We start from the raw sequence: 144,179 nt of genomic DNA on the forward strand, positions 1-144,179 counted from the left end.
AATAACAGAACTGAAAGAAACGAGCAACAAACACATGACATGAGAGTCACTACAGCGATGCTTAGAGAGTAATATACATATTGTCATTAGTACCCAGCAGGAGCGACTCTTGCGTTTCTGGGGCGCAGAGTAGAAGATGTATGGTAGGCTTGCTTTTGTAGCCCAAAAATATTTATCTTTGGTAGGAAGTTATGTGGTTTCTGAAGGATTGGTATTGTCTTTGAATGACACTGTTGCTGATGAAAGGAGTCGACTTACAGATCGACACATTATAGTACGAGTATTTATGAACAGCCTGCACAATAAATATTGGCCAATCTATTAATTCATCACTGAAATTGCGACTACTTTCAAATAATTGTTCCTGATGTAAATGCTGTATTTTGCCTACTGCGTAAATTGTTCATTAGAAATTTTTGTAACAGCATTTCTAGTTTTGACATCAACAAATCAGTTGTATTCAAATTCCTGTTAAAAAATAAGTAAATATATTAAACTATAGAATGCCTCTTTCATTCGAAATGATTAAAGAAAAAGAACTCTAGAAATTTTTGAAAAAATTTTATTTTTTGTCCATGAAATAATAAAACAGAAGGAAATTAAGGCAACAGTAATCAATTAAAAACTTAAAAATTCAGTCATTGTTAATAACAAAAATAGAAAGTAGCTGATCTACTGCTTGTGTCTACACAGTTTGCGCCTATCTGTTTGTCACCCTCGGAAATCACAAAAAAACAAAAAATGCAGTTCTCCAACCTCATTTCTCACACTTTAGCACTGAGTATTCGTAATTCCCAAATAACTCTACCATCATCGATAGCAACAGCTCGTTTGACTGGAACTTCATAAAATAACAAGCAATAGTAGTACTCAAGTCCTCATTGCTTTTCGAGAAGAGCAGCAAACACTATACGGACTGTTTCATTCGAAGCTAGCTGGGTACTCGACATTGCTTGGGTATGTATTTATTCCAGTTTTCCATTAGTCCATTTTCTCCTTCCGCCTGCCTCCATCCATCTCATCCTTCACTCAATCTCTGCCGATCTCCTCCTCTCCCCTCTCCTCCACTTCTCTTTCTCTGTCCTTTTCCTCCTGCTCCTCTCGCTGTTCGTCTCTTCATCTTCCCTCTATCCATCCAGTTGCCTCTTCCTCTCTATCTCTCCATCTTCTTCTCCTCTCGCCTCCTGCCCCCTATCTGTGTCCATCTCCTCTTCCCCCTCCCCCCCCGTCCTTCCCTCTCCCTGTTTCATATTCACTCCAATAGGACGTTGGTGGTTCTTACACCAAGAGTATTTTTTCGAGATCGTGGCTTATATGGGGTTTAGGATGAGCTTTTCACCTACAGCTTTGCTCGTGCACCTGTATGTCAAAGTAATTTCACATGTATTTGACATATTTGCTCTCATGTTTTGTCTAGACCTGTAGCGAATTTCGCCTCGCAGTTTCATTTTCACACAGAGTAACGTTCACGATGTCGTATATCCTGAACTACGTGCTGTACAGTAATGTAATTTTTACAGGTACATCCATTGACGTGGCTACTGTTTGCAAAATGTGTTGTGAATAGAGATAGAAGTAACGATGTAGTAAATTAAAATGTCATGGCAGTTTTTCATGCGTTTAATGTGTTTATGATGTCGTATCCTCTGAACTGTGTTCTTTCTTTCTTTCTCGGGCCTTTGTCCCGCTCCAACGCGGGGTCGGCTGTGTTATGACGGATTTGGCAGTGTTAATGGCAGAGGGTGGGCGGATGCCCTTCCTGACGCCACCCCGAACCCCCTGGGACAGAAGTAGTGCACCCCAGCTGTCTGCGTCCAGTGTAAGTCAGGAAATAGTGGGAACGTTTCCAAATGTCTGTGAGTCGTGTAACTGAGGCGGAACTTGGGGACAATCGCGGTATTCACCTAGCGGGATGTGGAAAACCGCCTAAAAACCACATCCAGTCTGGCCGGCACACCGGCCTTCGTCGTTAATTCATTCTGGGGCCGGCGCGCCTATCCGAGTCCAGGAAGCAGCGCATTAGCGCTCTCGGCTACCCCGGCGGGTCATCCTCTGAACTGTGTCTTGTACAATGATTTTTTTTGGTGAATTTAACTGTGTATGTGAATAATGACTGTAAAGTGTGTTGAGAATAGAATTAATAGTAAAGAAGTAATAAATTAAAACGTCATACATGATGCAGATGTTTTTCACGAATCTCAGTGTTTATGATGATGTAACTCCTAAAGTACGTGTTGTACAGTGATATATTTCTGCAGACACATTCAGAGGCATATATGGCCACTGTCTGTGGAAATTTTTGCGAGTAGAGTTCATAGCAACAAACTACTAAATTTAAACGTCTTGCACGAAGCGGCAGTTTATCACGCATATCAGTGGTCATGGCTCATGTATCCTGAACTATATGTAGTACAGTAATATAATTTTACTGGCACATTCAGTGGTATACGTGAATACTGTCTTCAAAAAGTGTCACGAATACGGTTAGTAGTAAATAAGTAATAAATTAAAACGTTATGTTTCATGCGACAGTTTTACTGCATGAACAGCGAAAATTTCCTTTCATCATTTAGAGGGGTTTGTAAGAGAGAAAAAGTTTCGTAAAGCTTTGAAATTACGTATGAAGTTGTTACGCAAAACACTAACTGCTCTCATTCTCAAATAGTGGACGATTACAGTACGGCCATTCTCGTGTTGTGCGCTACACTGCTTTCTTGCCCCATCCCTATCCTTCTGATAGGTAGGTGGCTTTTACCCCAAAGTGATTCCTTCCTGGCAGTAAGTGATATGTATACCACGTTTGGTCCAGTGGTTTAGGAGGAGATGTGGAATATACATACATATACAGTGTGAATCGCCTAACACTTTGTAAAGTGACATCTTCGTCTAGCATTACTGTCACTCAACAGTAGTAGTCGGTACCAGAAATATTTTTCGAGTTTTGGACAGGTCAATATTATCTCAGCTGCTTCTATGAAAAGTTTCATATAATTTTATACGCAATATGCTACATTTCAACCAAAAATTTACAAAAAAGAATTACTTTATTTTCGTTGTAGCAATCGTATGTACTAGCTCTGAATGTACAGTTAAAATTTTTTTTAGAAATATTTGAAATTACAGAATATGTGGCACACTTAAAATTTCTGTTATTAATTACGCGATCTAGTACTGTTTATTATGTTCATATCTGGATTCGTTTATAAAATAATAATCTAAATTAATAGGAAATCCATTGTCGAGAAAAATTGTTAACTCTTTGGAATATTGTTATTACCGCAGACTGAAGTAGTAGTAAACATGCCTCTGATGTGATAGGATGTATTTTGGTAGTTCCGACGAACAACAAAATTTCGGCATTGTTAATGTGAAAATTTAAAAGATAGTGTGATATAGCAAAATGTGACAGAATAAATCATTGTAAAAACAAAAATTCAGCCATGACAGTCTTCAAAATTACTTAGCTCAATTGAACTGGAAGAAGCTAAAATGTGAGTATTTCAGTTTTAAGAATCATACTCCTAGATACGAAGAACTGGAGCCAACTGTGCGAGAAAAGATTTGTAAAAAGTATATCGTAAATGTTACTCCTCTCGAATCTTATGAAAAAACTTCACCATTGTGGAGTGTAGCATCAATAAGAAAGCGAGGGATAGATTACAAACTGCACCGCAAGTACATCTGATAAGGAAGACTCTATCGATTCGTGGTTTTCACAGAAGTGTGCTGTAGGCAAGGACACGCACTTGCAGAAAATATATAGATTTTGAGACGTTGACAAAAGTACAGTGTTTTATAACAGATTTTTTTTTAAATGGGACAATGCCTGTTGACAATAAAATCCTAAAAATTAGAGTAAACGAGAATGTCAATGTTGTTTGTTGTGGGAAGGTAGTGCAACTTGCTTACGAGTTATCGTGCTGTGAACAGCGACACCTGTTTGTTCCATTCTATTACTTAGATGCTAAGCGACGATGTTACATTTTCTTTTTCTTTTTGCGTAGAGTTGTGTACACACTGCGATTGTATTACGATGATCCTATCACTTGTTGTGTGATAGTGGATGTAGTAGAACATGCTTTGGTGATGGTATTTCCCAACGAGGAAAAGACAGACATGCTGATAGTTTGTGGTGAATGTAGGACATATGACGTTAGTTTGTGAACAGTGTGTGCCGAGGATATCCCAATAGACATCATCCTCTTCAAACAATTACAGATAATATGAAACGGCATATTACTCCTGCCTGCGCTGAATATTCTGCTAGAACGTGTGAAGCAATGGTTGCACAGCAAACGGCAAGCTTGTATTGACGCTGGTGGTAGTCATTTTGAGCACAGGCGTTGAGATTACATCAGTTCTTTACCTGTCAGTCAGAGAGGTACTGCATTCGCCTTTGTTTGTCTTTCGTTTGTCCCATTTATTTTCAGGACACCTCCGGAGACTTATTAACATCTGTGTAGGGCTACACATACGCATCCATGTGAAATTTACATTCGTTTGTGCTACAACATGGAACAAACAACTGTCGGCGTTTACGATACATCGTAAACTGCTTGTACTTAACTCCTGCAACACACCAGTGTCATGGAAATTTAGTCTACTTTTATTGTGGTACTGTCAATAGACATCGTTCCGTTGAAACATTTGTCCGGTTTAAAACTAACTCTGTGAAATCCGCATGTCAACGGCGCCTTCTACCATCGAAACATTTTTGGTACAAGTTTTAGGAGTTCATCCTGAATGCATACACTACTGGCCATTAAAACTGCTACACCACGAAGATGACCTGCTACACACGCGAAATTTAACCGACAGGAAGAAGATGCTGTGATATGAAAATGATTAGCTTTTTAGAGCATTCACACAAGGTTGGCGCCGGTGGCGACATGAGGAAAGTTTCCATCCCGTTTCTCATACACAGTTGACCGGCGTTGCCTGGTGAAACGTTGTTGTGATGCCTCGTGTAAGGAGGAGAAATGCGTACCATCACGTTTCTGACTTTGATAAAGGTCGGATTATGCCTATCACGATTGCGGTTTATCGTATCGCGACATTGCTGCTCGCGTTGGTTGAGATCTAATGACTGTTAGCAGAATATGGAATCGGTGGGTTCAGGAGGGTAATACGGAACGCCGTGCTGCATCCCAACGGCCTCGTATCACTAGCAGTCGAGATGACAGGCGTCTTATCCGCATGGATGTAACGGATCGTACAGCCACGTCTCTATCCCTGAGTCAACAGATGGGGACGTTTGCAAGACAACAACCATCTGCACGGACAGTTCGACGACGTTTGCAGCAGCATGGACTATCAGCTCGGAGACCATGGCTGCGGTTTCCCTTGACGCTGCACCACAGACAAGAGAGCTTGCGATGGTATACTCAACGACGAACCTGGGTGCACGAATGGCAAAACGTCATTTTTTTCGGATGAATCCAGGTTTTGTTTACAGCATCATGATGGTCGCATCCGTGTTTGGCGACATCGTGGTGAACGCACATTGGAAGCGTGTATTCGTCATCGCCATACTGGGGTATCACCCGGCGTGATGGTATGGGGTGCCATTGGTTACAAGTCTCGGTCAACTCTAGTTCGCGTTGATGGCACTTTGAACAGTGGATGTTACATTTGAGATGTGTTACGACCCGTGGCTCTACCCTTCATTAGATCCCTGCGAAAACCTACATTTCAGCAGGATAATGCACAACCACATGTTGCAGGTCTTGTACGGGCCTTTCTGGATACAGAAAATGTTCGACTGCTGCCCTGGCCAACACATTCTCCAGATCTCTCACCAATTGACAACTTCTGGTCAATGGTGGCCCAGCAACTGCCTCGTCGCATCCGGCCGGAGTGGCCGTGCGGTTCTAGGCGCTTCAGTCTTGAACCGTGTGACCGCTACGGTCGCAGGTTCGAATCCTGCCTCGGGCATGGATGTGTGTGATGTCCTTAGGTTAGTTAGGTATAAGTAGTTCTAAGTTCTAGGGGACTGATGACCACTGATATGAAGTCCCATAGTGTTCAGAAACATTTGAACCATTTGCCTCGTCGCAATACGCCAGTCAGTACTCTTGATGAACTGTGGTATCGGGTTGAAGCTGCATGGGCAGCTGTACCTGTACACACCATCCAAGCTCTGTTTGACTCAATGACCAGTCGTATCAAGGCCGTTATTACAGCCAGAGGTGGTTGGTCTGGGTACTGATTTCTCAAGATCTCTGCACTCAAACTGAATGAAAATGTAATCACATGTCAGTTCCAGTATAATATATTTGTCCAATGAATACCCGTTTATCATCTGCATTCCTTCTTGGTGTAGCAATTTTAATGGCCAGTAGTGTATATTTATGTTCATGATATGTATAGATTTTGATGCAGAAGTTGGAGGTAGTCTTAGAATTTTTCTATCTATGTCCTACATCTAGAGTCATTACTGGAAATATACTGACGGAAAAAAATCGCAACTTCAAAAAATAATTAATGTAAAGTAATGAAATTCCGGAAATAAATTTGTCTAGGTAACATATTTAATGATTTACATTACAAGAACACAGGTTAATGTAAGTGCAAGATAAGCCACTGGATATGTGAAATGCTGGTACACTAATAATTTGTGTAACTGCCAGAAGGTTTAATGGAAGCATGCAAACGTGCATGCAGTGTGATGTATAGGTGCCGGATATCAGTTTGTGGGATGGCGTTCCATGCCTGTTGCACTTGGTCGGTCAATACAGGGATGGTTAATAAAGGTTGTGGATGACGTTGGAGTTCTCGTTCTATGATGTGTCATACGCGCTCAACTGGAGACATATCTGGTGATCGAATAGGCTGAGGCATCATGTCGACACTCTGTGGAGCATGATGGGTTACAACATCGGCATATGAGCGAGTTTTATCCTGTTGGAAAACACCATTTGGGATGCTCTTCGTGAATGGCAACACAATAGGTCGAATCACCCAACTGACGAAGAAGTTTGCCATCAGGGTGCATGGAATAGTAACGACGTGTTGATAGTGCTTTCTTTGTCGCCTTAGAGGCATTCTTGACTGATGTCACCTCGCCACGTCCATTGTAACAGGTAACCAGCGCTCACGACCATTTCAGCGCGTATTTAAAGGAAAGCTGATTTGCGTCCTCATAGTGGCGCTACTAGCCTCACTTTTTGGCGACAGGCGCGAAATTTGAAAATACATCATATTTCAATCATCATCATCATCATCATCATCATCATCATCATTTAAGACTGATTATGCCATTCAGCGTTCAGTCTGGAGCATAGCCCCCCTTATACAGTTCCTCCATGATCCCCTATTCAGTGCTAACATTGGTGCCTCTTCTGATGTTAAACCTATTACTTCAAAATCATTCTTAACCGAATCCAGGTACCTTCTCCTCGGTCTGCCCCGACTCCTCCTCCCCTCTACTGCTGAATCCATGAGTCTCTTGGGTAACCTTGCTTCTCCCATGCGTGTAACATGACCCCACCATCTAAGCCTGTTCGCCCTGACTGCTACATCTATAGAGTTCATTCCCAGTTTTTCTTTGATTTCCTCATTGTTGGACACCCTCCTGCCATTGTTCCCATCTACTAGTACCTGCAATCATCCTAGCTACTTTCATATCCGTAACCTCAACCTTGTTGATAAGGTAACCTGAATCCACCCAGCTTTCGCTCCCATACAACAAAGTTGGTCGAAAGATTGAACGGTGCACAGATAACTTAGTCTTGGTACTGACTTCCTTCTTGCAGACGATTGGTTCAAATGGCTCTGAGCACTATGGGACTTAACAGCTATGGTCATCAGTCCCCTAGAACTTAGAACTACTTAAACCTAACTAACCTAAGGACAGCACACAACACCCAGCCATCACGAGGCAGAGAAAATCCCTGACCCCGCCAGGAATCGAACCCGGGAATCTTGCAGAAGAGAGTAGATCGTAGCTGAGCGCTCACTGCATTAGCTTTGCTACACCTCGCTTCCAGTTCTTTCATATTTCAAGTTTTAGAAAAATGCCTGCCTACCTTCATTTATGTTTTACTCCTTCTTCGTGTTTTATTTTTTTTCTGTTAGTCTAATACCATTAAAAGACCGAAAATCGGTTTTATTAGTAACCGGTTGTTTTGAGTTTTTTAAAAGTTAGGTAAAACTGAAGATAGAAACCGGCTGCATGTGCGATAGCCGCCAGCCCTACCTGGGACACTACGCGCAGCAGCAGCACCGGGGTGCGCGCCGCCTCTGCAGCGGCCGCGTCGCACGCCAAGCAGGCAGCGCACAGCTTGAGCACGCTGTAGGAGAACCAGCCGTGGCGGACCACCACGCTGCCGCTGTCCGCCGACGCCGCCACCAGGGCGATGTCGTGGGCGCAGCTGAGCACGCCGGCCGCGCTGTAGCCGATGTCCATGAGGGCGACGAGGCAGAAGTGGTCCTGCAGCAGTTCCGCCGCCCTGTGGAGCGCCAGGTGGGCTTCGCGAAGGCTGAGTACTCGGGACCACGCTGTGCGACGCGCCGACGACGTCTTCAGTCCCAAGATTTTCCTCAGTTCACACTCGTCAGGCGAACTGCTCAGCTCTAGCACTCCGTCATTTAGACGCTTAAATCTGATCCAGAGCTCCACAGTGAAGCAGAAGTGCTGCAGTGAAATCATTGCGTCAAATGCCTGCTGAATAGAGATTACAACCAACGTCTGCTCAAAGATATCTGGCGAAAACTTCGTTATGCGCCAGTACAGCTCAGCCTCCAAGCAGCATAACATGATGATTAAAATCAGGAGAGCTGTAGTTGCAGATCTCCTCTTCGGACTTTTCGTCGAGAACAGTCGCCTATCTGCGTACAAGAGCGCTGTGCGAAACGACCAAAGTTCTTTAAAATTATTTAAACTGTTACTCGCGAAGAACACTAATATCTTTGCCAGTCCCAGTGCTGCTACGAGCCAGTGTGCCGCAGCGGCGATGAACGAAAGATCTTTGTAAATTACGCAGCGAACTTGAATGCTAAGTACACAGACAATTACGTGCAAAAGTAGCCACAGTAACGAAGGTGTAAATGCTAATCTGTGCCGGCTACGAGTCTTAGAAACTGACGTTCGAAAACGCTTGCCAATTTTGCATGGAACCAGTCCAAGCACTTGCCATAACTTATACAGTTTGTCACCCACCAGGACGAATGTCTCATCTCCCATGCTACAAAGACAGGAAAACCTTGTGAAGTCTTTCCCCAGAGTGTAGCTGGATTGTCGCAAACGCTGGGACAGCTGCCCAACCGAATCGAATTTTCGTGTAGAACGATTAAGATCGTGAATTTGTGACCATTATTGAATCAGATCTTAGCTGAAGTACAGAACAATGCCTTCGATATTTACCTCCGTAGCGCCTGAAATACATTTGCTGATTGCTTGGCATATATAGATGCATGTTATTACTACGAAGTTTCAAAGTCTTCAGATATCTTTTTCGTTCTTAATTCGATTTCTTGTGCCGCTACGTTTCTGAGCTGTTGTTTTACTTCATAGCAGTGTGAAAATTACTGGGACTTTCTAAGGACTCATTATTTGTCGTAATTTAAAGTTCTCCGAGATCAAATATGCAGGTACGGAGTCACAGCAGTAACAAGTAGAGAGTGCCTTTTCCAGTGTCACATTGAGATCTGACAACAGATACACGAATTAAACAAAGTTTTGTATCGTAACACTACGAAAACGAACAGACTTTCGTTGGGGACATGATGTAATTTACTGCATATTTTTTGAGACCTGAGGTAAACAGAACTTCTCAAAGTACTGCTATGATTTGCATATTTAAACATCCGACTGTTCATGACACAGGCTGCAGTGGAATCGAAAGTAATAACGACGGGTTTTCAATTGTCTCTTACAAGGCTCGATTATTTGCCCGCGTTTCCTGGAACGATTTTGCTTCTACAGGTTGATCGAAAAGTTGCGCATACCATTCTGAATAAGCGCCAAAATCTATGTAATAATGTATTGGCACCCAAAGAAAATAGGGCTCGCTATGCAACCCTGTGGTGCGTCACACTGCACCCTAATTTTCTGACTGTTCCATACTTCTTACGATATTTTTCGTTATTCTGATTGTTAATGAGTTCATATGTTGAGGTTAAGTTTGAAATGTAATTTGTGATTTAGTTCACAAGTCTAAACAGAGAGCCCAGGTACGGCAGCACTTTCTGTGAACAAAGGTTAGTCGACGGATTGAGGGACACCGCAGCGTGCAGTGTGGACCAGAATACTGAAGCTGGAGGCTCTCGCAGGAAGGCGTGGAATAATGTTGACCTTACAGCAGGCTCATCTGCAACATACAAAATTCCTATTAAACCTATTCCATAGTAACTGAAACCTCGATGACAGATTAAAAACAAGTAGTCGATACAATCTTCTTTACGTGAGTTTCACTAGCGATCTTCAGTTTGACTACTTCCTCTTGACATGTCCTTTGCCATTCAATTAAAATGTACACTCCTGGAAATTGAAATAAGAACACCGTGAATTCATTGTCCCAGGAAGGGGAAACTTTATTGACACATTCCTGGGGTCAGATACATCACATGATCACACTGACAGAACCACAAGCACATAGACACAGGCAACAGAGCATGCACAATGTCGGCACTAGTACAGTGTATATCCACCTTTCGCAGCAATGCAGGCTGCTATTCTCCCATGGAGACGATCGTAGAGATGCTGGATGTAGTCCTGTGGAACGGCTTGCCATGCCATTTCCACCTGGCGCCTCAGTAGGACCAGCGTTCGTGCTGGACGTGCAGACCGTGTGAGACGACGCTTCATCCAGTCCCAAACATGCTCAATGGGGGACAGATCCGGAGATCTTGCTGGCCAGGGTAGTTAACTTACATCTTCTAGAGCACGTTGGGTGGCACGGGATACATGCGGACGTGCATTGTCCTGTTGGAACAGCAAGTTCCCTTGCCGGTCTAGGAATGGTAGAACGATGGGTTCGATGACGGTTTGGATGTACCGTGCACTATTCAGTGTCCCCTCGACGATCACCAGTGGTGTACGGCCAGTGTAGGAGATCGCTCCCCACACCATGATGCCGGGTGTTGGCCCTGTGTGCCTCGGTCGTATGCAGTCCTGATTGTGGCGCTCACCTGCACGGCGCCAAACACGCATACGACCATCATTGGCACCAAGGCAGAAGCGACTCTCATCGCTGAAGACGACACGTCTCCATTCGTCCCTCCATTCACGCCTGTCGCGACACCACTGGAGGCGGGCTGCACGATGTTGGGGCGTGAGCGGAAGACGGCCTAACGATGTGCGGGACCGTAGCCCAGCTTCATGGAGACGGTTGTGAATGGTCCTCGCCGATACCCCATGAGCAACAGTGTCCCTAATTTGCTGGGAAGTGGCGGTGCGGTCCCCTACGGCACTGCGTAGGATCCTACGGTCTTGGCGTGCATCCGTGCGTCGCTGCGGTCCGGTCCCAGGTCGACGGGCACGTGCACCTTCCGCCGACCACTGGCGACAACATCGATGTACTGTGGAGACCTCACGCCCCACGTGTTGAGCAATTCGGCGGTACGTCCACCCGGCCTCCCGCATGCCCACTATACGCCCTCGCTCAAAGTCCGTCAACTGCACATATGGTTCACGTCCACGCTGTCGCGGCATGATACCAGTGTTAAAGACTGCGATGGAGCTCCGTATGCCACGGCAAACTGGCTGACACTGACGGCGGCGGTGCACAAATGCTGCGCAGCTAGCGCCATTCGACGGCCAACACCGCGGTTCCTGGTGTGTCCGCTGTGCCGTGCGTGTGATCATTGCTTGTACAGCCCTCTCGCAGTGTCCGGAGCAAGTATGGTGGGTCTGACACACCGGTGTCAATGTGTTCTTTTTTCCATTTCCAGGAGTGTATGTCAACTGACTTTTATATTTCGTTAACACCTTTCTCTACGACTTTTTCGTACTAGATACATAATAAACAAACAAATCCTATCAGAAAATAGTACCGACCGGCCGGCGTGTCGTCCTTAGCCGTTAGGTGTCACAGGATGTGGATTCGGAGGGACATGTGGTCAGCACACAGGTTCCCGGCCGTTGGCAGTTTTCGTGACCGTTGCCGCTACTTCTCAATCACGTAGCTCTTCAGTTGGCCTCACAAAAAGCCAAAAACTCAGAATTCCATACATGGACATACGATAAGCTTGACTTGGGGTATATCAATTATCAGTGTTTGTAGATACTGCTAAAGGTAATCTTTCATTGATAAAATCCATCATTTTATCATATTCATACTTTTTGAGTCTCGTGCTGATCGGCTGGAATTTGGCTACTAAAAGCGTCGACTTGAGGTGATGACAGCGACAAGACAGCAAGTTGAAGGGATGGATCAGGCTCAGAATGTTGATTGGTGTCAGCAACATTCGTTGAGGAAAGTACGGACATCAGCCAGTGACAAACAGCAAAGTTAGCAGTGGAAATGTAACCTTATCAGACATTTCATTTGCTTATTGGTTCAAATGGCTCTGAGCACTATGGGACTTAACTTCTGAGGTCATCAGTCCCCTAGAACTTAGAACTACTTAAACCTAACTATCCTAAGGACATCAAACACATCCATGCCCCAGGTAGGATTCGAACCTGCGCGCCTAGAACCGCTTGGCCACTTTGGCCGGCTCATTTGCTTATTGTTTTGCGTGGTTGGAAAGAAAGGATTAATTTGTGTTCTCATTTAATTTCTATTCAACTGTAGTCTGGGACATTCAGATTCAAGTAATTCGTATAGATATAGAACTTTGCTAGATGATGAATATCGGTTCGAGCGATCAGGAATATACTTATCACGTGACATCCACGGCAGCCTTCATATTCAAGATTTCATTACACTTGATGTTCGAGATATAATCTAAAGTGATCACAAGACATTAAGCACTTGACCTAGCATGTCCTCAGATCACTTCTTATTGGTTAACTGTTCAACTAAATGTCACAACTAAGTGAGTAACAGATGTGTCCATGGATACATCACACCAAGCAATAAGCAACTGTTTTAAATGTTTGTAGAGTTCAGTTTAAACACTCTCAACAGTTTATTTGTGATTGAGAGATACATTAATGGTACATTTATTTAAGAATTAGGTTGTAATTCACACATTGCATACCCGCTCGTGAGGGGCCAAGGCAACGCCTATACACACACAGATCGTGACCGTTCACTAGTACTAAAGGTGGGATATGATGCCTAATTACAAAATAATTGTAACCAAAACGACCAGAAATCCCATTAACACCACCCATAAATAAGGTTTCAGTCGACAAATTATCATTGTTGTGAATTCAAATCATGTACAGATCACTGGTGATGGAAAACTAACTTGCGAGAAAATCGTTAACAGACACTAATCCTGATTTCTAGTTGAAAACTCTCACAGATTAATTAATAATAAAAAACTTCGTCATAAGTAGTAAATTGTAACGACATGACTAAATAATACAAAATATTCTTCTACTTTGGTCACCACAGTTCTCTGTCTTACTCTCAAAACCCTATTAACTGGCAACTTGCGTACATACATAATTATACAGATACCAAGGAAACAGTCTCTTCATTCATGGAGGATATTTGAAAAAAGGTCACTTATATCTTATCACTTAAGGCTAAACTATAAGCCCAATACGCTACACTTCATTGAGATTATGAGAAAATGTTCAAGAATAGTTTATCTCTAAGTTCTTTTGGGGATAAAGTCCACCAATTCTGTCATTCATCTGGTACGCCAAAAGATAAGCACCAAGTTGTGGCATGTTTATTAGCTTCAATGGTCCCGGATGCAGTAATGGCCATATTCTGTTCTGATTTTTTAGCAACGACGATTTGGGATGATGTCGAAGAAGTACTTTCATACCAACTTCAAAACGTTGCAATTTTCGTATAGCTTAAATATATAGTAGCTATCTCTGACGCACTTTGGAGGTCAGAGTGATTAGGCCTATTGACTCCATGATTTTCCGTTCCCACCACTCATACCTAGTTAGAATTTGCGGCAATCTGTCGACCCATTTATTCTTCTCGGGATTTCTCAGCGTCAGCTGAGATGGGGCTGTATTTCATTTCCTGGTAAATCTAAGTATCTAAGGGATTGTGTAGTGGCCGTAGCAGTAGGTATGATAAGGATTCGTATTTACATGACAAACATATCCCCTAAGTATGGCGGGGTTTTCTGCTAAAAAAAATGGTTCAAATGGCTCTGAGCACTATGGGACTTAACATCTATGGTCTTCAGTCCCCTAGACCTTAGAACTACTTAAACCTAACTAACCTAAGGACATCACACAACACCCAGTCATCAGGAGGCAGAGAAAATCCCTGACCCCGCCGGGAGTTTTCTGCTAAACCTGAGCGTATTGCAGTGAAGTTCCCAAAAACACACTCTGCTCTGAAGGCATAAACCAGTCGAATTGTGAATCTTGGATCTTATCTGCTCACGAATCGACACTGTCTCTGTAACAACAGGCAGTTATTTTAATTTATCCGCAGTGGTTCAACATATCCATCTGTCAACCCTTCGCGTATTTTCCGTGGATGTATTCCTTCGTTAACAGGTTAACTGTGGAATTTTAGCTTGCCTGAAGAAAAGTATGTCATTTAGTCCTTCACGTGCCGACAATCAAGCCCAACTGACGACCAAATTCAGAACCACCGAGCACGTGCATAATGTAGCTACATTACCCAGGATTATTTGCAGTAGCATCTGCCATTTTATAACTCCATAAACGCTCACTAACAGCACCCGCTACGCGACCCTTCGCTACAGGAAGAGTGCGTAAGCCAGTTCTTTCCTGCATCCTTCAGAACAGCGCCAATGAGACTGCATTAATATACGCTCCAGTGCCTCTTATTTCAATACGAACTGCAGATTGTGGTCTTTTAGTTGAGTTGAATTTACACGGATGTGGATGCTGCACAAGTTCTCCACGTATGTTCTGTCCATCATTATACTATAGTACCAACAAACTATAACTACCAGAGCCCTTTACTAATTCTCGACCAACATATTTGGGCGAGATGTGGTCGTATTTAGTTTAATGTTGATTGCGGCCTGGTAGGTCTATGGTCCTCCATCACTTATAATCGGTAGATTATTCCGGCATTCATTGTTTGGGTTACCCACGGCAGCCTGAGTTTTCTGCCTCTTGTTATGTCCTCAAATTGTCTGACAATCAGGATTGATTATCCTTTCGTGCCTCCTACACTGGAAGCGGTTATGATTTGCCTTTGTTGTACATGTTGCTCACCGTGGGATTCGGCAAATTTGGTCCATTCCCATTTCGGTATTGTCTATGTCCAGCGGTGAAGTAAATCTGCGATAGTTTCTCGTATTAATGGAGTTCACCTGATTGTTAGGCTGTTTCTCACTGGCCTTAGAGTCCTACTACAACACATCTAGAGTGTCTAATACAGATAAGAACTCTTCCACATTCGAGCCGTTCACATGTATTAACTTTTTTTTTTTTTTCAAATGGTAGCTGGGTCCTAGGAATCCGAAAGAAATCCTTATTTGCCATTGGTTCTGTCCTCAAAACATTTGATTAAACTGTCCCGTCATATATTAAAAGTTTCGGGTTCAAGTACTTGTCGACTTAAAAGCTCCTATTTCTGTTGGTCCATTACGGCCAGGGGACATCGGCTGGTACGTACTTTTCAATTCAATAAACTTTTCCAACAGCCGTACACTTTAAGATATTTTACTTTATTTTCAAAGCAACCAGTTTCAGCAATTCATTTTGCCATCTTTTCTCAAATTAACGAACTTACCGTACATGGCCGTAAAACTGGGTATTGTGAATTCCAGTCGCTGAGAAGCTGATCCATACGAATGCGTATTTGGCCTGAAGATGGAAAAATTACTTGCCGAATATGGTTGCTTTGAAAATAAACTAAAATACCTTAAATTGTATCGCTGTTGGTGAAGTTTATTGAACTGAAAAATTCAAAAGCTCCTATGTCGCATTTGACCAGTATGTTGCAATAGTAGCTTTGTCGAATTCGTCATAGCTCATGAATGACTCAGCTGCTGCCTGGTGCACCCTCACCGTGTAGGAAGCCACTGATGTAACCGATCTTTAGTGCTTCAGTCTACATTCGTGGCAAGGCACCTTTAAATGCGCGTAGGGAGACGATGGGATGAATCGTCTTCTTGTCAAGACTTAATACCTGAAATCACCTGTGTTTAGTGAGGTTCTCCTCCGTGATAAGAGTATCCAATATCTTCCCAGATCCCCGCATTTGCACGCAGTTGGGGTGACAGTTTCGGATCGTTAGATATCGGTTGACACTGTGGAACAAATGGGACGTTGCAAATTTCCTCTGTCGTTGTCACTGACAACAGATTGGCTATCGTAGAACTCTCGCTTTATACTAGCTAATTCGCAACTCACTCATTCTACACAGTGATTTATTTCATTCCTCATTGAAGAAAATTGACGCTTATCTCAGTTTTCACTTCTGTGTCTTCGTTAAACTCCTTCTTCAAATTATGCTTCTGCGGTGTAACTATCTCTACAACCGCTTAGACTTCTTCCTGTACTTTGTGAGTTATTTGATTGTCCTTATATCTCAGCCATACTGTAGCCTGGTCTTGCTCATTCGACAACCTTGAAACTTGGGTAGTTTATCCTTCAACACTACGGCTTCATGACCTTGCTGTCATTCCGATACATCGTCAGGCAACTTCTTATGTATCCCCTTAAATTATGAGGAATATCACTAAGTAAAGCTAATGGTGGACTGCGAACATTACTGTATTCTATCCAGCAAGTCAGCATGAGAATCGGTTTGTTCTCTGCGGAATGTAGCTCATACTTCTTCCAGCTCAGAATGTAACGACGTCAAAATGCCTTGCATTTGCATGGATATTTCCTCCTTTAAACTCTCATATAAATCTTATTCTGAAGTTTCCTGTTGGTTGGACAGTTCCTGTTTCAGGTCTTCCGATGCCTCCCTTTTCTGGTTTTCGAACATTAACTGAATTTTATTTAACATTTGCGTAAAAAGGTCATGCGCCTGGTCTCTGCTCGTGGCCTGCTCCTCACTTTCCGCCACCTTCTGAATATTGGTTCAGTCCTGTTGTGCCAGATTAAACTGGTGGTCAGTCGTAATAAAAAAACATTAAACTTACTCAGAAGGCCTAACAATTACTACTTACTTACTAACAATAATTCCAACAACAGTGAACCAATGTCATGGTAGAACGAAATCTCTTAAATCTATCGCAGAATTGCGTTCAACGAAAACAAACTAACAGCGCAAAAGTCGAACATGTGCTGCACACATATGACAAAAATTTCTAACTGAGACTAACTAAAAAACTGTACGGTCAGTCTTCTGACTCGAATCCATGAAACATCATGATATTATTGAAGCGTGAAAGGAACTGAGTGTATTCACTTAATCGCAATTGTATTGCTGCGCATCCCTTGGTAACACAAGTCCAGATCCCATTCAGATACAGATCATGTTTCATTTCCCAATGACTAATCATGAAACAAAAACACACAAAACAAATACAAAGTATGTAATAAAATAAACCTACGATATTCTGTTCCAAGACAGTACTGTCACGGTCGCCAGAATGAATTATCTCTTACGATATTTTTGGTTCCTCTGATTATTAAGGAATTTATACGAGAAGTTAAGTGTTAAATTTATTTATGATTTAGTTCACAAGTCTAAATAGAAGATCCAGGTACGATAGGAGCTCCTGTGAACAAAGGTTAGTCGACTATAGTGGGGACCCTGCAGCGTGAAATGCAGGCCAGAATAGCTGAAGCTGGAAGCTCTGCTAGCGAAGGCGTGAGATAATGTTGTCCATGAAGCAGGCTCGTTCGCAGCATCCAACATTCCTATTAAGCCCTTACTGTCGTAATTGAAAACTGGATTAAAGTTTAATAAAGCAAGTAGTAGATACTCGCATAATTTGCTTTTATTCTCACCAGCGATCTTCTGGTTGACTGTTTCTTCTTGACAATCCTTTTCCATTCAGTTAATATGTATTTCAACTGACTTTAGTTTCTCAGCACCGTTCGCCACGAAACTTTCGTAATGGATTGGTACAAAAGTAAAACACTCAAAGTTTCACACATGGATATCTCACAATACTCTCTGGTAAGGAATAATTAGTGCACAGAGCGCATATTACATTCACGAATTACAATTTGGTCATCGAGCGGCGATCTGGCAATGTGTTTAACTACCACTATTAATGATTTGACACAGGCACACTGAACTGTCACATTGGACGTTAACAAATTCCCGAAACCATATACACTCCTGGAAATGGAAAAAAGAACACATTGACACCGGTGTGTCAAACCCACCATACTTGCTCCGGACACTGCGAGAGGGCTGTACAAGCAATGATCACACGCACGGCACAGCGGACACACCAGGAACCGCGGTGTTGGCCGTCGAATGGCGCTAGCTGCGCAGCATTTGTGCACCGCCGCCGTCAGTGTCAGCCAGTTTGCCGTGGCATACGGAGCTCCATCGCAGTCTTTAACACTGGTAGCATGCCGCGACAGCGTTGACGTGAACCGTATGTGCAGTTGACGGACTTTGAGCGAGGGCGTATAGTGGGCATGCGGGAGGCCGGGTGGACGTATCGCCGAATTGCTCAACACGTGGGGCGTGAGGTCTCCACAGTACATCGATGTTGTCGCCAGTGGTCGGCGGAAGGTGCACGTGCCCGTCGACCTGGGACCGGACCGCAGCGACGCACGGATGCACGCCAAGACCGTAGGATCCTACGCAGTGCCGTAGGGGACCGCACCGCCACTTCCCAGCAAATTAGGGACACTGTTGCTCCTGGGGTATCGGCGAGGACCATTCACAACCGTCTCCATGAAGCTGGACTACGGTCCCGCACACCGTTAGGCCGTCTTCCGCTCACTCCCCAACATCGTGCAGCCCGCCTCCAGTGGTGTTGCGACAGGCGTGAATGGAGGGACGAATGGAGACGTGTCGTCTTCAGCGATGAGAGTCGCTTCTGCCTTGGTGCCAATGATGGTCGTATGCGTGTTTGGCGCCGTGCAGGTGAGCGCCACAATCAGGACTGCATACGACCGAGGCACACAGGGCCAACACCCGGCATCATGGTGTGGGGAGCGATCTCCTACACTGGCCGTACACCACTGGTGATCGTCGAGGGGACACTGAATAGTGCACGGTACATCCAAACCGTCATCGAACCCATCGTTCTACCATTCCTAGACCGGCAAGGGAACTTGCTGTTCCAACAGGACAATGCACGTCCGCATGTATCCCGTGCCACCCAACGTGCTCTAGAAGGTGTAAGTCAACTACCCTGGCCAGCAAGATCTCCGGATCTGTCCCCCATTGAGCATGTTTGGGACTGGATGAAGCGTCGTCTCACACGGTCTGCACGTCCAGCACGAACGCTGGTCCTGCTGAAGCGCCAGGTGGAAATGGCATGGCAAGCCGTTCCACAGGACTACATCCAGCATCTCTACGATCGTCTCCATGGGAGAATAGCAGCCTGCATTGCTGCGAAAGGTGGATATACACTGTACTAGTGCCGACATTGTGCATGCTCTGTTGCCTGTGTCTATGTGCCTGTGGTTCTGTCAGTGTGATCATGTGATGTATCTGACCCCAGGAATGTGTCAATAAAGTTTCCCCTTCCTGTGACAATGAATTCACGGTGTTCTTATTTCAATTTCCAGGAGTGTACATAACGCAGAACGCTTTTCCTTGCCTAGTGCCTTCAGTTTCTGCACACTATCAATATGACATGCTCGAAATTTTAACTTCAGCATCTCTTTCCGAGCAATGTCATACAGAATCTGAGTCTGCGGAAGTAATCTCCCGACACTTTCCGAAGGCGACTGCAGAATTACTTTTCTCAACTGAGCCAGTTTAACATTCGTCAAAAAGGCCAGTCACCTGTTCCTCTTCATGTCTGCAACTGATCCGCATTCCCGGAAACCGGCAATTAATGTAGTTATCGTTGAATTGTTCGGTGCTGCGGCATCTGGATATTTCCCACCAAATGCGTCTACAACACGTGCATACGAACAACTGGCAAAATACATGCGTTAGGTACGATTTATGCTCGGAAAAAATTTCTTACAATTCTGTCCACCAGGTCCAAATCTGGTGCTGTACAGCATCTCGTCGACGTCTATGGTGTTCCTGTTGAACAAACTGTGTGAGCAACAGCTAATAATGATGTCAACATTATGCCTTTCTCACTTTTTTGATCTTTTCTGTACACGTCCAGTTCCGAATCCATTACATAAGATAACATTTCTATACGTCCTTCTTGCATTCACAACCCTAGATTTGCTCCTGGAAAGATTTTTTTCCCCACCGTAAATCGATTCCACATAAAAGCATTATAATATCTACGAGACTGCGCTGCCATCAGGTAATTGCAACCCACACAGGATCTCTGTGAGTAGCTGCACGTTAATTATAACCACCCAGTATACTTTCCGAAGTACTGCGCGTACAAATATGACTCCTGTATGAATTGAATCATAAACTTATCGAGTTAGTATTATGCCGACCAGTCGACGTTATGGATGTAGTGCGTCCCAAAATGGGTGTAAAGCAAAAGAAAGAGCCTTTGTTTGATGGAATGTGCAAAACATTTATCTGTTACAAGAATGCAGCATGCTGCATTCAGAAGGAATTATGGAAAAGAGCCGTCGTGTAAACAGAGGATTGCACTCTGGTATCGACATATTAGGATAGACTGCTTGTCTCTGTGAACATAAAAATACCAGGAGACCATGTGTGTCAGATGAAACCGTGAAGAGCTGTCCAAAAATTTAACGGGCCGTGCCAACAAGGTGCTGGGAATACCGCAGCAAACTGCGTGAAAGATTTTGTGACGGCGGCTATATCTCAAACCTTGCAGCCTGCAGCTCCGGAAGATTACGGCCGCCACCTAAAATTTTGCGTCACAGTTCAGGAAGCACTTGAGGCTGAACATTTCGCCTTCAGTCTGATAATCAGCAACTAAACAACTTTCCATTTATCTGGGAAGGTTAATCGCCACAATGTGAGGCTCATGAAATTGTGGCACGTGAAAATGTCACAGACGGAGATGTATGCGTCTCTTTCTTCTGTGAGACGACTGGGTGGGTACCCCTTACCTGATCTCTTGCAGTTGTGACTGTATCCACAACTAACTGCTGATTCCAAGAATTTCATTTCCTAAAAAGACCGGGCCTCCACTCATTGGAGCATTAATGTTCGTCGCTACCTAAAAGACGAACTTCCTCTTCGCTTGATTGGGCGAATTGGTGAAGATAATGTGGCTCTGTATGGAGTGTAGCCATGTTTGGAAGTGAAACATGGACGATAAATAGTTTGGACAAAAAGAGAATAGAAGCTTTCGAAATGTGGTGCTATAGAAGAATGCTGAAGATTATATGGGTAGATCACACAACTAACGAGGAGGTATTGAATAGGATTGGGGAGAAGAGGAGTTTGTGGCACAACTTGACTAGAAGAAGGGATCGGTTGGTAGGACATGTTCTGAGGCATCAAGGGATCACCAATTTAGTATTGGGGGGCAGCGTGGAGGGTAAAAATCGTAGAGGGAGACCAAGAGATGAATACACTAAGCAGATTCAGAAGGATGTTGGCTGCAGTAGGTACTGGGAGATGAAGAAGCTTGCACAGGATAGAGCAGCATGGAGAGCTGCATTAAACTAGTCTCAGAACTGAAGACCGCAACAACAACAACAACAACAACAACAACAATGAAACTTCCTGGCAGATTAAAACTGTGTGCCCGACCGAGACTCGAACTCGGGACCTTTGCCTTTCACGGGCAAGTGCTCTACCAACTGAGCTACCGAAGCACGACTCACGCCCGGTACTCACAGCTTCACTTCTGCCAGTACCTCGTCTCCTACCTTCCAAACTTTACAGAAGCTCTCCTGCGAACCTTGCAGAACTAGCACTCCTGAAAGAAAGGATATTGCGGAGACATGGCTTAGCCACAGCCTGGGGGATGTTTCCATTCTGGAAACATCCCCCAGGCTGTGGCTAAGCCATGTCTCCGCAATATCCTTTCTTTCAGGAGTGCTAGTTCTGCAAGGTTCGCAGGAGAGCTTCTGTAAAGTTTGGAAGGTAGGAGACGAGGTACTGGCAGAAGTGAAGCTGTGAGTACCGGGCGTGAGTCGTGCTTCGGTAGCTCAGTTGGTAGAGCACTTGCCCGTGAAAGGCAAAGGTCCCGAGTTCGAGTCTCGGTCGGGCACACAGTTTTAATCTGCCAGGAAGTTTCATATCAGCGCACACTCCGCTGCAGAGTGAAAATCTCATTCTGGAACAATAACAATGTGGCTCTGTTCCCTTGGTCGTCCAGGTCGCCTGACCTAACGCCTTGTGACTTTTTCCTTTAGCGATGCATTAAAGACCGTGCTTATGTCTTCCCATTCCCAAGAACACTGTAACAGCGCAGAAAACGCATCAATGCTGCTGTTAGGACCATTCACGAAATATTGCTACGTAACGAACGCGTGGACGTGTGTCTTGTGTCCAGAGATCACTGCAGAGTGAAGACGTCTTCGGCCTGGAATCTCATTGATTGGAGTAGAATTACCTTCAATGAAGAGTCCCACTTAGGAATAACCCCGATCACCAGCAAAGACGTATCTGGAACGCCCCTGACAGCAGCGCGGTACCAACCTGGCTGACGCTCGTTATATTACTGGGGATAGCCTAGTAGGAGGAGGAGGAAATTAGTTTAACGTCCCTTCACATCGAGGTCATTAGAGACGGAGTACAAGCTCGGATTAGGGAAGGATGGGGAAGGAAAGCGGCCGTGCTCCTTGGAAGAAAATATCCTGCAATTTGCCTTAAGTGATTTAGGGAAATCACGGAAAACCTAAATCTGGATGGCGGGACGCGGGTTTGAATCGTCGTCCTCTTGAATGCAACTTTATTGTGCTAACCACTGCACAACCTCTCTCGGTACAACGGCCGAAATAGAGATGATATAAAATGCAGACGCACAGTGCCAAGAAAAACGATTCGGACGAAGATAAATATTTTAACATCAACTATAAATCTGTTAGGTTAAGTCAAGAGAAGAACAGAAGCTTCTGAAAGTTGCTGCTACAGAAGGACGCCGAAGATTACGAAATGGGTTTATTGGATAATGAACGAGAAGTTAGTGAATCGAACTGAAAAGTTTTCAGACAATTTCGCTAAAAAGTGAATGGTTTATAGCGCACACGCTGAGAGATCAGGGAAGCGTCAATTTAGTAATAAAGGACAGTAGGCGGGGAAAATGTAAAAACTGTAGAATGAGACGAAGGCTTGATTACAGTAGCAGGTTCTGATTAATGTGGGTTGTAACAGTTATACAGAGATATAAAAGCTTGCAAGACTAGATTAGTGTGGAGAGCTGCATCAAACCTGTCTTCATGCAGCAAACTACAGCTGTCGTGTATGATTTTGTAGACAACGGTAAGGAGAGATGGGCTACAGAATTGTGTAACCCCTGTCGTCGTAGGAAATCTGGACAAGAGCAGAAGTGATCAGTGAACAATGTAACACAACAAATATAAGATTTACTTAACTTGTGTTTCTCCAAGTAAACGAAGACTCAATAGAAATAATGCAGCAGGAAACAGTCTAGCTATCTCAGTGTCATCAAGGATGATGCACGAAAGAAGATGTTGTAGCGTAGTGCCTCAAAATGCGAGAGAGCTGAGCGGCCACAGCCAACCGTCCTATATTACGGCAGCTGAGGGCGCTCATAACGCAGAGCTGTTGGAGGTATGGCTCAGTGGACGCACACGATTGGATCCATCAGATACCATGCGACACTCTCGACGTCAGACAGAAACTTGACGTTCTGTTACCAAACCGGATGTGTTGTGGGGTGGTATCAATACGTGATACCACAACAATATTTTACAACCTTCCAACGACTAGCCATTACTTCCTGTCTTAGCTCAACCACGATTTCTACCATTTCTGAAATAAACACACTTTCGTGACTGACTGTTGTGACACTAACAGAATCATCCTGCACTGTCTGTACACTGCCAACCTGCCCCTGATACAAGCATGTAAACAGACAATGACTCATCCAAGTTCGATAGACAGCAGATACTTGTATGCACTGTTTTTCTTTTGTTTTACGTCATGTATCCTAACGAGTTAATTTAACGCTTTCACTACCATCAGGGCATATGTGTCCCATTAGAGGTTATTAAAGAACTAGTGGTATTTTCCAGAAATTTAGAAGGTAGGAGACGAAGTACTGACGGAATTAAAATTGTGAGGACGGGAAGTGAGTCACGCTTGGGTAGCTCAGATGGTAGAGCACTTGCACGTGAAAAGCAATGATCCCGAGTTCGAGTCTCGATTCAGAACACAGTTTTAATCTGCCAGGAAGTGTCAGTGAGAATCTGCTACATGCTACTATATGTACAAAAGTCCCACTGGCAAGAGGAAGCCAGTTGATGGTTTGCAGAAGTCTTGTATTTACAGCTTTCAGCAATAGGTTGCGCTATCTTCGGATTTCATTTTTAACCATCCACTCTGCTCCTCATTGTCATATCAAATTAGTTCACACCTACAGATAGGCAACCCAGTCAACAGATTTACAAATCGGGTTGCTGTTGCATCTTTCCAGACAATTTGTAACAACGAAATGCACTCACATATTGATTCAAATGGTTCAAATGGCTCTGAGCACTATGGGACTTAACTGCTGAGGTCATCAGTCCCTTAGAACTAGAACTTAGAACTACTTAAACCTAACTAACCTAAGGACATCACACTCATCCATGCCCGAGGCAGGATTCCAACCTGCGACCGTAGTGGTCGCTCGGTTCCAGACTTTAGCGCCTAGAACCGCTCGGCCACCCCGGCCGGCACTCACGTATTGGCGTTTGCTGCGTCACAGACAGTGTCGTATAGACTACCCGTAAATCGAGTTAAAAACTTGGAGAGATGCGCTGTCCACTGACATGGATATTTTTTGATGTATGCATTGTGGTTTCTGTGCATTTATCTTCTGAACCTCTGAAGGTACTTATGAGTAATCACACATATCCCACCCCCTCCAATGTTGGAAGATGAAATGGCTCGAAATCTGTTTTTTTTATGTACAGGGCGTATCAGAAACATATTTTTACACAAGCGACTTGTCATATGGCGCATCCTTCCCTCTCTTCTCCCTCGTACAAATGGTTCAAATGGCTCTGAGCACTACGGGACTTAACATCTGAGGTCATCAGTCACCTAGAACTTGGAACTACTTAAACCTAACTAAACTAAGGACACCACACACATCCATGCCCGAGACAGAATTCGAACCTGTGACCGTAGCGGTCTCGCGGTTCCAGACTGAAGCGCCTAGAACCGCTCGGCCACAGCGGCCTGCTCCCTCGTACATCTGCGTTAGTTTTCGCTAATTGCGATACGCACTGTAATATGGGAGGATTCAGAATTCCTATTAAACAGTTATAGACGTTGTACAGGAGACTCAGAACATCAGTATCCATACATATTACAAACACACATATTTACCAAATAAACTATTTACCAAAAGATACCAATGGGAAAATCTCCAGACATATGGGACAGAGACTTAAAGACATCCGAAATCCGAACTGGCAATGGGAAACTCAAGATCGACAGAAATGGAAAAACCTGCAGAGATCCTATGTTGCACGCCGAATCAAAGAGATCACATCACCAATTGAGCTAATTGGCTGATGACGATCATCATCACCATGATGATATATGTATGTATGTTCCACATCTCCTCCTAAACAACTCGGCCGATATCAGCCAAATGTAAATTTATCACTTACCATCTGGAAGCCACCACTATGGGCATAAGAACCACCTACACACCAATTAAGTGGCGACAGGGGTGAAAAAGCAGTATAGTCCACGAAGCACGAATACCCATATTTTAGTCATACAGTATTTGACAATGAGAGCTTTTAGAGACTTGCAACAAACTTTACCCATAATATCAGATCTTTACGAAACTTTTTCTCGGTGATGACTAACACAAAATGTTTATCGCTTACTACATTTTCGATCACTGCTCATGAAATATAACTGCCGGATGAAGCATGACGTTTTAATTTATTAATCCTTTACCAATACCTGTATTCGCGACACATTTTGCAGGCAGTATTCACATATACCATTAAATGTACCACAAAACTTATTTAATTTTACGACACGTAGTTGAGAAGATAAGACGTCATAAACATTGAAAAATATGAAAACCTGCTGCATCACGCAAGAGATTTAAATTTATTACTTCGTCACTAATCTCTATTCGCAACACTTTTCGCAGACAGTAATCACATCTGTGTAAGTTTGCAGGCTTTCGTGGCCGTTGTCACTGAAGTTAAAATCTTCTGGGTTAGATCCTGAGGAAGATCCCAGAAGAGGGGTCGAAACGTCGAACATTTTAGAAGAAACATGACGCGGCCTAATAACCCTGAAGATTTTAACTTCAGTAATCACATCTGTCACTGAAAGTACCTTCAAACATGTATCTCATGTACGACGTTTTAATTATTACTTATTTACTACTATCTCAATCTGCGATGTATCTCGCAGGCAGTATCCACATACGTCACTGAATGCGTTTTCAAACAAATGTATATGACGTTTGAATTTATTATTTATTTATTTCTAACTCTATTTGCAACAAATTTCGCAGCCCGTATCCATATATGCCGCTGTATGTGTCTAGAAATATGTGTCATTCTGCGGCACTTAATGTAGGAGATATCACTTCATAAACACAGAGATGCGTGAAAAAGTACCGCATCATGAATGACTTTTTAATTTATTATTTCTTTACTACTGGATCTATTGAAAACACATTTCTCAAATTGTAGCCATATGTACACTGGATATACAAATTATATCACTGTGCAGCACATAGTTCAGGAGATACGACTTTATGAACACTGAGCTGAGCGAAAATGAAACTACAGGACGAAATTTGTTAGAGGAACATGTGAAAATGTATACAAATACGTGTGAAATGTATTTGACATGTACGTATGCGAGCAAAGTCACGTTTAAACTCACCATAAACCTGTGGTGCGATTTCAACCTAATGTGGCACAAATATTAGTTGCAATCTGTAAAGAAATACTATGGTGGTAAGAACCACCAGCCTCGTATTAGGGTGGGGGTGATAACATGGACAGACAAAGGGGGAGGAGGAGATGGATATACAGAGAGGTGGAAGGAGGAGAATGTAGTGTACATAGTTCCGCGTAGTCAGCGCGTACACAACTTTCCCACTAGAGCGCGCCCCACTAAGCACAACAGCGTATGCGCAGCGCTCGTCCATCTCCGCACTACGAGATGGCACTGCCATAGAGACGGACAAAATTCTGCTTCCGCCGATCCGCGTATTAATATGTAACGCAGCCAATGAGATTGCTGCTAACGTAGAACGTTTTTCTCCTCGCAGATCACACTCGCACAGTGATACATGAACGCGCGAGGTATTATAACGAGTGTACAGACCTCTCATTAGTCACTCTGCATTTGTCTGCACCCGTCGGTACCAGGCTACATTGTCTGTACCAGTCTACAGTCACGTTTCAGTCTGCGCCTAATAAGATTATCATATTCCTGTACATAGCCATGAAGATAAATGTATAGACACTTTTGCGAAGTACCAGAGATATATGTGAGAAGAAGATTAACGTACCAATACCAAAGGAACTTCAGATTGTCAATTGTAAATAGCATCCAGAACCAAGTTAAGTAAGGTTTATGATTCTTATTATTTTAATAAATGTGTGTGAAAATTAATCAAGTTCTGTTTAAAGTTGGTCACAGTCAATCTGCTACTCTAAGCGTGCAAGAGGCATTTCTATCGTCTGACCTAACGGCAGAAGATAAACACGCCACGATAAGACCAAAAGACATATTGCTGACACTCGCCTACTTCGTTAGAGCGACAAGTCAAATAATCTGATGGTATGTGTACCGAAGGTCTTACAGTAAGCACACCACAGAGCAGTACAGGGTAAAGATAGACAAGGAGACCAATGGAAGAGGGTGAAGGAGAAGACAGACAGAGGTCAAGAGGAGGAGACAGACAAAGAATGGCGGAGTAGGAGATGGATACAGGAAGAATAAGCAGATGGACAGGGGAGGAGGAGCAGATTGGCGAAGGGGGGAGGAGGACATGGACGGCGAGAGGGGCAGGAGGAGAGGGATACAGAAAACGGTTAGAAGGCTTGGGAGTAATAGAAGACGGGAATAATCACGCAACTGGGCAACGCCGAGTTATCAGCTAGTTTGGTAGTAAACACACTTCTTCAGAAAATCACCGTCTGGTAGATAAACGACTTTGAAAGAACTCCAAAAGGTATGTTGCACATGCATCAACCAGCTCGTATCTTCGTGAACCACAAAGTGGAGACCGTGATTTTCGTTGCACAAAGTGTACCTGCGAACAGCGTTCATGTGCACACGGTCAAAAAGTCTTGGAATCTCTCGAATGACTTCTGCTGCTTGTGTGTGTGTGTGTGTGTGTATGTGTGTGTGTGTGTGTGTGTGTGTGTGTGTGTGTGTGTATGTGTTGTGTGCATGCGTTTAAGTAAGAGAAAGGGAGTATATGTACGATTGATGGTTGTTTGTGTGTGTGTGTGTGTGTGTGTGTGTGTGTGTGTGTGTGTGTGTGTGTGTGAGTTAGTGTGTGTGTGTGTGTGTGTGTGTGTGTGTGTGTGTGTGCGTTACCGTGGGTGGGTGCATCGTGGTTATTCAGTGCAAGTTGTAGAATGTTGCATATGAATGTAATAACTGTCAGAGAGTGGCTGAAAGTTTTGGTGTCCAGGTGATTTGAGTTTTGGTTTAAGTGTTTTGTGGAGGGGTTCATGGAAGTGTGAGTTGAAAGGAGTTGCTGGTATCATTATTATTATTATCCTTTGTTGGAGTGTTACTCTATAATTTTATATGTTAGTGTAAACAATGAGTTGTTTGGCATTCAACAGGATTTTCTTTTCTGCTTTGGTTTCCTGTACGTGGTAATTTTCTTGCACTATTAGGAGATTCTTTTATCGTTGATTTTAATTATTTTCATGTATTCTTCTGTAGATGCTGGTTTGTGACTGTGCTATCTTTGGTGTCCTGCAGATTGTTAGTGATTTGTCCCATACTTCCAGGCTCTCATGTGTTCTTTGCATGCGCCATCAAATGCTCTACCTGTTTGTCCTATGTATTTGCCATCTCAAATGATACAGTGTAATTGATATATACCAGCTTTCTGGTATATGTATCTGTCTTTTGTCAATTTTGGAGTGTATTTTTAGACAGAATTGTCTGTTGTGTATGCTATGTTTATGCCCTGTCTTTTGAAAATGTTGTGATTTTATGTGTGATTTTTGTTTATATATCTCTGTGTACTATCTTATATTTTCTCTATATTTTCATGATTGTTCTGTGTGGTTGTTATGGAACTGAGTGTTTGTGTTTGGTTCTGTTCTGTTGTTGTCTGTGGTTTAGTATTTTCTGCTTTTATTTTTTGTTTAGTTTTGTTGCTATGTTACTACAGTAACCATTATTTTTTGGTTATCAGCATTATTATGTCAAGATGATTTTACTAGTTTTCTTTGTTGCATGGCACTTTGTTGAGTCTATGGAGAAAGTGTCGAAGTGCTGCTTGCTTTTGTGAGTGAGTGGCCAGAGGATAGGGGAATGATAATGGGAGCTGCTTTGGGTTTACAGTAAATTTTAAACATATGATTATTGTTTTGTTTCTTGATATTTATATCCAGAAAATTAATTTGGTTTTTCTGTTCTCTTTCAATTATATTTTTATGTACCTTGTTGATATCAGTGGGTAACTTTTCAATTTTTGTTTGTGGTTCATCTATTAAGCAGAGGATGTCATCCATATATATGAAACAGTATAATATCTCGTATTCTTTTACTGCTATTTTTGTGAAAATGAACCATTCAGTGTGGTTCATTAAAATATCTGCTAAGGCTCCTGAAATTAGGGACCCCATTCGCAATTCATCTTCTTGTAAATAAAATACATCATTGAATTGGATGTAATTTTGTTCTATTATGAGCTTCATTAATGTGAGTATTTCATTATTCCGTTCATCAGGGACTTGATTATATGTTTTCAGGTTTTTATCTATGATGCCTGTTGTTTCTGGTACTGGTAGATTGGAATACATGCTTTCTATATCAAATGAGAAGTTGCTGTGTCTGGAATATTTATATCTTTTATTTCTTGTATTATCTATTTCTAATGGTTCTGTCTTCCTGTATTTTGAAATTTTCAGTCAGTGGTTTTGACATCTATCCTTCAAGTTAGTAAGTGGGGGATTTTCTGGAATCCAGTATTGTGCTGGCAGGGAGAGTCTGATTGTGGATCTTTGGTTAGTTTTGGAGGATACATGCAGTGGGATTAATCTCTGTCAGCTTCCTTTTATCTGTATTATTGGGTATGATATTTACATTTTTGGAGTGTTTTTTTATTATTGTCTGGAATCTGTTTGCTGAGTCTGATTTTAATTTTGTAACGTCATTTTGTGAGATGAATTATTGAGTATCTTGTTCTTTGTCAGTAAGTACTACTGTGTTCCCTTGTCTACTTTTGTAAGGATGACATTTTCATTTTGAAGATCTTCCTAAGTTTTCTAAATGTTACCAATTCTGTGTTTGTGTTGTTGTGTTTTCATGTTTGTTATTATGTTATGGATTTCTTTTTTTACTAGTTCTCTAGTTAATCCAATGGTGACACTGCTGTTTTCACTCCTATGTTCCATTGTCAATACGTTTTCAGCTTATATAATTAGATTTTCTATGTAATCTTCATCTATTTCTGAATTTACACTTTCTCCAAGTGTTGTCTTTCTTTACTGTTTATTTGTGTGTTTATAAGGTTCACTATTTTGGGTAGAATTTGTGTATTTTTCTTATTGGTTGTGTTTAGAGTTATTCTGTTGTGACTGGTGTGTTTTAAGTTGACTAATCTTTGTGTCCCTCTTTGTACAGCAATTTTTGTGTGAGTTTTGACCGTTTCATCCATATGGGAGAAAACTGTCATATTATTAATGGCGTTTGCAAGTTGCAAACTGTCTTATATAACATGTAATTTACTTCTTGTTTTGTAGTGTATAGGGATTTGATTTCCAATTTTAATCATGTTTTTGGGCTTCATGCATTGGTTTCTGAGAGCTGGGTGAACTGATTTTCAGCTTTACAGTGATATATTTGTGTGAAAGATGATTACATTTGAATATAGTGCTGAGTTTTATAGAATGTATTGTTTCCTGAACTTTCAGGTGAAGTCTTCTAAATTTTTGCTATAGACCTCATAGAAATGCCTGACATGGTGTAAATAAGTTTGTTTGCGTGGTCATCGTCCGTAGCAAAAATAGAAATATCTGTTTTGTAAACAAAAACCAAATTTCCATGCTGCAATGAATTTTACTTCTCCCAGAAGCCTTTCGCCTTTTACTTTAAGGCATCTTCAGTGGATCTAGAATGATACCCTTATGTTTGATATGTGATATTTGTAGATCATAAAACAGTTGGCGTCTCGTATTTTACGTAAGCAAGTGATTACTGACAGTTCTTGGTGTTTTTGGTTGGCCTCTATGTTTCCTGTCATCTGGTCACATGCCAGAGGTCGCACTATAAGAGGGAATGCCAACCAAAAATGCGAAGAACTGCCAGTAATCAATTGTTTACGTAAAAAACGAAACGCAAACAGTTTTATAATCTACAAATATCGCATAGCAAAACACAGCTGTATCATTCTAGATCCCACTGAAGATGCCTTAAAGTAAAAGGCGAAATGCGTCTGGGAGAAGTACAATACGCTACTGTAAGAAAAAGGCGGTTTTTGTTTACAAAACGAACACCCTATTCAGTTCTGTACAAAATGTAGAATCAACCAGCGACGATATAGGAGATGAGCAGCGAGATGAACAGGTCGAAGATTCCAATTTTTAAGTGCACATATTGATGAAAACTTGAATTGGAAGAAGCATCTTACTGAAGTCCTGAAACAATTTAGTACAGCAACTTCTGCTCTTCGAATAATTACTAGTCTTGAAACAAAGAAATCAACCTTCTGAAATATTTTGCATGTTTCCACTCAGTAATGTGTAACGAGGTACTGGCAGAAGTAAAGCTGTGAGGACGGGGCGTGAGTCGTGCTTGGGTAGCTCAGTTGGTAGAGCACTTGCCCGCGAAAGGCAAAGGTCCCGAGTTCGAGTCTCGGCCCGGCACACAGTTTTAATCTGCCAGGAAGTTTCAATGTGTAACATAATTATTTTCTGCGTTAACTCGAACTACAAAAGAATATATTGATTGCGCAAAAGCAAGCAGTAAGAATAATATATAGTGTTCATTATGTAAGAATAATATATACTGTTGATTATGGTCGTCATGTAAGTACCTACTGAAGGAGTTTGGCATTTTAACTGCACTGTCACTTAATACACATATTCACTAACACAATTCATCATAAATCCATTACACCTCATGAACAGAGATGTCCATATCTACAAAACTAGAGGAAAAAATGACCCATATTACCCATTATTAAAGCTGTTAGTGGCTCAGAAAGGAGATCAATTCGCAGGAACAAAAATGTGAGATCATTTGTCTAACAACACTAAAAGCCTGAGAAGTAGAAAAGCAAATTTTAAATTTAACATCAAATAATTTCTCCTGGGCAACTCTTTCTAGTTCCCAGACAATTTTTTATTTAAAACTGATAGCCTGTACAAAAGTGACTAGTTTTTAAGTTAGTTACATAAGTAGGACCAGAATAGTATTTTCATTAATGTTAACACTAATCGTGTATAAAATTAGTATATCTTTGATAAAAGAATAGTTCAAATGATATATGGAACTTGTAGCTAAAAAACTAACTAGTAAGCCAGTTCTAAACAAGTAAGGGAAAGCTTAAAGCTGGGAGTAATATATAGAAGCCTACAGAAGGGAAAACAAGACAGTATTATAGAATAAGAAGAGGAATAGGAAGTAGATGAAGATGGGATGGGAGATTTAGTGCTGTGAGAAGAATTTGCCAGAACACTGAAACACCTGAAATCGACACGAAGGTTCCTGGCGTAGAAGGCATTCCGCCAGAGTTACTGAAGTCCACAGGTGAGCCAGCCATGAAAAAAGTATTGCACCAGATGTGCATGATATAGAATAGAGGCGAAATATCCTTAGACTTCACAAAAGTAACTCCTTTTTTAAAGAAATCAGATACTGAAAGGTGTGAATATTGCAGAACTAACTGTTTAATACGTAGCGGTAGTTAAGTACTTCACATAGAATGAAAAACTGACAGGAAACAACCTCGGCGGCTATCATTTTGTGTCCGGGGAAACGTAGAAACACGCAAGAGAAAGCAAACACTACCACTTATCTTAGAAGATAGAATGAAGAAAGGCAAAACTACGCCCAAATTTCGTAGATTCAGAGAATGCTTTTGATAATGTTGACTGGAATACGCACTTTGAAATTCTGAAAGTAGCAGAGTTGAACAACTTGAATCGAAAGTTTTTCTAGAGGTCGTACAGAAACAGTACTGCAGTTATAAGATTAAAATTACGTGAAGGAGAAGCAGTAGTTGAGAAGGTAATATGAGAGGGTTGTATCTTGAAACTGTACATCGACGGAAACCAAGAACAAATTTGGAAGAAGAAATAAAAGATTTTGAGGCTTGCTGACGACATTGTAATTCAGTCACGGAATGCAGTGGACTTAAAATAGCAGCGGAACGAAATGCATAGCGTTCTGAACATGAACAACACTAAATCACGGGTAATGAAATGTTGTCGAATTACATCAAGCGATGATAAGGAAAGGAGAGAATAAAACAGTCGATGATGTTGAATCTGGTGAATGACTGATGGTGGTCTAAGTAGGGAGGATATAAAACGGCAATACAAAGAAAAGTTATTCTGAAAAAGAGGAATCTGTTAGCATCAAATGTAAAATCTTTACTGAAGGTAATTGTGTGAACAGCTGCCCTGTATGGAAGTGATACGACGACAACAAGCAGCTCAGACAAGAAGAGAAGAGGCTTTTGAAATTTGGTGTTACGTAAGAATGCTGATGAGAAGTGTAGCCGAGTAACTAATGAGGAGGTACTGATTAGGACTGGGCAAAAAATAAATTAATAACACCACGTGACTGGAAGACGGGATCGTTTGATAGGACGTATCCTGAGGCATCAATGAATCATGTGTTTTGGCATGGAGGGAAATATCGGAGGTAAAAACTGTGGAAAGAGGCTAAGAACTGAATACAGTAAACAGGTCCAAATCGATCAAGGGTGCAACAGCTATACGAAGACGAAGACTTTCGCACGTGGTAATGCAGTGTGAAGAGCTGCATCGTACTAGTCTTCGGATTGAAAATCAGAATAAATAATTTTTTGCCTCCAATTACGTGAATATAACGTGTAATTCAATTTCATTTTACCAATTTAACCACTAACAGATGTTATCCACTTTGATTTTCAAAGCATTATCTGACCAAGGTAATAAAAATTACTCAAAGCTCTAAAAGTATCCTTCGTAGCTGGCTTTAAATAGCTCCACTGAAGAGCAAGGAAAAACTGCTGTGTAGGAATAAGTCTCTCGAATAGAAAATAAAAATAAAAGTTCAGGGACACTCCCTAATACTTCGTGTACACTGAAGAAAATGAGCAGTATGTGTTTACCCTCGTTCCCACTATGTGAAAAGAGTAAGGCAACCCAGTGCTCTAATTCTTGACCACCGTTAGAATAACCGACCATCACAGTTGGCAGTTAGTCCCCATCGCAGGGGATGACTTATCCAAACTGTCCAGAAATTCAACGTAAACCATTACAGCTTTCGTAAAAAAAATAATAACATGCGTCGTATTGTAAACTTAGTCTTCTGGATAGTACAGAAAAATTTCGTAGGTGGATCTATGCCACACAGTAAAACGTAAGGCACAACAACTGGGAAAGCGTGATTCTCGGAACACAACAATGAGTCATCCCGCGGGAGAGAATGAGCACAATGGAGAATAGGATCGGGTGAAACATTGAAGAAGGCGTGAAAATTTTACAGGAACGTGATAGACCAACTCTAAAGGGCACATTGTGGTTGAATTCAAAATTAGTAGAAGGAACTTAAAACAGGATCACAAAAACTGCAGTAAGTGAGCTGTATTATCAATAATTCAAATGTGTAACTTTCAGACTTTGGGACTATTACGGTTGCTCAACCGTTTCACTTAAACGCCTGTGTTGTTTGACGCAAGAGTATACCAACAGACGAGGTTTAGAAGAGCTTTGTTAAAAACGTGAAGCAAAGCTCTCCGTCGACAATACTGTGGCTCGAGTTCGTAATAAGATACATTAGACCAGTGTAGACTAGAACCTCTATTTAATACTACTATAGCTTTCCGTAATACACCAAATTTCATTTAATAAAGTAGAATTTCGGTGGCTGCAGCCTACAAACTTTTGTAAATACACACACTTTTGTTTCAGTGTTTCAGAAGTACTGCACTATCGTACGCACGTAGTCCTAAATAGTATTATTATTTTTAATCTATATCCGTTAACGGTTAATTTTCTCTCAAAGAACTGGCTGTGCGGTTGCGGCATGCGTGGCAGCGTCGGTCTCACCGTCTCTGACTCTCAGGTGGAACGTGCTGGAAATATAATATCCATACATATTATGAAAACCGATGTAGGTCTGTATGTATGTTCCACGTCACCTCCTAAAGCACTGGAGTGATTTCAACCAAATTTGGTATAGATGTCAATTACTGTCTGGAAAGAATCACTGGGCATGTAAGAACCATCTACCTAGCAAAAAACTGCGTTTGGGGCGGAAACTAAGTGCAGCACATGACGCACTAATACCCAACTTTTACACGACCATTATTTGAAAATGAGAGCGCCTAGTGACTTGCAGCAAACTTTACACTTAATTTCTAACCCTAACGAAACTTTTTCTTTGTGACAATCCCATCAAAAAGATGAAAGGGAAAAAGTTTATCGCTTACTACATTTTGGCTGTTCATACACTACAACTACCGCATCAAGCATGACGCTTTAATTTAATGCATCTGTACTACTGACTGTATTCGCAACACGTTTTGCAGACAATATTCACAAAACAAGTGAATGTGACTGCTAAATTATGTCTTTGCAAAACAGGTAGTTCATGCGATAATAAGTCATAAACATTAAGCTGCGTGAAAACTGAACTGTAGGACGAAATTCGCTACAGGTACAGGTAAAACGCGTTTATAAATACGAGTGAAATATGTTAAATATATGTGACAACTCCATAAGCGCGGAAAGCCGTGGGTAAAAATCTCCTCCTAAATTTCTGGGTCGCTTTAACCAGACTTCGTACACACACACTGAAGACCCAAAGAAACTCGTACACCTGACTAATATCGTGTAGGGCCTCGCGAGCACGCAGAACTGCCGCAACACGACGTGGCATGGACTCGACTAATATCTGAAGTAGTGCTGGAGGGAACTTACACCATGAATTACGCAGGGTTGTCCATCCGTAAGAGTACGAGGGGGTGGAGATCTCTTCTGAACATCAAGTTGCAAGGCATTCCAAATATGCTCAATAATATTCATGTGTGGGACGTTTAGTGGCCAACGAAAGTGTTTAAACTCAGAATAGTGTTCCTGGAGCCACTCTGTAGCAATTCTGGACGTGTAGTGTGTTGCATTGTCTTGCTGCAATTTGCCACAACCGTCGGAATGCACAATGGACATGAACGGATGCACGTGATCAGACAGGATGCTTACGTACGTGTCACCTTTCAGAGTCGTATCTACACGTATCAGAGATCCCATATCACTCCAATTGCAGATGCCCAACGCCATTACAGAGTTTCCATCAGCTTGAATAGTCCCCTGCTGACATGCAGGGTCCTGAGGTTGTCTCCATACCCGTACACGTCCATCCGCCCTATACAATTTGAAATGAGACTCGTCCGACCAGAAAACATATTTCCAGTCATCAACGGTGTTGACGGGCCCGGTTGAGGCTAAAGCTTTGTGTCGCGCAGTCATGAAGGCCCCGAAAGGCCATATCGATGAGATTTCGTTGAATGGTTCGCACGCTGACGCTTGTTGATGGCCCACCATTGAAATCTGCAGCAATTTGCCGAAGGGTTGCACTTCTGTCACGTTGAACGAGTCTCTTCAGTCGTCGTTGGTCCCGTTCTTGCAGGATCTTTTGATGTTTTACCGGATTCCTGATACTCACGGTACACTCGTGAAATAGCTGTACTGGGAAATCCCCACTTCATCGCTAGCTAGGAGATAAGATGTCCCATCGCTCGTGCGCTGACTATAAAACCGTGTTCAAACTCACTTAAATCCTGATAACCTGCCATTGTAGCAGCAGTAACCGATCTAACACCTGCGCCAGACACTTGTTGTCTTATATAGGCGTTGCCGACGGCACCGCCGTCTTTGCTGTTTACATATCTCTGCATTTGAATACGCATGCCTGTAACCGCGTCTTTGGCGTTTCAGTGTATTACTTGCTATCAAGGAAGAAGTACTATACAGGTAAGTACCTAGTGGGTTGGTGGTGGTAATGTGGAGAGAGAGAAAAGGGAGAAGGAGCGGAGCAGAGAGAGACGGAGGGAGAAATGGACAGGGAGAGGAAAGAGGAGGAGATGGACAGAGGGAGGGGATGGAGGAGATAGGGGGAGGAGGAAGAGGTGGAGAGAGCAAGAGAAGGAGCAAGTGATCAGAGAGAGGAAAGAGGAGGAGATAGAGAGGGAGGAGGGGTGGAGAGAAGATGAACACAAAAAGAGAAGGAGATGGACAGAGTGGACAGAGACAGGAGTACGAAGGGATGTACAGAGAGATAGGGGAGGAAGAGATGGACAAAGGGGTGGGGAGGGGGGGAAGGTATGGAATTGGGACCAAACTGCTGAGGTCATCGGTCCCTAGACTTACACACTAGTTAATCTAACCTAACCTAACTTACGATAAGGACAACACACACACACCCATCTCCGAAGGGGGACTCGAACCTCCGACGAGGGCAGCCGCGCGAACCGTGGCAAGGCCTCCCCAGATCACACGGCTACCCCGCGCGGCAGGAGAAAAGGAGCAGACGGACAGAGGGAAGAGGTGCTAATGGACGGAGATAGGGGAGAGGAGCAAATGGGCCGACAGAGGGGGAGAAACAAAGAGAGCTGGGGAAGGAGGATATGGACTAATAGAATATTGTAATAAATACATACGGAGGGGACTCAAAAATGGTTCAAATGGCTCTGATCACTATGGGACGTAACTTCTGAGGTCATCAGACCCCTAGAACTTAGAACCACTTAAACCTAACTAACCTAAGGACATCACACACGTCCATGCCCGAGGCAGGATTCCAACCTGCGACCATAACGGTCGCGCGGTTCCAGACTAAAGCGCCTAGACCCGCTCGGCCACACAGGTCGGCGGAGGGGATTCAGCAAGTATTATAATATAATGTGCCTGACTCTGTCGAAACTTCATACCCCACAGGTTCCACCTTAGTAGAGGGTAGACCGTCACTTGTTTCAATATTGTAAAGAAAAATAAAAGTTACAACTGTTCCCAGCAAACGAAAACTTCTCTCTTGCACTATACGTTTTGAACAGACATTCACGAAATTTAAAATTAAGAGTCGGATGATATTGATTTCTAGACATGGACTGTGTGACTATGTCTCTGAGGACCTGAGCCGCCCTGTTTGTTACGAATTATCAGCCGCCACTCTCCATCACACCGGCTGACTGGTTACATAAGTGCACCTTTATCTTTGTTAGGTGTGTGCGCGACAACAGGGATGCAGCGGCGCGATAACACGTACCGTTAACAAGGTGATAACGGCATCGTAATCAACAGAGACGCGGTGAAAAATATACAGTCGCCTATGTATAGAACCAACTGCATTGGCCAGGAAGACCTTGAAATCCCGGTGTGCATCTAACAATAGGCGATTTATTTCTATTGTATGAAGGAAGGCTATTAACGGTGAAATACAAGTCTGTTTGAAACGGCAGTTCGCAAAAACACTGGTAAATCTGTCGATTTAGGTGATGATTTATCTCATTCGACACTATTTATTGAAACGTTAAGCGTAATCAAGATGACGGAGCTTGCCAGCTGATCAAGGAGTAGGAAGGTTATGGAGCAAGATTAATCACGAGTCATCTCGCAACAGTGTACAAAACGTAGAGAAGGAGTAATGTAATTCTTAACAGAGGATAGGCACATAAAACAGGGCAAGATTGAAAATTAGTAAGAAAAGTAACAGCTTGTGGTGATCTATACGAACGCGTCGTCAGAATTTTTCCATGAAGATACGTTATTCTTTGTGAGGCTGAATCCCTAACAATGAAGTAGGAATTCCAGTTGGATTTGCATCACACACATTTCGGACATAGAACATTCATTATCGTTGGTATCCGTGGTTATATTAATCTTCACTAGAATAGTTGCTTTGTATTGTTGTTCGTCATGTCACAGATATTTCATGTTTTTCTCAGGATTTCGTTCTTTCTTTCACTTGTGCCTTTTCCCACAGGGAGGCAGGGTCGGCATGTTTAATCGGATTTGGCAATGTTAGTTTAAGGGGTGGCCGGATGCCCTTCCTGCCGCCACCCCGTACCCCCTGGGATGGAATAAGTGTACCCCAACTGTCTGTGACTAGTGAAATGAATAGTGCGAAAGTGTTCAAATATCTGCGAGCCGTGTAACTGAGGTGGGATGGGGTGACCACCCCGGCATTCACCTAGGGGGATGTGGAAAACCGCCTGAAAACCACATCCGCCGAGCGGATTCGATCCGGGGCCGGCGCGCCTACCCGAGTACAGGAAGCAGCGCATTAGTGCTCTCGACTAACCTGGTAGGATTTCCTATAGCAAGTGTGGTGCGTAGCCATGATAGCCACGTACAAATGTGATACTTTTCTAATAGTCATATCGTACTTTGGAAAGCTTATTGGAATTAGTAGAATAATACATTGCCGGGAAAAAATGCAACACCCTTAAAGACTGCCTTCTATGGCACCAGGGTATAATATGTGCATAGTGGGGGGTTGTGGTGTCAGCGATTCATTTGTCACGGTCATCGGCGATCAGATGTTGTTAAGGAGGCCTGTCTGTGCACCCTGCAGGCTGTAACTGTGCTGACTTTTGAGGCGAACGGTGTTTGCAATATTCATACTACGGTACAACCATGCCCCAACGACGAGTTTACATTCCTGTGGAACAGCTTCAGTCATCTGAATGGGATCTCGTTTTGTGCCTGTAGGATGCTGTATGGATGTATTGACGGATAACCGCTCATGTAGACACAATGCGTCGGGGGTGTTTCACTGCTTTCAACACTGGTCTGTGGAACAGTACCACGCCTGTAGACTGGGTCCTGGATGTCCTCATAGTACAGGCGCACGTCAAGATTGACGCACTGTAGGAGCAGCAGTGGCAGTCCGTACATTACCAAGGGGCGAAATCTGGCTACATGTCGCAACTGCTGTGTCATCAGGGACCATTGGGAACCGCCTGCTTGAGGCAGGTCTAAGAACACGTTGAGTCTGCCCAGGCTACCACTGGGACTACGGTGGCACCAATCATGGCTATTCTCGTGTCGTGAAAGTCGACTGGAGAGTGGAGTGGCTTTCTGTTGTTTTCAGTGATGAGAGTAGGTTTTGTATATGTGCGATTGTTGGTCATAAACGTCGCACAGCTCCCATCCCAGGCCTCAAGATCGGGGATGGGGGGCTGACATAAGTTACAAAGTCACAACTTGCGATCACATTAGCTGTTCCTGAAATAACCAGAGCCCACGAAATTGCACGGACTGTTATCTCCGTAGTACTGTCATTTCTTCGACAGGAATGTGATGTGCTTTTTCAGCAGGACAGTACACCTACACGTACAGCTGCTGCGATGCAGTGTGCTCTTCGTGGTGTACAATAACGGCCGTGGGCAACAACATCACAAATCCCTCGCCTGCTGAACATGTATGGGACGTGAAATGGGAACTTGCACGTCCTCTAAGGCCAGCAAGAACCATTGCTCAATTGCAATGTGTGGTTTGCATGCTGTAAGACCTTCGGTACACACACCATCAGATTATTTGACTTGTCGCTCTAACGAAGTAGGCGAGTGTCAGCAATATGTCTCGTGGTCTTATCGTGGCTTGTTAATCTTCTGCCGTTAGGTCAGACGATAGAAATGCCACTTGCACGCTTAGAGTAGCAGACTGACGGTGACCAACTTTAAACAGAACTTGATTAATTTTCACACACATTTATTAAAATAATAAGAATCATAAACCTTACTTAACTTGATTCTGGATGCTATTTACAATTGACAATCTGAAGTTTCTTTGGCCTTGGTACGTTAATCTTATTCTCACCTATCTCTGATACTTGACAAAATGTCTACATTTATCTTCGTAGCTATGTACAGGAATATGATAATCTTATTAGGTGCAGACTGAAACTTGACTATAGACTGGTACAGACTGGTGCAGACAAATGCAGACTGACTGATTGGAGGTCTGTACACTCGTTATAATACCTCGCGCGTTCAGGTATCACTGCACGAGTGTGATTTGCGAGGAGAAAAGGTTCTACGTTAGCAGCAATCTCATTGGCTGCATTGCATATTAATACGCGGATCGGCGGAAGCAGAATTTGGTCCGTCTCTAAGACAGCGCCATCTCGTAGTGCGGAGACGGACGAGCGCTGCGCCTGCGCTGTTGTGCTTAGCGGGGCGCGCTCTAGTGGGAAAGTTGTGTACGCGCTGACTATGCGGAACTATGTACACATTGCACGTTTATGGTCGTTTGCAACAATGATGAGCTACCTGTCACTTCACTTGTCGATAAAGTGACCTTGGCCTTGATGGTTTTGCATTTTTTTGCTGGAGCTGTAGTTCATGCCAAAGTGATAGCATGACTAGGAAACGATTTGATGGTATTCCTCATATTATTTCGCTGGTTTGTTTCAGCTGAGGTATTGTTGTTGTTGGTACCCTAGTCCGAAGACAAGTATGACGTAGCCCTCCATACCAGTCTCTTCTGTACAAACCTCTTCATCTGTACACAATGCCTGTGATCTACAATCATTTGAACCTGCTTACTGGTTTCATATCTGGATCTCCCCCTACGGTTTTTACCCCCTGTACTCCTCTCCATTACCAGACTGACTGTTCCTTGGTGCCTTAGGATGTGTCAGTTGGTCCCTAATTTTATTCAACTTGTGCCACCACTTTACTTTTTCTCCTATTTACATTCATTACCTCCTCATTAGTTATTTTGTCTACTCATGTAATCTTCTGCATTCAGCTGTAGCACAAGATTTCTAAATCTTTTATATCATTCTTGACTGAACTATTTACAGTCCACATTTCACTTCTGTACCAGGCTTTTTGACATTTAAATTGATATTATATGTTAAAAATTCCTCTTCTGCAGAGATACTTTTCAAGCTGTTTGTAGTCTTCATTTTATATGCTCTCTATTGCAACCATCATCAGTTACTTTGCTGCCTTAATAAAAATAGAACTCATCTAGCACTTTCAGTTACTCGTTTCTCAGTCTAATTCCCTCAATATCAAAAAATTTAGTTTGACTACATTCCATTGCCCTTGTTTTACTTTCTTTTTATGTTCGTCTTATAACCGCTGTTCAAAACACTATCTATCCCCATCAACTGTTCCTCCAAATCATTTTACGTCTCTGCCAGCATTGCAACGTTATCAGTAAACCTCAATGATTTTATTTGTTCTCCCTGAACATTAATTCTCTTTCCAGATTTCTCCCAAATTGAATAGTAGCTGGGATAGGCTACAATCACGTTTCACATCCATCTCAACTATGATTTACTCTGAATATACTTCCACTTAGTAATTGGAGTCTAGTTCAAAATTCCAAGAACGATAGTCCAATCAACGTTGTTCAAAAAATCTACAAATGTTATAAATACATCCAGAGTAAATTATTGGTCTACAGCGGAATGAGTCCTGATTCGAAACTTCCTGACGGACAGGCACTCGAACTTAGGACCTTTGCTGTAACTGTAGGTCTGACTTCGTTCGACCTTTCTTCTAAGATCAGAGGAATCGGTCTTAACTCGTGTGTTACTACATTTCATCCAGGGTAAGAAATGAATACAACAAACAAACTACCAAAATACAGTCGGAATTGTCACAGTCGATAGCAATGAACACGTAGGATGATATGTTCTTGTGAGATGAGTGGATGGTAGAAGAATATCTCACAAAGTGTGAACTCGCACACATCATAGAAGATTGAAAGCAGGTAGAAATAGGAAGGACTCTTTTGTCTTAATTCCAGAGGTCACTCAGGGATGACAGCTCATAGCATTTCCTTACTGGCAGCCCTAACTTACACCTGGTTTTTCAGGGTACGTGCTTTACGCTGTTGCTGTTTTTCCTCATATTGTTTACTTTGGCTTCTCGATTTTGTATAACCTCTCGTGTTTAGAGTTTATGTGTTTCTTTACTCTTATACCGTCTCTGTTGAGAAGGACAGCTGACTACATACTCCTGAATTAAAAACAAATACACATCATCAGACAAAAAAAAGGAAGGACTGAATTTCAGGAACTACAGACGCAAGAAAGACAGCTGACGACGATAGATACTTAGCGATACGCACGACACACACACACACACACACACACACACACACACGCTCACTGACCGAAAAAATTGCAACAAAACAAGGAACTGTGCAACATAAACGAAAGTTGGCAGGCGTGTCTCTACATCTGAAAACCGATGTCTGTTCTAATTCCACGGCAACCGCATAAGAGTGGCGCTAGAAGGGCCACTATGAGGATGCAAATAGGGTTTGCTTCAAGTACACGCTGTAACTGCTGTGAGTGACCTTTAAGACTGGACGTGGTGACTTAGGAAGACTGCCTTTAAGATGGCGAAGACGCCATTATTAGCCCCTCACTAAGTTTGAACGAGGTCTTGTAATAGGGCTAAGAGAAGCTAAATATTCCTTCTGCGATACTGAAGAAAGACTTGGCAGAAATGTAGCCACTGTCACGAAAATGTACGGTCGCAAAGAGACCGAGTTCTGGACGGCCACGTGCACTACTGAGAGGGAACACCATCGTGTTCTGCGTTTGGCCCTGGCGTATCATAAAGCCACTGCCCCCAAACACCGCCAGTAGCGACGTGATGCAGGCGAGAGCTTATTGGAGGGCAGGGTGGAGATCTGCTGTGTTTTCTGATGAAAGCTGAATCTTCCAGGATTCGGGCAATGACCGTGTACAAGTTAGTAACCAGTTAGTAACTAGCCTGTCAGTGACCTAGATGCATTGCAACTACACCTAAAGTTATGGTCTGCAGTGCGATTTCTTATGACAGCAGGAGCACTTTCGTGGTTATTCCACGCACGCTGACTGCAAATTTGTCCGTCATTCTGGTGATTCGACCTGTTGCGTTGCCATTCATGAACATTATTCTAGGGGGTGTTTTCCAGCACGATAACGCTCGTCCACATACCGCAGTTGTAACCCAACATGATCTACAGAGTGTCGACATGTTGTCTTTGCCTACTCGATACTAGATCTCTCCGATCATGCACAAATGGCACATCATTGGACGACAACAACAGCGTCATCCACAAACAGCATTAACAGCCGCTGTACTGACCGACCAAGTGCATCATGCATGGAACGCCATCCTGCAAACTGACATCTGGCACCTGTAAAACACGATATATGCACGTTTGCATGCTTGCATTCAACATTCTGGCAGTTACACTGGTTACTAATGCACCTGCATTTCACATTTGCAGTGCCTTATCTGGCACTTACACTAACTTGTGATCTTGCACAGTTAATCACTAGAATACTTTATCTTGATAAACGTATTCCCCAAAATTTCATTACTCTACATTAATTATTTGTTTGGTTTTGCAGTTTTTCCTTCAGTGAAAATTAGCTGAGGAATCGACCATTTAGTGCCATACCTGTTTAAAAAAATTATATGTTTAAAAAGCCACAGGAGTTTTCTCTTACATAAAGCGTGATGCGTGACTGCATTAAAAATACCTGCTTTGCAGTGCAGAAAGAGACTTTTTAATAATTGTAGTACATGAAACTGCTGCAGAAAATAGCTAGGCCAATATACAGGGTGGTTTATTAATCGTGACCGGGCCAAATATCTCAAGAAATAAGCGTCAAACGAAAAAACTACAAAAAACGTAACTTGTATAGCTTGAAGGGGGAAACCAGATGGCGCTATGGTTGGCCCGCTAGATGGCTCTGCCATAGGTCAAACGGATATCAACTGATGGCGCTGTAATAGGCACAAACATATGAGTCACAATTTTAGACGAACAGTTGGTAACAGGTAAGTTTTTTTAATTAAAATACAGAACGTAGGTACGTTTGAACATTTTATTTCCGTTGTTCCAATGTGATACCTGTACCTTTGTAAACGCGTGCAAAAAATCTGTCATCGTCCCGTAATTTCTCTTGTGCCTAGTGACAGAACTGTACACGACGTTCAGAGTCGTCGCCATGCAATTCCTGGTGCATAGAAATATGTAACGGGGGCAATCGATGTTGATGTAGCATTCTCAACACCGACGTTTTTGAGATTCCCGATTCTCGCGCAATTTGTCTGCTAGTATTGATGTGCGGATTAGCCGCGACAGCAGCTAAAACACCTACTTGGGAATCATCATTTGTTGCAGGTCGTGGTTGGCGTTTCACATGTGGCTGAACACTTCCTGTTTCCTTAAATAACGTAACTATCTGGTGAATGGTCCCGACACTTGGATGATGTAGTCCAGGATACCGAGCAGTATACATAGCACACGCCCGTTGGGCATTTTTGTCACAATAGCCATACATCAACACGATATCGACCTTTTCCGCAATTGGTAAACGGTCCGTTTTAACACGGGTAATGTATCACGAAGCAAATACCGTCCGCTCTGGCGGATGTTACGTGACACCACGTTTGTGACTATTACATCGCCATCTATCACAGAGCGAAAAAAGTGGTCCAACTAAAACATTCATATTTCTTTACGTACTACACGAATATGTAATAAAAATGAGGGTTCCTATTTTAAAAAAACGCTTTTGATATCCGTTTGACCTATGGCAGCGCCATCTAGCGGGCCAACCATAGCGGCATCTGGTTTCCCCCTTCAAGGTAGATGAGTTTCGTTCTTTGTGTTTTTTCGTTTGATGCTTATTTCGTGAGATATTTGGCCCGCTCACCATCAACGGTCCACCCAGTATAGTTCTCTCTGAATTGTCAAATTGGCTCTGGTGGTAACTATAGAAACAAAGTTATATAGCATCATACGATGATTAGAAAATCTAAAACAATTATCTTGTGAAATTAGTAGGCAAAGAAATGGTGAGAAAATCATGAGAGAAATTGAAAGGCTGATGCCTGAAAACGATGGAGTCAATTAGTCAGTGTGATGTATTTTTTCATATACATGATAGTGCTGTAAGTGGGGAAATAAGTTGCGAACTAGTGAATGAGTATGATTTGTCGGTATCGGCGCGTCTTTTCGCGTCACTGTGCTTGTGGTAGCAGTCACCATGACGCTGCACTCCAAGCTTTATAAAGCGGTCGGTAGTCGCCCATCCCGATATAGACGCCGTGGGATATCTGATGCAGCGCTACACTCAGCTAACTGCAGAAACATCTGGTATGTAATACCCAACACCAAATCATTTACTGCATGACGTGAATAACTAAGTGATTCAAGAGCAGTAACTAGCCAGAAAATTACTTTACATCTTTTATTTAAAAAAAAAACATCCGTGCCTGTTCAGTAATCAAAAATATAAAGTCATCCAGTGAATACAGGCATACCTGTTGAGGAAGTTTAAGGTGAGCGTTTAACGTAACTCCGGTGACGAGACCATTACGGATCCAGTCGTTGAGACTTCGGACTTCTATGTCTCTTACATAATTATACTATCAGTACGAAAGAGAATTAGTTGTAAAAGTGAAATAGTCCCCCCCCCCTCCCCCAGTAGCAGTTATAGATAGGTATCAATTAACGTGATACAGCTTCCCAGACGACAAAATCGTATTACTGTGCACTCGCTTAATGCAGTTCATTGTAGATACACAGTAGTTTCACATTCAAACTTTTGCAGTTATTCATACCTAGAAAATCATGATTGTGGACTGATAAACACATTTACGTTAAAAAAGGGAATTTTCAACATAAACGTTGTGGATCTCAATTTGTTTGATACATTAAGATTCCAGTATTGGTGTTCTCCTAACAAGAAACGTGTTTGTAAAATCGCATAACACCTGTTTACTGTGAAGACAGTCTCTTCATTCAACAAAAAGTTCTTTTTTCAGACCATTTTTTGAGATAAGAAAGTGTAAAAAGTCTCGAGTCTGAGGACCAAGAAGGGTGGAGAACTGTTTCAGAGATGAGTTCTTGATCTGTTTCAATCTCAAAAGCCCAGGTGTGAACTGGCTCAATGTTCTGAACCTCCCACATTATGTAATTCATCTAGCACATTGAGTAATGCGAGGCAGGCATATTTATCCGTTTTCAAATACGCAGTCACTTGAACCAAACAAAAGACATTACTTTTATTTGTTTTTGTATTACATCCATGAATTCTCATGGTCTTGAACTGACTTCATATTTCTTTCTTCTGGGTGTGATGATGGACCCATGAGTCATCAACAGTCATACAAAGATACCAGAAGTCATACACATTAACCTCAAGAGAGGACGAGTCACTCCTCTCTATTCTCCATATTGAAGGGTACAATTTAATGTTGATTTTTCACCCAGGACATCGTGTTAGTGAGACTATAGGAAGTTATCAGCATGAGCAGGCATTCATGGAAGCGTGAACATTGTTAATGCGTCTGGGGTCTTTATCGTGGCTCTCCTTCAAATAGTATTTTTCTTGAGTTGAGAACAAGCAGGCTGTGGGTCATTTGATAGTAGATTTTGCAATGGACGTTTGTGGCTTGAAAGCAACGTACATCTATTAGGGAAAGGAACATCTCAACGCACTTACTGGAACAGTGCTGGACCCAAGAATTTCTCCCATGGTGTGAAGAACTTCTTGGACCCAGTGTTCGGTCGGCGGGTATAATAATAATATATAATTAATAAGTTAGTTATGTTTGGACATGTAATCAATAATTGATTAGTCAGGAGGAAAGCTAATAAATGAAAAGTAAAATGAATTTAAATATCTCATTCGCATACACAAATCACTTTCTTAATCTTTTTTACCTTTCTTGTTGTTTGAAGTAAAGCTCAGTAGACTTTTAACGTGCTGGAAAAACGTTTAGTAAGCGATCTTAAAATATCAGGGGAATGGAAAATTGTCTTCTCGCCTCGCGAGAAAGTTCAGATCATTTCTAAATTAATTTTGTGGGTATCGCGTTGACACCATAAGAAAAAATGTAGTAAAGCAAAATCTGTAACATTTTATAAATTGGGGATTGATAACCGTTACTATGAAACGAAAGCGGAAATGACAAATTAAGCAGTTATTATTTAACAAAGTAAGTTTTTTATACATCTCGAACACTAATCTCACAGTTTTCAACACAATAAAGAATTGTGCCGTAATTCGGCCAAACACGTAGAAATTACAGTAATTTCAGCTAGATTGTGGAGCGAAAGAAAAATGATAGTAAAGTCATTTCGGTAATCACAATTGCCGATAATAATGACACAACTAAACAAATTCCTAACAGGAATACAATTTCAGTTCATTTGAAACAAAATGGAAGAATATAGGAGTCTGATAGCGTAAGATGCTGTCGGAAAGGCGCGCGACTAAAGAGAGAGGCAGAGAAAAGACGAGCGCGCTTTCTTATATCGGACTGACTTACAGCGCAGTTAATTGGCACAAAGATTAAATTATATCTTTAACTTTTGATATTTCGATAGGAAAGGAAAACAGTACATTATTACGTCGCGGCAGGACACAATATTACACGGGGCAGAAGAACGGCATACATTGACAGCGGCTTGCCGCGAGAGAAATCTAGATCTGCAAGCCAAGGCGTTACGACAGCATCGTAAACGGCCTTCGTGAAAAGGGATGGCGCCCACAAAAATTCGCGAGTTTCCATGTTCACTGTGAACAGGACACTATCAATGGAGCTGTCAGGTGGTGTTATCTCTCGGCCTGCAGAGTTTTTTTGGGAATCCTCAGGCATTCAAAACAGTTTTAGAAGGAACGCAACAATTTTGGCGCTTATGAAATGATTTCTGTTGGGACGCAAAAGCAGTTTAGCTGGGGCCCTGGTCAGACATGCCGTAACGTTCAGGCTGTTCAGATAATGATCTCCACGATAAATGTGTTGCTCACTTTAGAGATTTATGGAAACTCAAAATAACACGCTACTCAAAGTGGCCATAGGAAAAAACAAGTCAGCACCAGAATGTCTCCTCCTCTCTGTGTGGGAATTTGAGAGACAGATATAGGCCACTTTTCCTGAAAACAGAAGAATATTGTTAACTTTAATTAGGATGGGATGATGATAGAGCGGATAAGTTAGGGTGGAGACGTGGAGCTCATGGAGTCTTGTGATTGGCACGAAACCCTTGTGGAGCTGGTTGCGGGAGTGTTTTTGGGAGTTAACCAAGGTTTGGTGATACTTGGTCTTACGATTCAGATGGCTGTCTGGAGGCGATCTTCAGATTCAGATTCCGGTCTGGAGAGAATACTGGTCTTGAGTTTTGTTATGAGTGGGATGCACTTGGCATATTTGTCGATGACTCTGCCCTAGCACTGGTCTTGACTGGGGAGCCTATGTTAAGGGGCTAGCTGTACCGACAGCTTGACCTCAGTCATCTCGAACAACTCGCTGTGCCATGAGCAGTTTCATTCATGAGAAGTTTGCCACTTTGACGTTTGATCTCCAAGAGCGCACCACTTTGTAAGTGAATCGTATTGGTCTTTGGTAAGGCCGGCGAACGAGAGTGTCACACGCTGGAATCTGCGGATTTCAGGGCTCCGTTACAGAGTAATAGCGATCCACAAAACAGATCGCTATCCGCGACACTGCATATTTTGTGCCCACGACAGGGAATTACAGGCGTTCCACGTCGCTGCTCCACAGATCTATGAGCCATGACCGACACCTGAGGCAGCACCGCACATCGAGAAAAGGGGTACTGTATTGCTGCTCTGGCTTATTAGAGCAAACAAGATCACAGTCTCACGTCCTGTTCTTAACTGCAGTATTGTAGTGTAATTTCTGTGTAGAATAGATTCACTAATGTCTTTTCAGTGTTAGATAACTTCAGATTGCGTCATCAATATTTTGAGTCACAGTAAATAGTTTAATCAGTCAAACCTTCGTCTTTGCCAATTAGCCACCATATAGGGCTGTTAATTGTGCATTACATATTTGTGTGGCCAACAGATCATGCTTATTTCTGTCATGATGCTTAACATGTACTTTTGACCAATTTTAACCAATAAACATGTGCAATAACTTATATAAAAGATCAACTCCTTGTTGATATATTGATCACCCATCAACAATTGACAAAATAATGACAGGGGCGCAATATCATTAACACTGTTTCAGCATCCATATTCATTTAGATTCGGAGTAGGAACTAAAATACATGGAGAAGAAATAAAAACTTTGAAATTGTAATTCTGTCAGAGACAGCAAAGGACTTGGAAGAGCGGTTGAACGGAATGGACAGTGTCTAGAAAGGAGGATATAACATGAACATCAGCAAAAGCAAAACTAGGATAATGGAATGTAGTCGAATTAAATCTGGTGATGCTGCGGGAATTAGATTAGGAAATGAGACGCTTAAAGTAGTAAATGAGTTTTGCTATTTGGGAAGCAAAATAACTTATGGTGGTCGAATAGAGAGGATATAAAATGTAGACTGGCAATGACAAGGAAAGCGTTTCTGAAGAAGAGAAATTTGTTAACATTGAGTGTAGACTTAAGTGTCAGGAAGTCGTTTCTGAAAGTATTTGTATGGAGTGTAGCCATGTATGGAAGCGAAACGTGGACAATAAATAGTTTAGACAAGAAGAGAATAGAAGCTTTCGAAATGTGGTGCTACAGAAGAATGCTGAAGATTAGATGGGTAGATCACATAATTAATGAGGAGGTATTGAATAGAATTGGAATGAAGAGAAATTTGTGGCACAACTTGACTACAAGAAGGGATCGGTTGGTAGGGCATATTCTGAGGCATCAGGGGATCACCAATTTAGTATTGGAGGGCAGCGTGGAGGATAAAAATCGTAGAGGGAGACCAAGAGATGAATACACTAAACAGATTGAGAAGGATGTAGGTTGCAGTAGGTACTGGGAGATGAAGAAGCTTGCACAGGACAGAGTAGCATGGAGAGCTGCATCAAACCAATCTCTGGACTGAAGACCACAACAACAACAGACACAATTAATGAGCAAAATCAATTTAGCAGACGGACGGGACAGGTGGTCAAGTGGAAGGTTTACAGTAAAAGTGTTTTCTGTCAGGGCGGTAACTCAGAATCGTCTGCTACCTTTCAAATTACACCGAAAGTCCAGTGTGGTCTAGCAGCCTTCAACTTAAGCAAACACGATTATGACATGTCCTTCTTCGAGCTACTTTTGTCTGAAGTCAACAACCACAGAACCACTGCACACTCTGCTTCTTCACTTTGAGATATGTACCACGAGTGCTCGAGCACTGAGACATGGTACTGTAGCATGAGAGATAACACATGAGGACGAGGATGTCTGTGACGGACTGTTGTGCTATCAGAGTTCCCTCAGTCACTATCAGCCGTCACCTACAGTCATACACAACGGCTCCCCAAAACGTGAAGCTGTGACTGTCCTAAACACTGGAAGAATGGGTCGCCGCCATACAGGCGGTTATCCAGGGCAGTGTGGAACCGCGATTCACTGCTGAACACAATGTGAGGCGAATAATCAGCAGCCTATGCTTCCTGATAATGGCACCACTCCGTTTCCCTGAAAGAAGAGACACTGTTGACGACCCACAGATGTGCGAAATATTTCGAAATTCATTCGTTCACTGCGAGTTCTTTGACATCAACTGTATTAGAGTCAGATCTACCACTAAATAGTCATATATGATAGTTTGTATCAGACGGGGGACTCGAACCCGGATTTCGCGCTTTTTGTGAGCAGTAGCCTTAACGACTTTGGCTATTGCTCGCTGGACCAACTCAAACTTCCGTACATCACACTATGTACATCCTTACACCTTAGTCCACTAAATTCGTCACCTAAAGCTCACAACATAACTTGGATTCCCACAACAGAGAGAATGAGACACGAGGAATCGAGACTAATGTTGTTACAGTTGTGTGTTGCCCTAGGTTTGTTATAGTTACATGCACGTCTGAAAGAACAGACTGTGTTAGCGGACTACGATATAAGGATGCAGAAAGTGTGAATTATAGAAGTTTGTGTCAGTCCAGAAAATGTGTATAGGTAAACAAAGTGGTTAAGATGACCGACCGCAATAAGTGGAAAATCCAGATTCAAGTCCCAATCCGAGACAAATATTCATACGTCACTATTGGGTAGTGGATCTGTGCCTAATAACGCTGATGTCAAGAAATTCGCAACCAGCGAACAGATCTCGAAGCAGCCGTTGGTGAATGGCAGCGAAGGCACGGAGCAGTAAATCCCAAGTCTATGTCCTTTTAGTCTCCGAGGAATAGTGCGGGATTATACATACTATTGCAAGGGGTCCATTACCTGTTATGGGATGGCAGTCGCAGATGTGAGAGGTTTAAGAGCGCTTCGTTCACAATGGAGCGATCTGCCACTGTGGTGGCCAGGCGCGGTCGACTGTGACCTTGACGGGGAGTACGACTGCACTCACGTTCCTAGGCAGTCCAACACTGGGCCACTGTCACATGCGAATGCTCCACAAATCTGAATACTGCATGATTCGACGAGCTGACCAAACGAAGACCCACAGTGAGACACCTTTAAAACGCTGTCGCGTGCTGATAACACTTTCTCATACAAGTACGCAGTATGTCCGTGTTCTTCAAAAATTATTCAAATGGCTCTGAGCGCTATGGGACTTAACTTCTGAGGTCATCAGTCCCCTAGAATTTAGAACTAGTTAAACCTAACTAACCTAAGGACATCACACACATCCATGCCTGAGGCAGCATTCGAACCTGCGGCCGTAGCGGTCGCGCGGTTCGAGACGTAGCGCCTAGAACCGCTCGGCCACCTCGCTGGCCATGTTCGTCACAGTCGTCACTCGAGATCTGATAGCGTTCAACCTACAATATACCGCACAGGCCGTGATAATAACCCCAAAACAGAACAACACTAATGTACTCTGGTGGTCATTCCACCTGTTACAGATAACTGCGACTCTAGTCATCTACGTAGTTGCCGATGGTGTGCACATGTACGAATTACCTTGACATCGGACAGTGCCATCTGGGTGATTCGCTTGTTTTGACAGACAGTGTATTTCCGGAACAGAATAAGATATCATAATTCCGTTGTCGCTCACAAGGAGGTCAGACGACAGTCGGATTTTTGAAATTTTTTATATTTATGGTACTTGAAGAGATGAAGTCAAATAACAATATTCCAAAGTCGTTCGATACAACCCAAAAACATTCAGGAGAAAACCGACTTTCAAGTTTTCCTAGAGTCTTTAACATCCTGAAGCAAGGTCCATTGTTTGACAGGTAGTGTTAGTGTGTGTTAGAATGCTCACATAGCATATGAGTACCCCAGTTTGGTTTCCAGCTGGGGTAAATTTTTAAAGAAAATTTCAGTTTTTACGAGAATTTCCGTGAAGTTTTCATGCGACGCCCACTGACAACGGGAAGTGTCGGTCTGTTTCACGTTATATACAATATTATTTTTAAACCGAATTTTCCGTGCCCATTCGATAGAACGCTTCCGGATTAGTCCAGTCTGATATTACTTTTATCGATATATAGGTAACAGAGACAGTGAAACACGATCAATGGGCATAAATCCAGCAGCGAGTCAGCAGTCCTATATGGTTGGCAGTAGCAGTCTGCACAGGCTAGGGTAGTGCTGCCGCTCCTGGAGTACTGGTTTTCTTCCAAGTTTTGCTTTCCTATTAATACATATCGATAAAACAAATATCGTGTTGGACTAATCTGGAATCTCTCTGTCTGACAGCCAAGTAATGCTCCGATTTAAAAATAATTTTGTTTGTAGCGGGAAACAAATCGGCGACATTGATTAATGCTTGAAAGGAGTCATAAGCACTGTTTGTCTGAGCCAACACCAGCTGCGCAACGCAAAAAATAAACTGCAAATATGTGCCGAAACACCGGAGAAAAAGCGTCTGACGACTCCTACAGATGCTCTGTGCGTATATATAGTTGCGAAAAATAAAGGATTGAAAAGTTCGGTATTTTTCAGGATTATACATTGGGAAGTTGCAACAGCCCAATTGAACGAAAAATTGAAGTCTGAGTGTAAATCATATAGTAAGACAAGTATGATATGTTTGACTAAATGGTACTAATGCGATCGCTAGTTAATTTTCCCCTATTGACATTTTATGCTTATGACGAAATCTCCTGAAAATTAATTATTAGCTTGTTCCAAATATACTTCACTAAAAAAAGTGTAATATCCCGGAAAATATTTAGTTTATTCATTTCTTAACTTTGTTACACGTAGAATTTTAATGGCTCTGAGCACTATGGGACTTAACATGTGAGGTCATCAGTCCCCTAGAACTTAGAACTACTTAAACCTAACTAACCTAAGGACATCACACACATCCATGCCCGAGGCAGGATTCGAACCTGCGACCGTAGCGGTTGCCCGGTTCCAGACTGTAGCGCCTAGAACCGCTCGGCCACCACGGCTGGCGTAGAATATTACCCTCCACATATAATAAGCGCATAATGGTTAAGCATATTTTAAGGAAAACGTAATATTATGGAGGTGATTACATGCAGCTTGTACTTATGTTGCCTTTTGGCGGATGACGTTTATCCGGTACAATATTTACAAAACCATGTTTTTTCTGAAGATGTTTTTGAAGGGGAATTTTTAAGATACACAGCATAAAATCCAACTGACTTGAAAATCTTAATTTTAGACGGTATTCTTTCAAACACATCGAGAAGTCCAGTAAGAGATTTTCACTTTGCAGGGGAATGTGCGCTGATATGAAACTTCCTGGCAGATTAAAACTGCGCACACTCCACTGCAGAGTGAAAATATCATTCTGGAAACATCCCCCAGGCTGTGGCTAAGCCATGTCTCCTCAATGTCCATTCTTCCAGGAGTGCTAGTTCTGCAAGGTTCGCAGGTGAGCTTCTGTGAAGCTTGGAAAGTAGGAGACGAGGTACTGGTGAAAGTAAAACTGTGCTTGGGTAGCTCAGATGGTAGAGCACTTGCCCGCGAAAGGCAAAGGTCCCGAGATCCAGTCTCGGTCCGGCACACAGTTTTAATCTGCCAGGAAGTTTCACATCGAGAAATGTTTTCAGCATATTTCTTTACTTCGCTGTCGTTTTTTGCTCCAAGATGAAGAACGGGTTCCTTGCAGTACGTGGACAATTTACGATTATAAATGTCTGCCTAATCTACAGAACGTACTACGTTACAATAATTTCACCCATTTTATTTTCTAAGTATATCGACAGAACGACTATAAAAATTACTACAGCTACCACATTAGGAATTATTTTGTTCTAAGATTCCGTGAGGTACTTGTAGTATAAGACCTATAAAGTTTAAGGGAGGCTCGCAGGCTGTTCTAGTAAATAATTCTCATTTTAATGAAGTTGATAAATTTTTATTTGTATGTGGTATCACTGAACACGTGACGGGATGGGAAAACAAGACTTGGAAGAGCAGGCCCACAACTATCGTCATTTGTGATTTACAAATAGATACTTATCTGAATTGATAAATATACTATTTTAACAAAGTGCATGAACAATACGTGCCAATTTAAATATGCTCTGGAATTCACCACATCAGATTAACCAACAATGAAAACCACTGGCACCATTGTGGAATTGAAAACATTTTTTGTAATTAAAAAAGTTATCAAGATATCCCAGCCCTTGAGGCTGTAAATTTACAGGTAATATTTAATGACAGGTAAATAAAAGATCTCTGTAAAAGAAATTCGCCAAACCATCAACAGAAAATTTTGACATTAAGATAGGTAGACTTAAATAGCCTTAAGAAACGATCTAGGGGAGTGATGACCATAGCTGTTAAGTCCCATAGTGCTCAGAGCCATTTGAGCCATAAGAAACGATCAAAATCTGGACAAGTCTAACAACAATATTTGAATGATACAAGGTGACATTTGTTAAAACATTAATTACTGAAAGTCAGGTTTTTAAAAATAACTTTCAGTTTAAGGGAAAATTTTGTATGCAAGACTCTGCCGTAGGAAACTTGTACAATAAGGTTCACTAGTAATCAGAGTGAAATAAGTATAACTGACAGAATCTAAAACTCACAACATGAAAATAAGACGTCTACATACAGAGGGAGGCATTATAACGATAACCTTTAGGCGGCAAAGAGAAAGGGTGATAAAACTCAACTTAATCTTGAAACCATCCCGTCTCCTCTATATCTCTCTTGTTACGCAACCTTCCCTTCTAGAATCACCTATGAAACCTGCCCTTACGATTTCTATCTCTTGCTTAATAATAACAAATGAAATCTTCCCTTTGAAATTTATTCTCTTTCCCAATCTTCGCATACAAATTTAATTGCTGCTTATTAAAAGTGATTTTCTGATTATTTCGACGAAACATACAATGTGTCGTCGTCGTGGCCCTCAGTCGTTATCTGCAATAACCCAAAACTGTTCCTTACCTTTTTTACTGTTACTGGATCGCCATCTGACTGCTACATCGAACTGCGACGGGCGCTGATAACCTCGCTGTTGTGCGCCCTAAAACACTAATAATCATCATCATCGAACTGCGAATGAATATACGTACTCTGTTTTACTAAACTTTGTTAGCTGCTGGTGGGCTGTCATAATAAGTGGCTGTATTTATTTCCAAAGCTGACGTTACTCTTTAATAGCAAAGCTGACGTTATTCTTTAATTAATTTGACTGACGTTACGTAATTCATAGTTAATCTTTTTCTTGACAAAAATAAAATTTTGCAAAGTGATGGTCTTTGGGATGGATTATAATCAGTAATGCAATATTGCTGGCAACAATTAATTATATTCTGAATGAAATGATTTTACAAACGTTCAAATGGGACTTACTTTTTACAATAATCTTACAACTAGCATTGCGCAAACATACCTTCAGCAGTCTTGATTTTCTCAAAAAAATAATTCAATAATATTAGTTCCTCTTATGATAATAGTTAGCTGATGTCTCTGTACAACCGTTTATAATCTCTTGTAAATCATAGCTGGTGGCTGGCAGGCACACCGCTCCTCTCAACCTCTCGCTACAGACATGCTACGGACTCGCTTCACTTCTCGCTTACTACTGACTTCCTACGAACGCTAAAGTGCGGTCTCTTCCGCCAACAATGCTTTCTGGTGCTATCGCTGCTACCATTACAAAATGTATCAATGCGCGGTCTTTCCCGCTCTTTTCTTAAAATGTTTCCATACGCGGTCTCTCCCGCCCTTTTTAATATTGTATTAATGTGCGGTCTCCCCTGCCAACAATACTTTGGTGCAGACGTTCCCTGCTACCACAATTATTTCGAAATTGACAAATATTAATTATTCCTACTTAATCCTGTTAATAAAATATAAACATCTTTCATAAATTGTGGTTTCACAATAGACAATAGAAATATACACGTCTTACAATCTGTAGACAGGCGCCCCACGGTGGATCGCCCCCCCCCCCCCCCCAAACACCAGCTGACACCGCGAATACCGAGGTTTAACACCACCAGGCGTCCCGCTCGCGGCAGGCGCTCTACGACCACGATAGGGCCCGAACTACAGGAACACGAGTACCAAAAGCTGTCAACAAGAATACCACAGTCTAAACACAAATTAAGCCAACATAACTAAAGCCTCTTCTAACGTTGCTCGCCAAAAGACGCCTTTAGAAATTAATCCTAAGAAACCAGAAAATTATTCATTCAGATGCGCATCTAGAAATACCTTTCAACGTTTTAACATAACAACGAGTTTAAAACAAGAAAAATTTACACCACTCGTCAATGTACCTCAAAGTCCAAAGCTAATTAGAGCTAGACAAAACGAAGTGAACAAACGGATGTCCAATAAACATACTTTAAATGTAAGGCCTTACCAATATAGATCCGGCAGAGGGCCGTTAGTGCAATCAGTGTCTTAGAAGGTACATAAGCCTTACACCTTTATAATTGATAGTATTTAGCATAACCTTTTAGCCACCAAGAAATACGTCGAAGTCTTATGCTTGCACAATAAGGTCTGAAGCAATTCAAACACACATTTACAATAGCCTCTAAAATCACAAAATTTCATTTTGCGAAAAACACATATCTGAAGAAAATAATAAATTAGATGCAGCAAATTTTAAAATTATCCGTAAGTACTAATGTATCGTCCGATTTTAAGTCACAACTTGGCCCATAAAATCTCATAATTCCCAAAATCATATACGGCAAACTATACACACACCAATGCACTCTGAATAAACATTATGGTAACTGCTCCATCAGATTGAACTGCAAAAAATCTCAGAGAACCATGGGAGGCACGAACCGAGTAAGCAGACAGGTAAATAATACCAACCGTTGCACAAGAAGTGCTGTCCAGTCCAAACACTTAAAATTCCAGTCAACGAACGGAAGGCCCAATTCCCAATTACGGCAGTCCAATACAATAGGAGGCGACTCCCAACACCAACAACGGCGACGATTCCTCCAAGTCACATTCTGGCTCTTCGGCGCGCAGATGGTTTTGGCGGGCGAGGAGCGCTTTCCTTCACGTGCTCAACGACGAGTAAGCTTTTTAGTGTACACTGCAATCACACCACCTGTTGAGACGCCAGTAAATCAGACAAATAAACGAGCCAAAGACTCGACACGAGCCGGGAAGGCTCAGTATGAATGTCACTTTTACTCTAGGTTAGTTGTACAGGTACTGAAATACATAGATACCGTTTTTATCAAATGAATTCAGTTTAACGGTAAGGAATGTTATGACATTTGTGTTAATTATCTGCTTCGTTCATCCAGGAGTCTGATCTGTGCAGATTAGTGTCCTTGGAGACATTCTTACTTCAGACCACATTAAATCGCAACGTGTTACTATAACGCATTAGGTGTCAGATTTTACGTGCCGGACTAATCATAAATTTCCTTTTAGCATTCTTTGCTTACAATTCTGGAATCATGTTCTGTTACAGTCAAATCTACTTTAAGATTAAAGTGAACTATCTTTTGCTAAACTTGGTAAAATTTATTGCTAGAGAAGGGTATACTTATTAAGTTAGAACTATAATCAAGTTGTTGTTTCTCAATGAGACGTACACAAAACATTCTCTTGTGCGTGTGTCTCACAATTGCTGCAGTGCTGCTAACTTCAATATTATTTACAAAATAATTTACTGTATAATTAGTGTATGATTAGAGGTTGTTCACTTGTCGCAAACTACTAAAGACACTGAGTTTTAAATGAAACTGAAACTTTTTCCACAATTACTGATGCCACTGCAAACTACGCCACACAGCATCTGCCGTTAATTTTTATATTTTGTTACCGGAATCACTAGTTTCATTCTTCTCTTTAGCACGCAATATACAAAAGTCGCAAATTTTCTAAGGAATCTGACTACTGTTGTAGACATTACTTATGTAACGTTCACTAAATTTTTTAGGTACGACTACGGCTCCTCCAACTCTTTACGACCATCCAATGAGTCCTCCACGTCGTCTGGTACGTCTGGTGGCTGGTATCATTGGAGTTGACCTGAAAGTATACGTAGTGGATATAAAGGACTCTGAGATTGACATGAAGTAGCCCGAAATGTTGAAGGTAATGTATGTGTTAACTGTTACCATAATTAGTATATTTATAGAATGCAAAAATATATTTACATACTTAAAGACACGAGACACTCTATAAAAGCAAACTTTTTATTTCATTTAGATGACAAAGTAATTACTGGGAAAGCTTTGTTATGACCCAAGTGAGCCTGTACACGCCATCCCCAGATGTGACACCAGTGGTCGGCTTTCTGTGCGGCCATGAGAGGTGTGTTCCAGATGTGTGGAGTCAGTGGACGATTTCGTGGTGTCCATTGTCTTGAGTTTTAAAGTTTATTACTGAAACAGTAGGAATCCTTGCTAAAGTTCAACAGTTCCTTGATAACAGATTCAATTTCGGTTTGGACTCTGAGAGTGGAAATGCCAGGTCATTCCCATTCTAAAAATGAGTTTGTAGTAAGAAAGTGTCTCGGTGGGTAAATGGGTGGGTGTTAGACCAAACGCCTCCGTTTCAACACAGACGCAGCAATCGGATTTTTTCTCGTTTCTTTAGTATATTACAATGATATGTATACATGAAAAATGCCAAATTACCCAGTAACTGGGGTCTGCGTAACTCAGTTCGAAGGCAAGGGCATACCAACTAAAACAGGACGTTCCCCTGTTAAGTATTGCCTCAACCTTTAGGTTGTGGACATTATTACTTACTTTTCCAAGTACTCTCTATTATAATAACAATCTCTGACCTCTACTTTCTTAGTTGTAGTTGTTTATCTACATGTATTTTTAATTATTAGAAGTTTGAAAATGTAGTTTTTAGTCCTCTATATATAGATCCAGAACAGCAGTGGTGAGAGTCTACATTCTTGCATTATTCTTTTTCTTATCGTTTCATTCATTTTGTGTTACTATAGAATTCCTCTTTGATTTTTGTATGAATGATGAATTAATCTTCGGTTTCTGTAACATACTTTAAGGTTTTTGAGGGCTCTGAACAGAACAAACGGTTTATCGATATCAGTGAAAGGGATTAGCAGCTCTGTACGTACTTGGTATATTCTCGTGTACTATCATAACAGTTCCTCGTTTTTCTCTGTGTCTTCTAAATGAGCTAGCCGTCTAACAGCTATTTTCGTTGTAAATAGTATAGAGAAATATTTTGTTAATACTTTGGAGCGTAGAATACAATGTTCAATGTAGGGTAGCCCCCACATTTTTTAGTCCTTTTATCGTAGGGTTATCTATCAGGATAGTTTTCTCAAATCTCTGGTAGCTTCCCTGATTTGTATATGTCATTTTATATTAAACATAAGGCTTTTTCCTTATTTCCTAACGCTGGTAGAAGTTCACCTGAAAATTGACACTTTCCTAAAGCTTTTCGTGGATTAATCTCCCCTAACGCTTTGTTGAATTTCAAAGTATGACTGGTCTCAGTTCATCTCCTTATTCAGTTTGCTTTCCCTGCCTTTGGAATTCCCGACTCGGCTGTACATCATATATCTCCTCTTACAGTCCTTTCATCTAAGAACTCTGTATTTTACTTCCGTTAAGACCGCTCCTGCTTTGTATTCTGTACTCTACGTAGCCTCTTATGCTTTTACTCATTTCTGTAATAGTGTTGCTCTTTTTAATTTTACTTATACATTTATTCTCAGCTCATGTGAATCTTTTCCCATTTCCAGGCATTAGACAAGAATATGTGCTTCTCTTTGGTTGTTAGAAAAGAGTGTTAGTAATTACAAGTAACTGGCTCGAATGAAATTCAGTTTCTCTCCTCTTACTCTGTTGTGGTTTTTATCTTCTTCACTGCTGCATTCTAATGTCAGAGAAATATCAGACTATCTTTATCAGTCACTCTAGCTCAGTGGCCGTCAAAACTCGACCCGAATCAAGTATTCGTGCTACCCTCGGTTCTCAGCCGTATTTTATGATAATATGCATCTGGCAGCTAAAGCTGAACACAAAACAGCCAGCTGACGCTCAGAGCTTCTAAAGTGTGTAGTTTTCCTGATTCGTAAAAGAAAAATAAATAGCAAACGGATTTTTTTTAAATAGAGGTGGAGCCCCTCCACGCCCACACCGGCATGATGGCCAACACTAAAGGTCTACTGCCATCTCTGCATAAGGGTTAGTATTCACTAAAGTGAGGTGTCGCAGGATGTGGGTACTGCGATGTTTGCGTACGTCTGGTTAGGATTAACCATTAATACGCGCTCATCTGGAGATAGACTGGTCGAAATCTGACGAAGGGTAGCGGTTTGAAGGGCAGAGGAAAAAAAGTGCCAAGGCAAGAGCCAAGGGAAAAAAACCTCTGCGAAAGTTAGGTCGGGTGGTAAGAGCAGTAGCGGTTGTCTTGCTGCCTGCGATAGGTTGTGCAAGGATAGGCTTTGTTAGTAGTGGGTATCATGCATGTCGATACCTTGACGTTGTGCGTTTGTGCTGCTCGGCGGCTGGCGCTGGGTGCTGGTACAGTCCTCGTTCAACGTCAGCAACCTGCAACAGTTAGGTTTGTTATCGATCTTGTGTCCGATAGGTCATATACCGGAAGCACAGTGTGAGGGAATGTTGGCAGATTGTTTGTGCGTCTGTGGGCGAGCTCGTCGGTGTCCCTGCTGTGGCCTGTTGGTCGGCTCTAATAGCAGCTGGTAGTTGCCAGTCAGTGTTGCTGATATGCAGAGGCTTACCGACGTTTGTCGCTGTTTGCGTATTTTAGTTTACCATAGGTGGATATGCCCTAGCTAGCAGTGTCTTTGGCCGCTTGTACTTCCACCTGTGGTTGGAACAGCGGAAGTAACATGAGTGCATAACATAGAGACGGTCTCTACAAATGCGGTACATGTTTGTAGCAAGGAACGTTATATTAAGGCTGTTGTAATACAACGCAATGAGTACAAGAGAAATGAATACCAAACATTTAGCAACATAATGCATTTAAATATAAGCACGATTACTGTTGTTTGTCAATTAATCACTCGGTCATACGGACGTAACAGCAACACTTCATCAAGCAATTATTGTGTCGCTCTTTAGGGATCGATGAGGGTGGTAGCAGCTGAATCAGGGAAGCGTCGACACAAAGTATTACGAGTGGTGCCGACTTTTAACGATCGGTACTTAGAGAAATGCTGCCAACTTAGCACCCTACACTATAATCAGTGAAGTGGAGCCTCGTAACATACTAACTTTCCTTAATTGACCATAAGAGCGATAGATATGCGGCCCGAGGAGCCACTTCACAATATCAGTACTGGCTCTTGAGCAGAAAAGTTTGCCGACCACTGCTGTACGTATTTGTAGTTCTCCCTCGCCTCTGTGTCCTTGAAGATGTGTACATATGCTTGTATTAACAATGTATCCTTTCGTTTAGTTTTTTTAACTGGCCCATGATTGGTCTAACACCTTATCCGCATCTGTTCTACAATTGAATACCAGTTTTTTTTTCCAATATGAAATCTACACCGCTGGATCCGTGAGTGTTACTCCACTGTCTGATAAACGGTCTTCGCCGGTCCCTAATACGCCAATTATTAGTCTTTCCGTTTCTTCACATCCTCCACTGGTCTCATTTGCAATTACCTGACATCCTATGTTTCCAGTCGATTTGCTGTTTTTTATTTTAAATTTTGTTCGAAAGTTCTTGTAGTGCTACGTCCGCTGGAGAGTCAGTTAGGTGGCTATTCTGATTGATTTCACGTAAGGATAAAACTTTACACTATTTTCTATGGGATTTAAATGGAATGGTTTCCAGTTCCCATCGCCTTTCCCATACCACTAACTAGCTCAGTGACTATTCTAACTTTTAGGATGGTTTCCCAGCCTAAGGCAAAATAAGAGGCCTGTCTCACCCTCAGCGAACGGAGAATCATAAACCATAGCGTCATAATGGTAGAGAGAGGAAAAGAGGACAGTGCCATGAGCTGTTAACATAGAGCAGGGACCGAGCAACTGCCATAAAAAGGAGACACATCTCTGTCAGGTACGAATGACCTCCCCACAGTACGTATGACCGAACAGAAGTCGGCGTAGTTCCCTATCAGTGGCTTTCTCCAACTACAAAAAGATCACTATTCGTCAGAGAGACAACACCCCGAAATGCAGCTAAAGTCGTTCGCTGCTTTCAGTTCGAGAAATGCTAATATTAACATTGTTCACAACTGAAGGTTTAACTTAATGATTCTTGTGTGTGACCATCTGACGTTTATTGTAATTTACGATACGTATCAGAGTTGATTATCAAAGAATCGTTGGCCTTTCAGGGATAGTAATTTGGTTTGATTCACCATTCTTTCCCAATTTATCAACACTGCATTCAAATTGTGACGAAACTACAGTTCTACTGCATTCGGATTGTGGTAAAAATGGAGTAGGATTCGAGAAACAATACAAACTCAGTTTATTAAATAATGAAGAAACGTAGGTTACTTGAGAGGATAGGTCTATTACTGATCAATTCCCTGTCTCTATTCACTGCCGCAAATTGTCTTTTTCTAATATTCGGACGGATATATATTCAAAGCTCCAGTAACATTTTCCGCAAATAAGTTTCTTTCCCAGGAAATTTTCACAGCTTTGAGGACAAACGCGTGAGTGGAATCACTGGACAGTACTGCAAAGGTCTCACAAGCATTCACTCGCACCTACTCACGAAGAACTAGCCAATTAGCGCGCTAACAGTTCGAATGGTTCAAATTGCTCTAAGCACTATGGGACTTAACATCTGAGGTCATCAGTCCCTTAGACTTAGAACAACTTAAAGCTAACTAACCTAAGGACATCACACACATCTATGCCCGAGGCAGGATTCGAACCTGCGACTGTAGCAGCAGCGCGGTTCCGGACTGAAGCGCCTAGAACCGCTCGGCCACAGCGGCCGTAGCGCTAACAGTCTCCCACCCTCTTCACGACTAATAAGCGCACTGCGTTTTCACTGTACACTGCATTTTCAAATTCGAAAAGAACGTGTACATGCCGAATAACAAAAAAGAATTTGTTAAATAAATGATACCAACTACTTCTCTCGGGATTTGTAAAATCCCACTGCACTTTATTCTACATAAACATCCTTTGTTTTAAGATATTAAGAGGTCGACTGCCTCACTATTCTTTGGACTTACTCACATCCGCCGTCACCCTGTATCTAAACGTAACGTATCTACCGAGCAGGCTCTCTCACTTTCTAGCATCCTCTATTGATTTCTTAATGCAGTAATTTCGTGATGAATGCGTAGATTTTCTTGCCGGGCGCGCAGTGCGCAGCGTTTATTGGAAAAAAAAGAAAAAAAAAAAACAAGAACACTTCAACCGCATACTGTCTGACGTACACTGACGAAAAAATCACAACACCAAAAAGTAATTAATGGAAACTAATTAACTTTCATCATAAAACAGACTTCCACCCTGCCCTCCAACGAGCTTTTTGTATCCCGCCTGGAAGGCGGCGCGGGTCTGCTCCTGTAAACTGAAGGTTAGGCCGAATGTAGGAAGTGAGTAGGAGCAGGAAAAGGTGAAGATCTCTCGGCACTGCTCTTATAAATGGTTTTACTGTATCACAATATTAACTGAATACATAACTTTGCACTAAGATATGAATCCTTAGACCCGTTGTAAGTAGTACATAGTCTCAATTTTAGCAAGCGAAGTGCCCCGGTCTTCTGCTCTTGAACAAATGAGCAGAATCTGGAGCTAGGGGTAGAGTGCGCTGTCGTCGGTGTCTGTCGTAGTGCCAACCTAGCAGAGCGTATCTACGTTGTAGCATCGTAGCTATCGATACCAGAGAGCTGTCGCTTGACATCAGTGAAGTCTCAATGGTTTGGGGTTAATGGAATCCACACTACAGGGAGTCTGGCTTGTTCTTGAAGTAACCGATTTATAACAGTTCGCTGTGTCAGTGTGGTGCCAACTGCTTCTCAAATTGCTACTGCAAATGCGTAATGATAAATCAGAGCCATACGCTCAACATGATTGTCTTCCTCTATCACGGCAGCCAGCAGTCATGTACAACCGCTACATTCCTCCCAAGCCTTCCTGCATTATCGCTGAAGGAAAATCCAGCTTCTTGTAGGCTTATTACATGACCTAGTTCAAACTCAGTGAGGTGTTGATAGTGGTATCGTTGTCAAATGGCTCTGAGCACTATGGGACTTAACTTCTGAGATCATCAGTCCCCTAGAACTTAGAACTACTTAAACCTAACTAACCTAAGGACATCACACGCATCCATGCCCGAGGTAGGGTTCGAACCTGCGGCCGTAGCGGTCACGCGGTTCCAGACTGTAGCGCCTAGAACCACTCGGCCACCCCGGCCGGCGGTATCGTTTTCGCCTTAAAGGGATTCTTGACTAACATCAACTCAGCACGTCGATTCTCAAGACCGTTACAGCGTGTACCTGAAGCAAAGCTGATTTACATCTTTATAGTGGCCTTACCAGCGCCACTCTTATGGGACCGGTGCGAAATTTGAACAAACATCATCTTTCAAATGTAGAAACATGCCTGCCAACTTCCATTTATATCGCTTAACTTCTTCTTGGTGTTAGGATTGTTTTCCTTCAGTGTGTTAGTGGACGTTAGAGGACACTTTCAGTGAGGCGTCTGAATGTCTGCGGAGGAAAGGCAGCCCAGTCTTCCCGAACAGTAGAAACCAGAGAAAGTAGTGTTGTTGAATACTGGGGTATGCGTCGACGTCCACGTTCTGTCCCATTTCAAAGGTTCTCCACTGAGTTCAGACTGGAACTCTGGGCAGGTCAGTTCATTTCAAGAATGTTATTGTCCACAAACCATTGACTCACAGTTGCTGCTTTATGACAAGGTGGACTGTCATGCTCGGTGAAACAGTTACCGTCTCCAAATACTTAAACTACTGTACGCAATCGACAATAGTGCAAAATGTGTTCACATCAATCCGCATTAAGTATTTTCTTAGGCGTAAGAAAGAGACCACAACCTAACCATGAAAAAGTCACTTTCTACAGGCATTCACCAAACTCTAAGACTTCCACGGGATTACCACAAGTTATAGCGTGACTGATCACTACGCACCATTCATTTACAGTCATCCACTGTGCAGTAGGTGGTGCTTGTTCCGTCGGGCGCGCAGCGTTGGCCAGTGACTGCCGCACCACGTTGACTACAGTAGATATCTGCTGTTTCTGGAAGTGAAACATCTGCATTAGCCGTGTGGCATCGAACGCTTGCGGCTGTGGCGCCTGAGCAGGGGGAGGGACAGACGGGGAGGCATTTTGGAAGAGACGGAGGCAACAAACAGACAAGACAAGCGGGCAAAGTAAGGACAAAGCAAAGAAAATATCTGCAACGTCCACCTGAAAACACTGATTAGCAGAAACGACAAGAAACTGTTAAAGCAAATAAACGCCCCTGGAAAGAAAAGAGGTGAGAGAATTAAGACGCCGGGAAACACAAAATGCCGTGGCCGTCAGGCGCGGGGTTAGCGCGGTACTCCTCGCTGCCAGTGTGGGCTCTTGCCCACTCGTCTCTTATAAGGTGGCTAAGGATGCTGCTTTCTCGGATAGCTATACAACAATTCTAGCAAATCACATTAAGGGGCTCCGGAAAGGCTCAAAATCATGAAAAGTTCAATTTTTACTTTTTTGCGTTTTCTGAATCTGCAGACTATTACCTTTTAATAGATATATAATTTATTCAATACCGAAGACTACAACTATTTTTAAATTATTTTTGAAATGTGTTCTACATGGGCGTGACTCACTGTGGCGCTGTTAAACTGCTGTCAAATGGTGTTATTATTAACGTCCGTGTTCATCAGGTACATTTTAGTGATGTGAGATAAAGTATGTATTGTGGTTAACCTGTGATGGTTCAATATATATCGCTGGTGTGATTGTCGATTGTTTCATGTTTATTTACTCTGTCGTTATCTCGAAAATATTCGTAATTAATTCTGTTTCTTGAGTCTCTGTTTTGTTGAAGTATAATAATGAGTAAAAGTAAAGTTGCTGTTGCGACTTTCAATGATGGCAACATTGTAAGGTGCAAGGTATTTAGAAATATGGGAATGAAGATAGGTTCTAACATGGTACGAGCGATGCTTGCTTTAGACAAGGAATGCCTTCGGGCTGCAGACAGGGCTGTAAAGAGTCTAGAAATACAAGCAAGAGTAAACAGGAGGAGGAACAAGAGGAAGCTGGAGGAGGAGTTTGCAGAGGATGAAGATGATCCATCCTATGGACCTGGAATGCACTAAAAAGTTAATCCAATCTTTGTCGCTCGATTCCCAAAACTTTTATTTTATCATACTAATTACATGTTTTCTAAGGATCTTCGAAACATATTTGTTTCAAACTTTCAGTAAATGTTACACAGTACCTTCTGCATAATTTAACACAGCCTTTTTCCAAAAAACTGTATATTTTTGAATATATAAATAAAAAATTGCAAAAAAATGTTGTGAATTTTTCATTACAATTTAAAAAAAAATCATCTTTAATAACTGAACTAAAATTTTGTAAAATCCCTGTGTTAAGTTGTAGCCCATATTCCAATAAATAATCTGTAAAAAGTTCAATTTCCTACCTCAAATACTTTGTGAGGAAAGATGTAATTTATAAGCGTTATTTTAACATTGCAAGTATAGGGCGTTCCGGAGCCCCTTAATGGTTTTTACTACAATGAAGTAGATTGACAATACTTAAATATCGTTTACAAGATCGTGTCGTAAGCGAATGGTGACAGCAAACAATCAACGTCTTTCGCGATATACAATGTGGTTTCTTCTAGTGTCCGTCTTCTAGTGCCCGGCCGAGGCTGGAAGGAGCGGCGCTTATATTCTCTTCTGCGATATACAGGGATGTCTGGATAGTTTTGATCAGATAGTGTAGAAACACTTGAAAACTCTGCAAAGCGGCCTAGTCGACCCAGGCTAACACGAAACGGAGAGGAAGGGGTTCAACTCAACTAAAAAATCACAAGCCACGTAAGCCCGCAGCACGCAAGTAAACCGGTGCAAAAGGTCCGACACGCGTACACCACTTCCGATCCAGCTTAAAACTGCCAGCTTTGTTTGTTAACTTTATTGTTATTTTATTTCCCCGCGAAGGAGCGGGCTGTCAGCGGATAAAATCACTCCCCAGCCAAAGGTTTTATGCTTACACTGCAAATTTTGTGGAAATGGGTGTCCGGTTTGCGCAGAATGGATTGGCAGTCAGGGGCTTGTATTTTTAGCCAGTAAGCAGATCGTAATAATACTTAGAAAGTATGCTTTTGTGCAATCATGCACTTTCTTGAATGGAGCAATACCTATTGACATTAACAAACTAAAAGTGGGGTAATTTAGAATGTCAGTGGTGTCTGTTGCAGGATTCTAGTACAAGTCATTTACGAGATAACCGTATTCTGAAAAGTTTCCACACCAATACTTGTTTGTGCCATTCTACTTGCGTAGTTGCTAGGTACGACGTTGCTATGTTTGCTTACAGTGTGCTTGTGTGGTTCTTGAGTGCACTGCGACTTGCTAGTCAGTTAGTGTGTGACAGTCTATGCATTAGGTCGTGAGTGGACGATGGGATTTACCAACGTAGAGAAAGCCGACATGCTCGTAGTGTATGGAGATTATAGGAAGAACGCAGTGCATTCTTGTACGCTGTATGCAGCAAGATATCCCAATAGACGTCAACCATCTCCGCAGTTATTTATCTATGTTTTCAACCAGTTACGTGAAGGCGGTAGTGTAACACCTAGACAGTGGAAGAGAAGGAAACAAGTGGCGACAGAAGAGAGGGAAATTAATGTTCTTGCTGCTGTTGAAGTTGACCCGCACGTTAGTACCCGCACAATCGCAAAATGAAATGGTAGAGTCAGGCAAGTGTCCTGCCAACTTTCTGTCGCTACAGGTTCCATCTCTGACCATCTAGAGCTGCATGGCCACGATTATGAGACTCATGGTAACTTCTGTACTTGGAAATTAAGACAGCGTGCTCCAGATATATCATGCATCTTGTTTTGTGATGTACCCACATTTACGAATCAAAGCTAGTTAATCCGCCGAAACATATACTGTTGGCCTGCTGACAAGCCCAGTTGGCTTCGTGAGGTGGAACGTCAGCTTCCGTGGAGTGTAAACGTATGGTGTGGGGCAGTGAACAGTCAGCTCATAGGCCCGTGGTTCACAGACGGAACACTAAACGCGCACAAGTATCGCAGCCTCCTAGCAGCCCATCTTCCACGGCTGCTGGAAGACGTTCCTCTGCAGTCTAGGAGGAACCTGTGGTACCAACACGACAGCTGTCCAGCCCATAGTGCACAAACTACGACAGCATGTCTTCATGAATTGTTTCCAAGTCGTTGGATTAGATACAGAGGACCAGTACCGTGGCCGGTTCGTTCCCTGGTTTTGACACCTGTAGACAGTTTCCGTGGGAAAAGCTGGAAGACACTGTCTGCAAGGACATACCAACTTCACCAGATGATATGTAACGACGTATTACTGGAGTCTGCTCGATCAAAAAAATGGTTCAAATGGCTCTGAGCACTATGCGACTTAACTTCTGATGTCATCAGTCGCCTAGAACTTAGAACTAATTAAACCTAACTAACCTAAGGACATTACACACATCCATGCCCGAGGCAGGATTCGAACCTGCGACCGTAGCGGTCACTCGCTTCCAGACTGTAGCGCCTAGAACCACACGGCCACTCCGGCCGGCGGAGTCTGCTCGGAAATCTCCGCTGAAATGTTAGCATGTGTGCAGCAGTCATTCCGTGTCAGACTGGTAGCGTGTATTGTCACTGTCGGAAGTCATTTTCAACACAACCTACTACGCTCAACTGTCTCGTTACTAGTCAAAATCGACGTAACTAATGTATGCAATTGTGTGCGACCACAGGTATAGCGAAACCTCGGTGTGAGAACTTTCCGAAATACGGTATCTCATAAGAGACTCGCACTAGAATCCTGCAACAACACCACTAACTTCATAATTTACCCTACTTTTAGTTTGTTAATGTCAACAGGCATTGTCCTATTTAAAAGTGTAGTTTGCACCAAAAATGCGATTTCGAAGTATTATTACAATCTGTTGATTGGCTAACAATAAGAGCCCCTGACTAGCACTTCATTCTGTGAAAACTGCGCATCAATAGCACTTTCCACGTCTGCAATATTTGCGGTGTAAGTTTTAGGTGATTCACCTTGTATATTTAACCTAAGTAGCCAATGCCGTTTTTTATTTCTGTACTGTAATTTCAGTCCCCCATCCCAACCCGTGAAGGTGGGTTGGCAGCGGAATAATACTCCACATTTCAGCCAAAAGAGTATGGATACAAACGTCAGTTAAGAATTTTAAAAGGATGAATTGTGGAAAGTTTTTTAAAAGTGCATATAACGACGCTTTTCATTGATGACATTTACAATGACTCATAGGAAAACGTGGTTAGAAATTTTAAAAAAATTACTTGCGGGGAAGTTAAAATATAAAAAAAAATGTACTGTATTACATTCGTATGAGAGGAACATGCATATTGGAGGAGTAAAGTGAAGAAAGGGTTTTGATTGGTTCTTTTCGGCTAGTTGGTGTTGATTAAGCTACTGAGTACTGGTTGGTTGGCTTCTGGGGATAAGTATAATACTGGAGAAAGATGGGAAAATATGGGGTTCGTGTAATGTATAGATAGGATGGAGGCCAGGTAAACGTCAAGACGAGGAGAGAAAACAGAAGGATGGGGAGGGAGAGGAACCCTGAAGTCCAAAGGGTAGGTAGGAGCCAACCAAATCTGATAGGAGGGATAGACCTCAAGAAGTGGGAGTCTGTTAAAACTGCCCTGGGAAAGGACCAGGTCCGTCCGACTACCTTGTTTATATCGTACCTTCCTGTATCCTGGGTTTAGCCCACGCGATACGAGTTGTACGCCTTTCGGTGGTTCCATCGCAGACCGAATTCGCCGTAATATCGATAAGTTTTCCACTGAAGTGGTTCCCTCGTTCCGTCGTTTCGCAGTCGGCATCTGAGCCTCTGTCACCTTCACTGGTTACAAGATTTCAAAAAAATCGCTCTGAGCACTATGGGACTTAACTACTTTGGTCATCAGTCACCTAGAACTTAGAACTACTTAAACCTAACTAACCTAAGGACATCACACACATCCATGCCCGACACAGGATTCGAACTAGCGACCGCGCGGTTCCAGATTGTAGCGCCTAGAACTGCTCGGTCACTACGACCGGCTACAAGATTTCAGGTTAAGTGTTGTGCGAAGGCTCCTGTAATCCATAGTGATGGGATCTAGACTGAGTTTCGATGCTCGCTTTCAGAGAATTTATGAAGTAGCCTACTTGTTGATCAGTAGCTCTTGCATCTGCCCTTACAAACATAATTCGATGATGACCACAACCAATGCGTACGCGTTATTTTGACCACTTAGTTTCATTCTGACAGCAACGACTTCACTGAGGTCCACGTACTCGTAGCTTACCAGTGATCTGCTGCCCTTGAAATACTCAGGGCCTATGTGACTTTGGAGATGAAGTGAGATATACGTCTTGGTCCGATGAAATGGCAGTCACAAAATATATTGAAATATCGTATATTATCTTATCTGTGTGGGAACGTCATGCAAATTCTTGGTCGACTGACGTCTCGAACGACGACAGTTTCCTCTTTGACATGACTGTACACTGAATTGATGTATGCTTGGTGTACTCAAACTCGGCCGTATTGATGAAATCACAGGCTGAGATTAAGCGATGGAAGTTAAAGTTTTCCTCCATAAGACTAATGACAGGACTTTAACTTGATTTTGATAAATTGATAATAACTAGTACATTTGGTGATAATATCTGAAAAATGGTATTTTGACTAATATCAGCATGCTGAACATCATGGCAATGTCGAATTACCGTTTTCTAAAAAGTCATCGGAAGTGAATTTCCCATGGTCGTGCAAGACTAGATTGCACAACAACCAGGTTTTCGTACAATCCAGTCTTCCTTATTGCACGACCACGAGGTATTCACTTCCAACGATTTTTTAAAAAAATGATAATTCAGACATTGCCATGATGTTGCGCACTCTGATATTAGTCAAAATACCAACGCCAAGCGTACATCGAGAACCGCCCCTCCATAGACCATGTAACAAATGGATATATACATCAAGTTCCGTTGCTCATGTGTGTATTATATATTTTATGGAAAATGAGCCAAGTATGAATTACGTAGCACACAGCCTACCGTGGCATCTGAATGTCAGTTCTTATTTGTCAGTATAACATTTTGTCATTTAAGAAAATGACAAATATTACAATGTATGCACAAACCAGAAATTATCAGTCGTTATGTTTTCATTTTTTCTCGATCATTTCAGAAAATTCCTCAACATACCATTCCTGCAGTGGAAGACAACGGTCTGTATCTTGCAGAAAGGTAAGCACTAATTATTAGATACAATTACGTACCAGATCTTTAGTGACCACTAGCTAACGATTTTCTCAGATGGAGAAAAACAATAAATTCTATATGAGTAGTGCACCTGATATTGATGAAAAATAATATTAAACTGAAAACAATATATATTAAAGTTTGCTTTAGCGTTCCAGTAATAACTTTAGGGTAATGCAGGAGTAAGTTTAATAATGAATGAAAAAGTAGGAATGCGGGTAAGCTACTACAAACAACAGAGTGAACGCATTATTGTGGCCAAGAAAGCACAAAGCCCATGACTACCACAGTAGTACAAGTTTATATGTCAACTAGCTCCGCAGATGACTAAGAGATTGATGAAATGTATGATGAGATAAAAGAAATTATTCAGATAGTGAAGGGAGACGAAAGTTTAATAGTCATGGATGACTGGAATTCGAGAGTAGGAAAAGGGAGAGAAGGAAACATAGTGGGTGAATATGGATTGGGGTTAAGAAATGAAAGAGGGCATAACTGAATCATTGCTAACACTTGGTTCAAGAATCATAAAAGAAGGTTGTATACAAGGAAGAATCCTGGAGATACTAGAAGGTATCAAATAGATTATATAATGGTAAGACAGAGATTTAGGAACCAGGTTTTAAATTGTAAGACATTTCCAGGGCCAGATATGGACTCTGACCACAATCTATTGGTCATGAACTGTAGATTAAAACTGAAGAAACTGCGAAAAGGTGGGAATTTAAGGAGATGGGACCTGATTAACTGACTAAACCAGAGGTTGTAGAGAGTTTCAGGGAGAGCGCTAGGGAACAACTGACAAGAACTGGGGAAATAAATACAGTAGAAGAAGAATGGGTAGCTTTGAGATATGAAAAAGTGAAAGCAGCAGAGGATCAAGTAGGTAAGAAGACGACGGCTAATAGAAATCCTTGGGTAACAGAAGAGATATTGAATTTAATTGATCAAACGAGAAAATACAGAAATGCAGTAAATGAAGCAGGCAAAAAGGAATACAAACGTCTCAAAAATGAGATCGACAGGAAGTGCAAAATGGCTAAGCAGGGTTGGATAGAGGACAAATGTAAGGATGTAGAAGCATGTATCACTAGGGGTAAGACAGATACTGCCTACAGGAAAATGAAAGAGACCTTTGGAGAAAAAAGACCCACTTGTATGAATATCAAAAGCTCAGATGGAAACCCAGTTCTAAGCAAAGAAGGGAAAGCAGAAAGGTGGAAGGAGTGTATAGAGGGTCTATACCAGGGAGATGTACTTGAGGACAATATTATGGAAATGGAAGAGGATGTAGATGAAGATGACATGGGAGATATGATACTGCGTGAAGACTTTGACAGAGCACTGAAAGACCTAAGTTGAAACAAGGCCCTGGGCGTAGACAACATTCCATTAGATAGCCTTGGGAGAGACAGCCCTCACAAAACTCTACCACCTGGTGAGCAAGATGTATGAGACAGACGAAATACCTTCAGACTTCAAGAAGAATATAACAATGCCAATCCCAAAGAAAGCAGGTGCTGTCAGATTTGAAAATTACCGAACTATCAATTTAATAAGCCACGGATTGCAAAATACTAACACGAATTCTTTACAGGCGAATGGAAAAACTGGTGCAAGCCGACTTCGGGGAAAATCAGTTTGGATTCCGGAGAAATGTTGGAACGCGTGAGGCAATACTGACCCTACGACATATCTTAGAGAATAGATTAAGGAAAGCAAATCCTACGTTCCTAGCATTTGTAGACTTGGAGAAAGCTTTCGACAATGTTGACAGGACTACTCTCTTTCATATTCTGAAGGTGGCAGGGGTAATATACTGGGAGCGAATGGCTATTTACAATTTGAACAGAAACCAGATGGCAATTATAAGAGTCGAAGAGCACGAAAGGGAAGCAGTGGTTGGGAATGGAATGAGACAGAGTGTAGCCTATCCCCGAGGTTATTCAATCTGTATATTGAGCAAGCAGTAAAGGAAACAAAAGAAAAATTCCGTTTAGGAATTAAAATCCATGGAGAAGAAATAAAAGCTTCGAGGTTCGCTGATGACATTGTGATTCTGTCAGAGACGGCAAAGGACCTGGAAGAGCAGCTGAACGGAATGGACAGAGTCTTGAAAGGAGGATATAAGATGATCATCAACAAAAGCAAAACGAAGATAATGGAATGTAGTCGAATTAAGTCGGGTGCTGCTGAGGGTATTAGACTAGGAAATGAGACACTTAAAGTAGTTAATGAGTTTTTCTATTTGGGGAGCAAAATAACCGATGATGGTCGAAGTAGAGAGGATATAAAATGTAGACTTGAAAGCGTTTCTGAAGAAGAGAAATTTGTTAACATCGAGTATAGATTTAAGTGTCAGGAAGTCGTTTCTGAAAGTATTTGTATGGAGTGTTGGCATGTATGGAAGTGAAATGTGGACGATAAATAGTTTGGGCAAGAAGAGAATAGAAGCTTTCGAAATGTGGTGCTACAGAAGAATGCTGAAGATTAGTTGGGTAGATCACATAACTAATGAGGGGGTATTGAATAGAATTGGGGAGAAGAGGAGTTTGTGGCACAACTTGACAAGAAGAAGAGATCGGTTGGTAGGACATGATCTGAGACATCAAGGGATCACCAATTTAGTATTGGAGGGCAGCGTGGAGGGTAAAAATCGTAGAGGGAGACCAAAAGATGAATGCACTCAATAGATTCAGAAGGATGTAGGTTGCAGTAGGTACTGGGAGATGAAGAAGCTTGCACAGGATAGGGTAGCATGTAGAGCTGCATCAAACCAATCTCTGGACTGAAGACAACAACAACAATAACTTTAGCATTGCATTTCTTATTCAATCTTGGCAAATATATTGGAAGAAATCATACACGGCCTGTATAGTTCACGACGTTTAACTGCAATATTTATGTTTGACCGAGGAATGAACTAGTTTCACATATTGCATACGATAAATATGATAACAGCATGGACAAACTGACGGAGTAGGTACAAGCTCCATGTTTCGTAAAAATTCTGAAAAACAAAGAATGTGCTTGGGAAGCAGCACCAAACCTGTAAAACAGAGAGGCTTATAAAGAAGAATATACTGTGCGTTAGAGCGAAACAGACTCATATAAAGGAGTGAAGAAAGTTTTATGAGAAAGAAACTTCACGTTTGCTACCATCAAGATTCCATTTACTAATTTAAGATAAAAAAAGGAGGAACTATAGAAGGTCTATATGGTTCTAAACCAGCTGCTGTCTCGCTAAAGAACATCAACGCGGAAAAATGAGTCACCTTGTAGCAGGCCGAATAGTAGCAGTACTGATAGAAATTCGAAGTAATACGCGGCTATTCCCAAATGTATCTGATCAACCCTGCAGATAGTCAATCCAAACAGGAAACACATATTGGCGAATAAAAGCATCCTAAAGTACCTGCTAAGGACTTTCTATAAAAATGTAGACCACTAAGAAGAAATGAATGGAATAAAGAACGAGCACAATCCTCGAAGTCAGTAGGTTGACATTGTGCCAGTACATCACCATGCAATACCAAGCAAACCGTGGTGTACTAAGAGCTTTTATGACAAAAAGTTTGTATCCACTCCTGCACCGATGAGCTTGAATCATACATGCCCGACATCATCTAACCCGTAATAAACCGTAACTGATTCTTCGAGGACCTATGCATCAAGAACACGGGTAATACCTCTGGTAGTAATGTAACTTTATTAATAATTTGGTTATGTGATGTGTATCCACCATTACTCTTTTATCTGTATTTTGTTTTAACTTACCTAACATAATACCACATACTGTCTAATTTTAAACTTCGTTCTAACTAGTTTATCTCTTCATGTACTTAAGCAAAAATGTTTTATTCGATCCACCTACCCAGATAAAACACACTAAGCAATTTTCAGAATTAAGTACTAAAACTTACAAATAGTATCATCTATGAAATCGTCACAGTATTACTAGTCATATCTAAATGAAACATAATTATCAAGAGTGAGGTCTTGAAAAATGTCATTTCTTCAAACTTATGAAAAGTGAGGAAGACGACGGTATCCATCTTCCCATAATTATCCCATGTGTAATAAATACAGAGGTTTGTTTTTTGAGACGTTAAATATACTAGAATACACAGCACTAAAAATTAGTTGTTATGTACCCAGTATTAGTCCACTTCTACCCTCTTCCATTTAAAGACGACAACGAACATATTCAGATCATTTGTACTTCACAACAGGCAGAGTCTAGCGATCCGCCACTGTCTGACCGACGGCGTTTCTCCTCTTGCAGCGAGCACACAGGTCTTTGTTTAATCCAAAGCTGTTAAGAAAACGCACTTCCTTCAGTATATTTGGTGATACAATAAACGTACCTTAATTATTATTCTTCACTGCTGTTATTAACCTCCCACCATTTGTCTTTAATTCGGCGTTAAAACCAGATTCAAACAGCACGTCTAAATTCAACCAAATACCCAAAATCGACACCTGTAAATTTTTTGTAAAATGAAACAGTTTTCTCTGCTGAACTAGTAATAACAAACGTCGTTAATGCGTTGATCAGTCGTTCCAAAGATTTTACCCTTAGGATAATGCGACCTACAGCGTTACTTCCTCTTTATGAACTATGAATCGTCTCTTTTTTTCATCTTTCATTCTCACTCAAGAAAAGGAGAGAGTGGACTGACGGGAAAGCTTATACTCTTTTCAGTGATATATCTAGTTATTTATCTTTTAGCGCCATTTATTTATAAAGAGGAAAAGGAGAATTTTGAATTTTTTGTTTGTTTTTGTTCTCCTGATTTGGTTTCGGCTCTAAGGGTTAAATCATAATCACAGCATTCACCTTACAGGTGAGGGAATCCCATCTAACACCTCATCTGTAATATTTTTGTTTGTTTTTCGTAGTATCTACCTCTGAAAGTGATGGCAGGCACTCTTCCTTCTTGAACATCAGGAAATTCGCCATTAAAACTGTTAATTGATCGTAAATGACAAATCACAGTAATTGTTGTCAGTTTAGGAGTATCTATTATATGCAGTGCAATTAAGGGCAGCATGTTCAGTAGGGCTGAGTATGAAATTCACATAAACACTAATTTCATTAGTATAGAAGGCAGTCGGAAACAGTCTGAAAAGCTTGTAAGGGTATTGCAGCTTATTTTGCGCTGAGGAAGGATAGTTAAGAAAAAAATTCAATCGTTGCAACGTTTCCAAGTGAATTAGCATTGAAAGGAGCCAAAATCTCGTTGCGCCCGCAAATTCAAGCGGCCCACCAGAGACGCTGTCCCCAAACATGTTCTTCGTTTGGGTTACTAAAACCGGACAAGAGAACAATACAAAAATTGGGACTGTAGTAAGTATCAAACCCGATCTAAAGGCTGAACTGTGCCGCGCGCTGTCACCTACGCTATGAGAACAACTGACTGTAATTGTATCTAGCGGGTCACTTGAGCGTGCGCGCTCAACATCATGATCGGATAACTTCAATCCTAATTAACTCAGAAACGGAGCAACGTGTCGAAGTTGTTTCTTAACCATTTTTTCTGAATATAATCTACCCTGCACACCCTTACAAGCTTTTCAGACTGTTTCTGACCACCCTACTTCTAGTACTACTACTACTACTACTACTACTGCTCCGTCCGAACAGGACTTGGAAGGTCCGTCCGCAGCTCGTGGTCGTGCGGTAGCGTTGTCGCTTCCCACGCCCGGGTTCCCGGGTTCGATTCCCGGCGGGGTCAGGGATTTTCTCTGCCTCGTGATGACTGGGTGTTGTGTGATGTCCTTAGGTTAGTTACGTTTAAGTAGTTCTAAGTTCTAGGGGACTGATGACCATAGATATTAAGTCCCATAGTGCTCAGAGCCATTTGCACCATTTGAACTTGGAAGGTCCAACGGTACCGACTGGCCGCCGTGTCATCCTTAGCAAACAGGCGTCACTGGATGCGGATATGGAGGGGCATGTGGTCAGCACACCGCTCTCCCGGCCGTATCTCAATTTACGAGACCGGAGCCGCTATTTCTCAGTTTGCCTCAATGCCTGAGTGCACCACTCTTGGCAAAAGCGCTTGGTAGACAGGATGGTCACCCATCCAAGTGCTAGCACAGCCCGACAGCGCTTAACTTCGGTGATCTGACGGGAACCGGTGTTACCACGCTAGCAAGGCCGTTGGGTTCTGACGACTCTATAGATCGCATATTCAGTATTTATTGGAATAAAGTGGGCGATGGCTTGTGGATTAGGAACCACACTTATTGCAAAATTATGTGCCCCACAGTTTAATTACTCACTTTAAACCAGCTTCCACATGGGTGATGGATTCTTAACGTCTTGCACTGTTCGTTCACTTAGCTCGCGCTCACCTTGTCACGAGCCAGTTTCCAAAAGAAACCATTACTGCTCTCTCGTCAGGACTTCACTCCTTGAACTTCACTGTCTCAAGTTTATTCCACATTTAGCAACGGCAGTAAGTTCTTAGTGTCCTTTACTGTAACATTTCGTGCTTTTCGAGTGCCATTCCACCAACCAGCGCAGCAGACGGCTTTTTCTCGTCTCTCGCACAACGCTGAACAGCTGTCCCCATCCCTTGTTCCATTGATTTTATGTTTATATTAGATTCTCTTCGATCAGAATTTAAATTACAAAACGTGTACATCTACAAGACTTGCCCGCATTTCAAATTTATATGTTTCCGGCATCATAGAAAAGTCAAAGAAAAATATGTAAATATACTAAGAGGCAAACAAAAATTCCGTCTCTGGTCAGGAATTAAAATTTTCAAACAGTTACGTTTCCCTCTGCATACTGTCATTTGCTGAAAATCTTGTAAATATATATACGCTGAATCATTCACAAAATATTGCAGGTGTTATTCCTGATGCAAATTATTGATACATCAGTTACAGTGACAGGATACTAAGTAGATGTCTTGTATAAATAATTTCACTGTTAGTCAACCTTTATGGTTTCCATCTGAGACACATAATCAGCAGATGGTTGCAGCTTAGGCCTATTTGTCAACACCAGTTGACTTCATAGACGGCTTACTATCGTGATGTCATTGTAATTATGGTTACCTCACCGCAAGATGATAGCACTACTAATCTAAAGCTTGCTGCTGAAATAAGTTGTATGGAACTTCTCGCCTTCAGAGAGACGTTCACAGAATGTTTGTTTAGATATTCGGTAGGGAATCATACAGATGTAATGAATTAACACCACGATCTCTCTATGTACCTGAATGTGCGGCGACAGCATAGAATTTATATCTGAGCTTGTATGTTTCTATTAATTTGGTGATCTGTTAACAGCCGTGCTATTGCCGTGTACCTCATCTCAAAGTACGCGAAGGATGACTCTCTCTACCCGAAGGATATAAACAAACGTGTTCTTGGCGATCAGAGGCTGTTTTTTGCTCAAGATTTGTACAACAGAATTTTGAATGTTCTCGTAAGTATCGCATTATTGCCGTTCACACAAAGAGACAAATCACCTTCTGTTTTTGTTTAGTATCGCCAAAATGAGAAAAGGAAAATGACATACTTTTATTTTTAGTTCCATGGTTTTCTTTCGATAAATGACCTTAATTTTTAAAAAGTGCCCAAATTCCGTCGCCATATCTCTCTCCTTTGTTTTCATATGACAGGTGGCGAACCAGCTGCCCATCTTCAGATCATTTGTTACAATTGCAGAGTAACCTGTCGAATGTGGAACTGAATCTTCACTGTCAAGTTAGCAACTGATACAACAATCTCCTTTCTGAGAGCATGCGCAATCTGTGACATGCTATGCATTTTAGGACAACACACCCGCCACAGCCACATTGTCACTGACGTCACCAACCACTAGCGACCTGATTGGCAGCTGACTTACATGCAGTCACGTGACGCGCTCAAATCACGAGTAGTCGATTTTGGGCAAAGACTCGAAAAACGGGCTTTAGCAGAACACGGCCCCATCTCTCCTCCTACCTGTTGGAAGTCGATAATCACTAGGTTTAATAATTCAAGTCTCGGACTTCAGTTGGAGCAGTGAAGATTTCATTATTGATCTCAGAATTACTTTATACGTATTCATTTCGTAGTAGCGGTGGAGTACAGCCTAATTAACGTTATACTTTGTTCTCATAGTTTGTGTTGTACTACTAATGTTTAACATTGAATCAACTCTGCATGAAACAAGAGACGTTGTATTTGGAGAAAAGGCCTCATAGTGGATTTCCTCTTTAAGTATCAATTTTCTAAACTTCGATTTTTCCTTGCCTAAACACAACAAGTTTCCCCTCGAATCAATCGCAATTCGAAGAATGATGTCTTATCGTATGTCATTATGTATTTTGCGCCAGACCATACTCACTATGCTGTAAGCACAGTAAATACGTCATGAGTTGGATTACTAAACACGTCTTTGATTACAGTTTTAATCGTTTCGGTTACGTGGTTGATTCTGTGGACACAATGTATAAAGTAAACGTTACATTATTAATGTCTTTCTACTTTTACTATCTGATTTTGTGTACCTTCTGTGTATTTTTATGTCTTGTACTTTTTAGAACCCACGTTCTTACTATATCGTTGCAGTTACTGAGATCTGCATTTACGTTAATTTCCTGTCAACAGCGGCCAAAATTTTATGGCGAACAGACGGATCCCAGCAGCATCGATAAAGTAAACGACGGTCTGGAAACTTTAAACCGAATGCTGGATGGCAAACAGTGGCTGGCAGGAGACAAGATCACACTTGCTGATTACGCGGTCGCTAATTCTTTGTCGGCATTAGAGGTAACGTAAAGCTATGAATTCAACTTCTAAAAAGTTAAGAACATACGAACAACCTATCTAATAAGAAATAGTTATATCTGATTTCAAACGCCCTGAGAGGTTGCATCAGATGATGCCGTCGAAACTTTTTCGCTTTAGTTCGGCAGAAATATCCTTTAAGTTCGAGTGACACCATCAGTCACAATTTCTATGAAACTCAGAAAAATTATTTAATTTAGACAACCAAAATAATTATGTTCAACAATTATTTGGATGCTGATGTTATCTCTCATTTTAGTATGTTCCAGAAAGTGGAACTGATCCTACGAAGCAGCCCAACATCAAGGAGTGGCTTCCACGTCTTGAAAGTTCTCACCCAAAATACGGAGAAAGCCTGAAAGAATTACGTGAGGGCTTTAAGAAAATGGCGCAGAAGTAAAAGCACTTACCATTTACAGATTTTGTATTTATTTAATAAAACTTTAAGATTTATCTAGTCAAATAAAGTTTATTAACAATATGTGCACATTATCTGCAAATAGCGGAACAGTTTCAAGAATGAATTTTTAAATATGCAGCGTACGGAGTGTGCGTTGTTCCGAAAATTCCTTACAGATTAACAGTATGTGAAACTCGAAATATTTTCCTTCTCTGTGTCTATCAGTAACCGTAACTGACAGTGGTTTTAACTGTTGCCTGTGGTAAGGCGAATAAGTTCACATTTGTTACAACAGAGTGCTAGAGTGTTCGTCTCTGCTGAAGATGGGGATGATATGACCTTGACGAGCACCTTAAGCCCAATTTCAGCAAACTTCTTTATGGAAAAAAGTCTAACAATAGGCACAGAGAAATGTTGTCAAAAAGAACGGACGTCTGGCTGCTTTACGTAGATGACACCTTCGTGTTTTGCAGACAATGGCAAAGAGAAATTAGTGTGTATTCATAAACTCCTTAATAAAAATAGTACTAAGATTGAGCTCGTCAAGCAGGGAGAGGCAAATGGCAAATTAATGCAAATTTAATGAAAATTCTCTGTGTACTAGTTTCACGAAAGATAATGGTAGCTTGGGCCCTCAGGAACGGACCATTACTTACATTGGGATTCAAATTACCATGCGCAGCAATAGTGTAGCGCTATAGAAACGTTTGCAAATAGAGGGAGTCAGTAAGATTTGTAAACCAGAGCAGCTCGACGTAGAAGTGGATTATCTGGCTCCAGCGCTAATGAATATCTGCTATCCGTCTGTTGAAAGAAGAGCGTTGAGACCAACACATAAAGTTTGTAGTTGTGTACTGCTGTCACCAAACGACTAAGTTTTCCTCTCGTTTATTAAAGACGTATCTGACGCCACAGGGAAGAGAGTTAAGGCCAACACATAAATATGGTAGTTGTGTACTGCTGTCTCCAAAAGCCTAAGTTTTCCTGTCTTCATTAAAGTCGCAGCTGACGCCATAGGGAACATCCTGAAGAAACGCAACATCACCGTAGTGCACAAACCCACATCACAGATGACTTACATTAGGTCCGGCCACGAAACAAAAAATCACTGTAGCGAGCAGGAGTTCACAGAATACTACGCAGTTACGGAGACCACGTGCTAGGTTGTGGACGCACACATGTTCAAAATGTGTGTGAAATCTTATGGGACTTAACTGCTAAGGTCATCAGTCCCTAAGCTTGCACACTACTTAACCTAAATTATCCTAAGGAGAAACACACACACCCATGCCTGAGGGAGGACTCGAACCTCCGCGGGGACCAGCCACACAGTACGCACACATGCACCATGCGTGTGATTACCCTTGGTCGAGCCTTCCATCTGTCTGTCTGGCGTTTGTCACCCACTTTGGGACGCTGTTCCATTTGCTCATTTCGCCCGTCACTGCCGCTATTATTGCAACGCTCGCGATTACAGCGGCTGTTTTCGTCTCCATTGTCTATCGCTATTAACTTTACCCTGCTGGCGTTACGTTTTACCTTCACTCTCAGCTTCTTGACAGGTGATGAAGCACCACGTGTGTCTATTTTAGTAACTGTTACAAGTTGTTGTCTAATATCCTCTGGCAGCTTGAAGTTAATAAATGTGGGCCGAGTGGTTCTAAGCGCTTCAGTGTGGAACCGCGCGATCACTACGGTCGCAGGTTCGAATCCTGCCTCGTCCACGGATGTGTGTGATGTCCTTAGGTTATTTAGGTTTAAGTGGTTCTAAGTTCTAGGGGACTGATGACCTCAGATGTTAAGTCCCGCCGGCCGAAGTGGCCGCGCGGTTCTGGCGCTGCAGTCTGGAACCGCGAGACCGCTACGGTCGCAGGTTCGAATCCTGCCTCGGGCATGGATGTGTGTGATGTCCTTAGGTTAGTTAGGTTTAACTAGTTCTAAGTTCTAGGGGACTAATGACCTCAGCAGTTGAGTCCCATAGCGCTCAGAGCCATTTGAACCATTTTGTTAAGTCCTATAGTGCTCAGAGTCATTTGAACCATTTAATAAATGTGGCCACATCTTGAGGTTTAAACGGATCTTTGAGATACCGATTCAACTCGCAGTATTAATGTTAGAAGTATGTTAAACTCTTGTCGCTATTCCTTGTGAACGCCTACACCTGCAATGTCTCATGGCGGATGTTCTATGTGGAAGTTTCTCCTGTAATTCCTTTATTGAGTGGCAGAGTTCACTTGGCTTCATGAAAGAGCATTTTAATGTAATCTAATTAAAAAGTAGCTATTTTTCCTTCTCTCATTCCATTGGTTTGGCAGAAATCCTTCGAACTGTTCGATGGAAACAGCCAGGTACGTTTTTCCCATGGGCTATGTGGATGTGGTGCGATCACCTTGCTGAATCATTTGCGTCTTCACGCTCAGGCGCCTTACTTCCGTAATTATTTGAGAAGACGACGATCGCTAGTATGATCTGTCTGGGACGCTCAGTTATTTCTCGATCCTCTTCGACTGTTTCACCAGCCCTTCTCATTAAGTGGCCTGAATTTTATACCACTTCATTTGATACTGCTTTTTCCATTACCAGAATTCGTTTAGTTTCTTGTGTTGCAAGCTCCATACAGATTGTTTGCAAGTCAAAGTTGGTTACCGTCACCTTATTCCACAGCTCTGTTGAATTCCGTTCTGTTTCCTTTAACTCTAACTCTGACGCTGCAATCCAGCCCATTTTTTCCCCTAACAGTTCAGTAGGTAAACCGACCTGTTCGTGTTCAACTACTGTTTGCGACCACCAACATCTGACACCGTTTGCCGACACTCAAGCAATTGGTCCTACAGTTTTCTTTCCGTATCAGCTAATCGTTGAGTCAGGGCTTGATCTCAGTCCAGCTCCCTCTGTTCGCGTATTGCATTGTGTTCAGACAATTCCTTTTGTTTCTTTTGCTCCCAGCTCATTCGTTACTATGATGTTTGGGAATAAATTCTCAAAAGTAAGTCTGTCACTTGATAGGACATCCTCTATATTACTGTTAATATTCTGCCGTGGAAATCAAGTTATCTTCCCTGCAATGACTGCTATTCTGTTCCTCTTTGAGGTTTTCTACGGTATCATTCATATCGTTCTCAACAGGAATTTCCCTTCCAGTTTTAAACTAACCGGAAGATTTCCAAAACGCACAACTATATGATCAAGTGTTTTCTGGCTCCGATTCTCTTCATACGATTTCCTCTGCAACGCGCACCAACACAAAAATATTCAAAAACTATATCCCCAGCGCACAATACGTGTTGTTGTTGCGTCCTTCAGTCCGAAGACTGGTTTGATGCAGATCTTCATGCCAGTCCACTTTGCGTGGCTCTTCATCTCTGAATAACTACTGCAACCTACATCTTCCTGATTCTGCTAATTGCATTCATCTCTTGGCACCTCTCACTCTTCCCTTCAATACTAATTAGTGATCCCTTAATGACTCAGAATGTGTCCTATCAACCGATGCCTTCCTATCGTAAAGTTGTACCACGAATTTCTTTTCTCCCCGTTTCTTTCCTCATTGTTTACAAGATCTACTCATCTAATCTTCAGCATTTTTCTGTAGCGTCACATTTCAAAAGCTTGCAATCCCTTCTTGTCTAAACCGTTTATCGCCAACGTTTCACTTCCATGCATGCCTGTACTCCACACAAATACCTTCAGAAAATCTATATTCGTTTTAACAAATTTCTTGTCTTGAGAAATGCATTTTTTGCCGTCGTGAGTCTTCATTTTTTTCCTCTCTGCTCCTGTCATCATCGGATCTTTTACTGCCCTAATAGCAAAACTCATCTACCACTTAAAGTATCTCGTTTTCTAATCTAGTTTCTTCGGCATCACTTGATTTAATTCGACTGCATTCCAATATGGTTGTTTTGCTTTTGTTGATGTTCATACCGTCCAGCTGCTCCTCCAAGTCCTTTGCCGTCTCTGGCGGAGTAACAGCGTCAACGGCGAGCCTCAAAGTTTTCTTCTATCTGAACTTTAATTCCTACTCTAAATTTTTTTTGTTGTCTTTACTGAATCTTACACATACAACAATTAGTCACCTACAACAGTCACACATCCCTGTCACAAATGCCGCCCAGAAACAAAAAGTCAATATTTTTATTTTAAAAGAGAGCATGGCAAATGACAGTTAAATAAAAGTCCCTTCCAAACAAAGATACGTAATAAGACACTCAAAACAACTACATACAATTAAACACATCTATAGTTACTTGTTGAAATGGCTCATATTCTAAACTCTTTGGTTTTCTTAATGAATCTCTGTTTGTTTTTGTACTATAATTCTCTTTATAGTTGATTTTCCCCTATCGATGTCACATCACATACTCCACACAGGGTGTCGTGTCTTGAATGTGAATGTTGCTCTTTTCCGTTCATGTACGGGCGTCCTGACAGGGTCATTACGTGCGATGTTATACGGCTTGTAGAATAGGGATTTAAAACGATGTTGTATTGTGCTTGTGCATGCCGGTTCCGAACACTCAAGAATCCAGCAGACTGATCTGCTTCCTACTGCTCCAGCACAATCACCCCGCCCCCCCCCCCCCCCCGCCCCCACCGTAAACTTCCCTCTGTGCGCTGTTGCAGAACGGAAACGCCCAACACTCTGCATACCACATGTGTTAAACATGAGCAGGAACTAATAAAAAACGACTGGGTTGCTATCTGGTTCCCAGCGCGAAATAAACCAAACTAACTCAGGATAAGGTTCCTTTTTTTTCTTAGGAGTAGGTACCTGGTAAAACCGGAACCCTTATAGAATCGTCTATCTGTCTGTACGTCTCTTAAGAAGCATATTTTTCAGAAGTGTTTAGAGGTATCATGTTGAAATTTATGTCAAATACTGTGATCTGCTGTCTCCTGGCGGTGTATGAAATTGAAGCTTCTACGTCAATGCAGTCAAAAGATATGGCGGTAATATATTTTGATATAAAATCACTCATTAAACGCTATATGGTACTTCCTGTTCGCCTAGGATCTTGAAATTTTGGCAAGAAGCGAGGTTTCAAAGTACAGCAAAAGCAGAAAAACAGAATTTTATAGACACGTGGCATTTAAGTGTTAATACAAACTAACGCGCTTACGTGATAAGTGGATGTTTCGTTATGTTTCACTTTTGAGCTATTAGCTAATAACTGTTATGCGTCACCCCTAATTCAATTCCTCGAGCAGAAGTGGGTGGATTAAACATCTGAGCTGAAAACGTTGTAGAACGGAAACGGTCGGTTTCCGATAATGGGTTCCTTCTCAAAATGTTCTGTACTCACTCCCCTCTAAAAGCCCTAGAAGTTCGCAACGGGAATTTCTGAACACCTTGTATACATTATTAAGTTTGTACCGAACTCACAGTGCTCGAGTCTTACTCACACATGGCGAATTTGTTTTCAAACTTGTCACACCAGACAGTCACCTTCAGTAGTTACTTTTCGGATGCCATATGTATACACAGATGCCCCCCCCCCCCAAAAAATAAAAAAAACCTGGTACAGGCATGCGTATTAAAATACAGAGATATGTAAACAGGCAGAATAAGGCGCTGCGGTCGGCAATGCCTATATAAGACAACAAGTGTCTGGCGTAGTCAATAGGTCGGTTACTGCTAGTACAATGGCAGGTTAACAAGATTTAAGTGAGTTTGAACGTGGTGTTATATTCAACGCACGAGCGATGGGACATAGCATCTCCAAGGTAGAGATGAAATGAGGCTTTTCCCGTACGACCATTTCACGAGTGTACCGTTAATATCAGGAATCCGATGAAACATGAAATTTCTGACATCGCTGCGGCCGGAAAAATATCCTGCAAGAACGGGACGAACAACGACTGAAGAGAACCATAACAACGTGACAAAAGTGGAACCATTCCGCGGACTGCTGCAAATTTCAGTGCTGGGACATCAACAAATGTCAGCGTGCGAAACATTCAAGGAAACATAATCGATATGGGCTTTCGGTGCCGAAGGCTCACTCGTGTACCCTTGATGACTACACGACACAAATCTTTACTCCCCGCCTGGACCCGTCAACACCGACATTCGACTGATGATGGCTGGAAACATATTGCCTGAGTGGACGAGCCTCGTTTCAAACTGTATTGAGCTGATAGACGTGTATGGTTATAGAGACTTCCATGGACCCCCCATGTCAGCAGGGGACTGTTCAAGCTGGTGGAGGCTCTGTAATGGTGTGGGGCGTGTGCAGCTGGAGCGATATGGGACCCATCATAGGTATAGATACGACTCTGACAGGTGACACGTACGTAACCATCCTGTCTGATCACCTGCATCCATTCATGCTCATTGTGCATTCTGACAGACTTGGGCAATTCGAGCAGGACACTGTGAAGCCCCACACGTCCATAATGCTACAGTGGCTCCAGGAACACTGTTATAGGTTTAAACACTTCCGCTGGCCACCAGACTCCCCAGACATGAACATTATTGAGCAACGTCCTGTTCAGAAGACATCTCCCACGTTCGTAGGGGCACTACACAATATTATGCAGGTGTACTAGTTTCCTTTGCTCTTGAGTGTATGTTACACTAATAGTCTGCACTAGAATGGCAAGGTCTCCAATTATTTCTGGATAGGGAAAACCAACGCCAATGGAGCACGGTAACTCATACACAACAACTCACTAATGTTGCGACCCACTGCAAATAAACCTATCCACCAGCTCATGGGCGCCAAGACAGAAGACTTGCATGCCCGCCCCTCACGAGTTCCCAGGATGAAGTGTTTCGTTCCGGCCGGTAACGTACTCAGACTAGTTCGCGCAACGAATGTTAGTGCCATCCACTCAGGGACGGGTACTTCCTTTCACGCTACTTTAGCTTTGAATGCGATTTTATAATAGCTGCGCCTCTGAAATAGCAATCAATATGATGACGTGGCAGGAGATCGACTTCCTTTGCCTACACCTCTCGAATTTAGGAATCAGTTTTTATATTAAAGAGGATATACACAATTTAAATGACAGTTGTGATTCGCTAGCTCAGTTTTTGGTGGGCTCCAGTACCTTTTGCTAGGCTGGCTGGACCGTTGACTCTCACACAATGGAGATCAATGACTGAGCCTGTTGCTGCCCTGTCGGCGAAATCCGCCGCTTCGCATTCCTGCTGATCGTTCACGAAGGGCTTTGGTGTCTCCTGAAATTCAGGCAACCTCTCTGGCCGACTTTTCACTTCTGCATACGTCCTCACAATATTTTTGTGCTCTATCACAGTAACTCCTACCCCCATGAACCATGGACTTTGCCGTTGGCGGCGAGGCTTGCGTGCCTCAGCGATATAGATGGCCGTGCCTTAGGTGCAACCACAACGGAGGGGTATCTGTTGAGAGGCCAGACAAACGTGTGGTTCCTGAAGAGAGACAGCAGCCTTTTCAGTAGTTGCGGGGGGGCAACAGTCTGGATGATTGACTAATCTGGCCTTGCAACACTAACCAAAACGGCCTTGCTGTGCAGGTACTGCGAACGGCTGAAAGCAAGAGGAAACTACAGCCGTAGTTTTTCCCGAGGGCATGCAGCTTTACTGTATGGTTAAATGATGATGGCGTCCTATTGGGTAAAATATTCCGGAGGTAAAATAGTCCCCCATTCGGATCTCCGGGCGGGGACTACTCAAGAGGACGTCGTCATCAGGAGAAAGAAAACTGGCGTTCTACGGATCGGAGCGTGGAATGTCAGATCCCTTAATCGGGCAGGTAGATTAGAAAATTTAAAAAGGGAAATGGATAGCTTGAAGTTAGATACAAAACCAAATAGGGGTAATGCAGGAGTAGGTTTAATAATGAACAAAGCTACTACCAACAGCATAGTGAACGCATTATTGTGGCCAAGACAGACACGAAGCCCATGCCAACTACAGTAGTACAAGTTTATATGCCAACTAGCTCTGCAGATGATGAAGAAATTGATGAAATGTGTGATGAGATAAAAGAAATAATTCAGGTAGTGAAGGGAGACGAAAATTTAATAGTCATGGGTGACTGGAATTCGACAGTAGGAAAAGGGAGAGAAAGAAACATAGTAGGTGAATATGGATTGGGGCTAAGAAATGAAAGAGGAAGCCGTCTGGTAGAACTTTGCACAGCGCATAACTTAATCATAGGTAACACTTGGTTCAAGAATCACAAAAGAAGGTTGTATACACGGAAGAATCCTGGAGATACTAGAAGGTATCAGATAGATTATATAATGGTAACACAGAGATTTAGGAACCAGGTTTTAAATTGTAAGATATTTCCAGGGGTAGATATGGACTCTGACCACAATCTATTGGTTATGAACTGTAGATTAAATCTGAAGAAACTGCGAAAAGGTGCGAATTCAAGGAGATGGGACTTGGATAAACTGACTAAACCAGAGGTTGTACAGAGTTTCAGGGAGAGCATAAGGGAATAATTCACAGGAATGGGGGAAAGAAATACAGTAGAAGAAGAATGGGTAGCTCTGAGGGGTGAAGTAGTGAAGGCAGCAGAGGATCAAGTAGGTAAAAAGACGAGGGCTAGTAGAAATTCTTGGGTTAGAGAAGAAACATTGAATTTAATTGATGAAAGGAGGAAATATAAAAATGCAGTAAATGAAGCAGGCAAAAGGGAATACAAACGTCTCAAAAATGAGATAGACAGGAAGTGCAAAATGGCTAAGCAGGATGTAGAGTCTTATCTCACTAGGGGGTAAGGTAGATAATGCCTACAGGAAAATTAAAGAGACCTTTGGAGAAAAGTGAGCAGCTTGTATGAATATCAAGAGCGCAGATGGACACCCAGTTCTAAGCAAAGAAGGGAAAGCAGAAAGGTGGAAGGAGTATATAGAGGGTCTATACAAGGTCGATGTTCTTGAGGGCAATATTATGGAAATGCAAGAGGATGTAGATGAAGATGAATGGGAGATACGATACTGCGTGAAGAATTTGAGAGAGCACTGAAAGACCTGAGTCGAAACAAGGTCCCAGGAGTAGACAACATTCCATTGGAACTACTGACGGACTTGGGAGAGCCAGTCCTGACAAAGCTCTACCATCTGGTGAGCAAGATGTATGAGACAGGTGAAATACCCTCAGACTTCAAGAAGAATATAATAATTCCAATCCCAAAGAAAGCAGGTGCTGACAGATGTGAAAATTACCGAACTATCAGTTTAATAAGTCACAGCTGCAAAATACTAACGCGAATTATTTACAGACGAATGGAAAAGCTGGTAGAAGCCGACCTCGGCGAAGATCAGTTTTGATTCCGCAGAAATGTTGGAACACGTGAGGCAATAGTGACCCTACGACTTATCTTAGAAAATAGATTAAGGAAAGGCAAACCTATATTTCTAGCATTTGTAGACTTAGAGAAGGCTTTTGACAATGTTGACTGGAATACTCTCTATCAAATTCTAAAGGTGACAGGGGTAAAATACAGGGAGCGAAAGGCTATTTACAATTTGTACAGAAACCAGATGGCAGTTATAAGAGTCGAGGGGCATGAAAGGGAAGCAGCGGTTGGGAAGGGAGTGAGACAGGTTTGTAGCCTGTCCCCAATGTCATTCAATCTGTATATTGAGCAAGCAGTGAAGGAAACAAAAGAAAAATTCGGAGTAGGTATTAAAGGCCATGGAGAAGAGATAAAAACTTTGAGTTTCGCCGATGACATTGTAATTCTGTCAGAGACAGCAAAGGGCTTGGAAGAGCAGTTGAACGGAATGGACAGTGTCTTGAAAGGAGGATATAAGATGAACATCAACAAAAGCAAAACGAGGATAATGGAATGTAGTCGAATTAAGTCGGGTGATGCTGAGGGAATTATATTAGGAAATGAGACACTTGAAGTAGTAAAGTAGTTTTGCTATTTGGGGAGCAAAATAGCTGATGATGGTCGAAGTAGAGAGGATATAAAATGTAGACTGGCAATGGCAAGGAAAGCGTTTCTGAAGAAGAGAAATTTGTCAACATCGAGTATAGATTTAAGTGTCAGGAAGCCGTTTCTGAAAGTATCTGTATGAAGTGTAGCCATGTATGGAAGTGAAACGTGGGCGATAAATAGTTTGGACAAGAAGAGAATAGAAGCTTTCTAAATGTGGTGCTACAGAAGAATGCTGAAGATTAGATGGGTAGATCACATAACTAATGAGGAGGTATTGAATAGAATTGGGGGAAGAGGAGTTTGTGGCACAACTTGACAAGAAGAAGGGACCGGTTGGTAGGACATGTTCTGAGACATCAAGGGATCACAAATTTAGCATTGGAGGGCAGCGTGGAGGGTAAATATCGTAGAGGGAGACCAAGAGATGAATACACTAAGCAGATTCAGAAGGATGTAGGTTGCAGTAAGTACTGGGAGATGAAGAAGCTTGCACAGGATAGAGTAGTATGGAGAGCTGCATCCAACCATTCTCAGGACTGAAGAAACAACAACACAACATCACAGTAACTGACATTAAACTTGCTGTCTCCTTTGATATTTGCTCCATCCCATTATACCAGCAATTACTACGACGTGTGACCTGTTGTTGTTGTTGTGGTCTTCAGTCCTGAGACTGGTTTGATGCAGCTCTCCATGCTACTCTAGCCTGTGCAAGCTTCTTCATCTCCCAGACCTGTCAGACAGGAAATCACCAATGCAGTCATACACGCCATAGGTCTGAAGTTTCATTAGAAGCTGTTTGTGAGTAACGGTTTTATAAGCCTTCTGTCAATCTCGAATCATAGGAACAATCTGAGAGTCATTATCACAATTATTTTGAGTCGTTGATTACATATACATTTGATTAAGAGTACTACTTGCAGTCCTAGCCATCTTCAGCTTTGTTACATCAGCTATAAAGATGACTACGTTTTACCCCTGTTTTATAACAAACAAAAATATAGCCACGAAGTGCAGACATACTAATTCTTCCCTGCACTCGACACCATATGTAATTTGTCGTACGTTTTTCTGTAATGCACGTTTACGTCAAATTAGTAAGTGCAATAGATGAATGGTATAGGCATCTTCATGTAGTACTACATGGACAAATCGATGGCGTGCTTCGTAATGTTTGTTCACTGAATAACGTACTACTAAAGTAAAGAACTGTTTAAAAATCAGTGACTATAATGAAAATACTAATACTTTCTATACGAAAGATGAAACACGTGTGGATTGAATTATTAGCATCGCAGCCCACAAATTGCAGATTTGTTTATTACAAACAGGTATGCAGCTCTGAACGCTACTACAGAAAAGTAACAATGTTATGGATGAATAGCTGACCTGCCGGAGTTATGGTAGAGGTGAAGTCTTGTTCGGTCAGATGAAGATTAAACAATGCAAAATTATTCACCAGTGTAGCTAAGTGTGGCAAGATATGCAAGGAGGAGCAGAATGCCAATTTACAAGACTGTTTTCAGCTTTGATGAGACACCAAATGATGTTTCTCAACAGGAGATTCTCAGTGGGCCAATAACTTTTGTTGGCTGTAAAATTAATTTTTCTTGTACAACAAATGAGGTGTTGTTTTCTTCACTAAGGAATTCACGTCCATTTTATTTGTGTCACTAAAAGGTACTGCAAAATAGAAACACGAAAATTCTGCTGGTATTACGTGATGAACAGTCATTCCTCATCTCAGAACAAACTGCTTCTCCCACTGAATGAGGTCACTATAATTTTTCTTATCCTAAACGACTCCAAGATCCTTTGTTCTAGTCCAAGCCCTGAAACATGGATAACAGCCAGCTTTGAGGTGCCTATATATTTTCTTGAGGAACTGTCAAAACTGATGCTTTCTACTGCTATATATAAGGATTTGCATCTGCCCGAACAGTTCGAAGACGCTTGCAGCAGAATGGACTATTAGCTCGGAGACCATGGCTGCGGTTACCCTTGACGCTGCATCACAGACAGGAGCGCCTGCGATGGTGTACTCAACGACGAATCTGGGTGCAGTTTCTGTTTACAGCATCTTGATGGTCGCATCCGCTTTTGACGACATCGCGGTGAACGCACGTTGGAAGCGTGTATTCGTTATCGCCATACTGGCGTATCACCTGGCGTGAAGGTATGGGGTGCCATTGGTTACACGTCTCGGTCACCTCTTGTTCGCATTGACGGCACTTTGAACAGTGGACGTTACATTTAAGATGTGTTACGACCCGTGGCTCTACCCTTCATTCGATCCCTGCGAAACCCTACATTTCAGCAGGATAATGCACGACCGCATGTTGCAGGCCCTGTACGGGCCTTTCTGGATACAGAAAATGTTCGACTGCTGCCCTGGCCAGCACATTCTCCAGATTTGTCACCAATTGAAAACGTCTGGTAGAACGTCTGGTCAATGGCGGCCGAGCAACTGGCTCGTCACAATACGGCAGTCACTAATCTTGATGAAGTGTGGTATCGTGTTGAAGCTGCATGGGCAGCTGTACCTGTACACGCCATCCAAGCTTTGTTTGACTCAGTGCCCAGGCGTATCAAGGCCATTATTACGGCCAGAGGTGGTTGTTCTGGGTACTGATTTCTAAGGATCTATGCACCCAAATTGCGTGAAAATGTAATCACATGTCAGTTCTAGTATAATATATTTGTCCAATGAATACCCGTTTATCATCTGCATTTATTCTTGGTGTAGCAATTTTGATGGCCAGTAGTGTCGATGACCGCATCGTCTGCAAAAAGTACGTGGCTACTACTAATATTGTCTATCAGGTCACCAGTAATATACTGCATAAACAGCACAGGGTTACGTCTGAAATTACTTCTACATTTATCATTGTCTCTCCAACCCAGGTAACACACTCCATCGTCCCTATGTAGAAATCATCAGACCTATCACAAATTTTGTATGATATCCCATATGATTGTACTTTCGATAATAGGTGGTGCTGAGTCATATGCTTTTCGGAATAGGAGAAATATTTCATCCGATTTTCTCTGTCCATGGCTTTTAGAATGTCAAGTAAGAAGAGACAAGTTGTGTTTCGTATGACCAATATTTTCTAAATCCTTTTTTATAGGCCCAGAGTATGTCTTTCTGTTCGAGATAGCTAATTACTTTCGTTCTAAGAGTCCGCGGTAGATGGATATCAGAGGTTTTGGACGATATTTTTGTGAATTACTCTTTGTACCCTTCTTGTGGACGGGTGTGACTTTTGCTTTCTTTCAACCACTGAGTAAAGTTTTCTGTTCACTGGATCTGCAGTTTGTTACGATCGAAGGACGGATCAACTCTGCCGCTAATTTTGTATAGAATGTAATAGTGCTTATATCGGGCCCTGCAGCATTACTTGGCTTTAGCAGCTTCGGCTGTTTCTAAACGCCACTGACACTAACACCTACTGTACTATAGGGAGCAGAGGCTATTTTCTTACTCCCAGTCTTCTGTTCAGGTATGTTTATTGTATTAATTTTATTTGAAACTCAGGCACTTTAGCACTGTTTTCGACGTGATTTGTCACCTTAAGTATATCCTGTTAATATACCCCAGCATCCTCTAATGCGGTAATAAAAAGGCTGCCAGGTACATGTAAAACATAAAGACATTCGATAAATTGCCAAATATACTCAAATCAGTCAAGGAAATTGTCAGACAACGGGATAGGTCCTCTGAATCACCAAATTAGATTGAATTTACAGTCACCTAGCTCCATTTATTGGATATATGACTTTGTACAATAGCCAGAATATTCCACACTCCTTTCTTATGATCAGCTGAGATTCATCCCAAAATTTTTATTTATGAGCATATGAGTGTGGTACAAGTATGAAAATATTGTGTTTTAGCACAACCCTTCTTTAAGCTACTGAAATGATCTCTATGTGTCTGCACAATAACGGTAATCTATTTTTAGTTAGCACTTAGGCAGCCCCACATACAACGTGCTTCTCCAACACAAATTCATTTCATCGTCAACACATGGCACTCAGCAACAAGTATGCAACAAGACCTATCTATGAACAGATTTTTCAGCACCAACCAGGCACATAACACCCTTCAGTTCCCAGTGGTAGCATCTTACGGAGATGCCACTTGCACAGTGAGTCAATTTAATCTGCTAAAAGGCAATATCTCTTACACCTGATGCTGGAAAGTACTGAAAATGATATATTAATAGAGAAAACTCACGCCAACGATGACACGGATCATTACAGAAGAGGAAGCTTATATGGATATATTATGGTTGGGGCCATAAATCATAAACAATGCGGCGTTGCAGTACGTGTCAAGTCCCATCTGACTGGTTACAAAGCAAGTTATCAAGAGAGAACAGCAAATGCCTTTGTTCTGGCTGTAGAGATGGTTGACACTACAACTGCAAATATTTACAAGCCTCCGCAAGTCAGTTGTCCACTTCACTCTTTGAAAACAGGTATTACTGTGCCTATTGGAGTACCAACGTATATTACAAGGTGGCTACAATTTTTGTAAAACCAAGACAAAAATGAAAAGTTGCTTATTATTCCCGCCAGTGGTTACATAATCCTTAGACACGGAATTAGTAGGCGTATTTAATACCTATACACACTTTACATCCCTCAGCACATTTGCAACAAAAATTCAAACAATTCAAAGAATATACAAATTCAAAGATTTTAAATTTCCAAATGTACGTAGATATTACTGCTTCTAAGATGATACAAAGATGTTACATTTTTATTTATACATAGATGCCATTAGCAAAACCGTTTGTGTCTGCTGACCTCAGATGAGACCTTACGTTGTAAAAAGGTTGTAACTTCTATTTATTATTTTATCCACTGGAAGTGGTTGGTGAAAGCCTGTGACTGTGAACAGTATGGGTCTGTTTGTAGCTTAACTTTTTCTGCTTCAGGTCACGACTTTGTTTTTGTATACCTCTTGCACAATATGGTACAGGAAATGATTCCCATACTCAAGTGCGTTTTTCGAGCACTATGCCGGTTATTCGTGACGTCTCCAATGTGTGAGGTGCTGGATCGTTCCGTTGTCATTACTGTAAAAACAAGCGCAGGTTTTACCTAATGATTAACAACAACAAAACTGTAAGGAGAAGTGGTTTCCAAATTCGCCGTTAACTCTATATAAAGATCGATCATTAATTAAAAATTGCTCGTGTTTTTACAGTAAATACAAAAGAGTAATAATCAACTCACACATCAGAAACATGGTGAATAAATAATGCAGAAAGCGGGAACGCACTTGAAACTGGGGATCATTAACCGAAATGCTTCATGCTCAATATAAACAAAAAGAAAATCATGACTGGCAGCAGAAGAAGTTATTTCATAAACAAACCCAAAGCTATAACTTTTGAATCCTTGCTTATATATAGAGTACTATTCCTTTAGTGTGTCAATTTAGGTGCATATCGTTCGTTAGCTACTCAGGATTTGTCAAAGTAGTGCTCTTTGTAGCGAGTAGAAAGTTCTTCCTGTTTGGACTATGTCGAATACAGGGTAACTGATGCACTGTAATCTATATATTGTACTACATTCTGTTACTGGCGATTTTATGTTTACTGTCTTAGGCACGTGATGTACAAGTCTGTTGTTTGAGAAGAAAGATATTTCATAATGATGTTTCTGAAGAGTTAATAGTATTTTGTGATGCTGCGTGTAAGTAGGGGATGCTTGTGAAGATTTGTGTTGTGTCCGTTGTTTTTCCTGTAGCGTTTCTGTTACTGATGTTACGCTGTATTTCTTGGACATTTTGTCAGTCTATTTACTGGGTACTCATTATTCATTGCAACTGTTCTGATTTTGTCGATGTCTTATGTTAGTGCTTTCAGTTTTAAAGGTTTTGAAATGCAGCATACCTGTGTGTTTGGATGGTGTGATGATTTGAGTACTCTGGTATTCGTGTAGGCTGGTGTCCAGTAGAAGTAACACTTGTGTTCCTGTGCTCATTAATAGTCATCATGCTTAAGAAATTTATGGAAGGGATTGTTTCATGTTCTGTTGTAAAGTTAGTTTTATTATGAAGTGAACTGTACACTGTAAGAAGAGACAGCCTTAAAAACCATCCACAGACTGGGTCTGCACACCGGACCTCGACACTAATCCGCCGTGTGGATTGGGTACGGAGACTGGCACGCCTTCCCTTCCAGAAAGCAGGGCGCTAGACCACGCGGCTAACCAGGCGGGCTTGTCTTAACACATAATACGAATGCAATTATCTCACAAGAAAAGTAAAACGACGTGCCAATCTTTAGTGAGAGTGTTGAAACATTAACTTAATGAACATGATGATATTAGTATTAAGGCTTCTTTTCAATGATTTGGACATTTTACCTGATCATCGCAGTACATACTATATATTCTCTCATAAAATTAGTCATAAATAATTCATCACAATTTGAGAAGAATAGTGATATCCATACCTACATCATTAAATGAAGAAATGACTTCTGTTATCCATTATTAAAGCCATTAGTGGTTCAGAAAGGAGGTCAGTATGCAGAAACAAAAATTTTTGATTATTTTCCCAGTAATATTAAATATCTGACGAGCTGCATAGCAAATTTTAATTCTAACGTATATTTTTCTCCTGGACAACTCCTTCTATTCAATGAACAGATTTCTATTTAAAATTGGCAGCCTCTGAAGAAAAAGAAATATTTTTCAGTGTAGCAGCACGAGTAAGACTAAAAAATGTCTTCACTGATGTTAACACTAATTATGTATCATGCATACCTGTAAACCGACTTATTTTACAACATTTAGATAAAAGAATCGTTCAAACGATCTATAGAACATGTAATTCGTACAGATGACTACGACAAAACAACATTATTGAACTGAACGTTGAGCCAACACGTCGCTACATATTGCAAAACAGTGCTGCTTTCCACCACTGAAGGGGCATGTTCGAGTTATGTTGCTGTGGTGCACTATGCAGGATGACACCAGCATAGTGTGGGAAGTGCTGTCAGGCGCCTCTCTGACTGCTGATGGGCGGCAGAGTAGTCTGGCAGAATGTGGACACTGATGAAAGCACACACACCCTGGAGAAGTGGAGTGATGTGGTTCCATCAACAGTGTGCAGGCTGAAAACAGTTAGGCTGCAATGGTCAACATGGGGTATGATCAACTGTTACACAGTCATCATGGGGCTTAGGCAGCAGGCAGTGTTTTTCTTTTGCCATCCAGCTGAGTTGGCAGCTGACATACAGAGAGCAAGGATGGAGGAGAGTTTCCATTAATATGACACATAGCAGAGCATATGGAGTACTTGTGGTTAGGAATATGCCGTAATTTCACTTTCTGGGCATTGGTTGTTGTAAGTTGTCTTAATGATCAAACTACTGTGTCCTTCAGGTGCCAGGATTACTGACTTTCAACACTGTATAGTTTCTTTCAAGTAAATAAGCACAGTAAGGCTATGGAAAGTTTTGATTTTGTCATAATTATATTTCAGTGTACTTGCATAGTGAGACCAATGTGCCACCAGAGTGCATCATTATTTTTCTTGAGTTTTAAAATTCAGTAAACTCTGGTAACCACATTGTTTGTTCCGCACTTTCTTTCTGGACTTTGTAATAGGTTATGTGGCTTTAGGAAAAGTAAAGGGACGAGAGAGGCAATTCTGACGTTACGGCTAATAATGGAAGCAAGGTTAAAGAAAAATCAAGACTCTTTCATAGGATTTGTCGACCTGCAAAAAGCGTTCGACAATATAAAATGGTGCAAGCTGTTCGAGATTCTGAAAGAAGTAGGGGTAAGCTATAGGGAGAGACGGGTCATATACAATATGTACAACAACCAAGAGGGAATAATAAGAGTGGACGATCAAGAACGAAGTGCTCGTATTAAGAAGGGTGTAAGACAAGGCTGTAGCCTTTCGCCCCTACTCTTCAATCTGTACATCGAGGAAGCAATGATGGAAATAAAAGAAAGGTTCAGGAGTGGAATTAAAATACAAGGTGAAAGGATATCAATGATACGATTCGCTGATGACATTGCTATCCTGAGTGAAAGTGAAGAAGAATTAAATGATCTGCTGAACGGAATGAAGTGTAATGAGTACATAGAATGGTTTGAGAGTAAATCGGAGAAAGACGAAGGTAATGAGAAGTAGTAGAAATGAGAACAGCGAGAAACAACATCAGGATTGATGGTCACGAAGTCAATGAAGTTAAGGAATTCTGCTACCTAGGCAGTAGAGCGAGGTGGCGCAGTGGTTAGACACTGGACTCGCATTCGGGAGGACGATGGTTCAATCCCGCGTCCGGCCATCCTGATTTAGGTTTTCCGTGATTTCCCTAAATCGCTCCAGGCAAATGCCGGGATGGTTCCTTTCAAAGGGCACGGCCGACTTCCCACCCCGTCCTTCCCTACTCCGATGAGACCGATGACCTCGCTGTCTGGTCTCCTTCCCCAAACCAACCAACCAACCAACCTAGGCAGTAAAATAACCAATGACGGACGGAGCAAGGAGGACATCAAAAGCAGACTCGCTATGGCAAAAAAGGCATTTCTGGTCAAGAGAAGTCTACTAATATCAAATACCGGCCTTAATTTGAGGAAGAAATTTCTGAGAATGTGCCTCTGGAGTACAGCATTGTATGGTAGTGAAACATGGACTGTGGGAAAACCGGAACAGAAGAGAATCGAAGCATTTGAGATGTGGTGCTATAGATGAATGTTGAAAATTAGGTGGACTGATAAGGTAAGGAATAAGGAGGTTCTACGCAGAATCGGAGAGGAAAGGAATATGTGGAAAACACTGATAAGGAGAAGGAACAGGATGATAGGACATCTGGTAAGACATGAGGGAATGACTTCCATAGTACTAGAGGGAGCTGTAGAGGGCAAAAACTGTAGAGGAAGACAGAGATTGGAATACGTCAAGCAAATAATTGAGGACGTAGGTTGCAAGTGCTACTCTGAGATGAAGAGGTTACCACAGGAAAGGAATTCGTGGCGGGCCGCATCAAACCAGTCAGTAGACTGATGACAAAAAGAAAAAAGTGGCGAAATAGACTGTGCTGGTCTACCTATTCTCTGCCCAGGATATGGTTGAAGTGTTGGTTTTACTTTGCTGTAGATTATTCCTTTCAGCTATTCTGCTTGTTTCTGTTGTGCACTCTTGAAAGGTCATTTACATACATCACGTATAAAAATATCATATGATATATTTTTGTTGTATGTTCATATTGCCTGTTTTTGGAGATACTGTTATTTGGTTATTGTGGGATGATTGATTATTTTTGGTTTCTTATGTCAGTTGTTATCTAAAGTTAATTGTCTTAATGCCCTCATCTCGTGGTCGTGCGGTAGCGTTCTCGCTTCCCACGCCCGGGTTCCCGGGTTCGATTCCCGGCGGGGTCAGGGATTTTCTCTGCCTCGTGATGGCTGGGTGTTGTGTGCTGTCCTTAGGTTAGTTAGGTTTAAGTAGTTCTAAGTTCTAGGGGACTGATGACCATAGATGTTAAGTCCCATAGTGCTCAGAGCCAATTGTCTTAATAGTGTCAGTGCAAGGGTTTGTTGAGCTCATTTACACACACACTTGGACACTGTAAATTATTTAATAAAGCAAAGATTTATTCAAATCCTTGACTTGGACAGGCTTCAGACGAAGCTTAATTCCAGCCAAAACCTGTGCCATACAAGTATATTCCAGAAAAACCATACAGGAAATGATTAACCATTGTAACTTCCTTTTACGAAAACAAGAAGTTGCACACTAATGAATGCAATTAATCCCAAACTCAAGACACAATCAAAGCCCCCAAACAGTACTCACCAATAACACTCATTGTTGACTCTGAGAATACACTAACATACAAACTTTAACATGCTTACGATTTTCCATGATTACACAGAGCGTCACAAAATACTGCTAACTTAATAAGAAGCATCATTATGAAATATCATTCTTCCCAAACAACGAACTTGGACATCACCTGCCTAAGACAGTAAATATAAGTGTGTCAACAACAGACTGTAGTACAATATATAAATCACAGAGCAACAGTTGTCCTGTATTTGACATAGTCCAAACAGGAAGAATTTTTCATACACTCTCTGAAGAGCACACTGATGCTTTCACGCCTAAACCCTTTTCAGATCCTGAGTAGCTAACGAAATGTACATGAACAGAGACACACCAGTGACGTACAAAACGGTCTAATAGAACTCTACACAGAAAACACTGCTAGAAAACGTGATCTGTTAGAACAAACAAAAATACTGTAGCACAGAGAAACTTTTTCTGAAAACATGTTAAATGAACAAATTAAATATAATAGCCACGGTTCTTTCAGCAATTTCAGTAGTTCATTTTTCGTAAGGAAGCAAAAATGTTATAGAACTTTTAAAACATAAGGTCACATCTTATCTGCCAAACTGAACTGCCTGACCAATAAAGTGAAGTATCTTGAATGGAGAAGGCAGCAAAATGAAACCTCACAGTTTGAGAATGTATGTGACTTTGTATCAGTGTTTACAAAATATTTGTAAAGAACTTTACAGTATGAACTGAGTTGTTGGTATAACGAAGTGTCCTCTCTGGCTTGGATACCTCCACAGATTTGGTCGGCAAAGATGTATCCTCTTCTGAGGTAGTCTGGACTACGATTTGGTAACTGATCGTTGACATACTGGAATCTGGTATTGGGATAGTTTTGCCGTCGGATCTGGTCACACACAGTTTCTATTGGGAACAGATCTGGAGATCTTGCTTGTTATGGGAGTACCTCAACATCACTCAGTCACTTCACAGAGACACATGACATGTGTAGAGAGCAACATGCTGTTGAAAAGCTTAACTTTAGAGAGAGCAAAGTTACTTTACCCAGAAGTCAAGAAATCCCGTAAGGTCTTTTGTAATTCTGTTTTTGTAGATTGCTGTGACAATGTTGATTGTTGTCTGAACTTCACTGGATAAATGTTGCGTAAATATCCATAAATATTCACAATGATTATACATTTATTTACTTTTGTTTTTTCACTGTTATCTGCAATAAGATGAGAATTTAACATTCCTGGACGTTATAAGAAAAGCATCTGATATACAAAAGAATTGTTACTCATTCCCTTCTTCACAAAAAATTTTAGTTTGCTGAAGTGAGAAACAGTAGCAACCGATCAAATCACTGTCCTCAGAAGGTTTCCATAGACAAAAAGATAAACAAGTACCAACCAAATCTCTTCCAGACGAACTGCAACCACTTCCAAGAAGCTTGTTAAACAGCTACAAGTACTGTGTTCTGATCCTTTCTGACTCTCTACAGCAGCCATCTTACTAGACTCTTGTAAGACTTACTAGACTCTGTAAGAACACCACTCCATGTGGGTTTCCATTTTTTTTAATTTCACGCCGTGCAATAAAAGGGCGCAATTTCGTCATACGAGTAGCCTCTTCTCAAAGCGCAATGATGCAATATAGTCATACCAGTATTAAAAATCATTGAACCATACTCTGTGAGTTAAGAGTTAAATTTATTACTGCATTATCGCATTGTAAAATTAGTTTAACCATAGTTTTATGAAGTTTTTCAGTACCATAACTACCCTAAAAGTGTTTCAGTGTGCAAATTTATTTACGTGATAAGTTTACTTTTTTCTCGTTTTATTTTCCCGAAAGGAGCTTGTGATTATAGTTAGTCATCAACATTAAATGCGAACATTTTAGGTTAGGCTTTGCCGTAATTGTTATTGATAACAACTGAAACACACGTTTACCGTTAGCAATCAAGATTTATTTTATTTCTTGATTCACAAGTTTCCACGTTCATCACCATGAGGACTGACATGAATTCCTGTGATGTGTGTGTACTGAGAGTACGACTTAGGTGTAACCTGCGGCACTGAGTAGCAGCAGAAGAAGAAAAAACTCTGTTTTAGTACATGGATCAAAGTTCGTGGAGATACTTGATTGCAAATATGAAAAAAAAAAAATATAAACGTAAAAATATTTCCAGTGGTCACAGGCTCCTTTTTCTGTCGCGATTATATCACATTCAACATCACATACACTTTGTAAACACTAAATTAAGCAGAAATAGCATCTAGAAACTAATGATTACGGGGAATATGTGAAAAACTAATATTGCCAACACACAAAAATAAAACATTAAATTGGCACAAGTCTCAAAATTTAGTTGGTGTCTCTGATTGCAAAGATGATTAGAAATATAAACAAAAAAATCTCCAGTGGTCACAGATCCTTTTTCTGTTGTGTTTACACAACATATACTCTGTATACATTTAACTAAGTAAAGAAGACGTTTTAGTAGTAAGTGTTACGCGTAAAGAACATGTAAAACAATTGTGCTACAGGCAGTGGGAAGATATTTTGACAAATTTACTTGCTTTTTTTATGTTACGCAGACAGACAATACCAATGCAAAAATGCACATACAAATGAACATATATAAGTAATTCGAGTCATGATAGTGATAATGACTTAGATTCAGCCACGAAAGTGCAAAGTGGTTTTTCAATTGTGGCAATAAAAACGGTTATAAAGCTGTTGAGTACAACGCAGCTCAACGAAAACTGACCAACTCTTACAGTTTGGCTTGAGAGACAGGCTGGTGGTCCAGAGTCGGATCCATTCTGCGGCGGATTAACAACGTCGATCTGATACAAGTCGTCAGTGAAGTTCCAGAATTTTCCTTGGTTTCCTTCACAGCTTGCTCAACGGACGGACGAAATAACCTCGAGGAAAGGCTGCAGTGCTATTTCTCTCCCTTCCCAACTACTGATTACCTTTCATGTCCTTCGACACTTATAAGTGTGTCTATAACCTGTACTTGCACATCCATACAGGGGAAACATTTTGCTTGAAAGTCACTTGCCGGGTGTTGGTGGATAGATACGATATTGCCGTGTATCCATGTCAGAAGGAAAATTACTTGTTCATACGGAACAACAGAGGCACGGCAATGATGCATTTATCCGGGACACAGGACAAGCTAATTTCAAGTAAAACGTCTCCTCTGCATGGGAATGTACATAATGGATGTACCAGGCTATATAGACATGGTTGATGACATGTGAAAATTTGAGCTTGGCACTGAGTCGCGCTAGGATAGTCTAATGGTAAGGCAATCGCTCGCGATAAGCAGGAAATACGTCATTCCATTATGCAACTGTTACTTTGTTCATATTCGCAAAAACGAATGCATTTCATGTATTTCACAACAGCCTTAATCGCAGCAGTGTCTGTTATTTCGGACATGCATGCTTGTCCGACGGAACGTTCCATCGTAATTCGGTGTAACGCAGGCGACGACATATCGTATCCCCTTCACCCAATGCCCCCAAACCGATATTCCACTATTATATGCCAGTATCATATCTCACAGTAACGCGAGCTTATTTTCAAAAATACCATTCTCAATATGAAGAACGACGAGAATAAGTGATATTGTGAGTGTCTAATGGCACTGCAACTTTTTAGGTGGGAAGCATCACAGCATGGCCGAAGGACGTGTACATGTAGCTTTCGGACGTTCAGAAAGGTCGCATCATTGGTATGAGCGGCATGTGAACAACACAACAGGCATCGTACAGGTATACTGCAGTCACAGTAGAATGAGTGGTGACAAAATGGGCCCAAGACAACAGTGTGTTGAAAAGAGTAGGCACGGGGCCTTCCAGAAGGAATCACGACGAAAGGACCGTGGGATCTTTCGGCTGGCTCTGACGAAAAGGCAAATGAACCAGATAATATCCGGGTAAAGATTACAGACAGAATATCACCACGAACGGTCGGGAACGTATTGCTGGAAGCTAGATTTAGATCTATTGTTGCCAAGCATCGTTTACCGCTGACACCATACCACAGACAACAGAGACTTTTTTATGGCAACTATAACGATGCAAACGTCTCCGTAGACAACCCACTGGAAGCAGCGATTCTCGAGGTTTATTGCTCTCCAAGTAGTGTCGGGAGCTATTGGCTATGACAACAGCACTGACTTCGCAATAGTCGTAGGGAAGGCCAAATGAGCGCCAGTCTGCGGCAAAAACAGTAAACGCTGTTATCATAGCTTTCATGGCTGGGGTACAAAAGTAGCATACTCCAGCAGGAAAATGCAATACCCCATACTACATTTTACACCATACACATCTTGAGGAAAGTGAGGACCCTTCAGTGGTCTGCCTGGTCTCCTGATGTGTCACCCAGAGAGGGGGGACACATTCAGAAGATGCATCTTCCTGCCACTAATCATCGTGCGCTCACACAGCATGTGTTGCACGAAATTCCTCACGAGGAGAAAACGGCAAGTACCATAACCCACTTTCCCAGAAACTTCGTTCCGTGGAAGAGGGGTCAAATTGGGCGAGCATGTGTCTCGGCTTATACTAGAACTTGGTCGGTTTTTAAAAACGACAGTCAGAGATCCAAAAGTGTTTTGAGGTACTGTATCTGGCTTTTACCAGGCAATGTCTCTGACGACGTGGTGACTCAGTGGCTAGAATCACGGCTCCGTAATTTTGAGCCCCGTGATCGAATCGGATCATTATTTTCATTTTTGTTTTTCAGTTATATACCGTCGTCTGTATAAGATTACTAAGCGAATGTTTCCCAGTGAGTATTGATATAACTTGTCCTAGTTCGTGTACTACTTGTATATCAGGTGAATGAATTAGAAGCAAAAAAAAAGTTTGAAAAATTTATTTGAAGTAACTCCTGTTGTGTATATTAATTCATAAGCAAATACAAGCGCCAGTTTGCTGTAAAGTGGCCCTTTGTGCGTGGTTTGCCGCTAAATTACTGTCAACGGGTGAAATCTTCAGCATTATTAACGACGTTTCTTTTCCCTGTGAGATTTATACCAAGAAATGTCACTGTGCCAAACCTGCCTTCGTGTGATGCTCGTGGTTTTCGGAACTTCTATGTTTGGAATGTTTCTACGATAGGTATCATCCAAGGGAATGCATCAAATCTTCGTGAAGAATAAACATACGAACAAAATATAATAATTAATATTAGAACTGATATCAGAATGGAGTATTAGAATATGAGAATTTAAAAAGATTGTACCCCCACCCCCTCCCAACATACTATACATACACATATTATCTAATAAATCCGTGACACTTACTGTGAAATCCAGTTGTACTTTTACAATTAATATAACGACCTTCTATACCATAATTTTCTAAGAAACATTCGTGCAGCAACTTTTATGGACAGGCGTAGATAAATGAAAACAATAATAATAAAATAAACGAAAACAATAACCTGGTTTCGAATAGGGCACCAATTTAAGAAACTCTGAAGCCAGGCACTCGGCCACCACGTATCACAGTAAGATCCTCGAAAATACCTCGTAAAGTTTGACCGTCAATTTTTCAGTAATGATCGAATATCTATGGATAATCTGAGACACGTATTCCCTTATTTTGTATCCTCTTCGACTGAGCGAATTTCCTGGGAAACTGGTCATGGCTTGCTGTCTTCTCCTCGTCAGTATGACTTCCAGACGCTATTTTTGCCTGCAGGGGGTATGCTGACAGCGATTATGGACATAACGTTCGAGTGATAGTTCAATCATTCGATATTTGTTGTGCTAAGATCACGATCATCTCATGACTGGAATACTCTCTTTCAAATTCTAAACGTGGCAGGGGTAAAATATAGGGAGCGAAAGGCTATTTACGATTTGTACAGATACCAGATGGCAGTTATAAGAGTCGAGGGGCATGAAAGGGAAGCAGTGGTTGGGAAGGGAGTGAGACAGGGTTGTAGCCTCTCCTCGATGTTATTTAATCTGTATATTGAGCAAGCAGTAAAGGAAACAAAAGAAAAATTCGGAGTAGGTATTAAAATCCATGAAGAAGAAATAAAAACTTTGAGTTTCGCCGATGACATTGTAATTCTGTCAGAGACAGCAAAGGAGTTGGAAGAGCAGTTGAACGGAATGGACAGTGTCTTGAAAGGAGGATATAAGATGAACATCAACAAAAGTAAAACGAGGATAATGGAATGTAGTCGAATTAAGTCGGGTGATGCTGAGGGAATTAGATTAGGAAATGAGACACTTTAAAGTAGTAAAGGAGTTTTGCTATTTGGGGATAAAAATAACTGATGATGGTCGAAGGAGAGAAGATATAAAATGTAGACTGGCAATGGGAAGGAAAGCGTTTCTGAAGAAGAGAAATTTGTTAAGATCGAGTATAGATGTAAGTGCCAGCACATATGAGGGGGCACCCAAAAGAAACCGAACTTATTTATTCACGTTGCAAGTACAGACCTTCACTCCCCTTCAAAGTTCACTCCTCTTGCAGTAATATACCTGTCTAATATTTTAGTTCAATTTTCAAAACATTGTTTAAATTCAGCCATTTTTATGAGTGATGGTAACTCTGACGTTTTTCTTTTCGCCTCACCAACATCAGCAAAACTCTTTCCTACATGTCTGTCTTCATTTTAGGAAATTAAAAAAAAGGCGCATGGGGCAATGTCGGCTGAGTATGGCGGGAAGGGGTGTGAGAAACAGGAGTTACACCATTTTTATCAAGGATTTTCGTACAAGCAGGCCTATGTGAAAGCACCCAATGTCGTGAGGGAAAAACCAATCACCCGCCCGCAACAAATCAGGCCACTACTTCTTTTGAAAAAACACGTCTCGGTCCTTCTTTCAGAGCACAACGTGCTTCCATGCGAGCTTGTTTTTATTCTGGGATCAGTAGTTGTAGCAAGAATTTGCAGCCACCCTTTTCATTCCGAAATCTGTCGCAGTTCACTGCACTGAACTGCAAGTCACTTTCGATAGCTCTTTAATGGTACGTCGTCGATCTTCGTTGATGATTGAATGACAGTTTTCAACATTTTCATGTGTTCAGGCCGAGGAAGGACGACCAGAACGAGGTTTGTAACCAATTGACATTTCACCATTCTTGAAAAGGAAAATCCACTCAAACACTAGAGTTTTCTCCTTAGCATCCTCCTTGTACACCATTTTTAACATTTCAAGAACTTCTGTTCCTCTTTCGTTGCCAAAAAGCTGTTCACAAAAATGAACCATTGCAAAATCGACGATCACACGAAACAGTTGTCACTGTAAACTCTGCCGAAACAAGTCCCTAGCATCTTCAGATGTTCATATGTTCAGATGTGTGTGAAATCTTAAGGGACTTAACTGCTAAGGTCATCAGTCCCTAAGCTTACACACTACTTAACCTAAATTATCCTAAGGACAAACACACACCCATGCCCGAGGGAGGACTCGAACCTCCGCCGGGACTAGCCGCACAGTCCTTGTCTGCAGTGCCATAGACCGCTCGGCTAATCCCGCGCGGCCCTAACATCTTCAGCGACGACACTCGGCCTACTGTCTCTGGAATGGTCGCTCTATGCACTGATAATCATAAAAGTCGGTGCTACACAAGCTCTGTCCACCAGCAAGTTAGGTCGGTTTCTTTTGGTTACTCTACCTGAATAAAAGCTTGCCAATTAAATAGTTAATTGAGGGAAATCTGAGCTAATATGACTAAGTATGTGATGGTGGCGCAGAAAGCGGACACCAGCAGACGGCGGTCGATGGTGAGGAAACCGGCAGCCTTGAACGACAGCGGGCGAGAGGTCAGCACCTGCATCAGCAGCGGCTCCATCCCCGCGCTGAGAAACGGGCGCCCCCGCAGCGTGGCGACCCTCACCACCAGGTCGCGCGTGCGCTCTGCCTCGTCCACCGTCGCCGAGCAGGAGAGCACCACGGCCACCAGGTTCAGCAGGTGTGACGTCAGCCACGTAGCCACCGACACCTTGGAAGTGCTGACCACGGTGGCGTGGCTCTTCTCTGGCGCCACCCACATCACCAGGAACTCGTACGCGCCGTATATAAGAGCGGAGAATGCTGCCGTCACGTGAAGGACCAAGGTGACGCCGAAGTGGCGCTGGAGAAGTTCTGCTGCCCGCTGGAGAACTGCGTGTGCGTGGTGCAGCCGGTAAACCTCGAGCTGGGATACCACCGCCGATGGTCGAACGTAGCCCAGGAGGATGCGCGAAAAGTGCTTGTCGCCGTGACGAGTGGCCGCCGTGAGGATACAGTCGTTGATTACACGAAATCTCTCGCGCAGTTCGAGTACAAGTGTGGCGATCTGCAGCAGGACGAGGGATTCCAGGCCTCCAAATAATGTATACAGTATCCACAGTAGTATGCGTGTATTCTCAGGGTATCGGCGAAGATAAACTGTAGCCAAAGAGAATTCTACCGTTCTTAGAGCAATGGAAACACAGCACAAAAGTAAGCCGACGAGTTTTCCTCTTTTCTGCTTTCTGTACTGTAAACGTCCATCGAAGTACTTGAGAGCTTCAAGAAACAATTTCAGGTCTTTCAACATAAAAATTGTACTACATGCAAATGGCCAGATTACTCTTGAACAGTTGAGTAGTCTCATTGCGACATCTACGAAAACGGTGATTTTTGGCAGTTGCTGATAAAGTTTGAGCATTGCATACATGTCCACGCCTAGCGTGGTAACCGCTAAAAGAAAAAAGATATTGGACTTTGCTTTCGCCACTTTAAACATCGTCGACGACTCTGCTCTAACCATTCGTTTGGAAGGCATTAGCCCTACAACCTCGAATACTGCACATAGCGGTTTGACTAGGATATAGAAGTCAGCAGCAGGCATTTTATGAAAATTTGCGACTTGCAATCAGCTACCTACGGATTTTACTTTCCTATTTCTTTTACTTTGTTGTTATACAGAAGACAGACATCCCTCCAGCAGACACTGTACACTGCAGCTGAGCGTGCTCTCTGCGCTTCTGAGCAAAACCTGCCAATGGATGTCAGACCTTTATTCCCTCTTATACTGGTTTGGAGGAACGGCAAGCGTTACGCTGTCGTGTTAATTGATTCCTTCCTGAAGGCACTTTCTTGATTAGCTCGCATTAAGGTTATTGTGTCTGCCAATATGGCAGAATTAGCACTCGGAATTTTAAGCAATCTACATCAAACACCTATTGGAAAGTAGACCAGTCTCCAGTGTCGAATTTGCGCATGCACGATCGATTCAGAGGCGCCGTATATGGTATTTATAATCACGTGGTGGAAACTGAACAGTACCTGGATAATCTGCGTTCCTATACAATCATATTTCATCGTATAATAATTGAAGAGTATTTAATGACAGGTCCCTCCCTCCTCCAATATAATTAACGATGCTCTCGAACACTGGACACAAAGTTTCCGACCTGTTTTTCTTGTCGTGACAAGAAAACAATTGCATAAAATCAAGTTTTAAATTAGGAATTCATTTTTTCAGTCTATTTTTTCCCGAATAGGACGCAGCACTTATGGATAGTCAATGAAGAGAGATGATGCAAGGTGAAAGAAAGTTCAGAAATAGTATTTTTGATCCTTTTCAAAATTAAAAAGAAAACAAAGTGGAGTCACAAATTAAAGAATATGAACCAGATACAGAGAAGAGGAAATTACTTTATTGTGACAAGTATAGCAAAAAATAGCAAAAGCAAAGCAGGATGATATCAACAGATATTCTGAAGAACTTTTACCGTCCACCCGACAATGGATAGTGAAAAGACTGGGATTATATTTACAGGAGTGTCATAAATTACGCGGGCCTTTCGATTAAAAAACACGCTTTTATGCCTGACCATCATATTTATTTCTAAACTCAGAGTGGTATTTTTGAGCTGTCTTCTTGTCTAAATTCAAATTTTTCTTCCATAATTAACCTCTCTGTTTCGCTTCGTTAATTAAAATACCAAAGCGTAGTCGATGTTTGACTTATCCCTCTAGATTTGTCCTCATTCCTACCAGCTCTCCTAAAGAACACAGTTTGTTTTGACTATTTCTCAATCTTTCGATCCTTAATGGGTTTTCCATTACATATAAAATGGTATAGTAAAATGGTTCAAATGGCTCTGAGCACTACGGGATTTAACATCTGTGGTCATCAGTCCCCTAGAACTTAGAACTAATTAAACCTAACTAACCTAAGAACATCACACACATCCATGCCCGAGGCAGGATTCGAACCTGCGGCCGTAGCGGTCACGCGGTTCCAGACTGAAGCGCCTAGAAGCGCACGGCCTCACCGGCCGGCGAAATGGTATAGTAGTAGATAATCATTATTATCATCTTACTAGGCATCAATCTTTTCAATGACTCGCAGACACTGGAAAAAAATCAGAAATGTTTTCGTAAACCAGTTTTCTTTAATGTTATAGTTGTTAAGCCGAGTTCTGCTTGTCTTGTAATGATGAAGTAGATGTGTTAATTACGCATCCACGGTAATCCATTCGGACAGACTTACTGTATCTCTTGTTTCTTGTTTTCTCCTAGGAAGAAAGGTATACATTCTGTGTAGAGGGGTGGAAGTCAGCAGAACCAACTTGAAAACAGCAATCAAATGTAACTGCAGGATATTACGGAAAATTAAGCTGATGTAGAGATTCAGCAGTCGCAGGCCGAACTACACTGCCTGACAAGAAGAGTGTAGCACCCAGAAGACATGGACGCATGTCAGTGTAACTTCAGCGGATATGGAAATGATTAGTTGCAATTCTCTGTGACATATAGAACGCCAAGCTATGAGTGTTAGTGATGAAGATTGGAAAACAGTCTTTATTGGCTCAAAAATGACACGTTTCACCCAGGCGGGGCATCATCACGTTATCTCATGTGATGCGGGTCATCAATCATAGCAGCGTAGAGTAAGATCACGGCGACAAGCCGTAATTATGGCCCTGGAACAAAATACTGGTGAGCGATCTGTGCTTACCCTACTTGGTCCAAATGCGTCGTATTTTGAGCCAATAAAGATCAGTATGCAACCTAGGACTATAAGTAATATTTATCAATATAAGGTTGCTGTACCACCACGCTGCAATGGACTGGAATAAATTATATGCATTAGTATTGGTCATATTTAGTGTTATTACCAGACCTCGTAGGATATATACACATAGGTTCAAATGGCTCTGAGCACTATGCGACTTAACTTCTGAGGTCATAAGTCGCCTATAACTTAGAACTAATTAAACCTAACTAGCCTAACGACATCACACACATCCATGTCCGAGGCAGGATTCGAACCTGCGACCGTAGCGGTCGCTCGGCTCCAGACTGTAGCGCCTAGAACCGCACGGCCACTCCGGCCGGCTATACACTTGTGACAAAGATCGTGAGGTAGCGATAAGCACATATACAGCTGGCGTTAGTATCGCATACACGGTGTACTCGTGGGACATTCCATTCCGGAAATAGTTAGGGAATTCAGCGTTCTGAGATCTACAGTGTGACGAGTGTGCCTAGGATACCAAATTTCAGTCGTTACCTCTCACCATGGAAAAAGCAGTGTACGACGGCCTTCACTTAACGATTGCGAGCAGTGGCGTTTGTGTAGAATTGTCAGTGCTAACAGACAAGCAACACTGCGTGAAACAACTGCAGAAATCAATGTGGGAGGTACGACGAAGGCATCCGACTGGACAGTGCTGTGAAATGTGGCGTGAATGGGCTATGGCAGCAGACGACCGATGCGAGTGCTAGCAACACGGTCTCGCGACCATATCGATTGGCCCCTAGACGACTGGAAATCTGTGGCCTGGTCAAATGAGTCCTGATTTCAGTTGGTAATAGCTGATGGTACAGTTCGACTGCGTCGCAAACCACACTTAGCCACGGACTCAAGTTTTCAAAAACGCACTGCGCAACTTGCTGCTGGCTCCACAGTGGTGTGGACTGTGTTCACATGGAATGGACTGTATCTTCTGGTCCAACCGAACCGATCATTGACAGGAAATACTTATATTCGGCTACTTGGAGACCATTTGCAGCCATTCATGGATTTCGTTACCAAACAACAATGTAATTTTTGCGGATGACAATGCGCCATGTCACTGGGCAGCAATTGCGCGGGATTAGAGCGTTCTGGAAAGTTCGAGTGAATGATTTGGTCACCCAGATCGCTCGACATGAATCCCATCGTATATTTATGGGACATAATGGAGAGGTCAGTTAGTGCACAAAATCCCACACGGCAATGCTTTCGCAGTAAGGACGGCTACAGAGGCAGATTGGCTGAGAAGTTATGCAGGGGGCTTCCAGCGACTTGTTAAGTCCATGCCACGTCGAGTTGCTGCACCACAGCAGGCCAAAAGCACCTTAGAGGAAGGAGCATAAACAGTGACAGATACTGAGCGATCATTGTGAAGGATACTGAGATGTCCTGTACACGTATGAGGTAGTGTTATCAGCGCCTGGAAGATTCTGAGAGGGGCTCAATTGTGGATCTCCATTTCGCCGGCTCGACGAATCGTGCAGTATCCAGATTTGTGATGCATTCCGATGTGACAGTCGCCCAGCAGGGTACTCACACACGACCATATCTGAGAACCATAAGGGAGGCTCGATGTATTGTGCACAAAGGACATCGTAACACCGTGATATCTGCGTCTGCCGTTTGAGAATAGACTCCCTGAAACATTCTCTGTAGTCCCACCCCATTGATCGATGGCTAGCAGCGGCGGGACTAGGGAATTACAGTCTCACGCTTGGGCTCCCGATAACGCCATAACAAATACGTCTGATTTTGGAGTCGTGCTTTGACCGGGAAGCATGGACTACTGATGTTCAGTGATGGAAGACAGTACTGCGCTACCTCGGATGACTATCATCGACGAATATGGCAGCGACGTGGAGACATGTTTCATCCTATTTTGGAGACGTATTAATCACGATTACACAAATCATTGCTATGAGTAGCTTAAACAATACTACTTGCAGCCGCTACCGCGTTACATATTGTTAACGCCACTTTGCGTGTCGGAAATTTCCAGTGTCTGGAAGTTTCAGTGTTTGCAGATATGTGGCTCGTAAAAGTGTTGTCCTGAAGTTTAATTATTTTTGCTGCATTATTTTACTGACAATAGATTATGGTAAAACCTGACATGGAAGTGAGTGATGTACGACACTGTAGCACGCGCAAAATTATTGAAGGGAAATTGTGAAGATTCCTGACACGAGGAGTCATAGAAATGGACAGTCAAAGAATGTAGCTGACGCGCAATAAACAGGAAAACGACATTACATATGTGCGGGATCAAAAGAACAGTGCAGGACAGAAACAATACTTTTTAGCTACCCATTTCTGTATACACCACTGTGTCTCTGTTATTTCCAAGCAGAGACGTAAACTATCAGCTCGGTACGTAAGTTCGTAGCGTTTTTGTTTTGCATGTTGGTATTCCTCTACCTATTGGTTTGTTTACCGATTGCTATTTTATGTTTGTAGATACTTAGGTACTGGGAGTTTATATATCGTCGTTTTGTCATTTGGTGACAGCGAGAGGAGGTGTGGACGCTAGAACATGGAGTGCCAAAAGGAGAAATCTGAATATTTCCGACTTATTTTCCTGTTTGAGTTCAGTAGAGGGGTGACAACAGAGGAGGCAGCCAGAAACATTTCTCCGGGTGTGGGGATTGTATCAATAGACAGAGTGTAACGGTACCACTAACCTCCTTGAACGGCAATCGATGCTAACGTTATACCCTTGCGAGGAATTTTTGAAAGTTGGGACCGTGAGATAACCTAATGGAAACTGAAGAATCAAACTGGGATTCGTTTCCGAAACCCTCCAGCAAAGTATAAACAATAGTAAACGGTGGGTCAGGAACAGGCGTTCTCCTATCACAAAAGTAAGTTGTAACATTACATATTAAAACCGGTTGCCAGCCAAATTAGGCATTCTTATGTGAAGTATAATGATAAAGCACAAGGCAGTGCTAAGGCTAACTTAACTTTACTTGACACACACACACTAAACTCTTTCATTATATCTGTCCACACTATAACGCAGTAACCTAACCTTGCAGCTGTATGTGCTACTAACTAGTAAGTCAGATAAGCAAATGGCCAATGAGATAGTAAACAGCAACATATGCCTCTCAGTAACACGTACCTTAAATGAACTAGGTGCAACAGTTTATAAAACCAAATACCGACACAAATGAAACTAGTAACAATTACTGAACAGGAAAAGGCTTGAAATGATTCTGAATTTAAATCAGGGGGTCTACTAATGATCATAATCTATAACTTCATAGCCTGATACAGGTCCGCTATGTCTGTGTACTGTGCGTTAACCAACTTACATTAGAATAAATAACACAGTAAATAGTTCTTCCTTACACTTGGTTTGAAGCAACTAAACAGAATGCAAATCTAAATACACTGACTCTGAAGGAGCCCATGCATTGCGTCATTAAATAACTAAGCTGGTCCATGAGGATCCTTAAACTTTCATGATTTGAAGAACCGTGCTCATTAACAAAACTACACCATTATGTATGACAAACGGTAAGTATTCTTATCATTAATTATTAGTTAAGTGAAGCACAACAAACTATAACTCTTTCAATAACAAATGTGCTTTTATAACCAGTCTCTTGACATACTCAAAATTATGATTGGGTGTGCAAATGACAACATAACGTTAAATTCATGTTCAGCCACTTTCTTATAATAAATTAGTACACTCGGAATTAAACTTAGAACGATAGGAAACCTGTTCAGGTTTGTGATTTGGGATAATCACGAATGTAAGATAGAGGTTTTAGTAACACCACGATTATTATTAAAATAAAGCAAATTTCACAACAACCTGGCCCATTTACCGAGTGCCAAATGCAAAACAATTTAGTGGAAGGCTGGTGGCACTGGTGGCGCAATTTGTCGTCGCTATTAACCTGGCGGCGATGCTCTCATGGCAGTACTGTTGGTGTCGCCCTATTACTGATCTTCTTGGCGTCGAAATACCATTTTTATAGGGCCAATGATAATGGTATCAACAAAATTCAGCATCCGAGGCCCATAAATACTGTCCTTAAGCCCTTCTGGCCTCGAAACTCCAGGAATATGAGCCACTACGATCCGCTGCTGCTAACGAGGTGTTAACCACAGCACTGCTCAGCCCAGGCTCCTTACTCGTCAGAAAGGACGAGTTGCCATTTACGCACCAACCACACCTTTTCCACTCCGTCAGGCTACTTCCGTAGCTGCGGGGCTTCCCTACATCCTTTACTTTCAACCCTACGTTCCCTAATTATGGACCAAGTCATGTATAGTACACTACATAGCAATCATTCCATTAGTTATTTAAATTCACAAGCATAATTCAAACAACATCGTTCAAAAATTCACGTAACTGAAACATGTATACATAGTCAAAGAATTTCGATGACAGATAAAACATTCTATATAGGCAATACTACAAATTGACATAGAAATATCGATACAGATACAAAATAGGTCAAAAATAGGTGTTACAAGAGCACAGCAAGAAAATGGTTTCTCGTTTTGAGAAATATCACTTCGACATTAGCGACTCTCCACGTTCAAGTAGAACTTCGGGGCTCCGTGGAGATTGTTTTAAAGCAATAATCCACAATGATCCGCCCCAGTGTACTCGATAACTGGTAACTGTGAAGGACTGCGATCACTCAACCATCGAACGACATTTGCGTGCACTGGGGAATGTTCAAAAATCGGGTGTATGTGTACCACACGCTCTAAGCCAAACTCGAAAAATCAGCGGGTAGCTACATGCATGCATCTTTGTTTGCCCTTTCCAAATGGCTCGTGAACAATACGGACGGTTCCTCTCCCGTAATCCGGCCGCTGTGGCCGAACGGTTCTAGGCGCTTCAGTCGGGAATTGCGCTGTTGCTATGGTCACAGAATCCTGCCTCGGGCATGGATGTGTGTGATGTCGTTAGGTTTAAGTAGTTCTAAGTCTAGAGGACTGATGACTGCCAGATGTTAAGTCCCATAGTGCTTAGAGCCATTTGAACCATTTTGAACCCGTCCCGTATCGTTACTGTTGACGAGAGAAGGTGTCATCTTCTTTCCTTCTCGTCAGTGTTTTCCGTATATTCCTTTCCTCGCCGATTCTGTCGTAAACGTCCTCATTCCTTACCTTATCAGTTCACTAATTTTCAACGTTCTTCTGTAGCACCACATCGCAAGTGCTTCGATTCACTTCTTTTCCGGTTTCCCCACACTCCACGTTTCAGTACATACAATGCTGTGCTCCAAACGTACATTCTCATAAATTTTTTCCTCAAATTAAAGTCTACTTTTGATATCAGTAGACTTCCCTACGTCAGAAATGCCCTTTTTGCCATTGCAACTATGCTTTGTATGCCCTCCTTGCTCCGTCCGTCATGGGTTATTTTGCTGCCTAGGTAGCAGAATTCCGTTACTTCATTTGCTTAGTGACCACTAAGTTTCTAGCTGCTCTCATTTCTACTACTTCTCATTACCTTCGTCCGATCTACTCTCAGTCGATATTATGTACTTATTACAGTGTTCATTCTGTTCAACATATCCTATAATTCTTCTTCACTTATACCGCGGATAGCAATGTCATCAGCGAATCTTATCATTGAATTTTAATTCCAGTTTTGAACCTTTCTTTTAGTTCCGTCATTACTTCTAAGGTGTATGGACTGAAAAGCAGGGGCGAAAGACTATATCCCTGACTTACAGCCTTTTTAATCCCAACATTTCGTTTCTTGTGTTCCACTCTTACTGATCCCTCTTAACTCTTGTGCATTTTGATTATTTCCCAGATTTTTCTATAGCTTACCCTTATTTTCGCATAAATTGCTACATCTTGCATCATTTGACAATGTGGAATGCTTTTTCCAGGTCGATAAATCTTATGAACGTGTCTTGGTTGTTGTTTAGTCTTGCTTCCAATACCAACCACAACTGCCTCACTAGTGCTCTTAGTTTTCCTAAAGCATCTAAAACATTCTCAGTTTTCGTCTGTATATTATTCTTGTCAGCAACCTGGATGTATGAGCGGTAAACCTAATTTTTTAGTGTGCGGTAATTCTCTCACTTGTCAGCTCTTGCAGTCTTCGGAGATGTGTGGATGATGTTTTTTCGAAAATGGTATGTCACCAGACTCATATATTTTACACGTCAAACTGTATAGTCGCTTTGTTCCCATTTCCCTCAATGATTTTAGAAATTCCGATGAATTGTTATCTATTACTTCTTCCTTATTTCATCTTAAAAGCTCTTTTAAATTCTGAATCTAAGACTGGGTCCCCTGTCTCTTTTGTATGTCTGCTGTTTCTTCATTTACCGCGGCAACAGACAAATCTTTCCATCTTTCCCATCATAGAGGCCTTCAGTGTACTCTTTCCTCTTATTTTCCCTCTCCTCTGCGTTTAGCAGAGGAATTTCCAATACAAGCTCAATGTTACCACCCTTACTTTTAATTTCACCGAAGATTATTTTCCCTTTTCTACATGTAGCATTAGTCTTTTGAACAATCATTTCTTTTTCGAAATATTCACATTTTTCATGCAGACATGTCGCTGTAGCTTCCCTGCACTTCCGATTTATTTCATTCCTAAGTAACTTCTATTTCTGTATTCCTGAATTTTCCTGAAATGTTTTTGTGCTTCCATCTTTCATCAGCTGAAGTATCGCTTCTGTTACCCGCTGTTTGTTCGCAGTTAATTTCTTTGTACCTACGTTTTTCTTTCCAACTTCTGTGACTGCCCTTTTCGGAGATGTCCATTGCTATTCAACTGAATTTCCCACTGAGCTATTCCTTATCGCAGGATCTATAGTCATAGAGAACTTCAAGCGTATCTCTTCACTCCTTAGTATTTCTATATCCTCTTCTTTGCGCAACCATTATTTCTGACTTGTCTCTTTAAACTTTGGTCTACTCTTCTAAAGCTTACTAAATTGTGATCTGAGACTACATCAGCTCCTGGGTACGCCTTACAATTCAGAATCTGATATCGAAATCTTTGCCTGAAACCTTCTCGTATCTCCGGGCGTTTTCCAATTATAGCACCTCCTCTTGTGTTTCTTGAACAGAGTGTTCTCCATAACTACCTGATATTTATTGCAGAACTCAATTCGTCTTTCTTCTCCCTCATTCCTAATTCAGAACCCATATTCTCCTGTCACTCTTCTGCTCCTTCCCCTGCAACTGCATTCCAGTCCCCCTTACTATTTTTTCATCTCCCTTCACGCATTGAATTACCCTTTCAGTATCCTCGAATACTTTCTCTGTCTCTTCCTCTTCAGCTCGCGACGTCAGCATGTATCTGAACTATCGTCATCGGTATTGGCTTGCTGTCGATCCTGATGAGAAAATCCCTGCCACTAAACTGTTTACAGTATCTCACTCGGTGCCTAACCTTCTTATTCATAACGAGTCCTACTCTCGTTACACCATTTTCTGTTACTGTTGATATTACCCTACAGTCGTCAGACCACAAATCCTTGTCTTCTTTTCATTTCACTTCACTGACGCTCACTGTATTTGGACTGAGCATCAGCATTTCCATTTCGAGATCGTCTAGCTTCCCTACAGCGTTCAGTCTCCTGACAGTCCACTCCTCGACTCGTAGAACGTTATCCCTTCGTTGGCATTTTCTCACGGTCACCTCCCCCTCGGCAATCCCTTCCCAGAGATCCGAATGGGGGACTAGTCCGGAATCTTTTGCCAAAGGAAGATCATCATGACACTCTTTCCGTTACAGGTCACATGTCCTGTGGATACACGTTCCGCACTAAGCCCGTACGCAATACGTTCTCGCAAACGCACTTCTTTGGACGGAGACCGTATGCCATACGTTGCTTTGTTTCACGCGCGCTTGTAATGCGAAAACGTACGCTGTATGTTTCGTCAATTGACCTGGCGAAAAGGGTAGTTCATTTACCTTCCGACAGAGGTGACTATGAGTGTGCAGCTTGAGCGTAGGCATCATACGGTTGGTTTTCACGGACACAGTCGAAAACCTTCTGAGCCGGCCGGAGTGGCCGTGCGGTTCTGGGTGCTACAGTCTGGAACCGAGCGACCGCTACGGTCGCAGGTTCGAATCCTGCCTCGGGCATGGACGTGTGTGATGTCCTTAGGTTAGTTAGGTTTAATTAGTTCTAAGTTCTAGGTGACTGATGACCTCAGAAGTTAAGTCGCATACTGCTCGGAGCAATTTGAAAACCTTCTGATTTTGAGCCTATTGCAGTTTGTGCATTTATCTTGTGTAAGAAGCATGGACGTTTTTGATGGGTCTTCCGGATTAGCGCAAGAAAACTCTGATGTGGATGTTAATTACAAACCTTCGGAAGTATTTTCTGAAACTTCCATCAGTTCAGGTCCGGATTTATAACACTGATACATCGTTACGAAATAATATGCACGTTACTACGAAAGCCAATATTGATTCAAATTATTTTTATATTAAGCCAGCCAGCTACCAAGAGAGACAAATTCCAACAATCAGGAATATATAAACTTGAATGTCAAAGTTGTGATGCAGTATACATAGGCACGACATGCAGGAATTTTCAAACAAGATACAAAGAACATATCAGATGTTGGAAGTATGAAACAAACCATTCCACATTTATAGAGCATTTAAAACACTACAACCATCATCCTACAAACATGGAACAAGAAATGAAAATAATGAGAATAAGCAACCATGACAAACATCTTATACAAATGCAAGAAAACTTCCACATCCAGAAAGCCATAGCAGAAAACAAACATGTGATAAATGAACAAACACACATCAGCACAGGCTCCCTACTACACTTAGTAAAGGAAATGATAACATAAAACAAAAAAAAACTCTTCCCCACATCATCTGGAGACACACACACAGCAAATATATATATATATAACACCAAAATACACATATACACACAGCACAAAAAAATATATATCACACCAAACACACACACACACACACACACAGACACACACACACACACATACACAAACGCACACACAAATGCATACACGAACAGACCACAGATACTTCAATAGTAACACTCATAAGTTTGGCAATAACATTCGATCTTTGGCAAAAACATTTGACAGTCGGTAACAGAAACCAAAACATTGCTTTAAAACAAGCGTTCGGTGCATAGTGTTGTGGAATGGGGAAAAAAACCGCAAATTGGCATTCATAAGAAGAAGAACAACACCAACAATGCAACAGGAGCGTAATATGTAGGAAATTGTCCACGCAACCTGTAAGTACAGTTCAGAACATTACTACTTAATAGGAAATACCAACCACCAGAACTGTTTATAACCTATAGGCACAATGACAAAAATGTAAATAAAATAGCTAACATATGTACATATACCAGGCCACTGATGATGCCTTGCAGAAAATAAAGGCGAAACGCGTATGGCACTAAAATTGTGTTTTATTCAGTTGCTGTCAGACGATCCATAAGTAAAAATTATTAATATACCGTAATATTACACGCAACTGAGGAAGACAGGACTATAAAAGTTGAAGATGTCAATACAGCTATGTCAAGAATTCCCTGTCAACGTGTACAACAGGTTCAAGAAAATACATCTGAGACTCCATAAGACGATACAGCATATAAAATTCAACAAAACATGCAAAAAGAACGATTTAATTCCAAGTTACATTAATGTAAAAGTTAAAAACAGTTCTACAGTGGCACAAAAGTCGAAATCATTTGCAGAACGATATTGGTTACTACATGAAATTAAGATGCTCTATTCGAAAAAACAGCACCTAAACATGATGCTCTATGAGACTCATCTAGAATTGGCAAAAAACGTAGGAAACGCCGCAGTTTTCATGGCACTAGTAGAAAAAACTGAACACAACACATACACAGCAATGAAACATTTACAAACCAAACATAAACAGAAGATAATGAAACTAACAGTAAAAAAGACGCAAAAACACATTTACATTTTAAATGTGAAACCACATGAACACCAACACACATTCCATCCACGCTTAGTTAACCTAACAGAGACGGAACTACACGAAAAATGAAAAAATGCTCTTGGAAAAAGGTTTGAAACACTGCACCAATAGCAAAGTGAACAATCAATACATAGAAAATCTCATAGTAGAAACCGAACACATCCTTACACATGAAGAACAACAAAATAATTGTGAAATAAACATAAGACTGACAAGAGAACTAGTAAAAGAAGAAATAAAAGGCATAATAAAACTTACACAGCAGACACACAATAAGAACAACCAAACAGAAGCAGCTACTAAGAAAAGGTTAAAACAAAAGTTAACAGACAATAACGTATTAATAACAAGCGCAGACAAGGGAAAAGTAACAGTACTCATGAATAAAGAGCAATACACCACAAAAACCAAGTAATACATAAACACCAACGCCATACAAAAACTGAAGTCAGATCCAACTACACGATTCCAGGCAAATGTGAAACGAACACTGAAAAACATTGAACACACACTCACAGACAAACAGAAATACTACTTAACATAGAAAAACCCACAAGCACCAACACTCTGCAGTCAACCGAAAGTACATAAAGACGGAATGCCAATGAGAGCTGTTATCAACTTCAAAAAAGCCCCAACATACCACATAGCCAAACACCTCCAAAAGTTAGCTACAAAACACTATAAAGTAGAAAACTACAGAACAGTGATAAACACAGGAAACCTAATAGAAAACATACAGAACATACAGGTACCACACACAGCATCACTGGTTTCATTCGATATAGAAAATATGTATACCTCCATCCCTATCACAGAAACAATAGAAATCATAGAACAAAATCTCTCATCCCACAGCAACCTCACCACAGACGCAATAAAAGAAATAACAGATATGCTCAGACTGACAACTGAACAAAACTACTTTCAGTTTGAGAAAGAATATTATCTACAAACTGATGGACTGCCCATGGGATCACCAATATCAGGAACACTAGCAAACATTTTCATCAGTCACCTAGAAAATCAGATACTTGATAAGATAACCACAAATGAAAGTTTCAAAATCATATATTGGTACAGATACGTGGATGACATTATTTGTCTGGTAGATGAGCCAAGTGAAAAAATAGATGAACTCCATTCAGAAATAAACAAAGCTTTATCAGAACATAAAAGTCACACTTGAAAAAGAAAAAGAAAATCAAATAAATTTTCTTGACATTACAATTAAAAAAGAAAATGGTAAACATACATTTAACATCTTTAGAAAACCAACAGCCACAGACACAATAATACATTCCACATCGAACCACCCCCACAGCCAGAAACTTGCAGCACTAAGACACATGTTACATAGATTAAACAGAATCCCACTCAGCAAGAGAAACTATCAACAAGAAATGAGTACAATCATACAAATAGCTAGGAACAACGGGTCTGACACACATGTAGAATAGAAAAGCAACTGGAATCACTCAACAGAGGAAAGTCCACTGGACCTGACGGGATAACAATTCGATTCTACACAGAGTACGCGAAAGAACTTGCCCCCCTTCTAACAGCCGTGTACCGCAAGTCTCTAGAGGAACGGAAGGTTCCAAATGATTGGAAAAGAGCACAGGTAGTCCCAGTCTTCAAGAAGGGTCGTTGAGCAGTTGCGCAAAACTATAGACGTATATCTCTGACGTCGATCTGTTGTAGAATTTTAGAGCATGTTTTTTGCTCGAGTATCATGTCGTTTTTGCAAACCCAGAATCTACTATGTAGGAATCAACATGGATTCCGGAAACAGCGATCGTGTGAGACCCAACTCGCTTTATTTGTTCATGACACCCAGAAAATGTTAGATACAGGCTCCCAGGTAGATGCTATTTTTCTTGACTTCCGAAAGGCGTTCGATACAGTTCCGCACTGTCGCCTGATAAACAAAGTAAGTGCCTACGGAATATCAGACCAGCTGTGTGGCTGGATTGAAGAGTTTTTAGCAAACAGAACACAGCATGTTGTTATCAATGGCGAGACGTCTACAGACGTTAAAGTAACCTCTGGCGTGCCACAGGGGAGTGTTATGGGACCATTGTTTTTCACAATATATATATATAAATGACCTGGTAGATAGTGTCGGAAGTTCCATGCGGCTTTTCGCGGATGATGCTGTAATATACAGAGAAGTTGCAGCATTAGAAAATTGTAGCGAAATGCAGGAAGATCTGCAGCGGATAGGCACTTGGCGCAGAGAGTGGCAACTGACCCTTAACATAGACAAATGTAATGTATTGCGAATACATAGAAAGAAGGATCCTTTATTGTATGATTATATGATAGCGGAACAAACACTGGTAGCAGTTACATCTGTAAAATATCTGGGAGTATGCGTGCGGAACGATTTGAAGTGGACTGATCATATAAAATTAATTGTTGGTAAGGCGGGTACCAGGTTGAGATTCATTGGGAGAGTCCTTAGAAAATGTAGTCCATCAACAAAGGAGGTGGCTTACAAAACACTCGTTCGAACTATACTTGAGTATTGCTCATCAGTGTGGGATCCGTACCAGATCGGGTTGACGGAAGAGATAGAGAAGATCCAAAGAAGAGCGGCGCGTTTCGACACAGGGTTATTTGGTAACCATGATAGCGTTACGGAGATGTTTAACAAACTCAAGTGGCAGACTCCGCAAGAGAGGCGCTCTGCATCGCGATGTAGTTTGCTCGCCAGGTTTCGAGAGGGTGCGTTTCTGGATGAGGTATCGAATATATTGCTTCCCCCTACTTATACCTCCCGAGGAGATCACGAATGTAAAATCAGAGAGATTAGAGCGCGCACGGAGGCTTTCAGACAGTCGTTTTTCCCGCGAACCATACGCGACTGGAACAGGAAAGGGAGGTAATGACAGTGGCACGTAAGGTGCCCTCCGCCACACACCGTTGGGTGGCTTGTGGAGTATAAATGTAGATCTAGATGTAGATGTAGATGTAGATGGTACACAAGCTCAATCAAAAAATAAAAACACAAATAAAAAACAAACACAACAGTTCCACAATACAAAAGAACTCACAAGCTGAAAACTTACAAACACACTCAACAAACACACACAATGACAACACCACACAGAAAAGAACCAGATGGTACACCATGACCTACACACATAAACTAACACACCGAGTTGCAAACATCCTAAAGAGACAGGGCTTCAAAATAGCATATAAGCCTGGGCAAACCCTTCAATCACACCTAAGCCAGCCAGCTACCAAGAGAGACAAATTACAACAATCAGGAATATATATAAACTTGAATGTCAAAGTTGTGATGCAGTATACATAGGCATGACATGCAGGAATTTTCAAACAAGATACAAAGAACATATCAGATGTAGGAAGAATGAAACAAACCATTCCACATTTGCAGAGCATTTAAAACACTACAACCATCATCCTACAGACATGGAACAAGAAATGAAAATAATGAGAATAAGCAACCATGACAAACATCTTATACAAATGCAAGAAAACTTCCACATCCAGAAAGCCATAGCAGAAAACAAACATGTGATAAATGAACAAACACACATCAGCACAGGCTCCCTACTACACTTAGTAGAGGAAATGATAACATAAAACAAAAAAACAAAAAAAAAACTCTTCCCCACATCATCTGGAGACACACACACACACACACACACACACACACACACACACAGCAAAAATATATATATAACACCAAAATACACATACACACACAGAGCACAAAAAAATATACAGGGTGATTCAAAAAGAATACCACAACTTTAGGAATTTAAAACTCTGCAACGACAAAAGGCAGAGCTAAGCACTATCTGTCGGCGAATTAAGGGAGCTATAAAGTTTCATTTAGTTGTACATTTGTTCGCTTGAGGCGATGTTGACTAGGCGTCAGCGTCAGTTGATGCTAAGATGGCGACCACTCAACAGAAAGCTTTTTGTGTTATTGAGTACGGCAGAAGTGAATCAACGACAGTTGTTCAGCGTGCATTTCGAACGAAGTATGATGTTAAACCTCCTGATAGGTGGTGTATTAAACGTTGGTATAAACAGTTTACAGAGAATGGGTGTTTGTGCAAAGGGAAAAGTTCTGGACGGCCGAGAACGAGTGATGAAAATGTAGCACGCATCCAGCAAGCATTTGTTCGCAGCCCAGGAAAATCGACTCGCAGAGCTAACAGAGAGCTGCAAATTCCACAATCAACTGTATGGAGAGCCCTACGAAAAAGGTTACCTGAACGTCAACTACCCGAGGCGATGGATCGGCCGCCAGGCAGCCCGTGACAGAGCACTTCATCACTAGCCTCCAAGAAGCCCTGATCTTACCCCCTGCGATTTTTTCTTATGGGGGTATGTTAAGGATATGGTGTTTCGGCCACCTCTCCCAGCCACCATTGATGATTTGAAATGAGAAATAACAGCAGCTATCCAAACTGATACGCCTGATATGCTACAGAGAGTGTGGAACGAGTTGGAGTATCGGGTTGATATTGCTCGAGTGTCTGGAGGGGGCCATATTGAACATCTCTGAACTTGTTTTTGAGTGAAAGAAACCTTTTTAAATACTCTTTGTAATGATGTATAACAGAAGGTTATATTATGTTTCTGTCATTAAATACACATTTTTAAAGTTGTGGTATTCTTTTTGAACCACCCTGTATATCACACCAAAATAAACACACACACACACACACACACACACACACACACACATACACAAACGCACACACAAATGCATACACGTACAGACCACAGATACTTCAATAGTTACACTCATAAGTTTGGCAATAACATTCGATCTTTGGCAAAAACATTTGACAGTCGGTAACAGAAACCACAACATTGCTTTAAAACAAGCGTTCGGTGCATAGTGTTGTGGAATGGGGAAAAAAACCGCAAATTGGCGTTCATAAGAAGAAGAACAATACCAACAATGCAACAGGAGCGTAATATGTAGGAAATTGTCCACGCAACCTGTAAGTACAGTTCAAAACATTACTACTTAATAGGAAATACCAACCACCAGAACTGGTTATAACCTATAGGCACAATGACAAAAATGTAAATAAAATAGCTAACATATGTACATATTCCAGGCCACTGATGATGCGTTGCAGAAAATAAAGGCGAAACGCGTATGGCACTAAAATTGTGTTTTATTCAGTTGCTGTCAGACGGTCCATAAGTAAAAATTATTAATATACCGTAATCTAAATACAGTGCCTGTCACGCGCTGCACGTGGAGATACCTGCACATTCCCAAGCAGATGCACGGTGCTAGAAAACACCATTAGTGCACTGCACCTGCAGCACTACATGAGCTGGGTTCTGGGAGCACATTCACCCGCTGCAGTCTGCTGAGCCATGCTTCCTTACCCACAGACCGGAATCCCCCCCTGCTTCGTTGGCTTCCTGTGGCCACTATATCACTCTCAGTTTGATGCGGTCTCTCGGCCTGTAGCGGTTGCTTCATATACAAGGCTATTACAAATGATTGAAGCGATTTCATAAATTCACTGTAGCTCCATTCATTGACATATGGTCACGACACACTACAGATACGTAGAAAAACTCATAAAGTTTTGTTCGGCTGAAGCCGCACTTCAGGTTTCTGCCGCCAGAGCGCTCGAGAGCGCAGTGAGACAAAATGGCGACAGGAGCCGAGAAAGCGTATGTCGTGCTTGAAATGCACTCACATCAGTCAGTCATAACAGTGCAACGACACTTCAGGACGAAGTTCAACAAAGATCCACCAAATGCTAACTCCATTCGGCGATGGTATGCGCAGTTTAAAGCTTCTGGACGCCTCTGTAAGGGGAAATCAACGGGTCGGCCTGCAGTGAGCGAAGAAACGGTTGAACGCGTGCGGGCAAGTTTCACGCGTAGCCCGCGGAATTCGACGAATAAAGCAAGCAGGGAGCTAAACGTACCACAGCCGACGGTTTGGAAAATCTTACGGAAAAAGCTAAAGCAGAAGCCTTACCGTTTACAATTGCTACAAGCCCTGACACCCGATGACAAAGTCAAACGCTTTGAATTTTCGGCGCGGTTGCAACAGCTCATGGAAGAGGATGCGTTCAGGGCGAAACTTGTTTTCAGTGATGAAGCAACATTTTTCTTAATGGTGAAGTGAACAGACACAATGTGCGAATCTGGGCGGTAGAGAATCCTCACGCATTCGTGTAGCAAATTCGCAATTCACCAAAAGTTAACGTGTTTTGTGCAATCTCACGGTTTAAAGTTTACGGCCCCTTTTTCTTCTGCGAAAGAAACGTTACAGGACACGTGTATCTGGACATGCTGGAAAATTGGCTCATGCCACATCTGGAGACCGACAACGCCGACTTCATCTTTCAACAGGATGGTGCTCCACCGCACTTCCATCATGATGTTTGGCATTTCTTAAACAGGAGATTGGAAAACCGATGGATCGGTCGTGGCGGAGATCAGGATCAGCAATTCATGTCATGGCCTCCACGCTCTCCCGACTTAACCCCATGCGATTTCTTTCTGTGGGGTTATGCGAAAGATTCAGTGTTTAAACCTCCTCTACCAAGAAACGTGCCAGAACTGCGAGCTCGCATCAATGATGCTTTCGAACTCATTGATGGGGACATGCTGCGCCGAGTGTGCGAGGAACTTGATTATCGGTTTGATGTCTGCCGAATCAGTAAAGGGGCACATATCGAACATTTGTGAATGCCTAAAAAAACTTTTTGAGTTTTAGTATTTGTGTGCAAAGTTTTGTGAAAATATCTCAAATAATAAAGTTATTGTAGAGCTGTGAAATCGCTTCAATCATTTGTAATAACCCTGTACATTTCCTGGAAGGAAAACTCACTTAAAAATGCACTCCCTTCATTCTATCCGAAGGACACTCTTCCCTTGTGGACTATCTCAACCCCCAACGTGTTTGAAATAGCAAACCTGTAGCAAAGCTTCAAAGACCTTCCTAGACATACCGACAAAGAATGGTGCGTTTACAGTCTCTACACAAAATGGCTTCTAGAAGGCACTCCTCAGCTTATCCTATTGTTCTCGGAACGTTGGTGACCACCTGTACACTTGACTCCAACAAGAGCACAAATACGTTACTGGAAGGACAGTGCGTTCCCTGTCCAAGTAGTTGCTTCAAATGCATCTGGAAAACTTGTATGGCAAACCAGTTCTTTCTGAGATAGATTGTAAAGCACCGACAAAGACATTCCCAGTCTTCCCACCTATGTTCTGTATGCGGGTGGTCCTGAAGGATGTGAACAATACCCACAATACCGCCGATTTGAAATACAACACACTATCGATTGGAGCCTGGGTATTCCCGCTTGTGGAGGCATTTCTATTGGTTCCAACCAAATTGTTGGGCAGAACTTGAGTCTATATAAACCCTACCGCCTCCACAGTCATCTTCATTCTGCTCTGGTCTGTGACTACAGTCAGTCTTCGGCATTAATGCTTTTGTCTATTCTTTTGTCGTATTTCCATCATCTGACACTGCTGTGAAGCATTCAACACCTTCAAGCAGCATCAGCAATGTCAGTGGCAGTGGCAGTGAGGTATTGATTGGAGAAATTTTCACGAAAGTACATTTTTTCATAATAAGTATTTGTGTATCTGTTGTTCTTAGTCTTCAGAGTTCGGTCTATATTTTTCATTATTTCGTTGCTCTGCATGTTCAGATTTAGCAACAAGTCAAATCAGTGTGTGTTCGTTATTTCAAACTATATTTCCGTTATTTCATTTCCCTGAGTGTTCAGATTTCGTTAAAACGATTTCAGCAGCAGGTGTTCATCGTATACTTCATAGCATGTTTTTATCAAATCATTGTGTTAAAAAGAATTAAATAGCAAGTGTTTAGATTTCAAAGTATATTTTCGTTATTTCATAGCATGAATTCATCAGTTCAAATGATTCAAATGGCTCTGAGCACTATGGGACTTAACTGCTGAGGTCATCAGTCCCCTAACTAAACTAAGGACATCACACACATCCATGCCCGAGGCAAAATTCGAACCTGCGACCGTAGCAGTCGCGCGGTTCCAGACTGTAACGCCTAGAACCGATCGGCCACTCCGGCCGGCGATTCAGCAGTTCAGTAGAATATTTTTGATGGAAAAAAGTTTCCTTGTTGTTACAGCATTCATTCTTTAAATGTTGGCTGAGCTTGACCAGCAGCTGGGAGCTGAGAGACTGCAGTCTGGCGAGGCTGTACATCGCCTAGAGCAGCATCAAGCGGCGTTTCCGCCATGTAAGTACATATTCCTGTTAAAAAATGCCATAGTGTTGTAATTTGCGTATTTGTATACGTTTTTAAATCGATATCTTCTTGGTATAGCAAGTGATTTGAAGGATGTCGAGGGGTGTGTTACTCAACCCCCAGTGAATCTATCGCAGATGTGTAGGTGCATATTCTTCTTGTAAATTTTTTCAGAGTTATCTGTAGGGTTTTTCAAGTCAGTATGTTATTGTTGACGTAGGCGATATTGGTGAGTTGCACTGGTCCCAGTGCTCGTAAATAGATCTCGCCGCGACGAAAAACGTCTTTGCTTTAATGACTTCCATCCCAACTCGCGTATCATATCTGCCACACTCTCTCGCCTATTACGTGATAATACAAAACGAGCTGCCCTTTTTTTGCACCTTTAGATGTCCTCCGACAATCCCACCTGGTAAGGGTCCCACACCGCGCAGCAATATTCTAACAGAGGACGAACGAGTGTAGTGTAAGCTGTCTCTTTAGTGGACTTGTTGCATCTTCTAAGTGTCCTGCCAATGAAACGCAACCTTTGGCTCGCCATCCCCACAATATTATCTATGTGGTCTTTCCAACAGAAGTTGTTCGTAATTTTAACACCCAGGTACTTAGTTGAATTGACAGCGTTGAGAATTGTACTATTTATCAAGTAATCGAATTCCAACGGATTTCTTTTGGAACTCATGTGGATCACCTCACACTTTTCGTTATTTAACGTCAACTGCCACTTGCCACACCATACAGCAATCTTTTCTAAATCGTTTTGAAACTGATACTGGTCTTCGGTTGACCTTACTAGACGGTAAATTACAGAATCATCTGCGAACAACCTAAAAGAACTGCTCAGATTGTCACCCAGGACATTTATACAGATCAGGAAGAGCAGAGGTCCCAGGACGCTTCCCTGGGGAACACCCCATATCACTTCAGTTTTACTCGATGATTTGCCGTCTATTACTACGAACTGCGACCTTCGTGATAGGAAATCACGAATCCAGTCGCACAACTGAGACGATACCCCATAGGCCCGCAGCTTGATTAGAAGTCGCTTGTGAGGAACGGTGTCAAAAGCTTTCCGGAAATCCAGAAATACGGAATCAACCTGAGATCCTCTGTCGATAGCGGCCATTATTTCGTGCGAATAAAGAGCTAGCTGCGTTGCACAAGAACGATGTTTTCTGAAACCATGCTGATTACGTGTCATTAGATCGTTCCCTTCGAGGTGATTCATAATGTTTGAATACAGTATATGCTCCAAAACCCTACTGCAAACCGACGTCAATGATATAGGTCTATAGTTCGATGGATTACTCCTACTACCCTTCTTAAACACTGGTGCGACCTGCGCAATTTTCCAATCTGTAGGTACAGATCTATCGGTGAGCGAGCCGTTGTATATTATTTCTAAGTAGGGAGCTATTGTATTAGCGTAATCTGAAAGGAACCTAATCGGTATACAATCTGGACCTGAAGACTTGCCCGTACCAAGCGATTTGAGTTGCTTCGCAACCCCTAAGGTATCTACTTCTAAGAAACTCATACTAGCAGCTGTTCGTGTTTGAAATTCTGGAATATTCCATTCGTCTTCCCTGGTGACGGAATTTCGGAAAACTGCGTTCAATGACTCCACTTTAGCGGCACAGTCGTCGGTAACAGTACCATCGGCATTGCGCAGCGAAGGTATTGACTGCGTCTTGCCGCTTGTGTACTTTACATACGACCAGAATTTCTTCGGATTTTCTACCAAATTTCGAGACAATGTTTCGTTGTGGAACCTATTAAAGGCATCTCGCATTGAAGTCCGCGCCAAATTTCGCGCGTCTGTAAATTTTAGCCAATCTTCGGGATTTTGCGTTCTTCTGAACTTCGCATGCTTTTTCCGTTGCCTCTGCAACAGCGTTCGGACCTAATTTGTGTACGATGGGGGATCAGTTCCATCTCTTACCAATTTATGCGGCATGAACCTCTCAATTGCTGTTGCTACCATCTCTTTGAATTTGAGCCATAAATCGTCTACATTTGCATAGTCAGTTCGGAAGCAATGGAGATTGTCTCTTAGGAAGACTTCTAGCAACACTTTATCCGCTTTTTTAAATAAAATTATTTTGCGTTTGTTTTTGGTGGATTTGGAAGAAACGGTATTGAGCCTAGCTACAACGTCCCTGTGATCACTAATCCCTGTATCAGTCATGATGCTCTCTATTAGCTCTGGATTGTTTGTGGGTAAGAGGTCAAGTGTGTTTTCGCAACCATTTACAATTCGCGTGGGTTCGTGGACTAACTGCTCGAAATAATTTTCGGAGAAAGCATTTAGGACAATCTCGGAAGATGATTTCTGCCTACCACCGGTTTTGATCAAGTATTTTTGCCAACATATCGAGAGAAGGTTGAAGTCCCCACCAACTATAACCGTATGAGTGGGGTATTTATTTGTTACGAGACAAATTTTTCTCTGAACTGTTCAGCAACTGTATCATCGGTGACTGGGGGTCGGTAGAAGGAGCCAATTATTAACTTAGTTCGGCTGGTAAGTATAACCTCCACCCATACCAATTCGCACGGAGTATCTACTTCGACTTCACTACAAGATAAACCACTACTGACAGACAAAAACACTCCACCACCAATTCTGCCCAATCTATCTTTCCTGAACACCGTCTGAGACTTGGTAAAAATTTCTGCAGGACTTATTTCAGGCTTTAGCCAGCTTTCTGTACCTATAACGATTTCAGCTTCTGTGATCTCAATTAGCGCTTGTAGCTCAGGGGCTTTCCCAGCACAACTACGACAATTTACAACTACAATTCCGACGGTTCCTTGATCCAAGCACGTCCTGTATTTGCCATGCACCCTTTGAGATTGCAGCCCACCCCGTACTTTCCCGAGGCCTTGTAACCTAAAAAACCGCCCAGTCCACGCCACACAGCCTCCGCTACCTGTGTAGCCGCCACCTGAGTGTAGTCAACATAGTCCAAAGCTTTCTCTAAGTCTAGAAATGCTAGAAACGTAGGTTTGCCTTTCCTTAATCTAGCTTCTATAATAAGTCGTAGGGTCAGTATTGCCTCACTTGTTCCAATATTTCTACAGAATCCAAACTGATCTTCCCCGAGGTCGGCTTCTACGTTTTTCCATTCGTTTGTAAAGAATTCGCGTTAGTATTTTGCAGCTGTGACTTATTAAACTGATAGTTCGGTAATTTTCACATCTGTCAACACCTGCTTTCATTGGTATTGGAATTACTATATTCTTCTTAAAGTCTGAGGGTATTTCGCCTGTCACATACATATTACTCACCAGATGGTAGAGTTTTGTCAGGACTGGCTCTCCCAAGGCTGTCAGTAGTTCAAATGGAATGTTGTCTACTCCTGGGGCCCTGTTTCGCCTCAGGTCTATCAGTGGCCTGTCCAACCCTTCACGCACTATCATATCTCCCATTTCACCTTCATCTACATCCTGTTCCATTTCCATAATATTGTCCTCAAGAACATCGCCCTTGTATAGGCCCTCTGTATGCTCCTTCCACCTTTCTGCTTTCCCTTCTTTGCTTAGAACTGCGTTTCCATCTGAGCTCTTGATATTCATACAAGTGGTTCTCTTTTCTCCAAAGGTCTCTTTAATTTTCCTGTAGGCAGTATCTATCTTACCCCTAGTGAGATAAACCGCTACATCCTTACATTTGTCCTCTAGCCATTTTACATTTCCTGTCAATCACATTTTTGAGACTTTTGTATTCCTTTTTGCCTGCTTCATGTACTGCATTTTTATATTTTCTCCTTTCATCAATTAAATTCAATATTTCTTCTGTAACCCAAGAATTTTTACTAGCCCTCGTCTTTTTATCTACTTGATCCTCTGCTGCCTTCACTACTTTATCCCTCAGAGCTACCCATTCTTCTTCTACTGTATTTCTTTCCCGCATTCCTGTCAACTGTTCCCTTATGCTCTCCCTGAAACTCTGTACAACCTCTGGTTTAGTCAGTTTATCCAGGTCCCATCTCCTTAAAGCCCCACCTTTTTGCAGTTTCTTCAGTTTTAATCTACAGTTCATAGCCAATAGATTGTGATCAGAGTCCACAGCTGCCCCTAGAAATGTCTTACAATTTAAAACCTGGTTCCTAAATCTCTGTATTACCATTATATAATCTATCTGAAACCTGTCAGTATCTCCAGGCTTCTTCCATGTATACAATCTTCTTTTATGATTCCTGAATCAAGTGTTCGCTATGATTAAGTTGTGCTATGTGCAAAATTCTACCAGGCGGCTTCCTGTTTCATTTCTTACCCCCAATCCATATTCATCTACTACGTTTCCTTCTCTCCCTTTTCCTACTGCCTGACTATTAAATTTTCGTCTCCCTTCACTATCTGAATAATTTCTTTTATTTCATCATACAATTCTTCAATTTCTTCGTCATCTGCAGAGTTAGTTGGCATATAAACTTGTATTACTGTGGTCGGCGTGGGCTTCGTGTCTATCTTGGCCACAATAATGCTTCCACCATGCTGTTTGTAGTAGCTTACCCGCACTCCTATTTTTTTTATTCATTATTAAACCTACTCCTGCATTATCCCTATTTGATTTTGTATTTATAAACCTGCATTCGCCTGATCAAAAGTCTTGTCCCTCCTGCCACCGAACTTCACTAATTCCCACTATATCTAACTTTAACCTATCCATTTCCCTTTTTAAATTTTCTAATCTACCTGCCCGATTAAGGGATCTGACATTCCAAGCTCCAATCCGTAGAACGCGTTTTCTTTCTCCTGATAACAACGTTCTCTTAGTAGTCCCAGCCCGGAGATCCGAATGGGGGACTATTTTCCCTACGGAATATTTTACCCAAGAGGACGCCATCTTCACTTAACCATACAGTGAAGCTGCATGCCTCGGGAAAAATTACGGCTGTAGTTTCCCCTTGCTTTCAGCCGTTCGCAGTACCAGCACAGCAAGGCCGTTTTGGTTAGTGTTACAAGGCCAGATCAGTCAATCATCCAGACTGTTCCCCCTGAAACTACTGAAAGGCTGCTGCCCCTCTTCAGCAACCACACGTTTGTCTGGCCTCTCAACAGATACCCCTCCGTTGTGGTTGCACCTACGGTACTGTTATCTGTATCGCTGAGGCACGCAAGCCTCCCCACCAACGGTAAGGTCCATGGGGGGCTACCACAGGCTCTATGATATATGATAAGATAACGTTCTCTCCAAAACAATGGGAGAACTTTCGTGAAAGAAGATATTTTAAATGCCGTTGATGGATAAAAGTTAAATGGCACTAAACTGTGCATCAAAATATAACAATCATCTGTCTTTAAATGACAATAAAATTTAGATGGAAGTATAACAACGACATTTCATTAAATGAAAATAAAATGTGCACACAAATATAACAACGACGTTTCATTGTTACATTTCAATGCGCACTTTATTGTCATTTAAGTTTTATGCTACGATGACATTTAAAATATCTACTTAAATTAAGTTTCTTACGCCATTTCCAGAGAAATTAATCTTAGTATATTTATTTGTTCATTCGAATTGTTTTTTATTAATAATTACGCTATCTGTCGGTGTGGTTTACTTCTTTGACAGTTTAATACGCTACAGCCAGTTTTAACCTGCTGTTATTGAACTGACAACTATACTACCACATACAGTCTTCGTGAAATGAGAACTGTATTACCCTACACAGTCCACGTTCTCAGTTTGTTGAACCTAAAACTAGATCTACATGTAAGTACTGAAATAGTTACACATAGAGTATTCACTATTGTCATGCATTATACTGGTAGGTTTTTCTTATTTTTCATATTTTTTGTCCCACAGCTTATATCTGACAATGATTAACCGAAACGTGCAACATTTGATAAAGAATTACACGATCAAGACTTTTCGTACTTGCAATTTGTGACAAATTTGAATCTGCTGGCATGGTTATGCAAGCATATTAAATGAACTCACAAATCAGAAGACGTTAGAGCTACCATCTTAATACGTTGCGAGAATTTATATTGTGGAGAACAGCCTTGCTGCAGTAGAAGAGAGTCAGGTTAAATTAAGTAAGTAGTGGAAGATCAGAATAAAACATTGGAAGGAGATTTAAATGCCTTGAGAAAGGGATATATAAGAGACAAAACAGAATTTTTAGATAGATTAGATGCTTTTCGAAGTCAGGAAGATTAAAGAGCAGGTGTCTCCTCATGCAGCGAAACCTTTGGCAAGAAGTAAACATACTCAAGGTAGCTACAGAAAAGTAAGTCTCAGAAGCTAAGGAGGTAGTACAAAAGGGTATCACAAATGTTGACGAACTGGCAGGTGCAGTAGCACAACTGACTGTTAGTACAGAATGAAGTTTAGATGCAAAAATGTCAGCAGTGTTGCTGATGCAGAGGAGGTTAGATTTCCAGAATGAAGTTATATTTCTTTTAATATTTAAAAACGATAGATAGAAACCAATAGGAGGAAATGAAATTTAGGGCAGGTGCTGCAAGAAAGGGTTTCGAAGACTGAGCAAAAACTAGGTTAATATGTGTCCAGAAATCATTGTTATGTTAAAAGTCAGGAAGCCAAGGAAGAGTCTGATTCAGATTGTGGATCTCCTTTTACTAATTTTATCCAGTTTCGTATTTTAAGCCGATGTTTGCAATTAAGTGTGTTAAACAAAAGGTGTAAGGTATCTGAAATTGCGGCCAAGTTCGTAAGATATTAATTTATTTTTTATTTGGCTTCTGAAAGCTAACATCCATTTAGCCTGCTAAACGTTAAACAAGAGACATGTAGTATAACCCATACATTGATGACATAAGAGTGATAAAAATGTAATAACATTAATGATTAACACTACAAGTTAATACATAAAACACTATTTAAGATAATACTGTCATTTTTCAAAGAAATATAAACTTAATCCAAAGAAGTTATTCTGTAATGCTGATTATCGTACTGAGTTTGATTTCCATGTAGTGATTATAAAACGATGATTCATGAGTGATTTATCTCTCTCTCACTCTCCTGGACGCTTCGACGTGATACACGTAATTCTTCTGTAAATGTGAACTTCTTTAAAACTACAATTACTTCAGTATCAGTTTAGCAATAGGCTCATCACTTGTCGCTATCTCTAGGTCAGTTTCCAAAAGACAAGAATACACAATTACCGGTGCCGAACATTCAGAATTCAGTATCCAAAATAATAATTTCTGAGAAATGAATGTTTCAAAAGTACCAGAATTCTAGAAGATATCAGACATGGCCTTAAATCGTGGTCTTTACTTTAGCTCTTTACACTGTTCTCAGCGCCGAAAACTTAGAGGAAATTCTGGAAGCTCTTCTTCTTATCAGGTTTTCCTTTTTTCTTCGCGCTCCTTTCAGCAACAAATATTCCATACACAGGCTTTTACATATTGCTTATCCTTGTTATCAGCGAGATAATCTGACTTGCCGTTTGTATTGACTTTTCCCTGATTTGGATACTGCTAACTTTCAGTCAGAAATCGTTTTAATTATTTATTGAATATGTCGTTTATAAGCAAAAGTTTTAAAGTTCGTTCAAGACGGTACCGCAAACTATTGTAGTTTTTAATACCGTTGACGTGTTAGTAACAAGTCGCTATTAATGTTATGTTAAGGATTTTGAGATTATGTTTACGTATATCTGAATAAATGTAATTTACCTTTCGTCATATTGCCAACTTAAATTCTTTATGAAACCTATACAGTGGGCTGAAATATGTAACACATATACACTTAATTACCGATCTTTTCGCGAACGAATTGTGGTACTGTACCGTTTATAAACTAAAAGTACAGTGTCAGATGATGTAAGTGAAAAATTCTGCATATATGTGTAAATTTGCATTTTTCAGAACACTCACAATGCTTTACAATTAATTGAGGAGGAACATATAGAGAAACACATACATTTCATTTACTTATTCGTTCACAGACACAAAATCAGGATCATTAATATAACAATTTCGTTATCTGTCTTGCACCAAGGTGACCTCTTGTCACAATGTGGAACCGAGTTTCTGAAAAAATGAGAATAGACTAGTTGTTATTTTGATGATATTATTATTAAAGGTCTGAAAATCTGGATGCGTTTTGGCTTTATAGAGAACGAAAATTCCTTAAGCAATCTGTTATTAAAATACTGTATATATCGTTCCAAATTTAATTCATACTTCAGAGAATACAGATTGGTTGTTTTATTTTGCTTCACCAGTGAAATGTGGGAGCTAACAAGAGTGCTTCTCAGAGGAAACGCAGCTGTGTATTTTACAAGGAGAAAACTCAAAGAATAAGCAGTCACGCAGAATTGTACAGAAGTCTAGGACACTTCTGTCAAACGACAGAAACGGGGCGGAAAATATTAGCGATTATTTGGGAAGTTTTTCATAATTGTTAGCAGCTTCAATAGAACAGTTTTCAAGACTTTATATATTGAAAAAATTCAAAGGGAATGATTGTTTTCTTTTATGCTGAATTTGGCTGTGATAAAATAAACTCACCGCAATGGAGACACATGTAACCCAGCTGGCAGTACTCGAAGTGCGAAACTTTTTGTTAGGTACCATTCAAGCGGAGCCAGCTATAATTGGATTTCCTCTTACGTAAACGAATCTTATAGTGTGCAGTTGAAAAATCTGTTGAGATATCACAAAATTCAGAAGAAATTATCCACTGCAGGCGCAAGTGACAAAGAGGCTAAGATTATTCGTTATACATTTATTTATACTGTTACTACACTCCTGGAAATTGAAATAAGAACACCGTGAATTCATTGTCCCAGGAAGGGGAAACTTTATTGACACATTCCTGGGGTCAGATACATCACATGATCACACTGACAGAACCACAGGCACATAGACACAAGCAACAGAGCATGCACAATTTCGGTACTAGTACAGTGTATATCCACCTTTCGCAGCAATGCAGGCTGCTATTCTCCCATGGAGACGATCGTAGAGATGCTGGATGTAGTCCTGTGGAACGGCTTGCCATGCCATTTCCACCTGGCGCCTCAGTTGGACCAGCGTTCGTGCTGGACGAGCAGACCGCGTGAGACGACGCTTCATCCAGTCCCAAACGTGCTCAATGGGGGACAGATCCGGAGATCTTGCCGGCCAGGGTAGTTGACTTACACCTTCTAGAGCACGTTGGGTGGCACGGGATACATGCGGACGTGCATTGTCCTGTTGGAACAGCAAGTTCCCTTGCCGGTCTAGGAATGGTAGAACGATGGGTTCGATGACGGTTTGGATGTACCGTGCACTATTCAGAGTCCCCTCGACGATCACCAGTGGTGTACGGCCAGTGTAGGAGATCGCTCCCCACACCATGATGCCGGGTGTTGGCCCTGTGTGCCTCGGTCCTATGCAGTCCTGATTGTGGCGCTCACCTGCACGGCGCCAAACACGCATACGACCATCATTGGCACCAAGGCAGAAGCGACTCTCATCGCTGAAGACGACACGTCTCCATTCGTCCCTCCATTCACGCCTGTCGCGACACCACTGGAGGCGTGCTGCACGATGTTGGGGCGTGAGCGGAAGACGGCCCAACGGTGTGCGGGACCGTAGCCCAGCTTCATGGAGACGGTTGCGAATGGTCCTCGCCGATACCCCAGGAGCAACAGTGTCCCTAATTTGCTGGGAAGTGGCGGTGCGGTCCCCTACGGCACTGCGTAGGATCCTACGGTCTTGGCGTGCATCCGTGCGTCGCTGCGGTCCGGTCCCAGGTCGACGGGCACGTGCACCTTCCGCCGACCACTGGCGACAACATCGATGTACTGTGGAGGCCTCACGCCCCACGTGTTGAGCAATTCGGTGGTACGTCCACCCGGCCTCCCGCATGCCCACTATACGCCCTCGCTCAAAGTCCGTCAACTGCACATACGGTTCACGTCCACGCTCTTGCGGCATGCTACCAGTGTTAAAGACTGCGATGGAGCTCCGTATGCCACGGCAAACTGGCTGACACTGACGGCGGCGGTGCACAAATGCTGCGCAGCTAGCGCCATTCGACGGCCAACACCGCGGTTCCTGGTGTGTCCGCTGTGCCGTGCGTGTGATCATTGCTTGTACAGCCCTCCCGCAGTGTCCGGAGCAAGTATGGTGAGTCTGACACACCGGTGTCAATGAGTTCTTTTTTCCATTTCCAGGAGTGTATAATGGGGGATTGACTCATTCCCGTATTCGGTGGGAATAGTCACAGAATAAGTTCACAGTTGGCAATACAACAGAATTTTTACTAAATGAATTCTCTGTCAGTACTTGGCAGGACGTAATAATAACAATAAGAAAAGAAACACTTTTGTTACACAAAAATTTTATTTAATTTCTTTGACGACCAGCAGATGATAATTAACTGTTGCAACTGCAGATAAAATAAAATGAGACAGATGGAGTAATAATATAATACAAATGAATCACATTTAAAATTGTGAAGGTTACCTTTTACGTTTTAAAAAATCAGTTTCACTGTCGTAATTAATTGGTTCTTTCATATGCATATAAACGAAAGTTAGATCAACCTGGAGGAAAACTGACGGTATCTTTCTTCATTTAAAACCAAGCAAATTTTTTTGTGATTAAATATTAAATATTAAACAAAGAAAATCATAATCACTCGACAATCAACAAATCGGAAGGCTGGAAGAAGTGTAAATAAAGTAATGATTGAAAGAATAGTGTCTTATAGAGGGATTAACTTAGACTTTAGAATGCAAGACACTTCACAGTAATATTCACAAAATTCAGTAAATTCAGTTCCCATATTCCTATAGCTTTTATACCTGATACCAAGACTGCTTACGGTTAAATCGTAGACTTTTTGCTGTGAACAGCAGCAGCTTACGAAATTTGCAATTTAATAACGTTTAAAATTAATATGGTACAGGAAATTAACTGAGGTGTCCGAATCTTATATTTAGATCTCAAATTGCAAGAAAGAAAAAATGTGAGTGAGACAAAAAACGAAAAATTTTAGAAAGTGGGTAAATTTTGTTACAGGAAACTCAGAGATCATACCATACACGAAAGAATTCAAATACAATACTACATAAAAACAGTCACTGCTGCATAAAGCGTATAAGTCACGGAAAGAAAATTACTGATGAGGGCAATGCTATAATTAAAATAAATGTTAAACGGTCAATGTGAGAAAAACCTGTCAATGGATGTGGTCAGTAAGTATTTAGTCTTGGAGTGCCAGTTAATCAGTTATGAAGTACAAGAACCGTTTCACAAAATTGTACACATACCTACGAACAACAGTGGAGCGTACAATCACATGGAAATCCAATGGTTTGAAGTGGCTGTTATTCTTTCCATTGGTTACCAATTCGACTTTGCAGAACTGCTAAACTCCTTAATTGCTTGGATGATGAGTCATTAATATTTGATAGTGAACAAGCTGATAAATCATTTCTAAAGAAAATGGCATGGTGGCAGAAACATGATTTCTATCATAGTAGGCAACATGCCTTCCGCCCTATTGCATTCTGGTTTATGTTTTCTCTGTACATGTCAGGTGTTGAAGATCGAATGTTAGCTGATTAGCCGTAAGTCAGAAAAAATTATATTCTCCAACACTATCACTTTGTTCTTTGGCATAACAATTTCATGTCATCTTTTAGTAACTTAGGGCATGGGTTGCACACGACTCTTCCAGAGACTGAAACAATAGCATACAACACGATATTTGCCAAAAGAGGCGCCGTTTATTATTTGGTTGTTGTTCTGATTATTATAACAGTCTCTTGAACCAAGCTGTTAAAGGAAGACGCAGTCGTTTACGCTGACTGAATGTCCCTCATACTTACCGCTACGCCCAGGGTAACGGATGCCGAGCCTAAACTTTGACTTTGTTCACCCCTTCTCCTTTCCTCCTGCCGATATCTACTCATTTTTTAAAAATATCCTCATACTGTTTACGCTATTAGTTTCTTTATTGAGGTCAATTTGATTTTACAGTGGAATAAAAGATACACATTTCAGTATTTCTTCATTTATCAGTCAAATCAAAACATGGAAAACACATTGTCCAAACAGTTACTGCTTACAAAAGTACCACAATCTCTTTTTCATTGTGTGATTAGCTTTCAATACAAAGCACTAACAAACAAACACAAAACATACTGCAAATACATTTATCAGATTTGCTTAGTAACACTGTGAAAAGTCCCAGAACATTTTATCGGAGCGACGGCTGGGCATCTTAAGATGTTTGCGGTGGTTAGTAGTATGAGACGCAAGTAATACTGGCACGGCAACGGAATGTATTGGTTCCACGAGCAGGAAAGCTCTTACAGTGGGACGAAAGTAGCAGTCATTGCGGCCAAAGTGCATCATGATGGGTAACTGCCAACCATGGGTAACGGAAGAAATACTTTAACTGATCGACGAACTAAGGACATACAGAAATGATCGTGGAAAAACACGAATACGGCAACATACGTCGCTTAGGAATGAAATAAACAGAACGTGCAGGGAAGCCATGGCGAAAAGGCTACAGGAAAAATGTGAAGAAATTGAGAAACGTGATTCAGAGTATATAAAAATCAAAATAATCCTTGACGAAATTAAAACAAA

General features: G+C 41.7%; 1 protein-coding gene, 3 non-coding genes and 1 pseudogene across 4 annotated transcripts; 3 read left to right on the top strand and 2 right to left on the bottom strand.

The window, feature by feature from the left end:
• Positions 1-21,803: 21,803 nt before the first annotated feature.
• On the bottom strand, positions 21,804-21,878 carry Trnas-uga (transfer RNA serine (anticodon UGA)). Its single transcript has one exon. It is a non-coding gene; the product is annotated as a tRNA-Ser (tRNA).
• A 323-nt stretch (positions 21,879-22,201) lies between these two features.
• On the top strand, positions 22,202-22,276 carry Trnas-uga (transfer RNA serine (anticodon UGA)). The gene has a single exon. It is a non-coding gene; the product is annotated as a tRNA-Ser (tRNA).
• A 9,934-nt stretch (positions 22,277-32,210) lies between these two features.
• Positions 32,211-32,285, top strand: Trnas-cga (transfer RNA serine (anticodon CGA)). The gene has a single exon. It is a non-coding gene; the product is annotated as a tRNA-Ser (tRNA).
• Positions 32,286-46,643: 14,358 nt separating this feature from the next.
• LOC126152860 (glutathione S-transferase 1-like) lies at positions 46,644-82,603 on the top strand (annotated as a pseudogene).
• A 27,401-nt stretch (positions 82,604-110,004) lies between these two features.
• LOC126152877 (gustatory receptor 68a-like) lies at positions 110,005-110,940 on the bottom strand. The gene has a single exon (XM_049916033.1). The coding sequence runs from the start codon at positions 110,938-110,940 to the stop codon at positions 110,005-110,007; it is 936 nt and encodes a 311-aa protein (XP_049771990.1).
• Positions 110,941-144,179: the final 33,239 nt, after the last annotated feature.

Source organism: Schistocerca cancellata, chromosome 2 (assembly GCF_023864275.1).
Source record: "Schistocerca cancellata isolate TAMUIC-IGC-003103 chromosome 2, iqSchCanc2.1, whole genome shotgun sequence".
Taxonomy (NCBI): Eukaryota; Metazoa; Arthropoda; class Insecta; order Orthoptera; family Acrididae; genus Schistocerca; species Schistocerca cancellata.

What these genes read in the sequence shown, in the direction of transcription:
- LOC126152877 (XM_049916033.1), bottom strand. Translation starts at nt 110,940, where the DNA reads ATGAGACTACTCAACTGTTCAAGAGTAATCTGGCCATTTGCATGTAGT.